Source organism: Brugia malayi (genome assembly GCF_000002995.4).
Source record: "Brugia malayi strain FR3 genome assembly, contig: Bm_v4_Chr3_scaffold_001, whole genome shotgun sequence".
Taxonomy (NCBI): domain Eukaryota; kingdom Metazoa; phylum Nematoda; class Chromadorea; order Rhabditida; family Onchocercidae; genus Brugia; species Brugia malayi.
Genome location: NW_025062477.1, coordinates 12392469 through 12536647, shown reverse-complemented (window position 1 = coordinate 12536647; position 144179 = coordinate 12392469). Strand labels below are relative to the sequence as shown.

The following is a 144179-nucleotide window of genomic DNA, read 5'->3' as shown; positions in this document are numbered from 1 at the left end:
TTTACTAACTTTTACTCAATGAACTTCTTCTTGCTCCACGTAATTCAGCAAATTTTTGTTTAACCAAACTTTTTAACTGAAATAAGAACAAGAAAAAGAATTATACTTTTAAACAAAAACCAGATGCTAAATCATTTCAAAGTTTATCATATTTTTAAAAAAAAAAATTTATAAAATTAAATCTACAAATTTAAGTATAACAAATATTAACAATGATACCTTTTCTCGTACAACATTCCGACTCATATCTGTTCGATCTGTTAGTGGAACTTTTGCAATATGCGAACGAAGCTGTTCAAACCATATTAATCGTTTCTCAATATAATCAGACAATTCTTTTTCGTCTTTTATACGCTTATCTATAAATTTGCTTAAAAATTATATCAAAAACTTGAACAATAATCAATTCTTTCTTTTAGAAAAAATTAAATCTTGAAATATATATAATTATTGAAAAATAAAAGTTAGAAAAGGTACTGCAATGTGAAATAAACTACTTTTAAAGATGACATTTATATCTGATCGTATTATATCAACATGTTCATTAATATATGGGTGCTGACGATATTTTATATCATTTCGTTTTAACTCAACAACTTGGAAAAAAAAAACTTTCACTTTGATTATGAATTATAAAGCTTTCACCAAAAATTTCACGCAGTTTCTCTTCCCAAATTGCAATTTCTTCATTAAGCTTTTTTTCTTCCGGATCTTCATCCGGTAAATTCATACCACTTGCAACTGTTGCTCGTTTCACTGAAAAATTTGATAAAATCTGTATCAAACTTTCATAAATTGCTTAGGAAAGAGCACAAATTAAACAGATAAAAATTTATAAATAAGAATTCATCTCATATCTTTAATTTATATGAATTAATTATACAATAATGTTAGTGCGATAGTTTAAATGAATCAACCTCTAATCAGTTACCACTATTAAATTGTAGTTCTTTTAAAAACATAATTTTAAAGCTTTATCGGTTAAAAAAAAAAAAAAAAAATAAAATTTAACCAAATAACTTCTGTTCATAATAAAACTTTCAAATGACTTTAGAAATAAATATGATAATTATAAAAAAATCAAACATAAATTATAAGTTATATAAATTTATAATCTAATTCAAATTACTCCAATATATAACAATTTTTGTGGGTTAAAAATTTTGAACTATTGCTAATTCTCATGATTAGATAATAATTACTACATTTTAATTATGATGCATTAAATTTAAACAATATGTATAATAATATTATGCATATATGTTGACAATTTCATTTATAATCATTACTATAACTAAAACTTTGATCTCTTTATGTCATATGTAAATGTAATAAACTGTTTGCAAAGTTTACATAAATTAAACTAAACATATGGTAATATGTACATAACATTGAGCATAATCAAGTCCTGTGGGAAATAATAGATAAATATATGATTGATTGCTAATGAGGAAATATAATGATGAAATTTCTCATTAAAACATGGATAAAGGAAGAGAAAGAATGTAAGAGCAAACAATCAAATATTTAATAAATTTCATTTATAAGGGAGCTAATAAATGTAAAAGATTATTTTAAAAAATCAAATAAAAAAGAAAAAAAAATTACTAGATTAAAAAAAAATGACAGAGAGAGAAAAAGAAAAAAAAAACCTATGTTTAGTGGTAGGGTGCAACATATAAATTAAAAAACTTAATTTTGAGATACTAGGAAATTTAAACTTCATTTTATCCTGTCATGTTATAAATAATGCAAAAATAAAAAAAAAAAAATTGTAAATTTAAACCTGGGAATAACTTCATTCTATTTCAAACTCACATCATCATAATCAATCAAAAATGACAATACGATAGCGTCCAGTCGTCTTTTTTAAAGTTTTTATTTTTGAAATTACATGAAAACATATTATCTCATTGCTATTATTCATACACTGTGTTTAAGTTTCAATTTTCATAATTAAATGATACTTATTATAGTAAAATGAACCAACCATATATTGGTGCCATATTTTTTGACACTTCAATTGCTTTCTTCCATTGATCAACATCAGCTTTAGAAGTAAAACTCACAACAAACAAATCAGGACACGGATCATCAGAAAGTAAAAAGAATAATTTCGTACTACGTGGCACTTCACGAACCAATAATTTGTTTAGCGCAATCACTGTGCTCTATAATAATAATTTTTTTTAAACAAAATTAATTTCAATTTTTTAATTTCCTTAAAGTTTCATTAAATTGTCTAAAATTATGACATTTAAAAGTAATGACAATAAAAGAAACATTAGAAAGTATTTCTAATATATGCAAAAAAAGAAATTAAAAATAAAACCAGGATATGCAATTATATTTTTTAATTTCTATTTCAATAATAGAATAAATTAATAATAATGTCAAGTGTAATATTTGTATTAAAAGATAAACGTGAAAAATATCAAGTAAGATTGTTTTCATATTAGAAGTAAAAAAATGTAAGCAGAAAAAATAACTCCAGATCCACGATCAAGAAATACATATTTGTTGTTACTCGAATTTGTCAGCAAAATTAGAATATCATCGAACAATACTATTACAACTTCTGAAATGCACATTTTTTGAAAGAATAATAATGTTAGAAAATTATGTTTCACAATTTATATCACATATGATTAAGAATAATTTTCCTCTATATAATTTGTAGTTAATGAAATTTGGAAGAAAAAATTATGTTAAAACTATTCCCATTGCATGTTACAAGCGATTCTTAATGAAATATTGAAATAAAATTATACAATAACCATATAACAAAAAAAGAAAAAAAAAAAAAAAAAAGATTATTTAGCTTTTTTTACTGAATAATTTTACTGAATTTCATTTCAATTAAACTGGAATTGAAATTTTACTCCATATTACTTGAGAAATAATATAGTAAATTGTGCTGGAATTTGACTGAAAAAATTTTATTTGAACCATAATCTTACCAAAATTTACTTTCACTAAATTATCTAATTTATACTTAGTTCATTTCTTCCCTTTTTTTATGTCATATTTTCCATGTCACATGACTAAACAGTACGCCTAGAATAGAAACTTTATCATATCAAAAGATATTGCATAACCAAATTTCAGCACAAATTACTATATTATTTATCAAACAATAATATAAAGGAAAATTTCAAAGCAAACAAATGAAAAAAAAAATGATAAAATTTATTTAAGCAAAAAAAAAAAAAAAAAGTTACCTGTTCCTTCAGAATGTTTTTTCTGTGAATTCTGGCAAACTGCACCACCTATACAAATTACACGTCGTTCCTCATCACTACCATTTAGTATGAGATCATCATACTAAAATAAAAAACACATATAAGAAATAAAAGTAAATACTACAAAATTTCCAAAAAAAATTTTAATTAATTTGATAAAAGTTCATACCAGACATAAAATCAATATTAAAAAAAGAGGAAAAAAAGAACTTTAAATTTATAAAAGAAAAAAGTCTTTAAAATTGATCATATATGGATTTCATTTATTCTTTTTTTGCTAAATAATGAATTGCTATTTTCTAATTCTTGAACCTATATAGTTTCATCTTTAATAACATTTACAAATTTATAACACTATGCTTTTTCTTTTTGAGACTTAAATAGATCAAAATGTAAAATGAAAAAAAAAAAAATTAATAATTAAATTTAACATACTGTAAAAAAATCATTTGGTCCAAAACGACCTTTTGACGTACGATCCATTTGTGAGCGTACTCGATCCCAACGTCTACTTACTTCTAATTTAGCAATTTCATTATTAACATGCATCGCAAATTTTTTCACTGCTTGATGAGCTCGTATACTTTCCTCTTTTGCTGTACCATTTTCCATTTCGGTAATCTATAATAATTTAAATTATTTTAATATTAGATAAAATAAATTGATAGAACTCATGAGTCTGACAGAAAAAAAAAAAAAAAGAAAAAATAATTAAAATATTATTAGTAGAATCAAATCTAATTTTAAAAAATAATAAAACTGAAGGTATTAATGTTTCATGTAATGAAAAAAAAAAAAACTTTTTTTTTTTTGATTTAATATACAAAATTAATGCAAACTAAACGATTACAATAAAATGAATAGCTAAAATGAGAAATTGAAAAAAAAAAAAAAAAATAAATAAATAGATGAAATAATTGCCTAATTTATTCCCTACCTTTATTTTCTTATCAAAAAACTGCATATAATCATCATTTTATCATATGGCTTCTCATTAATTCTATGCTTATTTTTTTTTTTTCTTTCAAATTTACTTATCTCTATTTTGACATAAAAATCTGATCTTAAATAACAATATCAATTAGAACAAGTAGTCTCAAAACCACACTAAACTGTTTTTTACGATAAAATAATAAGAATTTCATAAGAATAAATCAACTAAGATTATTTATCAATTCAATAAAAACAGATTGCAAAATTTAAAACTCACTTTTTCTACTAGTACAGGATATTTAGTTAATCTTTGAGCAATCAATAACAAACACATTTTAAATGTTCGCCCTTTATAAGTTGAATCTTGCTCATACTGCTGAAAAAAAAAGAAAAAAAAATTAAATTATAAAAAAGAAAGGTAAAATTAAACTTCTTGAACAGTTTTTTTCGTTTTTTCTAAACATAAATTTCATCTAATGATGATTTTTTTTTTTCGGAATCAAAATCAAATTCATCAAATTACCTTACATCAAAAAATTTCTTAAGTTCAGCATTCTTCATCATCCATTCATCGTACAAACGACCACACTGATCATATTTTGAACAAAATTCAGTATAAGCATATACTGCAGCTTGGTTTCGCTCTCCTTTTTCGAACTTCAAATAAAATTTTCGAAGTAAAATTTATATTAGTAAAATGTAGTAGAGTAGATAAAATAGTTATTATTGCAATTAGTAAAACAAATTTTAATAACATAGGAATTTAATTAATAATGTAATATTGCTAGGAACTTCTTTTTTCTTTTTGGAAAGTAAAAGACTTAAGATATCACTTATCATAGTTTTCTAATTTCAACCATGCTTGGAAAATTTCGAAAAATCAATAAAACAAATTATGTTCTGTTTAGTTATGAAATCGAATTATAAAAATATTTATTAATTTTAATATTCTAATATCATAATTACTGAAATTATAACTAATTGTTATGCCAAAATTCTTTCATCTTTCAAACAAAATATGAAAATATTTTAGCAATAACAAAATAATTTCTCATTTTTTACCTCTGAATAAATAATTTTTGCTACCGAATTAACAACTTCTGTTTCCATTCGTTTCTGATTCAATCGTCGCAAAAAATTAAGATGAAAATCAAGCAATGCATCCAATACGGGTGGAATTAGCTCATTTTGTTTTGCTTCATCCAAAATATTCTTTATTCGAAGACCTTCTTGATAAACCTGAAAGAAAGAAAAAACTTTTGTCTAAAAAAAAATTTTTTTCAAAATGATAACTTTAAGTTATGCTATGCATACTCATAATTTAATGCAGCATAGATATTTCCACTCTAAAATCCTTATTTCAAAATTAAGATAAATGAAAAAATTTTTTTTTTGAAATAAACAATTCGAATAAAAAAAAAAAAAAGGAAGAATTAGAATTCATTCATATTTTCAATAATGAAATAAAATCTAAAGTATCATTTCGTAAACAGATCTTGACAAATAGAGCAAGCTTATTAATACTAGCAATTGTTACCCACTTTTATCTACATTCTTGATTATTCCCCCACTAATGAAAGTCTACCTCTATAATAACTAAAATTTTGAATTTAATCAAATTAAATTGAAAATACTTACTTGCTGAAGGATTACCAGTACTTGGCAATGATGTTTCTCAGTCAAATATAACTCTGAAAAGAGATATCTAAAAATTAAATTCAAATTAATTCCAACTTTTTCATTCAGATCTTTTCAAGATATACATAGAAAAATTAGAAATAATTAAAAATTCTGTGATAATTTACAAATACGATAGAAATAAAATAACCATGAATAATATCTTGTTTCTTTCGCTCTTTTTTACTTAATTTGAGAGAATAATTATTGGATGACCATGTTGCTGGTTCTTCAGTCCATAAGTCCAAATCAGCCCATTCTGATTTATTCCTTAAATTTAAATTTTCAAATCAACTTTTACCACTATTAAGACTCAAATCAAAACAAATTTTTGCATCAAACTATGAATTTGTTTTGGAAAATTTTCAACAGAAGTAAACCACTTGTAATATTTCATACAAATACTTTATTAGATTATGCATAGTCTCTTGATTATTTCATTATTATATGCTATACATTTAATATGAAATGTAAACTTATTAAAATTCATTATTAGAAGTGTATTAATATGAACTAAACAACTTTTTACTTTGCTATATTTGTTAGAAAGAAATATTTCTTACAATTCTGGAATAAATCTTTGTGCTTCTTTGCTAAATTGTGAAGCTAAATGACGACCATCACTAGCACCAATTGTATTTGGTATTTTATCCAATAATGGTTTCGTTAGCGTATCCAGTGCTCCTAAAATTAACATTTATAATTTAAAAAAAAAAAAAACTAACAAAGAAATTTTGAAAATAAAATTAACTGCAAAAATCAAATGATCATTTAAAAAATTTTTATTTTTTTAAAATTTCATCAAGATTTCAGCAATCTCTAGACTAGCACATATCATTTGATGTATTATCAGACAAGATTTATCAACGTTTAAAACCATTTCATAGTTTAAAATTAGCAAGAACTGCTCAATTTTCTTCAACTCTCAGGTGCTGTTTTTCTTTCTACGTTAAAAACTTAACAAATGTCTAAAGTTAATCAACAAGTGTTAAACAGGTAAATGTGTATGAGATTATGAAGATACCATATAAATGCTACAAATCGAATCTTCAATTGATTAATCTAGCAATATTATCACTTATCATTACTATCAATATTATTAATAAAGACTTTTAAATTATTACGTAATTTGTTATACAATGTCTTTCATACAGTTCGAAAAAATATAAAAATGCTAAATTATATTAAAAAGAAATGAAATGAATGCTTAGATAAATGAAAATTTCTAATGTTATTATAACAAAAATGATGTTATTATTCCTTTTTCATTAACAAATAATAAGTTTACTAATAATAAGTTTATAATAATAAGCTTACTAATAACATAATAAGTAAACATAATAAGTTTACTAATAAATTTTATATATATGAAGAGAACAAATAAATTTTCTCGATGAAAAATAATAATGCATTAAAATTTTAAAATGATCAATGAATACAATAATGATGCATACGTAAAATTCACGTACAATTAATGAATGTTGATTTTTTTTCACGCAATAAAAAGAATTGTTGTAGAAAAAAATCATAGAGATTGAACATTTCTAATATTTACAATCTTTTTTCTCTTTTTTTATTAAAAAAAAAAAAATAAATGAATATAAAAAATGAAAATAAAAAAAAATAAATTGTTTTATAATTGGAATGCTTTCATTATCAAATACTATAATTGCTAAGTGCTATCAAAATTTATAATTTACATTTACAGATGTTAATGATTATTTCGATTCAAATCAGATAAAAAAAAAAAAAATTGCAGAGTGGTTAATGTCTTTTTTTTATCTCCCAATTCTGCTTTTTGATTCTTTCAATTATTGTATTATCAGTAATAAAAAAAAAAAGAAAAATCTAAAAGTTGGAAAAAGAATGCAACAATGACAGAGAAAAAATTATCTTTTATAGATCAAATATTATTCAAATTAGCAAATATAAGATTTTTCGATTTTTTTTTTTCATAAATATTCTTTTCTTCTTTTTTTTAAAAAATCTAATATTTCAAATAAAATAAATGATGAATTTTCAATTGATATAGCTTTTTAAGATGTCTATACAACGGTAATTCAAATAAAATTTTATTTTATTTTAAGATCAGGAGTGAGATAGAAATTACTAGTGATAAGCTAGGAAATGAATAGTAAAAAATAATAATAATAAGCGGGAAACAAGATTTAAGGATCAGTATGAAAAAAATATTTTGATTCTTAAATTTTTCTCTTTTTTTTTTTGCAACTTATTTGTTAATGTTAATTATAGTACCGTAGTGATATGATTAGATTAAAAAATGATAGGAAAAGCGAAAAGTGGATTAATTGGCGGATGAAATCAATGAAGTGAAACTATAAACTTCAAAAAAGTAAATAGTACAAAAAAAGAAAAAAGTAGCATAAATTTCTTTAAAAAAAAATGCAATATCTATTTCATTATCTTAAGATAAACATCTATAAGTGATAAAGTAGTAATGTATTTTGCATGAAATGAAGTAGTGAAATATTTCAAAATTTCTCCCAGAGTACAATCAATATTAGCATATTCAAATTCACATTCCCGTTTCATTTAGAATTAAAATGAAATAAAAAAAAAAAAAAAAATGAAGATAGGTATAACTGATTAATGTATTTAATAATAACAAATTTAATTTAATATTATGACTAACCATCAAATCCCTCTGCAACTGTTGATCGCTTCTGAAAAAAAAAAAAATAAAGAAAGTTAAAAGATAATAAAGTAATAATGTTATACTTTATTTTGCAATAATGTTTTTTCTTTTTTAAATAAATGGAATAATTGTAAAATCATAAAACTGTTTAGATAAGTAGTATTAAAATTACACAATAAATAAATGATACATATTAAATAGAAACACGATATACTTTAGAATATATTCCTGAAGTTTGTTGAGTGAGAAGCATTGTCTTACTAAATCAGAAGTTCTAGCTTAAGATTTAACAAAATGAGCTAAGAAAATAAATTCAAAACTTCATATGAATCATCAAATAAGCAATAGAAACAACATGCTCGACTGCAAAACATTGGCATAAAAGATTTTTTCTTTTCTTTAACAGAATTTTAAAAGAAAAAAGGCAATCAAACTTACATCATTAATTGGTGTAGCAAAATCCGAAAAATATCGTAAATCCGGTTTCTGCAAAGAAAAAAAAAAGGAAAAAGTATTCATTCAAATTAATTAAGATGAAAAGTGAAAAGTCAAATTAATATTAAAAAAAGATATCAAAATCTTTTTTGACCTTTTTTTTAATTTTCAAAGAGAAACTTAAATTTAATTTACTTCATAGTTCATTGGAATTCCATGACTTTTTTTTTTACTTTTTCTAAAATAATCTCGGTTCAACTAGTAATAAATTATAAATAAAAGTAAAAAATATATATATATTTTTTTTAGCATTTAGTTATTTAAACGTTCAACAATTATATCATCTTTTATTAAGTGAGCCAAAATTATGATAATTTAAGTTTAAAAAAAAAATCCTAAAAAGAAAAACAAACACATTTCCCAATGATGAATTTATTTAAAAATTGTTAATAGAAATATAAATTACTTACACGAAAGAAATCGAATAGTGTACTTGTCTTTCGTGAATGTTTCTTTTCAACACGAATTTTCTTTTCATATTGTATAGAACTGAAAAAGTTTATGCTTCTTTTTTTTTAATTTCCCTCTTCTTCAATTACCATCCAATTTTAACAAGCGTAATTTGAAAAATGAATAACATTCTTTTCTTATTTCTCAACAAAAAAAGAAAAAAAGAAAAAATTATCTGAAAATAAATCTAACCTATCAGATGTCTTCCGTGTGGAAGCAGTAATTGATGTTCGAGAAGATCGTTGAATTGGTCCAATGACCTGCAATCATTCTTCTAACTTTCAAAAAAAAAAAAAAAAATAGAAAAGTCTTACAAATCATAGCACAGCTATAATATTAAGAAATAGGATAATAAAATTAAAAAACTTAAAAATTGAAACAATTCTGTGAAACTGCAATTTTTTTTTTTTTTGTGGAGACTTAATAAACTACGAAGGTTAAATATATATTTAATATATCCCGGAATTCCCATGAAAAATAAATTAGTGATAAAATTAAACCTTAAATGTGATAAATAAATCATTTAAATAACTAAATTATAGCATAAATTAGTTCACAACACATCACATCACATCACTTTACAAAATTCAAGAATGCATTATTGTTTATCACAGCATTATGATCTTTCATCTCACAAACAATAACGAAAACAACACTACAAATTTGTATGAATTCATGCAATATTAGATAGAATTTATATTATATACACAGATTTACCGCATTTCGCAAATAAAAAGAACATTTGACAAGGCTGAAAAATTTTTTGAAAATTTAATTTATTCGTAGTATCTAATTGATGAGAGCAAATGCAAAGACCATTATTTCAACTCAGATCTAAATTATTAAATCATAAATGTACTGAAATTAGAAATAATGCATTCAAATAATTAACTTGCTACATAAGCCATTATTTTTTGATATTGTTTAGTGAAACAATTGATCGGATTATCATTGATTAAATTTCGTGCACAAGAAGAAAATTTTTTGCAAAAAAATTTTCAGATTTTTAAATTACTTTCTATAAAATTTTAAATTAAAATTAATTATACCTGATGTGGACCAAATGCTGCTGGTAAAGCTTCTTTCCATTTATACTTCTCTTTATGCTGAATATCTGCATGACGTCGAATATTTTGGGGTATTTGTTCAACACTATTATCTACAAAATAATTGTAATTATAAAATGCACAAATCATATTTTACATTTGTATACAATAGCATTACTTATGAAATTCGAAAAAAAAAAGAGTAGCAAAATCCATTAGTGTTTCTTACATTTTATATACTAATTATTTGATTTCCTTATCAGCATATATAAAAGAAATAAATATGTAAATTATAAGAGAGAAATTTTTAAATTCGAAATATAACAAAGAAACAGTAAAACTTATTATTTAAAGAAAGAAAAAAAAAAAAGTATTAATTATGTAATTTACAGGAATGACTGATGTATGTTTGTAGCTAGTTTTATTTCCTTTAGTACTACCACTTAACCCTAATTAATGAATGACAAAAATTTTAAAGTATAATAACCTTGATGAGATGCAGATGATACAACCATTTCATTGACATTTGGTGATGAAGATGACAAATTTTTAATATCATCTGTTACTTGAAGTTTTGCCCAATTCTTAATGAAATCAGTTTCCTCTTTCAAAATCATTTGACTTTTGCAACGTCCCGAAAGCTCACCATTTCGCGACGATGAAGTACGCAATGGTACTAGTTTCTTTAATGATATCTAAAAGAAGAAAAAAATCATACCGTAAACTCGAGAAAAATATTTTTGCAATACACTTAAAATTCAAAATGAAATTTTACATTGCAAATTCTCAAGCAATAGCAATGTTTTTTTATGAAGCAATCAAGATCGATTTATCAGTTGAAATGATGCTAAAGATTTTAAAGAATACTTAGCATTAAATTTTATGAATTTTGATTCAAAAATTGATAAAAAAAAACAATTCGACCATAATTTCTCATACATATTGATATAATTCTAAATAAAAACTTTCATTCCTTTTCATAATCAAGTGTACTATTTAATAAATTTAGAATATGAATCATAATTATCATATATTTTCAAAATTCAAAATTAATTTGCAAAAAGCAATTACCCGTTCTTCTTGATCATACATTTTTTTAAGTACATTTTTACTTTCAGAACGCCAACGACGATGTTGTGAAACAATACCATCAACATCAATAGCTCTTTCATGATGATTTCCTTCATTTTCACCGATTTCATTTTTTGTTTCAAGTAAACTAGCCTCACTGACTGATAAATCTGAATTGTACATTTCATTTTCCTGCAAAAAAAAACATATATATATATATATATTTTTAAATTTTAATTTCAAGTGACTATTTATAACATTTAAAACATATATTTAAATGTGAAATATTTATGTATATAGTAATATATAGTATATGCTATATAGTAATACATAGTAAAAGTGCAAAAAGAAAAATCTTTGAGTTATGTCAACAGCAATGATTTAAATGTTTGCCTCAATGAATACATTTTTTTTTTCTTTCAATAATTACTACCAGTTTCCCATGAGGCAAAATGATCATATGATGATTTTTCACAAGTTTGACACCGTTTTATTTCATTCATATCCAAAGTGAAATATGGATACAATGAGATTTCCAAAATACAATAATAGTAAAAAAAAAAATACTAAATTCTTAACATTAATTATAAATATGAAAGAATAAAAAAAACTATTTAAAATAAAATTTAATAATAATAACACTGAGGTATATTTACTCACTGTTATGTGAAAAATGATTATTTGCAATTCTAAAATCTTATTCTAATCATCTCTCTTGCACTTTATTCTTTCATGTTTAACTTTTTTTTTTCTTCTTTCTATTCAATAACTGAAATAATTGGAAGAAGATAAATTATGAATTTCAAAAGTAAACATATAATTTATTGCATCGCCATAAAAATAAACTGTAATTTTTGCATTCAATGACAAATTTTTCTTTTCCAAAAAAAAATGTTTTTTTCTTTCGTTAGCAAAAACTTACAGCATAGGGATCACTGTGTTCCGAAATAACGCTTAATTCACGTGAAGAACCCGAAAGTGTTGCTAGAAATTTGATACAAGGTGATGACGATGATGATGATGGAGTAGGATTAACAGTATCCGACGAATGTTCATTTTTCAATTGTATTTCACTGCAAATGTATTTTCACTTCATTGCATATTTTTTAAGCGAAATTAATTTCATTTCTTGCAAAAAAAAAAAAAAAAAAAAGGGTAGGAAGTTTTTTTTTTAATGAATTCATGATCGCTCTTACATAAATAACGAAAATTTCAAGCTTAATTATGAAAATTTTCTTCAGCTTCATCGATAATCTAGGTAAGTACAAGTGAATTAAATATAGTAGGTTTAAATTTCATTTAAAAGAAACATGTGACATGACCTAAAAGGTAAAGATAATATTGGAATAAGTGAATGACGTACTATTACTATCTTTCTGTAATTAATTAAAAAAATATGAATAATTCATTTTCAACAATAAATTATTAAATAAATTTTAAAATAATATTAAATGATAATTGTCTATAACTATAAACCATTATTATAATACCAGTTTATACTCATTAGCGACTATTATTAATACTAAGTTTACCGGTAGATTTTACAGCTGCTTTTTAAGTTTATTGAAATTTAAAAATGAAATTGAAACATACTGCAGTTCAGGTTGCCGTTCAAGTTCCTGAAAGATATAGCCATCTGTTTCATCGGTAGGATCAATTTGAAATAATTTTGCAACCTGTGGAACAAAATTTAATTCAGTTCCATTAATTGTAGATGAATCGGATAGTGTGTTGGAATTCCTCAATAATGATAATTCATCTGATAGATTTTGCAAATCCTTAAATAGAAATAATTTATGAAATGTACAATTATAATTTCGTAATTTAACAAAATTTTAGAGCAAAAAGAAGAAAAAAAAAAAAAAAAACTTACAAGATGTTGCTCCTCCTCATATAACATTTCTTTATTGGGTGTAATTTGAATTGCAGATAAATTTGTCACTGATTGCCAATTCCAATTATCTTTTACTTTATTTAAATCAGTTGATATATATTGCATATTATCATGGCTATTATCAATTTCATCATATGTAGATTCTGAAAAAAAAAAAAGAATTTTTTTTTGATCTAACAGACATAACACATATTTTCTATCGTTATCAAATTTAAGTTATTTCATTCAATTTCATGCAACATGTATGTTAAGAGAAAAAACATTAGACAACAAAAATATAAAAAAATCACTTTTTTTTTTTCCTTTTTAATTTCCAAATTTATTAAAAATTTGTATATGTTAACAAAAGATGTTCAAAAAAAAATTTGTATATGTTAACTTATTGAAAAGGTAAACTAAGGATATGACAAAATGAATAAACAATCAAATATGGTTGACAATTTTCTTCCTCGAAATAACAACTAATTTCGTTTACAACAAAATAATAGCTGATGTTATGTTATTTATTGGTACAACTAGTAGTACTAAGTACAACATTTTCAAATGTGAATAATTAAATTAGGGAGAAAAAAAACGAAAAAAAAAAAAAGCGAAAATATGAATTTTAACAAAAAACAATCATCACTTAAATAATTTCACTTTTCAAATCGATATTTTTATTAACTGAACAAGTAATACTTTTCTATTTGCTTTCTCTTAAAATTAACTAATTTTTTTTTTTAAAATCTTTCTCAAAAACCTGAAAATAAAACAAAATAAAACAAATAAACAAACCATGATCTGATGAAGTATTATGTCTTGAAATAAAATATGATAGTGATGGATCAAATAATGGCTCTTCCATTAATGCACTTAAATCTTCACAAAATGGTGGAATTTTATCCGACTTCTCGTGTAAGTCTAAATTTCGTGAATTAGATCGATGTCGACCATCAACACTTACGCTTCTTTTTCTTCCTGAAATTATAAATGAAAAAAAATATATATATTACTATAAAATTTCACAAAAAAATATTACTATGAAATTTTACAGAAAAACATTATGACAATTTTTTTTTTCTTTCTTACTAATAGTTATTACCAATGTTTAGGGAATTTATTAAATCGATCAATAAATAAATTTTATATAACTTCTTTTTTGTCTTTCTTTTTTCTAAAGACTTATCATTATCGTTACCTTTATGATACTGCAATTAACTACTGCATATTTTCAATATCTAACAATTCGACATTTTGTAATGAGATAACATTTTTTTTTTTTTTTTTTTACATTTCCGTTTTTTCGTTTTTTTCTTTCAAACAAAGGACAAAATTATAACTTTCAAATTTCAAATGTTCAATTGAATTCAATATTTGTAGCATTTTAGTTAACTGAACAGAATACTAATTTGTTAAGCAAATGTAATGAAAGGATGGAATGAAGGAAATGAAATTTCAGTAATTCTGGTTTTAAAAATTATATATTCTGTACTATTATCGATTAATTAATTTTTAACTTTTTTTTTTCCTACAAAAGCCATTCACTTTAATGTAAATTCCGATCATAATAGCTTTATTTTAAAAATGTCTATCACAATATGTTAAATATGTTCAAATGCATTTTGCATCTCGTCAAAACACAACATTTATTATATTAAACATAATAAGAATAATGCGTTATCGTAAAAGGAAAAATAAGAGAATATTATTTTTACCTTTATAATTTTAAAATCAATAATGAATAATTTTTGCTTTAATTTTTTTTCCTAATTTTCAAAAAAAAAAAAAAAAAAAAAAAGAAAGCAGTTTAAAGAAAAGTTAAGATAATTTAACAAAATGAAATATAAATGGATGAATATTATAGAAATTATTTTTTGAAAGAAAAAAAAAAAACAAAGTAAACTAAAATCATTTTTTTTTTAGCTTAAAGCAAAAAAAAAGACCAATAAAGTTTGCAAAATTATCAATGTATTTGAAAAACGAAATTAAAAAAAAAAAAAAAAAAAAGAAGAAATATGCTGAAAGAATTGGAAAATAAAAACGATATAAAAAAAAGAAAGGCTTATTACTTTTAGACAATAGTGTAGAAAGATAAGAAAAAAAAAAAATTGATTATTAGACTTTGCTTACTAAAATGAATACCAAAAATGGAATGAATAAATATTTAGCCATTTTATATCTTTTTCATTTCTCTTTTCATTTCTTTCCTATCATAAATTTTTGTAAAAAAGAAAAAGAAAAAAAAAAAAAAGGAATAGAAGAAATTTTTGCAGAAATTTGCTTAAAAAGGATGAAAAACATATTTATCAATAAATTCTTTTATATATGAGGTATGAATTTTAAATATCTGTGTGGTATTTTGTGTAAAAAAAAAAAAAAAAAAGAAAAAGAAAAAAGGGAAAGAGAGAGAAATGAAAAATAAAACACAATTAATAATGCATAAATAATGTTAAACTAAGTTAAAATTAGATCAAGGATTAAACAAATAAGCATGAATAGAACAAATTAAATTTCATTCATATAATTATAATAATGATAATACAAAAAAACTTTTATTCGCTATTTTATCAACTATTTCATTGATCTTTGATTTTATTGATATAATTACTAAAGTGAAAGATGTTATAGAAAACATCTGGAATTATGATGGTTGTCAGTGTAATTTCTGACAAATAAATGGAAACATTTATATTTCCGTAAAAACTCAATCTACAATATTAGTAAGAGTTGTGAAATTTAAGACTCTATAGAAGCAGAATTTTGAATTAGATAAAAAAAAAAAATTCACAAAAAATATCAAATCAAATCTAAAAAGCCAAAATGAAAACAAATATGCAATCCTTCTTTTCTTTTATTTTTTTTTCTTTCTTTTTTGCTGAATAAAAATAAGCAGATGAAAAGAAATATGCTGAATAATAATAATAAAAAAAAAAGCTTTACTTTCATTTTGAGGAAGTTTACAAATCAAAAACAAAGAATATCTTTTCCCCTTTCCCTCTCTCTCTCTTTGTCAACCCTATCTAAATATAGTTAGCTATGCCCGCAACTAAAATGAAAATACTAAAAATATCTGAAATGATCAAACAAAGGATCTAAAAAAAAATTTTTTTTTAAAATTAAGTTAAATAATGATGACACATAAATATACCCAAATTTCCAAAAAATGCCATTTAAGCGTACATATACGTTAATTTAGTTTGTTTTAATATAAATTTTTTTTTTTTGAAATTACATAATTTGTTCTAACAATACATTATCACAATCGAATATCACTACAATTTATGAGCTTTCTCTTTTGTTTTAGAAATATTTAATATCAGAAAAAAAAAAAAAGAAGATAATATAATAATAACATAACAACGCACAATTAACAAACAATTGATTAGATGTTAAGAAGAAAACTACAATTCACTTTTTTGCAGTCATATATAAAATGTATATAATTATGCTTCAAAATTTTCTAAAAAATCTTTGACAATATTAATATAATATAGTATAGTATACACTTAAAATTTCCAATTTAAATATCTAATATCATTTTCTAAGAGATCAAAAATTAGAATTCCTTCTTTTAATGAATATTATTCAATGATATAGAGTGCTTATCTGTTACCAGCCATAGAGGTGACATATGTCGTCACCTGATATCATTTTTTACAATGAACTAATAACTTTTTTAATATATATATATATATTTTTTTTTAAGTAGCGTCTAAATTTTTAATCAAAAGTATTGCTTCTTTTTGAAGTGTCAATTCGATCTGATCTTACCACTGAATTATTTATGTTACATTTGTCCTAATTCCTCTACTATCTCATATTTGACTAAATTAATGCAATGGAGAAAACCTCAATTTTCTTTAATTTCTCTTAAAAAAAATAGACGAAGAATTTGTATAAATTCGGGCAAAACGATTACATTCATATCTTCCTTTTTTTGAAGAGAAATTAAAATAAATTGAGATTTTCTCCATTATAGTAAGTTGACTGCATATTAATTTAATCAAACAACACTTAATAATTGATTTCAGTGGATTAAAATGAGCAATTTATTGAGAAATAAATCAGTTATAAGAGGATTGTACAGTAGTAAATTGACTAACCAATACAATAAATTGTATCAATTTCTTTATCAAGTGCTGACAATGAAACTGTAATTCGTTCCATTTCAATAGGTGTAGAAGAACTGGTCAACGAAATAAAATTGGTATCGTCGTGATGATCAGCAATATTAACAAAATTTTGACTTTTGAAATTGCAAAATTTGATAGAAAAATTACTTAGCGATCGAACTCTGAACGATTGTTGACATTCCGTCCTGTCAAGAACATCAGCTGAGAATGACTTCCTGAAAATATGCTAGCAAAAGAGCAAAATGTTTGCTTACAGCTTTATTGAACACTGTAATTTGAGAAGTTTATTCTAAACTACTTCTTACGAAATACATTTATTTATTTTAATCAACTATACAATGCAATAATTAACAGTCAAAAATGATACTACAAAATCAGACAAAATGATATATGAACTGTATAATAAACTCTATTGTTTTTCATATTTTTGCTAACATTTAATAACAAAAATGTTGAAACAATAAATTGAATAATTTAATAAAATAAAATTTACAGTTATTTCACATTCATTTTCTTCCTCGTTTTCTTATTTTATAATTACTTTACTATTATTTATCGACAAAAAAAAAAAAAAAAAAAGAAATTCTCATATCAATAAACTTCCAATTAACTTAATATGGAACGACAAGTGAAAAATATTTTCTAATTTATATACGTCTCATACTTTTATACTTTTTATATAGAAATAAGCGTAAGCCTTTATTTTCTGATTAAAATTTTCTTATGGTAATAACATATTTTACTAAATTTCAATACAATTACTAACAATTTAAATTATCATATATCAAAAAAATAAAATAAAATAGTACTCTGAAATATAGCATTAAATATGACAATTCATTGCTAGGAAATATAAAAAGAAACCTGAGTATATTGTTTATCGATGAATGAAATAGAATGGAACATTGTGAGATCAAATCCACATTCTTAACTGAGCAACTTCGTTTCATTTATTTATTTTTTCTTTCAGAAGAAATAAAACAGTTTAATATTTTAGGAAAATAATGTAATTTTCTTTCTTTTTTTTTTTTTTTTGTCAAAGTAAACAAAAAAAATACAACAAGAAAAAAAGAAATAATAACAGATTAGTACTACAATTTTATTTCAGCGCAATTCTTAATTCATTCCATTTCATTCTCTTTTGATAACCTAAAAATATTCGTGAAAATTAATTCAAAAAAAAAAGAACGAAATATATTAATTTACACTTTCAATATTAATCGAAAAAATATATGCATAAACATATGACAAATCAATACGTACAAATCTAGTTCATTTTGTTTTTTTATTTTAAACAATCCTTTCTGTTACTCATTTTTAAATTTTACAAATCATAAAGAGGAAGGGAAAAAAAAAAAAGGAAAGAAAAAAGAAACAAAACGAAACAGTTATTGAAGTGCATATCAGAAAAATAGAAAATATAACTGAGAAATATCTCAAACTACATCATTCATCACTAAATGTTAGTCTTACAATAATATGAAACTACTTGACATATCATTTGTTCTCCTTTATCGTATACATATATATCAAAAAAATTTCTTCAAATTTTTTTTAGAAAAAGGAAATTTACAAATCAAAAAAATAAATAAATATAAATAAACAAGTGAGTAAATAAATAAATAAACATAAATTAATAATTCTTTCTAAATCATCATTGCGTTATTTTTTTTTAATTCATTATTTATTTATTTTTTTTTTTATTTATTTATCATTGCATATTATTAAAACATACACTACATACATTATATGTAATATCAAAATTTTTACAATCAAAATAATGAAAATAAAATTTAAAAAATTTAATCAGAATAAAACATGAATTAACACATATTAGTCAATATAATGACTAAACAACAAATACGAAAAACCTAAAATGTTAAATTAATTTTAACTAAATTTTGATAATTCTTTTAGTTGATAAATTATTGGGAGATATTTAGCTATAGAAATAACTGATATATTTCATAGAATAATTTATTTATAGAAATAACTGATATACTACATAGAATAATTCCAACAATTCTTAATAATTCTTTAGAAAAGAATTAAAAATGTATTTGTGAACAATTTGCCCTTTTTCTTCAATTGATGCTAACTGCTTTGCATATGTATATGCTTTTTCATTCTTTTTTTTTTTTTTTTTTTTTTTAAAAAAGGAAGAACATTGAATTGAATCATACATATATATATATACCACTGCTATTTCTCTCCTCTCAACTATAAGCTATCCATCCTTTCAACCACCTGCGTTGCTATTTCCACTTTTCCACAAAAAGACGGAATAGAAGACCTTCAAGAAAAAACAAAACAAAAAAAAAAAAAGGAAAAAAAAGAAAATTGATAAATTTTTCCTCTTCTTTTTTTTTTTTTCTTCCTTCCTTCTTTTACTTCAAATCTATGACATATGGCACTGAAAAATTGGAAGAAATATATCAAACTGTAAAATTTCTTTTAAATATAATTTACATTTTATCAAAAAATGAATCGTATATTTTATTAGAATATTTCATATATTCAAAATAAAATCATTTTTCATCATTTTCTTTTCTCTTCCTGCTATACTTTTTTATTTTATATATATATATATATATATAAATCTATACAATTGATTTCTGAATAAAAATCTATGCAAATATATTAGATTTTAGGATATTTTCCGATTGGCTAAAAAATTATAAGCATTTTATGTTCCATGAAGGAGAATTTAGGTCAATATATGCAAGTTGAAATTTTTTTTGTTATCAATGAAATGCGTAATAGTCTGCTAATTATGAAATTCGATAAAAATTGATGAAATGATTACATTTATTTTAATAAAACACTACTTATAGAACACAACTTTTCAAGTTTACAATTTATTACATCCATTGCCAATTCATAAATTCAACAATCTCGCCAATTTAGTTTAACAACAGCATTTTATGACAATCCTCTGTCATAAAGATCTCAAGTGATTGTGCAACTTGAATTCTTGCTCATTTCACATCTTCCTATTCATTTGCACTCATTCTGCTAAACATTTACTACTAAATTTACATTCAGATAACCTCAAAAATTTCAATTCACTATTACACAATTTTGATGTCATTATCGTCTTCTAAATAAAGACTGAAAAAAACATCTAAAAAGTGACAAAATTCTTTTTTTTTTTTTTAAATGATCAATGATATTTAAATTGTCTCTTAGAATAAAAACAAACAAACATGAAAACAATAAATTAATGTAATATTGTGAATAACATTTATAAATAAGTAATCAAATTACAATCAAACTTTAAAAAAAAGAATTATGGCGTGGAACAGTGAGGAAATATTTCAATGTTATTTGTAATGAAATAATAAGTAATTAAAATTGAGTTAAAATAAATCGCTTTAGAAGCAAAAAAGTAAATCTGCGTCTGCTAGTATATATATTAACTAAACAAAAATGAATAAATAGATTAAAAATGTCCAAAGATTTCACGAAACGACTCGAATTTTAACGCGGCCCGCCTTTAACCGATGTTGACTCATGCCTACCTGTTTTTTTTTTTTTGTTTTTTGTCCTTTTTTTTTGTTTTGATGATTGCAAATAATTCAAAAATATAGAAATTATGATTTTTGTGATAAATTTTTTCATCACAAATAACAATAGGCATTATATGTAGTCATATAATTTTATTTTATATGTTAAATCTTTTAGCTTACATATGCTATGCTAAGTGAAATTATATTATTTTATATGTATGATCAACATTCATACATTTTAATTAATGTATATGTTATTCTAAGCATCATAAAAATATGAATATTATTATTCAATAATTAAACTCTAATAATATAATTATTATTATTTAAAAAATTATTGTTTAGTAATTAAATTCTTGTAATATAATCATAAACAATAATATCACTTTTTCAATTTATATACAAATATATAAATTCCAATATCAAAAATGTTACATTACTGGTTAATAATTTTTTTCCAGTCATTAATAAATGCATATGTTTGCTAGCATAATATATATATATAATATATATATATTAGCTAACTTAAATTATAGCTTATAGATGTTATGTAAAATTATTGTTTTATATGTATGATTAATAAATATTATATCAATTATACTTTTATGTACTATAATAAAATTGGTTAGTGATAATTTTATTATCATTAAATAAAAAAAAGATAACAACAATAAGAACAATTCAATAAAATATTAAAGTAGTAGCAACAATAATAATAATAATAATAATAATAATAATAATAATAATAATAATAATAATAATAATAATAATAATAATATTGGTTAAAATAAAACAATTTTATCAAAAATTCATATTTTTCATTTTTAGTTCTTTTTTATAGTCTATTTTATGAGGAATGTATAAGTGAAAATAATTTCAATGCTAAAATTTTATGATTGTTTAATAAAATCAAATAATTTCTTAAAAGTTTAAAAATAACTTTATACAAATAGCTTCTAGCACAATACTATTAAGCTTTATCTTTATATTTTATTGATATTTCTATTTTAAATGTTATTTTATTGATATTCCTAATCTCAATGTATCATTCTGATATTTGAAATAAGTAATGATTTAGCTTTTTGATGCTTTATTTAATTTATACATGTAAATAAATAAATAAATATAATTCAAGAAATTGATTAAAAATTATTTAATATTTTTTTAATTATAAAATTAATATAATATGAATTTTATTAAAATTCAAATATCTCAAAAATGAGAAAAGAGGAAAAAAAAGTGAAAAAACTTGCAAAATTATTTTAAATTCATTAAAAAGAAGAATTAAATTTTTAACATCTTCCACTAATCGAACAACTGCTTCAACATTAACAAAAACAAAAAATCCATCAATTAAATCGGAAAATTGGTTTTAATTTTCTCTGTCGTCTATACGTGTGGGTGTGGGTGTATGTATGTGTCTGTCTGTCTGTCTGTCTGTCTACGTGTTTGCATATTTGTTTCTGTGTATGTATTATATATGTATGTATAGTATGAAGAAATGCGATGACGTAAAACACGTTTTGTCTTACGTAATTCTATGAGAAATAGACGTAATTACGCATAACATAGAAATATTTCTTGAAGGAAAAAAAAATGAAAATAAGAAATATATGAATTTCATTTGTAATATATATTTTTTTTATAAACATATACAACAGTCCAAAAAATTGTTCATTCATTATTCAATCAGTCAATCAATCAATCAATCAATCGGTCAATCAATAATTTATTTTTATAAATATTATATAATTTTAATAGGTATCATACATATTACAATAATTTTTTAAATAGAATTAATTTAAAGCATTCATTTCTGATCATATAATAATCCTAAAAGCTCTTTGTTAGCTTTAAATCAATTAATTAATCAATAAATCAATAAACTAATCAATCAATTAATCAATAGTCCACTAATATTAGTTCAAAATCACTTTCATAAATACAAATCTTAACCATTACAAATATTTCTTTTTAAATCCTTTTTTTTTTTTTTTTTTTAAAAATGAAATTTCATTTTAAAGGATTCTTTTGTAATCATATAATAATCTTTAAAAAAAGCTCTCAATTTGCAATTAGTCAATCAATCAATAATTTTTATTTATAAATGCTACGTGGCATTAATAAATCATACATAATACAAATTTTTGAATTTATATTTCATATACATTTGTTTATTTGATAACGCTTATGTGAAATTATTTGCAAATTGCGCAAAATAAACAAAGTAAACAAATCAACAAACTGATGAATGGAGTAAATTACTTGAAAAAAAAAGAAGAAAAAGTGAATTATTTTAAAAGAAGAATTCAACAAAACATTCCATTTCAAAACATTAATGGAAAATTGTGAGAGGGAAGAAGACGAGAGGGAGAGAGGTAGAAAAAGAGAGAGAGAGAGAGACAGAGAGACAGACGAGTAGTGTTTGTTAATTTGTTGTTAAAATTTGTTATTAATTTTTTTATGCCAAAATTGTGCTATTTTTATCTGAAATTTATTATCAAATCACTCATTTTGGACATTTATTAATTAAATTATTTGATTAGTTTTTTTTTTTTTTTTTTTTTTTTTAAAAAAAAAAAGAGAAACAAATAATTATTTTGTTTTATTAAGTTGGATTCATCTTTTAAATCTTAGAATATGAGAAAATCAGCAAAAAAAACAAAAAAAAAAAAAAAAAAAAATCGATAATAATATAATTGAAAAATAGTATCAGCAATAAATATATTAATAAAAATTAAGCAATAAATATACTAAATTTTTACCATATATTTTATCCATTAGCTAATTAATTTAGATGAAATGAAAATTTTTTAAAGAGATAAAAATTTATTGCAACAAATCTCATCATCATATATTTATTTACAAAAATGTGTCACATAGAAGAAGGACAAGAAGGAAGTGGGAAGAGGGAAGAAGGTGACATTAAACATTTTTGGTATGCGACAAAACAAATTAAACCTTTTTCAATTCTCTAAATTATATACATTATCAGCTATTTAATCTGTAAATTATCAATCAATCAATCAATGCTTCATCAACTGAATGTTTCTTTTCTTTTTTCTTTTTTCTTCTTTTTTTTTTTAAAAAAAAAAGCGAAAAAAAATGTGTTCGTAAAATGAATGATTTGAAATGAAATATTCATTGCTATAATTGACGTCATTTGCGCAAATTCAAAGACTAACATTGAATGAACTTATGAAAACAAAAAAAAAAAAAAGAAAAAAAAAAGAAAGAGCAAAGAGAAAAGAACAAAAAGTTATTTCAATTTTTATATATCAAAGAAAGAAAACGAAACTTTTTTAATATCAAAATTTTCATATATTTGAAACGAATAAAATGCATTAGAGATTTGTTATGAATCATTTCATTGAATAAATTAATTTCATTTTTTGAAATTTTATTTTTTCTCTTTCATTTTCCATCTCTCTCTCTCTCTCTCTTTCCCTATTTCTATTTTTTCTTGTTGAAGAATTTAAAAAAAAAAATATAACAATTGAAAAATTTTGCCTTTTTGCCTTTTTTGATCTTATGCTGAAGTATAAATTAATTTTATTTACTGATATTTACTGATAAATATTATTTTTGAAATTAAAAAAAAAGGAACGATTACATTGCTTAGCGAATGTTTTTTAATGCATTTTAATCGTGGAATGAAATAATCAAAGAATAATATTTAGTAAAAAAAAAATTTTTTTATTTCTTAAATTAACTAATTCATTCAGTTATAAAATTAATTAATAAATAAATTATTACAAGTGATATTAGATAAATTATCAAATTTTATTAAATAAATATGATGAATTTGACAAGAAAGAGAGAAGAAAATTGGAACGCATATGGATGGATTTTATAATTAAATTTATAATTATTGCATTTATGATTAATTACCAAATTATTGATTTCATTACTTTTTATTGCTTTGGTTGCCTCTTTTTTAATTTATTGTTTGTTGCAATTAATTACTTTGATTACTTATTGGTTTGATAAAATTATTGATTTGATTACTTTTTTGAATTATTGTTTATTATTTATTCAAGTACAACTGCCAATTACAATTGATAATTGATTTGATTACGAATTATTGCCTATCAGAGAAAAAAAAATCTAAATTTTAGAAACAGATGCAATTTTTCAATGTTAACCTAATGGTAGAATTATAAATATTGAATATTTAAGTTCTGAAATTTCAAATTTTTTTTAATAAATTTTTTGGAAACGATATTGTACAATAAAAGAAAAAGAAAATTAGCTGAAAAAAAAAAGCTCCTTCTTTTCAAATAAACAAAATATCTTCTTTCAGATTTTTTCAGTCTAACAAAATTTTTTTGAAACTAAAATTCAAAGAAAAAAAACGAAAACAGAACGAAAGAATGAAAAGTCAAAAGGAAAAGTTATGATTGAAATAATTTTTAATTTTGATTTCATTTAATACATATCCGTTGAAAATCATTTGCAATAATTAGATAAATTGTAGAAATGAACAATTTTTTTAATAAAATTTTCTTTTATTATATTTTTTTTCTTTTAGTATAAAAGCTAAAATAAATAAACAGATGAGTTGTTTGTTTTGTCAACAAAAAAAAAAAAAAAAAAAGACAAAAAAAAGTGAAACAAAGAAAAAAACAATGAAACAAAAAAAAAGAAAAAAGAAATTTTTAATAAAATTACTGAATCTCTTTTCTTTGTTTGTATTATTTCTATAAATAAATGATAAAATACCTTAATTAATTACAAAAATGTGTAAAGTTACGATTTTAAAGAGCAAAATGAAAGAAAAGAATGAATAAATTCCTTTCAGTAACAGATGTTTTGCATACATATAAACATACTTTCATAATTTTCTAAATGGAACTATCATTTAAACTTTTAAAATATTTTTGTTCTTTTTTCCTTCCAAAAAATAAAAAATGTAAAAAAAGGAAACCAAAAATAAAAAGAGAAATTGTGTTGAAATGTTGGAAATTTTTCTTTTTACTCATTCAAATTTCAAAATTTTCTTTTTATAATTTTAAATTTTATGAACATAAGAAAAAAAAAAGAGTGAGAAAATCGCAACTGAAATTATAGCTGATTTTAATTTAGCATTTATTTAAAAAGAAATGAATTTAGTTGGTTAATTAATTGCCTTAATTGCTTTGTGGTATTATTCATGATTAGCATATTCGAATTGCATTACTTAAAAATAAATTAATGATTGTTTTAAATGCTATACTACAATTAATAAAAATTTTTTTCAACTGCATTATGTAATTTGAAAATTTTTCAAACTTATTACTTAAATTTTTTTTTTTCATAGCTTTTACTTTTTATTATCTATTTTTCATTCTTTTGTTAAATTTATGGTTTGATTTTTTTTTCAATCTTTTATATTGTTTGATTTTTTTTTTCGAATTTAAATTTATTATATATAATTTTTTCTTCATTAAAAATTTTTGCAAACCAACCAAATAGTAAAAAAGAAAAGAGCAAAAAGTTTTGCTTATCTATAACAAATTCACGTAACTTTCATAATTAAATCTTAACAACTACTTCAGTAATTAAAAGTTAGAAATAATAATAACAATTACTTTAATAAATAACAACTACCATAAATTAAATTTTAATAATAATATTTTTTAGAAGATTCAATCAACTCTTTCTCTCTCTCTCTCTCTCTCTCTCTCCTTTTTCTTTTCTTCATTTCTCTGAGTTAATGAAATTTTTGACAATTTTATTTTGCATTTTAAAATAGAAAAGTAAAAGATAATTCATTTTGACATTTTTATGACATTGTAAATTAAAATTAATAAAAAATCTGAATTCAAATTAAATTATTTTATTTTTTATAATAATAAATGATAATTAATTAATTAATCTCTTTTATATGACAATAAATTCATTATTATTGCGAGCAATTTTATTTACTTTCTCTTTTTCCTTTATTTTCAAAATTTCATAGTTTTTCTGAAACAATTTTCTTTTTTCTTTTTTCGCTGTGCTTTTGAAAAAATTTCAATGATATTTTTAATAGTTATTAAATGGATTATAAAAGGAATACATTCTTTTTTCTTAAAAAATTCAAAACTTTTTGTTTTTGAAACATAAATCGTTCGTTTTTTTCTCTTTCTCTGTCACCTCTTTTATTAAAATCAGAAAATAAAATTTGAAATTCTGTTTAATTTCATTTTAATTAATATTTCAAATATTCAACAAATAATATTGGAGAAAAGAAAGGAAAAAACATTTTTTTTTCTCTCATTTGTCAAATAAAAAAAAAAAAGAAAAAAAAAATTGAAATGTCAAAATAAAAAAAAAAAAATATTTAGTTTGATGATTCAACTTAATACGAAATAGAAATAGTTGCGATGACAATGTGTCATCTATTTGTCTCATCGATTATTTTAAAGTTTAAAGTGATATATTATAAATTTTAATTTTATATTAGAATAACAAAATAACGTATATATTTTACTTTTTAATTAGAAGTATTTGTTAAATAATTTATTAATTTTTGTGACAAATATGACAATAGCGCATCATCAAAATAATTAATACTTTCTGCATTTCAATATTGAAATATAGCAATTATTGATTGGAAGTAATTATTTCTAATGTTTTTTGCAGTTCCATATTAAAATATAGGAATTAATAATTGGAAATGAATTACTCATAATATTTTTTAAATCACTAAAACATCAAAAATTCTTGCATGCATTTTTGTAAGCAAAATAGCACACAAAAAAAATTGAACTTTAATATGTTAAAATATTATTTAAAACAATTTCAATAACAATATTCATGTGTATATAATAAAAGCAAATTTCAATTTTTTTTTAGTTTCATAGATAAATCAATAAAAAAAAAATAATTGGTAACATTTATTTTAATTATAAAATAAAAAAGACACAAGAAAAATTCTTTTACAAATTATTTAGCAATAAAAAATAAAATTTATTGTTTTCTTTTCCTTTTTCATTTATATTTATTATCATTATAAAAAAAGAAATCATCTTATCATATCACAAAATTTGCTCAGTAATAATTTCAAACTAATATATTAAAATAATTTCAAATCAATATTTAGCATAATCTGAAATTTGTGTAATATTTTGTAGAAAAAAAAATGGTCTGAAACTAAAGGATAAACTGCAAATGATAATTGGAAATAAAGCATTTTTATCATAAATACTTATCACATATCAGATAAATCGATGATTTAACAATCATTTTTTTTTTTCAATTATTAGAGAACAAAAAAAAAAAAAAGCAAAAAGAAAAAAGTTAAACAATGAAATTTCGTTTGAAAACTGATAGAATTATTTCTTTTAAAATTTTGTTATAAATACAAAAATAATAAAATTAAAAAAATTACCACAAAAAAACATTAAAGAAAATTGAAAAATAGATTAATTGTATGAGAAAAAAATTATTAAGCAAATTGCTACATTTACTGGAATATTAGTTAGTATATAAAATTTAATTCTTATTCTCATTTTGATTAATTTTTTTTTTTTTTTAAAATTATTACAGGAAATTTTGATTTCATTTATAAAACACATAAGATGTGAAAAAGTGAACAATGGAAAAAAAAAAAACTTAAAATATTATTTTTTTTTAACGGAATGATCTAAATAGTTTGTCTAATTTAAAATTAGTATGAATTTTTATTCAGCAAAATTATGATTTGCTTATCATTTATCATTTTCTGCATTTTATCATTGATACAGTTGAAAAAAAATGATAAAAATTTTAGGAATTATTTTGCTAATGCAATAAATGCAGAAGTGATTTTATGATGTGTTTTAAGAGAATATATTGATAAGGAATTTGCTTAAGAGATCATTTTTCAATTTTTTAATTAATACGTTAAAAGGCTGATCGATTAAGGGTATAAAATTAATACGAATTAATTGACTGCAATGGTAATTTTGATACGAAATTATTAGTTTTTTTAATAAAAATAGTAATAGTAATAATAGTAATAGCAATAATAATAATAATAATAATAATAATAATAATAATAATAATAATAGTAGCAGTAATTGAAAGAATAGTGACAAAAGTAATAATAATAACAATGATTTTAATAATTAGTGATAAGAAATAATCCATAACAATTCAATCGATTAGCACATTCTCTTATTTTGATTTCTTTTTTAGAAATAACCCAATCAAATCAATTAAAGGAAAGAAAAATGAACAAATTTTGTTGCCCAACACAATTATCATTTGTTCCTTAACAAATTGTCAAAATTATCAATTAAATCTGTTTATTACACAAATAACACTTTAACAGTTTAACAGTGAAAGAAAAGATATCAGTGTTAAATTTTAAAAATAAACTATCTCTCCATTTGGGTATAAATAATGTCTCGAATTTTACAACTTTATCTATTCCTATCAAGTGTCATTGTTCATTTAATAATTTAAGTATGTTTGTGTGTGTGTGTGTGTGTGTGTCATAGAAATTGTCACAAATATATAACGGGCGAAGTTACAAGAAGAAGGAAGGTACTAGAAGGAAGGTCTTAGCAGTGCTAACAAATACAGGTGACAATGTAAACATGAATAGATGAGAAGTGGCTAGAAAAAAAAAATTCCAGGTAATCAAAAAAATAATACTTTTAGCATTTAGAAAAGTATCAGCAAAAGAAAGCGAAAAACTTTTTTCTGGAAATAATTTTTTAAATTAATTAGAAAATTTTATACGTAATTAGAATGATTATAAATGTTTTCTGTTACTATCTTAATGCATACGAATGACAATTCCTGTATAATTTTACTGCCTACGTTCCAATTCCGGTAAAATTGTTTACAAGTGATCATTCCGACATTGTCCTACTGGTCATTCAGTCTTTTTCCTCATACAAATAGTAAAGTATTACTTATACTTAATGCTTGAAATAATTTAATTTGTCCAACTCGGAAGCATTTGGAATGATTAGTAAACATAAATTCAACCAAAAAAAAAAAAAAAAAAAAAAAAAAAACACTTAAGAATAAAAATTAGTAACCTATGACCTTGCAATTTCAAAAACGTTTATAAATTGCAAATTTTGGCTCAGATGATAAGTGTAAGTATAATTTAGCTCAAATATTAATTGGTACTATATCAAATATAACTTAAATTTTAATAATTTCAATTTAAAAAAAAAAAAAAAAAAACAAACAAAAAAAGAAAGAGAAAAAAGCAATTAAACATAAATGATTAAAATTAATTTAAAGAAAAATAACATTGAATTCAGCTATTATTTATTTTTAGTTGAAAAAATGGAAAAACGAAAAAGAAAAAGAAAAAAAACAAACAAAACTTCATTTGTTAGATTTTATGATTCATATTTCTTTCAAATTTTTTTTTTTTTTGATTGAAATTTAATCGAATAATCTGTCAATGTTTTCATTAAAAAATAAATATTTACTGAAAAAGAATGATGAACAACTGACTAATATTACACACATAACACAGTACATTCATTTATTGTTATAATAATAAAATGGTAAACAATACAAATATTTGCTTCTTACGATGAATTCAAAGATTGAAATTATTTTTTTCTTCTTAATTATCATTATAAGGTCAAATGAAAGATAATATTTTAATATATACATTGAATTATATATTAATTTTTAAGGTATTTAATACATACTAGCTGCAAATTTAATTAAATGGAAGAAAAAGTTTTGACAATAATATTTCTTCTATTTAAAATGAAATGATCACTCATAGGTTTTCTATTCTCTTAATTTTCTGCTCTAACATCTAATAATAATAATAATATTAATAATGATAATAATAATAATAGCAATGATAATAATAATAATATTAATATTAATAACGATAATAATAATAGTAATGATAATAATAATAACGATAATAACAATAATAATAATAATGACGGCAATAATAATAATAACGATAATAATGATAACAACGATAATTACAATAATGATAACAATAGTTTAATAATAATAATATATAAAAATAATTCTTTTAAATTTAATTATAATAATTATTTAATAACAATTATTATTGCTATAGTAATAATAACAATAATAATATTAATAAATAATAATAACAGTGTTAATAATATTAATAAATGATAAAAATATTGATAATAATAATAGTAAATATATGATATTAGTAACAATAATATTTATAATGATTAATAATAATAGCAATAATAATAATAGTAAATAAATAATGATAGCAGTAATAATATTTATAATGATTAATAATAATAGCAATAATAATAATAATAATAATAATAAATAATAATAATAATAAATAATATTAATAATAATAATAATAATAATAATAATAATAATAATAATAATAAACTGGACTACTTTTGGTTTTAATATCAGTTAACTCAATGAGTAACAGTAAATAAACAAAGTTTATAAGTTAATTTCCATGAAACATTTGCTTAATTAATAGTTTTAATACCATTACATCAGCACAAATTAAATATTTTATTTCAAAAAAAATAAATGAAAATAAATATTTGCCATTTCTGCAAAAGTATCAATGAAAGAATGTAAATAGGAAGTGAGCAATGAAGCGGAAAACGACATAAATACGTATTCAAAATTACGCCAAATCAGTATGAGAAATAATCGTTTTCATTTTATTTATTTATTTTTTTTTTAAAAAAAAAAGCGCTCATTTTGATGACGCATAAATAATGAAATCAGCGCATGAAAATTTGTTTCACATCACGGCGAAATGGTGAACCGTGGAAAAAGTGATTGAAAATAGGAAATGTATTATTAAAGAAAATAATAATAGTAGCAAACTGTGATAATTTAATATGTAAAATATTTTTTGTATTTGGATTTAAATTTTTATAAAATGACATAAAAAAAGTGAAAAAAAATTGAAAAAGAAATTGCCTTCTTCTTTTTCATTAATTTAATTTGATAAATGGAATAATTTAATTAATTTAAAAATAGTTTGTTTTATTATATATAAAAGATACGCTTTTGTTTTTGTATTTTTGCTTTTGTTTTTGAGATTAACATGACAAAATGAACTGCTATTTAATAACTAAAATGTATAATTAAAGTTAAAAAAAAATACACAATTAAAGTATTTTTTAATAAAAGTAAAGATTTATGATTGTCCTAATTAAATTTAAATCAAAAAAAAAAAAAAAAAAAACTATACTAATAGACTGTGATAATTAAATTAATTATAGCAGTTGCATCAATATAATTATGTTATTTAAAATAATTTAAATGATTACGTTAATACGATTATTACAATTAAATTATCAATTAAAAAAGCTTATCGTATAATTTAACTGAAATTAAATGAAGCGTAATAAAAAGAAAAAAGGACGATAATCATATACTACAAAAAAAAAAAAAGGCAAATTTAGACATTTTTTTTTCTTTATTATGATTTTAAATTTCGTAAATTTCAAAAAAAAAAAAAAAAAGATTTTCAAAAAGGTTATTTAATTTTAATAAAAATAACTATGAAAAGAGGAAATCTACATTCAATTATAATAATTTACTAATATTATGTAAATATATTATTAAAATATATTACTAATATTACTTCACGTATTTGCGTCAATTGCTTAACGTATAATTCATTTCGCTAAATTGAAAGTTTATTTAATTTAGTAATTAATAGTACAATGAAATTAATTAATGCAATAAATGAATGAAATGGTAAACGTAGTAATTGGTAAAAGGAAAAGACAAGAAAAAAGAGAAAAGAAAATTTACGAAAAATGTGAATCATTCATTTTACATTGAAGAAAGTTTAGTAATTTCAAAGACTAATGAACAATTCGCATTTAAAAATATTACTTTTCAAACATTTCTTTCTCTTCCATTAAATTTCTTTTTTTTTTTTCGTATAGAAAAAAAAAGAAACTAGTTTTTCTTTTGTTGACATTATCATATAATTTCATTAAATTTATTATGGTTGTAATGTCGTTATAGTATTAAAAATTATATATGAAAAATTCATTTTAATAACTAATCAAAAAAAAAAAAAATAAATTAAAATAATTCAGTTATAAAATTTAAATGCATTTTATTGAATTAATCTATTAATATTCTAATTTCAATTGTTATTCCTATTAATTTTCAAGTTTAATGTTCTTTTTTTTTTTTTTTTTTTTTGATTAATCCTTACATATAATAATAATTTTTTAGTCAAATTCTAATAATTTCTTAAATCAATTTCCAATTTTTTGACAAATTTTAATTAGTATTTAAGTCTAATAACAATTAAATTGTATTATTCAAATGAATAAAATTTCTATCATCACAATAAATATGTCAAAATTTATCTTTTTTCTCTTTTTCTTTTGGTATCAATTTAATCAAAAAATGATTGATTTTAAAATTTTATTAAAATTATTGCTAAACATTTTTTGATGAAATGATGCAAATTTTGCCAAAAATTGCATAACAGTTAAAATTTTTGAAACATTCAAAAAGTGAAAAAAAGCCGTGGATAAAATATATTTTTATATAAAAAATATATTTTTTCATGTTAGCAAAAAAAAATAAAAAAATAAATGAAAAAATGAAAATTAAAGATAAAAATGATTAATAAACAGAAAAGAAAGTTGAAAATTTTCAATAGTTATTTGTTTGTGAAAAAAAGCGAAGAGAATTTAACAAATTATTCAATTTAAAAATTTAAAACAAATAGTTTAATGATGATAGCTAGTGAAAAAAAAAAAAAAAAAAAAAAAACGAAGCTTAAGCTTATTTTATTGCTACAATTGATCATTTACTAGTAAAATATTCAATTATTTCATTTTTCAGCAAAAAACAAAAAAAAAAAAAAAAGGAAAAATTATCGATATTTCCAATAAGATATAAAAGAAAAAAAAAACTTTTCGTAAATTTATCTTTGAAAATTTTGAAAAGAAAATTAACAATTTAATTCAATGATAAAATAGAAATTTAAGAAAAATAGCAATTAAAAAAGAAAAAATATAAACTAATACGAGGATTAGTGTAATAATTATGTTAGTGTAATAACATTATCACGATTTTATCATGATTATAGTTATGATCATATTTACTATTATCATATCCATCTATATTTTGCTATCTTATTATCTTGTCAACAAGTAATCAAATAAATAAATCAATTTTATTAATAATCAATCAACTAATGAATGATGAATCATAATTAGTTTATTGATAATTAATTAATTAATTTATTTGGTGAGCAGTTAAACGAATGATAAATTAATTTTTGTTATTAATTAACAAATTCATTCAAATAATTAATAAACTAAAAAATGAATTTTGCTAGCAATTCAAGTGATTGGCTAACTAATCTTATCAGAAAATGGTATGCATCTTATCAGTTGCAACTATGATAAGAGATAAATTTTAAAGAAATGAAATTATCTTTCTTTTTTGCAGAATGTGGAAATATTAATGCATTTGCAAATAGCCAAGTGCTTTTAACAGAAATGAAAAATTTAATAAATAGATGGTGTTAAATTAGTGGAAATAGTACACCGGAAAATGCTACCGGATTGAAATTCAGGTCAATGTCATTTTGTAATTGATACGAACAGCCAATAATCATATTGATTTCATTGATTGAATTAAAATTAAATGACATTGAGGGGAAAAAAAATGTAAAAAACTTTTTGAGAATTAATAAAATTTTAAAGCTTGCATGTAATTAAGAATTACCTAAAAAATTACCCGATTATTTTAACTTTCGTATTAAAGTAAACTTAAAGTAAAGCTAGCAAAAAAGAAAGAGCAAAGGAATTAAAATATTAACTAAAATTTTGCAAATATCTTCCAATCAAGGAAAAAAAAAACAAATTTTAATTGAACTAAATCCAATTGAAATTATAATTCTAGTTGAGATGCAATCAAATAAAGTGAAATCTATTTAATATTTTATAAACTTCGCATAAAACTTCCAAATTTTAAATTACCAGTAATTAAAGTTGGTAATATAAACAACAACAAGACCAGTCAAAAAATAAAAAAATAAAAAAAGTTAGCATTTAATTAGGAATTATTTAATTATCACTTAATTGTTTTGAGTTATTTAAATATGATCAAATATGAAAAAAAAAAAAAAAAAAAAAAATGAAATTTGAAACCAATGTTACGGTTTTGGGAAATGAAATCAGAATGATTTAATAATAAAACTGAAAAGAATTCACAAATAAATTGCAGTAATTATTGCAGCAATTTAAAAAGAAAAAAATTTTAATTGAATAATTTGTTTAATTAGCATAAATATTGGATTTTTATCAAAATTATATTCAATTTTACAAAGTAAAATAATAATGTAAAATCTTTTTTTCTTTCATTTACTACTGTAACAATTTAATAGTTTTTGTATCAAAAAACGAAAATCAAAAATTTTAACAAATAATTTTATGTTTAAAATTATCTTAAACAATTCCAAATTCAAGATAGCAAAATTTAAAATTAAAATAATAAATGAAAAAAGTATGATAATAACAACGAAATGAAAGATTATTATTTAATTACATCAACATTTTCAATGCTTCAAAACAATGTCAATAAAAAAAGATATTAAATTTTTCTTAAAAGATACGCTCTCCTTTTTTCTCTGAATAACATTATAAAAATTTCAGAAAGAATTAATTAATTAATTTTTTCTTTATCCAAATATTAATAATAAAATAATATGAATAATAGCAAAAACATGAATATTAATAATAATAATAACAGTAATAATAATACAAAAGAATAATAATGAATAATGAAAGTAAATAAATGATAAAAGATAATCGGAAACTATAATTGGAATCTTTTGAATTTTCAATTAATTAATTTTTTTTTTCATCCCTCAAAATTATTATTGCAAAGTTTTTAAGGAAATAATAGAGCCGCAAATTGAAACGTTTAAAATTTGCTTTTTAAAAATTAAAAAAAAAAAAGAAAAAGACGGAAAGGAAAAATTTGATTATTATACTGCAATTGAAGCCTTTGCATTAAATAAAGTAAAATAAAGTAAAAAATAATTGTTACTTTCATATGGAAATTCTTCTTTTTGGTAAATTATCCACAAAATAAAAATGAAAAATAAGTTAGAAATGAAATATTTAAAAATAATTTAGGAAAAAACATTGTTATTTTAAAATTTTATTGTTGTTTTTAAAATGTCATATGATAGAATTTTTGTTTTTTATGAGATCATTTCAAACTAACTTACAATTTCATTTAATAGCAATTTTACAACTCGCATTTTGTCCCTTACAAATTAAAAATATCAAATTAAATAAAATTGAAAATTTCAAAATTAAAAATATATAGCATAAGTTAATATAAGAATTGAAAATAAAAGAAAAAAATGAAATAAGAAATGAAAAGTTTTTATAGATTTTTTGAAAAAAAGAAAAACTTTTTATAGATTTTGAAAAAGAGAAAAAAATTTTCCAAATTAAAAAACAAAAATTAAAAAAAAAAACATTTTATTTCTTTCTGATAATTTTTTCAAATTTTTGAAAGATTTTTTCAATTTATAACCAAAAATTAAAAATTATTTACAAAAAATTAATCAAAACAATAAAAAAATGTTTTTATGCATTTTAATGTTTTGTATGAAAAAAAAAAGCAAAATAATAATGAAAAAGAAATTTTTTTCTTTTTTTCCCAACAAATTTTTTTTAATGAAATATTGCGCAACGTATTGGTTTTATCTGCCACAACTATTAATTCTTAATTTGAAATTTAAATTTTAATCTTTTTTTTTTTAAAAAAAATGATGCTTGTTTTTTTTATCTTTTCCTTACTTTCTTCTATATACATTAACTGTACTAAATAAATTTCGATATTGCGATCAAATAATTAAATTATTAAAAAATATTATCAGAATAAATTTTTGAGAATTAAATGATAATGTAAAATGTAAGATTGTTAATTATATTACAGACGAATGTTGCCATATTGATTTATTATTTGTTTAAATTAATTCCTCAAAATTCCTGATCGCTATTCGAAATATATTACTGATAATTTAGGATGATAAAATAAAATGCCTTATCATCTATCATTTTATTATTAGACTAAGGCTATTTTTCTCAATTAAGCATAACATTCATTTTATTCCCTCTTCATTTTTTTTTTTTTAATGAAATTTTTATTTCAAATGAGGAAAAACAAACTTCCCCACTTCAAAATTTCATTTTTTTAATTCAATAAAAGATAATTTTTAAATTGATGTCATTCATAATAATTTTGAACGTAAAAGATTCTCAGCAATTTTTTGATATATTAATTATTACATTATTAGGATTAATATTATTTATGTTATTAGAATTAATATCATATTTAGTAATTTTAGGAAGAAAAAATTGTTAGCGATGTGATTATTTCATTTCTTTTCTATTTTATTTAAAACTTGTAAAATATAAATTTTTTTTTTTTTTTAATTTTCTTTGATTATTTTCAATCAACAAATTCCCTTGTGTTATTATGGTGTAGAATTGGGAATATTTTTGAGCGGAAAGTGAATATAATGTAAGAATTATGAATGGCGCTAATGACATATTTACGTAGTGCACTTTCGATAGCATATTTTGATCTTTTTTTTTTGTATTGTTTATTAATTCTCCTAAATATATTCGATTATTTAGTTAACAAAAATAAAGTAATATTAAAGTGAAAAAGTAAAATTATTGAACAAAACTGCATTTATTTCTTGTTTTTTTTTCTTGTACGCTTTAAAAAAAAAATCAAAAATAATAGCTTAATTTCAAAAAGTAGCAAAATAATAAGAAATCCTGAACAACTAACAACGAGATGATAATCTGAGATGATAATATAAATATATTCTAGCAATTACATAAATTATCCTAAAATAGAAGATGCATAAATTATTTGAAGTAGAAAATGATAAAATAAAACATTCAATTGCTTATGAATAAACAATATAAAAATTGTTTTAAAAAAAGTTTTAATTTCAATGAAACTATAATTCACTAGTTATTTCAAATTATTTAGTAGACTAAATTTCAATTCACTCTTCCATCAAAGCAAAAATTTGTCATTTATCATTCAAAAATATGAAACAACATATTAAATTATTCTTTCTTTTAATTACAAATCTCGAAGAAAGTTAAAAATTCTCGATGATAAAAAGTAAAATGAATTATGCTTAAAGCAAGTAACCAGCAATTCTATCCCCCAAAATTTATATTGTTAAATTACAAATAGTAATTGAGATTTCAATTTGATGGTTTGGATTTAAGCACACAAAGATGTCGAAGCGTTGGTCGTCCATGAGGACAATTCTGAAATGTCACAAAAATTTGCATTATGTCGGATATATGCATAATTAGTTTGATTCATGTTGTCTTATTTATGAAGCAAGTTTGAACATAATAAATCAATTTCAATTATTTCAATTAGCATAAACATTTCTCAAATCATTGCATCAATGTTATAGCAAAATTATTTGAACATTTAGTGTAGGATGTGATTATCAATATATTTGAGATACAATCAAGTCTTGAAATTTAGTTACAATTTAATTCCTTGTAATTATTTGTTAAAATATTATAATGTATAAAGGTTGCTAATACATACGAATGTTGATGAAATTTAACAATTTAAAATTATTTTCCATCAGTTCGAAATTTCGTCTAAGTTTGCATAAATTTTCAAATTCATAAACAATGAATGACTGTTGAAAACAACTATTTAGCAATTATTTATGCTAGATATCTCTTCACTAAAAAAAAAGTACAAACAACAGAAAATTTACCCATGGATGATCAAGTGTTCCAAGATGACGAACAATCTAAAAGAAAAAAGAGAACAAAAATAAAGCATAAAATGACAAAAATAGAAATAAAAATTTGAATAAATTTAAAAAGTAACGATTTGCGGAATAAATATGAGTAATATTTATGTGATGAAAAAGAAAAAAGATCATCAATTGTCATAACATTTGAGAAATAAATTATAATGACATTCCTGGTATCATCAATTTTACTAGATATCTGATATAGCAGTAAAATAGTTATAGTGAAGTATTTGAAGAATAAATTGTGAAAAAAAATACCTAATTAAATTAACCATTATATAAGAAAAATAAATTAATTAAATTAAATATTATTATTAAAGAAGTAAACTATTCGATACATTGATAACAAACTGATAAAATGAGTAAAGTAACATACCTTTTGCATTTGTATCATTGTTAATGAGCTACCAATCATAACTGACTTACGACAAGCACGTGACGCAAAAAGTTTCCGCAATTTTGCTGGTCGATACATCATTCCTGGGAAATCGCACAATACCGAAAGCATTTCATCAATATCTTTAAAAAAAAGAGAAAAATCAATTACAAGAAATTTGCAAATATGGGAGATATGTTCAGAGAGATATTTCATGCAGTAATAAATGAATAATATTTCATTTATACTAACAATTCTTTTTATAGTTTGAAAAAAAGTAAAAAGATATCTCATATTTTTTAATACATAAATTTCATAACTTTTTCTTAATACACAGACAAAGTTGTGTCGCTTAGGTTATCTCATATAAAGTTTTAATCCTTATCTTACACGAACAAAAAGAAAGAGAGAAAGAGAGAGAGAGAGAGAGGGAAAGACACAAATAATCTCTTCTCTGTCACAGCAAAAAACCTCTCTGAAGCTCCAATATTTACATAACATAAAATAAGTTAAGTAAAAATAATAATAATATAATTGAGAAACACATAAGATGATTGCCAATAAATTGATCGGAAATATTTTCTTCCATAGCTTCTCATCAAATTGGATAAGAATGGAATTTATTGCTTTTTCTCTTAAAATATTAAACCTTGAAAGGAAGGAAAAAAAACTTCACACCTGATATACTAAATTGCCAACTTTGTAAAACTGGTATTGCGGTTAGTAATGCACGCTTGCCAACAAGTCCTATAAAAAAAAAAACTTTCAAAATCATAAGATAATATCACAAGATTAACAAATTCATAATTTTTGATAGAAAAAAAGTGTAATTTTAAAAAACGAAGTGGAAGTAAACAAATTTAAAATTAAATTTGAAGTATTTGCATTCAAAAACACAGTTAGAAAATTTCGATAACTTTGATAGGGATAATAAGCTGAAGGAATTATATTTAATGAACAGTTAACAATTAGAATATACCTTCATCATCAAATTGAAATTCAAATCCATTGTAATTGAATATATCAATATTATCGCGTAATATTGCTTCCTTCACTACTCCAAGATCCAAGACACGTGGACTGAAATTAATTAATTCATGAGTTTAAATTATATAATTAAAAAAAAGAGAAATTATATCTGTGTGATATAAACATTTTAAAAGTTCATCTAGTAAGCAAAGATACTTAGATACTTTTATAGAATTATATACATGATACAATGATAAAGCAATAGAATTATTAGCTAATACAAGCTTCCATCAAACAAAGTTCCCTTTTCAAAATATTTGAAAAAAAAAAAGTCCAATATACTTAAAATATTTGAAAAAAATAAATAAAATTTTAATAATTGCCTGAGTAAATGTTGCGTTTGTATACGTGCTTTTTTTTGAAATCGTTCAAAATTATATTTCTCATCGCTAGCATGTTGATCAATAATAAAGAGATCATCATTTAGTCGTACAATAATAAAACCTTTATTAAACTGTCCCAATATTTCCATACATTCAAAATCTTTTTTCCTAATAAAAATTTAATGATTATATAATTATCATTAACTTATTAAATTAATTAGTAAAAGAGTCTTTCAAGCATTCATTAAATATGATTGAAATATAATTGAGTAAAAAAAAAAAGAAGAAAAAAAAAAACTAACGTGATATAAGCAGCTAATTCATTTTCTGCTATTTCTGGATTATCAACACGAAATTCTGTACGTGATTCTAATATTCTTTCATTATCATCACAAATATTTGACATAACTTTTGACGTTTTAAGATGTAACTATAATAAGAATTCATTTGAGGTACATACAGCTAAATATGCAAAAAAGAAAAAGAAAAACATTAATAATTACTATAATGTTTGAAACAAACTGATATAAAAATAATGTCCTGTAACATAATTGTAATTATTTGTTTAAGATAATAGTAATTAAAAAGAAAGAAATTAAGAATAATCACTTTGTTCATATGATTCTTCAAGTCAGACATTGAAAATGATATTGTCTGTTGTGAACGACGTGTAATGCCACAATTATTCTCTTCTTTTACAGTAGATTTGCAGTTCTTGAAACAAAAAAATTTTTTTTTCAATTCTAAAGATTAACTTTATATTTTATTAACTTCAATTACGTCCTTTCTGTTGAATAATCTGTTTCAATGCAACAAATATTGAAATATTAAACAAAAGAAATCATTTGTCTTATGATTGAAAAGTTATTGAAGTCAAATATTTGACAATTTTAACAATATACAAACAAAATTTAATTCAATTCATATAATATTTTTTCTTTTTTTAGTAAAAATATTATTATCATTATATTATTATTGTTATTATTATTATCATCAATGAATTTTATAAACAAAAATCAAAAATGAGCTCCAAGAAAAAACTCTTTACTTGATCATCTTTTATAGCTGTAACCAGTATATCATCATTATCATTATCATCATCACCATCACCATTATCATTATCATCATCATCATCGCTAAGATTCGGAAAATCAGGATCATCTTGAGATGTTATTATGGTATTCTCATCTTTTGATGCTCCAGCTACTACATTTCGTAATGAAGTTTCCCTGAAAAAGAAATTTAATAATATCAATTTGAAAGTAACATATATATATATATGAAAGCAAAAAAAAATTTTTTTTTCTTTCTCTTTCCTTTTTGCAATTTATCGTTAATTTTTTTTTTATCGCCTGTTATATGCCTATTAAATGATTGTAAAATATCATAGTATCATAGCCACAATGCAAACCACAAAAAGTACTTCAATTAATATCTAAATATTTTATTTCTAAAATATCAAATGAAATATTTCATTATATGAAACATTGATAGTAATTACTGAAAAGTGAAAGAATAAGTTAGCTAACATACCTATAATCAAAATTTTCTCTTTGATCAACTAGTGAAGATGATCCTTCTTCACTAGTAGCATAGCTATTGTCAGTATCTTCTTTAGAATTATGAGGTATCACTTTGAAAGCAAGATTTTCAAACAAATTTGGTGCAGGTCGTTTTTGAATAGAAGCTGATTTTTCAGTACAATCCTTTGGAACAGGCCGTTTTCTACTCTTTTCTACAGTTTCTGAAATAATTTTTCACAAATTTTCTACTTAATTTACTTAACGAATATTAAATGACAAATTCGAGTATATTTTCTTTCCAAATTTCTTAAGAAATTAAAAATGAATTACAAAAACCACTACAACACTTTGAATAATCACTTTAGAGTGATAATGCTATAGTTTCTGCTTTAATTATCATAGTGGTATTAATTATCAAATGAAATCTTGCAAAGTTAGGAATGTAATGCAGCGTAGTGCCTTAATTGGCTATCAAAGCTACTGTCAACAATCTAAAGAAACTTAGAATTTACCTTTTATGTTTAAAAGATCTATACTTGGTCCACGTGATTTATCTCTAGCAAAAGTGACATCTGTCAGCGAATCAGTGTTTTTTAACTCAAAAGATGATTCAAAATCTGATGTGCATATGTTAGATGAATCATCGTTATCATTTGATTGAGTTAATTGGATAAAGGAATCATCCATGCATCCTAAAATAAAATCAGATTAAATTGTTCCACCTGAAGATATTATTATAAGAGCAGTTTTTGCCAGTTGTAAAATATTTACTACCTTTGATAATTACTGCCTTCGTAAAAATTTCAAATTAATTCAAAAAACAAAATCAATCTTTTGCAAGATAAAATATACATTATAATTACTAGTGAGATTTTGTTAACTTTTGAGGACTAAGTTAATTACATCTAACATTCGACACAACGTGACAATATGGTCATATTTCAGTAAAATGATTTAAGATTAATCAAGAGTTAAAGGTTAATCAAGACAGAAACCATTTTATGATAGTTTATATATCGGCTGGATTACTTATAGTTAGATTGGCTTAATGCTGACTGATTAATGAATAATTTTTTCTCATATTTCGTAATGTATCTGAGAATGTTGCATTTTGACATTCTATAACACAACTAGTCCTAAAATAAAATGACTTTTTACAATGATTGTAAGTAAGTAAAAATTCTCAAAAAGAAAGGAGTAGAGTTAAAATTCCAATGAATTATACACATTTAATTTGATATTTAAACATAAGAAAATAGTATATATCTAAATATTATAGATTATTACCATTTGTCGATCGATTTGAAGTATTGACATGTCCCAGATGTGGAGCAAAAGTTGCCAGCAATGAAGCACGTAACAATGCGAACAATTCCTTTTCACGTTCGAAAAATACTGAACGTTTATCCGGTGCAACGTTCACATCAATACTTTCTAAAAATAAAAATTACTTCTTTTCAAACTATTATTTAGCATGCATAAAATCAACAAATGATATTGCAACTTTCTGCAAAATCCAGTACCAAATATTTGATACTAACTTTGATTGTTAACAAATTGTATAATAATATACAAATGTTCACTTTTAGAAATTTATAGCTACCACGAAAGTTTAACAAAAAGTCAATTTCTATCAAATCTTTTATCAAATCATTAAAAAACTAAAAATTGAAGTAATGTATTAGTTTATTGGTGCATACATATAGAAAGAATAAATAAAATTCTAGAAAAAAAAAAAAAAATCAAAAAATACATTGTCGAAGTACACTGTAATTGTTGAAATTAACAACAACAAATAATCTTAAACGACTTTCTCAAATATTTCAAAAAGATATCAAGAACAATCTCAAAAGTATTGCTACTTTAGTAATAACGAAAAAAAAAAAAAAAAAAAGTATACCAGGAGGAACATCAATAAAAAGAATAAGCATACAGTATTGACCACGATTGTACTGCTGATATACCTCATTTGCTATTCGACAAAGCTAAAAGTAAAAATTTCGATTATGCAAAGTTTCAAATTCCCATCTTCTCTTGAAATATTTCTTTAACAGAGTGATAAGCAGAATAAATGATGAAGAAAACGAATTAAAATGAACCAACTTTTGAGTAATCAACCGGTCTCTTGTTGAAATAAATAAACTGTCGATCAGCAGTACTTCGTCCTTGTCCATGTACACAAGAACTTATGTAACCAGTGATTCTATAATAGCTAGTAAAATTATCTACAACCACTTTATCATTTTAGAATTTTAAAATTTAAATGTTATATATATATATGTATTTGTAAATCAAACATACACTTCGAGAATTTAAATTATCACAGTTGTTAACATCACACTTGTCCTCTTATACATTCTCGTTAACATATTTAAATTGTATTCATTAATAAAGCATATAAATAAATTAATTTGAAAAAAAAAGTTCATTTATTTTACGATGCATATTATAAAAGTTTATAAAAGCAGTAATAACAGTATGTTTTAGTAATAAATTTATATTATAAGTAATAAACCAATATGATTTCACTTACTTAATGTCATCGAATTTTGATTGATCAGAGATTCCATAAAGACTACATATAGATTCATCTGGTTCTTGCTGAATAATATCGAGAATTGTACCTTTTTCAAAACGAGCACCAAAAAGACTCACAATGATATCTTTAATTGGTGCATTACCACCTGGTGTTACCAATGCTTGGTACTGTTTACTAAAATACTACCTTTTTTTTTCTTCGAATGAGAATACATATTATTTTTGAATTATTCAAATCACTTAACAACTATATATCATTTGGTAAAAAGTGAGAGAAAGATTAAATAATGTCATCTTTCCAATTTCAAATATTAGCACTCAAAATTATATAAAATTTTTAACTCAGTTATTATTCTAAACAATTATACACTTACCCATCCATTAAACTATTTACAACAAATCGTACATCTGTTCGAGATAAAGCAAACGATTGTACAACATTTAAAAGTTTAGTAAAAGCTTTTTTCACACTTCGCTCAAATTCTTTCCTTCTCACTGGTAATGTCTCAAACAAATTGTTAATTGATATCGTCGTACCAACCTAAAAAAATTGCAGCAAATAATCCGGAAATTTTAAAACATTTTTTTTTTTAAAAAAAATTAAAAAGACAATTTTAAGAAGAAATAAGTAACGCCGATTTATCTTATATAGCTTTACACTTTATCACATATTGTTTTATAATTGTTGGTTATGTGTTTGATATCCTCAGGTGTTTTTTTTTTTTGCATTTTTATAATCAAATTTAATTATGGTTTAAAACATAATGATTATTTTGTTTATTTGCTGTTTTATATTGATTTGTTATCTGTTTTTTTAATTATTTTAATTTAATTTATAAAATTTCTAATTTGTAATGAGGGGATAAATTTCAGCTTGTACCTTTTTTTATTCCATATTCTGTGTTATTTCATGTTCCTTGAGAAGATATTACGGAATAATTAGTGAAGAAAATAAAACCTACAGGTCTTGCACATTTTTCACGTGATTTTATAAATCCGTCGTGATCAAATTCTAGTTTTGTTGCCATAATTTCATCTGCATGTCTAGTTGTGATAGAGAGAGAACTAAAATTGAAAATAAAACTCCTTTTCAAATAAAATAAACTTTTGAAAATTTTTTTACAGCAACTAACTATGAACGAGTTATTGACTAGCTTATGACAAGTAAATATGAATAAAACAGTTACGAAAACAAAAAAGAAAAGAGCTATAAGAAATTGAACAGTTATGAATATTAATCAATACAAAGAAAAAAAAGCTAAGCAGAAGTCCTAGGATATTAAGCTCTCAACAATGGAATGCCTATAATTTATTAACACTTTTTAAATAGAGACAAAAAGTGACTAACCTTACGGCACACAATGAACTTAAAGCTTCACCACGGAAACCAAATGTTGTTAGCTGATTAAAATCTGCGAAATTAGTCAATTTCGATGTAGAATGTGGTTTACCTAAAAAATATGAAATAAGAAACCAAAAATTAATACAATGTTCGAATTAATCCTGAGACTTTGGAAAAATGAACTTCCTTCAAAAATGTGAAAGTATACATATATATATATATATATATATATATATATATCATACCTTCTTCTTCCTTATACATAAAACAATAGTTCTTTTATCATAAAAATTACCATATTTTAATTTGATGGTTATACAAGCTATTCAATTAGCATTTATCATACGTCGAATTTTTCACATTGTGCAACTCTTCTGATTTCAAGTTAAAAAAAAATTACATAAAGCATCGAAATTGAGCGAATGAATGCCAATACCATCATCGATTACTTCCATCCTTTCAAATCCCATCTTCCTAACTCGTACCTCTAAAACATTTGCACCCAGTCACTTTGCATCATTTACAGAAATTTCATTTTTCATTACAATCTCAGCATTTACAAGTTTCGAAATTAAATGTTTCACTGTGATTATATGTAATAAAGGTTAATAACAAAATAAAATATGGTACAGTTTATTATTCAGGCAGTAATTAACATATTTTTTAATATGTTAATTGCTGCTTGACTAGACACATCCTTAATCAAAGTTACAGTTCAGAAATTTTAATCAGAAATTAAAATATATCAGTCTTTATAAATTAAGGCAGTATTACAACAGCAGTAAACACTTCATGTCATGATGATTGCTTACTTCATTATTAACAATCATAAACAAACCGATAGTTTTAGCTTGAGCATCCAAAGAATTATCGATAAGTTCTTTACATGCACCTGCTAATGTGATAACCACTTGACCCGTACAAATTTTCCGACACACATCGATTGGAATAGCATGAATTTTTGCATGAACCATCTGACGATCGGCATTTTCCATCAGTTTAAAACTGTATGAATACAAGAGTCTAAGTTAATTTATAGTTTTTGATCATTTGTAAGATTTTTCTAACAATACACATTGTGCAATACGTAAGCAAATATGCTATGTCTAATGTTATACGTAAATAAATCATTGAGAAATACTTCAATTTTATTGTATCGTATCATTTTCAAAATTACATTTTTCAATTATGCTGTATCATAAATGCTGGAGACATAACCAAACAGATAATGTATCACATAATGGTACCTTTATAATACAAAAAAAAAAGAAAAAAAAAAATCAAACATACACTGAAATCTAAATTCACTGGCATCTTAGCTTGAATTTGAAAATTACATTTTTCATTTGTACATAAAAAAATAAACACTTTAAAGCAAAAAGGATATTACCAAATTATTCCTAAAAGAACAATTGCCGTTACAACTTCTCATATGTTAGTTTATATTCACATATTTTACATATTTTCCAATATTCATCCTTTTCCGAATCATATGTTTCATCACCATAAACATGATCATGAGCTTTACCATAACCGGATTTAAAAATTTTCGATCCATGTACCTGGAAATTATTAGATAAAATTGAAATATTAAAAAAAAATACTAGATAAGAATATTTGGTATAACTTTACAATAAGTATTAAGTAAGTTGCTTGAGAGAAATTCAACTACATTAAGATTTTGCTAACTTTATTATATATCAAATATTATTTTGAGGGAAAAAAAGTTTATAAAATCTAACTTGTTGTCTCATTTCTTTAATTTTTTTCTCAAATCGCTTTTCCAGTCGTGTTTCTTTTTGTACAGTACGTGCTTCCTTTATCTTTTCAAATTCTTCTTTTGATCCGTACACTTCCAAGCAACGTTGTTCCAACTGCAAATGCTCATGAAATCCGCTAACAAACGAAAACTATATACTTCATTAGCAGTAAATTATAAATATAAAATACTTCAAATATAATTCAAATAAAATACAACAAATTATAAATAGTTTGAGTTTACTCATACAGTATGTAAGAAGAAGTTTGTTTGAAGTTCACTGACTAATTTTTAATATTTTGGTTTAGGAAGTACAGCTTGTAAGACAGACTAACATATAAAGAAAAAAATCTTCAACTGATATAAAATAACTTTTTCAAGCATGTAAGAAACAGAGTATGTAAGAATTTACTTTTTGTTCATCATCAAATTTACCAGCTAAACCAAAATATTAAAAATTAGTCAGTGAACTTCAAACAAACTACTTCTTACATACTCTATGATCAGCTATATTAAACATTCTTACCTTATTTAGCTTCTTTTACAAATCTTATTCGTAAAATTTTTTAGACAATGAAAAAAAAAAAAGAAAAAAAAAACTTTAAAGTATACTTGTGCTTTTAGATACAGCTTCATATCACCATAACGAGGATTGTGTGGATTCTTTTTCGAAATAAATCTTAAAACTGGTTTGCGCAAATCAAGATCACAATCTTTCAACAAGTACTGATTTTTAGCTTCTGTCCGTGAAATCAATTTGTGAGCACCTTTACTATTTCTGAAACATTCCGTTTCAAACATAGGCCATTTTTTTGGAAAAGAAATCTATTTCAAAAATCATGGTACATGTTAACCTAGCCGTTTCCTGTATGCATAATCACCAGACAGATACCGGACTAATTCGTCACAGTTCCCCTTCTTATTTTGTGAAAACATTGTTCCATTTCTTCTTCTTATTATTATCAATTTTTTTTAAATGCAAAATATGGCCGACTTTCAGTATGGTAGTGCTTGTTAGTCGATGGCTGCAGTTTGTTGAAAAATATACTATGCTAAAAGTAGTGAATATCAAAGTTCATAGCTACGGATGAAAGTAACAACAGAACAAACCTGCATGTGTCACAAACAGGATAATTGAATTTCTCCCACAAATAAGAATTACACAGTGGCTTTTCACAATCGATACAATTATCTGGTGGTACCAGAGGACCTGAATTAGCCGCTGCTTCATTTGCACCTGTAATTACAGCCAGATTTCTATACCATTTAAACATAAGCAGATCCCTTTAATTTTTTCTAATATTCATTGACTTCCCGAATTTGCTTCTCGAAGTCAGCTAAATTTTACGTTTCTGACGTGCTTCCGCTATTCTTTCCCGTACTCTTCCATATTCGTCATCATCATCCATAAATCCACCAGCTTGTTCATAACTTTCTTGTGTTTTTCTATAAATAATTTTTTGAAAAAATCAAATTTCATTCTTTATTTCTTTGAAAAAAAAAAAAAAAAAAAGTTTCACAGCACGCAAAAATCAGTCCATATATAAATGAGCCTTACTTCTACACAAAACCTTTATTTTGTTTAATTTAAGCACAAATTCTAAAATCACAAAAGTTTATAATCAGTTAATTCATTACAAAATTTTCTTCCAATTGAAATAAATGGAATAACGGATTCTAATTTTGCATTTAACATATTACTATTCATTTCGATGTATATAAATCTTTTTATACTCCAAGCAATAACAATAGCCACAAAAATATTTGTTTATCACATTAAAATAAAAATTTGCTTTCAGTTGTAGTCTTGCGACTATTATTACCTTAATTATATCAGAATATTATCATTTTAGAAATCTCGTAAATACCTGTAAAGCTTTTCCACGTATGGAATATGACCATCACCATTATTAATATGACCATCCAATCGTTGACGTTTCATTTCTTAAAATGCAGAAAAAGGAATACTATTATAAATAATATTTTAAATAAATGATATTATTAATGTCGAATTTGTTCAGGTCATAATATTTTTCGAATTTGTTCAGGTCATAATATTTTTCGAATTTGTTCAGGTCATAATATTTTTCCTAACAATCGCATATTTATTTTTGTTCTTCATTCTATGATTGCTTGATAAAACTTATCGAAACTCATAATAAAACAGCTGAATAGATGAAATTAAATAATGATTTTAGCTATCCAGCTGTCTTGTTATGAATTACTGATATTTTATTGGAAAACAAACATAGCAGAAGAGTAGGTAGTAATGGAACGTTATCAAAAAATAATCGCGCTAACATTCATTAGAATGATGAAAAACGAAATATTCAAGAGAATGTATCATAATTCATAATTCGATTGTTAACTGCATAAAGAGAGTAACAAAGAATGAATAAATAAAAAAGTAAAATAAAACAAATAAATAAAATAAATAAATAAAGAAATAAATAGAACAAATAAATAAAATAAAAAAATAAAACGAATAAAATAAAATAAAAAAATAAATGGACAAGTAAATAAAATTAATGAATGATAAAATAAATGAAATCAATGAAAAGAAAAAACGAAACTTTTGTATGAAATAACCATTAAATTATATGATTTGGAACATTTTTTAAGTTTTTTCTTGAAAATATTTACTAAACTTTTGTTTATTTTTTTTTATACTTACTAAACTTTTATTTGAAAATTCCAAGAATTGATAGTTCGTTAACATTTTTAAAAACGAGAAATTTCGTTTCAGCTACGGTCGCTTAAACGTTGGTATTTGATGGATGGCCGCTTTTTATTTTCTAATGTTCTTTTGGGGAAGTGTTTGGGGAAATGTGGTTTAATTCGGGTAGGATTCGAGTAGAATTCGTGTTACAGGAAGTGATGGTATACATTTGACTTCAATTACCGATTTCATATCAATAAAAAGATTAACTATATTTTTATTTTAACCAAAAAAGCAAGCACTCGTTTTATAAATAAAATTAAGTAAATGTAAAAAAAAAAAATTAAAAAAATCAAGTAAATGTATGCGTGTTCTAGGAATAATGATAAGTAAGCGTAAAAGGAAAAAAATGGCAAAGTATTAGAAAGAAGAAAAAAGAAACTGATTGGTTTAAAGTTTATAATATGATTAATTGTGCATGAATTTAATGTTTTGTACGATTTCAACTTATCATTTATGAAATTCAACTTTTAATTCTTCTTTTTTTTTCCCCTTTAAAAGATTTGTTTACAAGAAAAAAAAGAAAAAAGATGTCATCACGATTTGGTCCTCGAGCTGTGGGTACAGATGGGACAGACTTCAAGCATCGACAACGAATTGCTGCACACTATCATTATAGGTATTATTACATTTAAAAATGTATATTGTCATTTTGAGCTATCTATTTGCAAGCAAAGAAAAAATAAATAGATAAACACGGAGAGAATAAAAATGATGAAATCTTAGAAGTTATAGTTAAATGCGAAATTAAATTTTAGCAGGAAAATTGCTAGACGTTTTTTATGAAATTAATTTCTAATTGCTTGACGGAAGTTGTTATATGTTTAATTGCAAAAGCATAGATAAAGCATTATTTTTGCAAGCAATATTAATTCCATTATGATTGGATACAGTTCTTAGCTACTGTTCTCTTTTAACAATTTAAAAAGTTATTACTGCTTTAAAAAATGAAAGTAAAATAGGATTGAGGTAATCAAATTAATAAATTATTTATAAAGTTATATGTAAAATTTTATAAAAATATTTGTAAAAATAAGAAAAAAAATTATAAAATGTTTTATTATAGTGCGCAGTATAAAATGTATTTGAAATTGTTGTTCGGACTTCATTTCCTAGTGCTACTCACAATGTGGGTTAAAGTTGGCGGCGAAGTACTTGTTGAAGAATTCGGCATACGGTGGCGGTTTTATCAAACTCTTCAATTGCCCAGTGCCTACCCATGGGAATATGTCTGGTGTTTCTCATTCATCCCATCAATATTTGCTATGATGTCGTTTAAACGAAATAAGGTCAGTATTGCATCTCTAAGAAAGATTTGTTAGCAAAGTATTGTAGCAAAAGTGATATTTTAAAGCAAAAAATTTTTTAAATATGAAAATAGAGCATTAGAATTATTTTATACTTTCGTATGGCAGTTTTATTACAGTGCTCATTTATGCAATACATAGCTGATTTTGCAATATTTTTATTTGATGTACAAATAAATCTTCCACTCTAATCGATGATAATATTTAGTTAGTGTTTAATCTATCGTTTTTTGTTTTTTGTTTTTTTGTTTAAAGGCTTATAAGTTTGTATGTAATAATTTGCAGTCAAATTTGTTACGTAATCATTACTATGGACAGTTTATTATGGGAATTTTACCGTGTGCAATAGGTATTGGTGGACAATTACCAGAACTTTTTGATTATTTGCGTGACATGAAAAATAGTCAAACACCAACATTTCGTGGAACTTTTCCAATGGTTATTATTTGGTATATTTTTTTCTTGATTGCCGTGCAGATACATATTTTTGCCATGTATTTCTCGTATCATTTGATATCAGCTTGGCAACCACCAAAGAAGAAAGAATAGTCTATGATTAGATATTTCATTTCTTTTAATTATTGGAATGAAATATGTTGATACCTGAGTTTTAATATTTTCTATTGGTCTACTGAATCATCCCGTAAATTATCTTCAGCTAATGGATATGCTATTGTTTTTTTTTATGCAGATATGCTGTACTTAGTTACCTGAATCATAGCTAATTGCTGATATATTACATCTCGAACAAATGAAATTTGAGGAACAGTTTAAATGCAAAATGAGCAATCGAATAGCTTATTCAAAAATATAATCTTGAATAGAAGTTTAAAGTCGATAATTTTCAAGTTCTGAAAGCTAAGCTCATTATTTATTCGCAGTTAACTAAATGGACGAATTTCAATCCTAAACTAATTGCATCAACCGAAGCATAAATCATGTAGGAGTGTTGCATTGAAACAGTTTAGTTTCTCTTTTTACTGTTTTTTTTTTTTTTTTTCTCTAATTTGGTTTATTTATTTATTTTTCCTTTATGAGTTAAACAGTTTAATTTTTTTTTTCTTTTCTTTCTTTTGATTCAAAATGAAACTTTTCCGTGATAATTTTTGGGTCACACGTTGTTGTTATTAAATTTACTTTTTATGTCAATTGATGATCATCTAACTATTTGATGATGGTTGTTACACTTTCAAACTTTTAGTTCTCCAATTTCAATTCACTAGAAACGTGTTTTTTTTTTTTACTTTTATTAGCTCAACTCAAGATCATTCTCATTATTTGTTAATCTATCCGTTTTTTTCCTAATTATACAGCTTTCCTTTTGAGGTTTTAAGTTTAATAAAATAAAATATATAACTTTGCTACCAGTGTAGCAGAAATGCAGTAGATCACTTTGAACTTGACAAATTTCCATGTATTTTTATAAATCCGTTTCAATATTTTGTTTTTCTTGCTTCTTTTGCTTCTGCTGTCTTAAATTATTTTGAAAAATATTTGCAACTGCATGTATGAGCCATTCATTCCGAGATTTTTGGAATGACGCAGATTATATTTATCAGATTATGTTATGTGTTTTGATGTTCTATAATTTTGTTATCGTTCAATATTGCTTTATTGTATTTTTAATTATTATTGTTCAACAGAAATAATCTAGTATAAATTTTCTAGCTATCATTATTTATCAGATGATTACTGGCAATGAAAAAGATACAGTCCTATTCAGTCTATAGCAAGCAACAGTATGCTGGTAATTTTATATGACTTAAAGATTTACGAATATGAGATGAAAAGGAAGAAATAAATTAATGGAATGATTTAAATTTAAATGAATCGAATTAAGTGAAAGTGGTAAGCAGCTGATATCTAGCTTGTTAGTATCAAAAAAAAAAAAAAAGAAAAAAAGTGACTCAAACAAAGGATGTAACAAGCCGTATAGCGTATGATTGCATAAGTAAACCTATGAGAAGTAAACAGCTATCAGATGACCTTTGCTCTTTTAGAAATTAGTTTTGCTTATAACAATGGCTATTAGATAAGAAAATAAACAGATTTAATTTGGAACAAAGAAGTGATTTTTAACATAAAAAACAATACCCACACCCTTGATTGAAAAATTCTAGACAAGTTGAAATGATTGAAAATTTCTAGACAAGCAGATAAACTCAGCTACAATTGAAAGATGAATGTTGGATAAGTATAATTGCTTACATGAGATGTAATTGTGAAACAATTTCATATTTCGTTAAAAAAATATTCAATTAAAATAATCTTTAGTCTTAATGAGTGAGTTAATTACAGTGTTATTTTGATATGTTATAAATTGGTTTTTTCTTTTTCGGACAAATCTTTTATGATCAAATGAAGTGAACTCGTTGCTATTCATATCACTTTCAATTGATAATGTTATCAATCAATAATTTAATTTCCATTTAATTTTCACTTGTTACCCTGTACATTTCATTCGTGTAATTTTGATTAGCAATATCAAAAGTCGAGAATAATTGCTAAAACATTAAACTTTTTAACTTCATATAAGTATTAGTAATGCTTTAGCCATGAAGCTCAATTCAACAAATAAAAGTTGTAATGAAATATGCTTCAAAGTTTTGTCTATTGTAATTCAAATTTTGGTGCTGAAAACTGAGTTTTTATAATTTGTTGTAAAATTTTGTGCAAAAGTAATACCTTTTGAAAAAAAAATATTTTCGATTTTTAATTTCAAAAAGAAAAAAATGACAAGTTTTTGAAAGGTAAATAAATGGAATTTGTTAATGATTATGCTAGGATTAAACAATGCTAAGAATAAATTCATTAAATCCATTTATTAGATTAAACTACATTTAACTAAACAAATTTCAGTGCTACTAATTCGAAACAATTGATTTAAAAATTTTGGACAACTTAATTAATTAGCTTTGTTTATTTGTTTCTCAAACTATTTAGATCAAATTGGTTCAGTCATCAATCGATCTGTGCATGATCTTTGAACCAGTTAACCATTAGCTTTGGGAAATTTCTAGTTTTCAGATAAATCTTTAAAAAAAAAAAATTTAGTTTGGGGAATTCTTAATTTTTAAGTATCATTTTTATTGCTCAATTTGTACTTACTGCAGCTATTGCATCACATTTTGCATAATATAATTCAAAAATGATTTGAATATAGAAAAAAGAAAAGAAATCAGAATATTTCCAATTTGATATTTATTATTTCGTTTCCTTTTTTCCTTTTTTCTTTTTTTTATTTTTGTTTTTTTTTTTTGTTACTGTTTTTTTCCTTTTCAGTTTACAAAAGTATTCTTTTAAAATGTGATCATAAAAATTTCAATATTCTTGAAGTAAATAATAGGTTAATGTTTGAATGAATACTTAAATTTTTGTGGTCAATGACAGAAAATAAATTTTCGAATTGAAAGAAAAAAAAAATAAAAATTGACAATCTACAATATCATAAAATATTTCAATACTAATTTTTATAGTAATATTCCAAATGACTTGTTTTATATAATCTAAAATGAAACTACATCATAAATATTAATAAAATTTTACCAAAAAAAGAAAATTTTAATTTCTAAATTGTAAATTTTTTAAAAAATATTATGTAAATTGAAAATGATTAAAGGAATTCAAATGCATCTATCAAATTTTTGTTGAATTCATTTTAATCATATGTATATCATTTTTTTTTTTTTAAATTTAGCATCAATTAAATTCATTAAACTGATTCAATTCAATTGCATTAAAGTCGTTAGCTTTATTTTCTCATTGAAATTTATTTTGATTATTCATTTCTGATATAATTTAAATATTAAATATTCATTCAACTGCTCTTCGTTATCAATCGATTAATGTATTATCAATCGATTAATGTATGTTGCAATAAATATTATCCATTCACAGTCGCCAAATAAAATCTTTAATCAAAAAAATTGTTAAGTTTAATATTCATTTTTTTTAAATTCATTTTATTTTAAATTCAATTTTTTAAAATGTAAATTTATATTATTTAAAATTTCATATTTTCCTTAATTAGTACCTAATTAAGCATCATTTCTTTGGTTCTTTTCAGAATAATTCTTTTTTTCCTTTTTTTTTTTTCATTTTTAAAAGCGAAATATGATTCAATTTTATTTTAAATTGAATTCCATCGCCAATAGTCTGTTAACAGATAATTGAATCATTAATTTTTATAAAAGTGATTGCATCTGTTTTTGCTTTACACACTTGCTAATTATTAATTAAAAATGCAATTTTTTTTCTTTTTTTTTTTTGTGGAACAACATTAACAAATTTAACTTAAATATTTGTCATTTGTCGTATCAATTAAAATGATAATTTGAAATGAAATTAAATTAAAACTTTTCCTGTAAAAATTGTACTTTCCAAAATGAAAAGTTGAAATTTTGTTGTTTAAAAGATAGACATTGTTAATAAAAGAGAAAAAAATGTTTAATTCAATAGAATGTGAACAAAAAAACAAAAAAAAAAAAAAAAACGAACAAATGCATGTGAAAATTAATGCTGAAATTAAAATTATTTTAAATGGGAATGAAGGGATTTAAATGATCATAAAGAATTCACAGAATGAGAAATTAAATTGTGCTTAATTTTATAAATGTCTCTAAAATTTTCATTGTCTACTGAATGAATGGAAAACACAAATTTTTAAAACTTTCATTTAGTCATTTTTTTTTTTATCCATTATTGATTTTTTATTATTTATCACTTATTATAATAATTATTATTATTATACAACTATTATTATTGTCATTATTATTATTATTATTATGCAACTATTATTATTTTCATTATTATTATTATACAACTATTATTATTGTCATTGTTATTATTATTATACAACTATTATTATTATTACTAATATTCGATAAAGGAAAATGTATATCAAAAGCGAAGCTATTATAATTTATTAATTATTTTTGACTCAAATGATATTTCGCTATCATTTCACTAATGTTTAATTCATACTAACTTTCTATTCATGTGTTATTCCTGAATGATATAATTGTAAAATAAAAATGGCTGATATAATTATTTTCCTACGTCAAAATAATTTCAACTTTATGTTGTTTAATTAAAAGTTGTTTGTAATTGATATCACTATTGATAAGAATTTTTATCACTGCCATCTTTCTTTATGTTAAAATAGTAAATGATAGCAATTATAGGTCATAATTTAATTTTAAATTTTATATTGAAATAAAAGAAAAAAAAAATGAAAAAATGATAAATGCGTTTCCATTGAATGAATTATTACAACCAATGAGAAAAAAAAAAAAAAAAATTTACCATTCATAATTAATTAAATGATTTCGTTTTTTTTTTTTCCTTTTTTCACTTTTCTCCTTGATTTCTTTTCATTTTTATCATTTGAAAAGAAAAATGTTCAAAATCAAATTGCTAAATGTTTTCGAGTAGTTTTCAATTTTTTTTTTTTCTAATTGTTCATTTTACTTTATTTTAATTTAGTAAATAGTTTTTCGTTTTAACTTTATTAAAAAAAAAAAAAATTGCTAAAACAAGGAAAAAATGTAAAAATGAAAATAGCATTTTTCTTTTTGTTTAATTTTTTACTATTTTTTTTTTTTTTTTTAAATAGAAAAAAAAGTGAAATCGGCAAAGTATTAAATGAAATTTCAATTTATTCACTTAATGAATTGCCAGAACCCTGCAATAATTCATTCATTTATTTTTGATGCAAAAATTCATTCCAAATTTTTCCATATCTTTAAATTTAGTATCTCAAACTATTTTATAATTTATACAAAAACTAAATTTGTCACATCATTTTTGCTTTAAATTTACAAACGTTTCTAAATGACAAACATTTCAAAATTTCGATATTCTATGATAGATATATAAACAATTTAATCGTAACTATAGTAACCATAATTGTTATTTTTTGGAAATTTTCACAATTTTAACGAAATTAGTATATTATATTACTTTTTTTTATTTTATATACATTTTATTTTCTAACATATTGTAATTGAATAATTATAATTTTTGTTTTTATAAACTTCAATAATTTGAATTTTTCATTTAATTATTTCGTTTTTTTTTTTTTTTTTTTTCACATTTTTCCCTTGTTATTTAAATTTTGGAATTGTAATTTCGTTTCAAATTTTTATCCGAAACTGATAATTAATTAGGGGTTGCAATTTATCAAATCACAGTAAACATTAAATTTTAACTTTTTTCTAAATTAACCTAATGATTTTTAAATTTATTTATTTTTTTTAACATTATAATCATAATCATGATAAAAATCATTATTCCTTTCACATCTTAATCCTAAATTATGCAATCTTAAATAGCTTCAGCTTATCATAGATGAAAAATATGAACTTTTGATCATTCTTTGATAAGTCGTTGAATTGCCATTTTCTTTTTCAAATGTATTTCCATTCATGATAAAATTGATTTGAAATTATTCAAATTACAGAATAATTTGTATTTTTTACAATTATAACTTTAATTTTGTTATGAGTTTTTTTCAGAGAAATTTTTTTTTCCTTTGCAATCATAAAATATTTTTAGTTTTGTTGTTAATTATTTTATAATCATTATTTTTCATTTTAATAACTACTGCATAATCATAATTATAACTTTTTTTTTTTTGCTATACATTTGTTCATAATTATATATTTCCATAAATAGATCATTCTTCTTTTCCTTTTTTTTTGTTTATAAATAATATTAAAGCACATTGAATTATTTAAATTTGAAATTAAAAAAAAAAATGAATCTGTAAATTCATTTTTTGAAGTAAAATTTTTTTTTTTTTGCTTCAAATATTTAAAGCCAACAAATTACTTTGCTCATTATTTTGAAAATAAGCGGCAGTAGGTCGTAACGATTTAAGTACTTTCATAAAAATACCTAACTAGAAAAAAAAAAAAAAAAAAAAAAAAAAATTTTTTTTAAAATTGAAAGCAAACAATAGTTGTTAGCATTTTATTTTTCAATGGGATATTATTAACATTCCTCCTTTCAATGTTTTTTTTTTTTTTTTTTTTTTTTTTGAGCCAAAATAAAAAATAATTTTTTTATTTTATTTTTTAAATTTATGTTTTCCATTTTGTATTTTAATTTGGTAGTACTAAATTTGAGAATAGAAAAGAAAAGAAAAAACATTAATTGAATGATAATAACAGTACTTCGGTGAAATTAAACTGATATTCTTTTTTTTCATTAGCCATTTTTTCTTCTTTTCATTTTCTCTCAATTACTTAATTTAAATTAATTTTTTCTTTTCTCTTCCATCTTTCAAAAAAAAAAAAAAAAAAAACAAAAATTTATTTTTAAATAATATTAAATTTAATATATAATTGCTTTAATTTCACTTTTCCTTCATTTCTGTTTTTTTTTTTCCTTTTTTCTCATTAAATTATTAATATATTTAAACTTTAAACATTTTTTAAGCAAATGTTTAATTTATCAAATAAATGGAAAAAATAAGGAAAAAAGAAGTAATTGATACTATTAAATCAAAAAAAAAAGTGTTAATATGCTTTCATTTTGTTTTTGCAATTTTTTTTTTTTTGCATTCACAAATTATTTTGAAATTTAAAAATGAAATTGAAAATATTTTATATAAAATTTTAACGAATAAAAAAATAATTTTAACAAAAATAGATTTCCAATTACAGCTAATTTATAATTATTTTCTCAAAAAAAAATTAGATAATTTTGTAATATTTCCAATTATATTCATTGAAATGTATTTTTAACATTTATCAAAATCTTAAATCTAATATTTCAATAAATTAATAATAATAATTAATAATAAATTCTTATTGTAATACTTATAGAATATAGACATACACACATACACACACACACACACACACACACACACACTCATACACATACTTTTATCACTGATAACAAATATTCATATTTCTCGTTTGGATCTAATTATATTTTCATGGAAAAGTGCTAATTCATTTTGATTGGAGAGAAAAAAGCAAAGAATATAAGCTTTTTCATTAAATTAAACTTTTCTATTCCTTTCTCAATCCATTTTATTTCATTTTTTTTCCATTTATTTTATTGTTTATGTTTTATAAATAAAAGACAAAAACAAAAACTTACTGATTGATATAAAATTTCCTTTGATAAAAAAAAAATTTTTAATCAAATTTATATAATAATTTTTAGTGATTGATTGATTTATTTATTAACTTAAATGCTTTTCTATTTAAATATTAGTAAATGTCTTTTTTTTTCCTTTTAAATTATTACTGTAATTGAATAAATCAGTAAAAATTGTTATATATTTACATATTATTAAGCAGAATATATATACATTTAAATACATTTTTTTTTTTTGAGATCATTTTGTAAGATTATTTCATAAAAGAAATTTATTGAATACAATTTTTTTCATGTTCTCATTCCTTTCAAAATTTTTTAAAATTATATTTTATTTTTGATAACAATTTCATCAAAAAAGTTATTCGGTCAAAAGATGTGTGATATTAAAATTTGAATAATGGCGCTATTTGTATAATGCCGCCAATGCTTTTCTATTATGAGGCTTTCATGCATTAAATTTTTATAATTTCTATCATTAAAGTTAACGATAACAGTATGAATTGGATGCTGTTTGAAAATAAATCTTGAAATGAACCATTTGGAAGGAATTTTAATTTTTTTTTAATTGCTATATTTAAAAAATTTTATTGAAATTTTGTATAAAAAAGTATACGGAATGAAATGATATATAGTAAAAAAATCAAATTTGAATTTATTTAATATTTCCATTTTTTTTTTTATAACAAATAAAAACGAATCAGTTTGAGAATGATAATGAAAAAAAAAAAAAAAAATGAGAAAATTCAAATGTATGACAATTCTGATTCGTTCATTTATTTAAATTATGGCAAAAATTAAAATTTTATTATTGTCATAATATTCTTTTCTTGTTAATTAATATATTTTAATTTTCCTTATTGGAATTTAAAGTAAATGATACTTAATACTACTGATATAGCATTTAGTTTCAATTAAAATGTTTGTTGCTGCGATTATTTTTTTTTTCTTTTTTCATTAGAAATATTAGTGAATTTGCTCAAATTATTTGCTAATCATAAATTATTTAAATTAAAAAATTTTTATTTCAAAATTACATGCACAAAAATGGAATAAAATTATACAATGATTGGCTAATATAATTTAAATAAATAAATAAATGAACAAATAAACAAACAAACAAAGTAAAACATGCAATAATTTTATTTCAAAATTACATGAAATTAGCTTTGTAAATTTATATAACTCAAAATATTGTGAATTATTAAATCTGATATTTTCTTTTTTAGTGAAAGAAATAAAAAAAAGAATAATAAAAAGGCCTAAAGAACAAAAAAAAAAAAAAAAAGAAGAAAACAAGACTTATACATTTTAAAAATGCTTCAATAAAATGAATGAGAAAGAAATGGAGAGTTTGAAAGAGTTAAAGATGAATTGATAGGATGAAAATATTCACTTAATCTAAGAGATTTATTAAAAAGGCCTGATCTAATGGGAACAATATCTAAAGTATACATACATATAGGCTTTTTATAAATAAGCCAAGAAAAAGAAAAAAAAAATGAGAGAGAGACGGAAAAAAACATTTGCAATGAATTAAGCAAACGGTTTGGGCTATAGTTGCTGCATTTTTTTCAATTTTATTCTTTTATTTTTTTTTTATTGTTTATTTGCTTTCTTTCTTCTTTTCTCACAGAAAGAAATTTAAATAATTAATAAAGTGAAAAGTTTATAAATAAATAAACTGATTTAATGATTTTAAAGCCTTAGTAAACAAAAAAAAAAAAAAAAAAAGAAAGAAAGAAAGAAAGAAGCAAAAGGAAGAAATATAGCACAGTTAGTAGTAGTAAGTATTATTAATTACCTATTCTATCTATTCTATTCTAAATAAAATTCAGCTATTCATCTATCTATTTTAACTCCTCTATCTTTTCAATCTAACTAGCTAACTTACTAGCATACTAGCTAACTAGTTAGCTAACTTACTAACTTACTAGCTAAACAATCTACTGACTAACTCTATTCCTACACTATTTTGTCATATATAGCTTTTTCCCCTCTTTCTTTTTCCTTCTCCTTTTCTTTTTTTTTTTTTTTTTTTTGCGTCTATTTTAGTCAAAAATGATTGTTTTCTCCTATATTTATATCATATTTTTGATGAAGAATCGTTAATGACATACATACAAACATACACACATACATACATACATGCACACATACATATGCATACACGCATACATGCATACATACATACATACATACATATGCATAACATGCTTCGACATGCTTTTTTGCATGTCGCAGTTGAGAAGCTTTAAACTTCTGCTCGAGAATTCGTATTCGTCTTTCTTCCATTCGTAGTAGAGTAGAAAGCATATGTCTCTCTCTTTTCCATTCCATTCCATTTCAATTCATTTCAATTCAATTCATTTCAATTCATTTCAATTCAGTTCATTCCATTCTTCTATATTCCATCACATCGCATTATCCACTATAGCTTTTCCATTTAATCTCCTCATACTTTTACATATTTTCTAATCTATAACGAAACATTTTACCAATTTTACATTCTTTCTTTTCTCAATTTGTATATGTCTGTCTGTCTCTCTATGCTTATACGTCTACGTATGTGTGTGTGTGTGTGTGTGGGTGGGTGTATGTGTGTGTGTGTGTGTGTGTGGGTGGGTGGGTGTATGTGTGTATGTTTATATGAGTGTGTGTGTGTGTTTGCTCATTAGTCCATTTGTTTATTATCATTATTTACTTTTGTTTTATTATTATTATTTATTTATTATTATCGTTATTTACTACTATTTTATTTTTATTATTTATTTATCATTATTGTCATTATTTCCTATGTTATTATTGTTGTTATTATTATCACTAATTATTATTAATGTTTGTTGTTATTATTATTGTTATCATTATTATTATTGTTAACATTATTTATTATTATTATTGTCGTCGTTCTCTGCTATTATTATTGTTATTGTCATTATTTACTTTTATTATTGTTTATTATTATTAATATTACTATTATTATTTATTAATATTTCCATTACTATCGTTATTATTACTACTACTCTAGTGCTATTATCCGGTTGATTCCCTCACTAATATTTTGCTGACGTTGTTTTACAGGATGTCATGAAAAGGAAATTACTTTAACAGCTTCGTCAGTATGTCACTGTTGTGCGTCACCAGTAAGTGTATATGTATATCTTATGTTTATTATTTTTATCAAAATCGTTTATTTGCCAACAACATTAATTATTCCTTTGTTAGGGAAATGAAATTCTATAATAAATATTTTATAAGCATTAATGAAATATGCTAAATGATCATTTATTGTTTGATCTCTTTGGAAAACCAAAAATCAGAAAAAAAGAGAAGAAAAAAAAAGTAAACTAATAATATGACAAAATAAACAAATAAATAAATAAACAGTAAACAAAAATATCAGTTTAAGAGATAAGAAAAGTGATGGATGAATAGTATGAAAATAAGATAATAATATGACAAAAATTGTTGTGTCACATGCACATATATGCGTATTTACAATGGTCTGTAATAACCAGTAAACAATAAATAATAAATAGTAAATAAGTAAAAAACGGCAAGCAATAAAAAATTGACAATAAATGTAATAAAATCAAAAAAAGAAAAAATAGGCGCCAAACAATAAATAAAAATATCAACTGTAAATATGTAAATTAAAAAATGAATTAAAGAAAAAGTATTATAAAGTAAAAAGTATTATAAACTATTAATATTTATAACAATAAACAATAAAAGGAAATATTTCAGTCCGAAAGGCACGACTTCAAGGATCGCAAGGTTAGTTAGTAAACAATCTTATTAATTATTCTTTTATAATTATGCTATTATTAATTCCTTCTTTAATTGCTATTTTCAATATTTATTCTAGAATTTAATTTTTATATTTCATTTTCTTTTTTTTTTTTTTTTTTGGTTAAATTTGATTTTAGCTAAAATTTATCTTTTTAAATTGTTAACAGTTATAGAACAATATATTTTATATGTATCATTTAATGCCACTGATAAAAAAAAAATAAGGTAAAATTGCATAATTGTCATTAATTATTTTTTTTATCAGTCTTTTCATAAAATCAAAAATCTTTTCTAGCATATTTAATGAAAAATATCATTAAGATAATAAATACTTTGATAATAATAATAAATAAGTTTTTTTTTTTTTTTTTTACTTTTTAGTATCACTGATTTTAATATAATGTATTCATTTAATGATAATCTACAGATTATTCGAGAAAATATTTGATGAATAGGTAAAAATGAATGAAAATTTTTGTGATTAATTATCGATGCATGTTGATAAATGATACAACAAATATTCTGTAATATAATTTTTTTTTTTTCACTTTTTAATAAATTTTAAATAAAATTTTTAAGAAATGATATTTGTCAGTTTTACTTTACCTTTGCTAATTATTAATTGAACATTTATTGCTATAGCAAATGTTTTCATACAATTATTATATTCTTCTGATAATTTATAAATAATCATTGCTAAAATTTTTCTAAAAAATTTGAATAAAATTTATCAAAAAAATTTTAGGTCTACTGAATGAATATATATAATAGTAATAGAAGAATATAAAAGAGAATAAAAATAATAAATGAAAAAAAGAAGAGAAAAAAGAAATTTTGAAATGAATTTTTTAAATTAAATATTATTTCATTAAATGACCATAATTAAATAATCATTACTTTATTCTTTATCAAATAAATCATACATTAATCAATCGATAAAATTTTTTTAAAATTTTCCTAATCATTGTATATTAGTAAAATTATTGGCGGTAATGTTAACTAATATTTTATCGCAATAAAAATACCTAAAATAAATAATATTTACTCATAATTATTGAAATTTTTGTCTTTTTTTTTTTTTTCCTTTCTTTTCCATTTTTTTTGACTTTAAATTATGACATTTTTGAAAGATTTTCCTTTCAAACCGAAACAAAAAATAAAAAATAAATTTGCATCATTAAATATCAACGAGGATTTGTTTTTATTTTTTCAAAAAATTTTGCAAAAAAAGAAAAATGATGAAAATAAAAAGTCTGAAAAATTTTTTAGTTTAAAATAGTTTGATTAGCATAAGATAAATGCACGAAAATATTATTTATCAAAAATAGAAAATATTGAAATATTTGTGAAAAATAAAAAAAAAAAAAATAAAATTTATGATTTTTTTCTCATGCAATATAATATGTATTTTGTGTTTTGTTTTTTGTTTTTTGTTTTTTGTTTTTCAATGCATTAATTATAAATTAATTTTAACAATAAGAAGAAAATAGGAATAATGGAAATTTTTTAATAAAATTTTTTTAAAACAATTTTTTGACAGTTTTATATGCATTGATTAAGGCTTACGAACTTATCAAAATTAATAATAATTGAGTAATTAAATAATTAATAGGAATAAAGAGAAAAGGGCATCAAAATATCATTTTAAAAATAATTTTGCTCTTTTTTTCCCATTAACTCCTGCATGCATTTTAAATAATTTTCTCAGTAATTATTCGTGAAAAATATTTGAAATTAAATTTCATTACTAATTTATTTAATTCAAAACAAAAAATAATCATTATTTTGGACAAAAAAAAAATTTATTACGTTTTGTTTCTTCAAATTTGTCTAATTTTTTTTTTTTTTTATTTATGAGATGAAATGATTTATAACAATTTAATAAATTTGGTTTGAGTAATTTATTATGAATGAGCAAAATTGATTAATGATATATTTATTATTAATGAATAACTGGAATAAAAAAATCATATTTCTGTTTAGATTTCTTTAAATTTTTCGCTTTTTATTTTTTATTAATTATTGGTAATTTTTAATTGATCTTATCAATTTACTTTAATAACTCACCAATTTAAATATTTATTTGCAATTTTTCTTTTTTATTTTCATCTTATTTTTGTTTATTTAGCAAAAAAAGAAGAAATGAAACGAAAATAATTTTCACAATAAATTAATTTATTGCTTGTTTAGAGAGTTACCTTATCAAATTTATCAATCAATGCATTCATTCAAAATATTTAAATTTAATTTTATAATCTTTTTCTTTCCATTTTTCCACTTTTTTATTTTTCACCACAAGAAAGTGTTAAGTTGTACTCATAAATGAAAAAGATTATAAAAAAAAAGAAAGAAAAAAAAAAAATGCTAGTGAAATAAACAATACGCCGACAATGTTTATCAAAGAACTTTAATTAAAAGAAATGATAAGGTAATAATGGTTCTTATCAGCTTATCATTTATTTAGGGTAAGGTTTTTTTGATAATTTTTGTCACACATATAATATACAATTTAAAAAAAAAAAGCTGAATAAACGATGAATGTAGTAATTATTGTCAACGAATGTTAGCAAAATATTTTCTAAATTTTTAATACATTATTTAAGTATTTTGAATGTTGTATTACATTGATAACAGTTATCATTCTTATCATTTTGCTCAACTGTTAGGCAATTCATAAATTAACGATTTCTTTTTTTATGTCAGAAGTGTTTTAATATTACAATAAATAATGTTCTTTTCTTCTTTCTCAGTTAGCACAAAAATTTTTAGAAAAAATTTTGCACTCAAAAATTTGTATAAAATAAATTATTCATATTTATTAATAAATTAATTTTTTTTTTTAATTTCAAATTCATTTTTACTTACTTGATATCTTCTTAATTATCATTTCAAATGTATTCGCACAAACTGTAAGAATTTTTAAAATTTTGGTATCATATGAAAAATTCGAAATAAATTTATTTTAATTTTTTTAATTAATTTGTTTTAATGATGCTTATGTTATTTCAAAATTGTCGATTCTATTTCTTTACAAAATGTTATCATTTCAGGTTGTAATTTAGTAAATTTAGAGTAATAAAATTACTCTTTTTTTTTTTTTTATTCAAAAAATTTATTAAATACTTCTTTATATGTTACATGCATATTATCTTATCACATCTCAATATTTAAATAATTTATAAATTAATAAAATTCAATATTAGAGACAAATAAAATTAGAGAATAAGTAAATAATTTAGATTTTAGTAATGTTTAAGATTATTTTCAATGATTTAATCAATGTTTTATGCATCAAATTTGATTAGTACTTTATAAGAAATGAAATTTTATTTAAATAAATTGAAACTATTCCAATTATTATATTATTTAGAATTATTATGAGCAGAACATATTTTTATGCTCCTTTTTTTTTTTGATTATTTCAGTAAAAATTTTAATTTATGACTAAAATCAATTGCAATTTAAAAAAAAAAAATAATAAAATTAATTGATCAATTTCATTCTATTTCCATTTATTTACATTTTTTTCGTTTTCCTTTTTGTTTTTTTTTTTTTTTTTGTAAATTTTTTATTACTAACTTAAATTCTTTTTCTCTTTTTATGCATAATATTGACACCAATTTATTTTTAAAGATTTTTCAAATGTTTTTTCTTTTTTAACAAAATTTTTAGCAAATTAGTTTTCGTTTATTTCTTAATAAAGAAAAAAAAATTTTTAACAAATTTAATTTTAATTTTGAACAATGAAAAAAAAATTTTTTTTTTAACAATTTAATTTGATATTAATTTACAGATGAATTCAATTCATATGCTGTAGTTAAATTACAAAATGTTAAATCGACAACGATAGCAGTAAAAGGCAATCAACCATGCTGGGAGCAAGAATTCATCTTGTTCGATCCATCTTCTTTTTTTATTTTTTTAAAAAATCTTTTCTAATAATCCTAATAATTTAAATTTTTAATTCGTGTATGCACATGGTTATATGTGTATTTTTAGTTATATGTAATAACAAGAATGTTGGTAAAATAAACTTAGTAAATAAGTAAATGGTAAAGTAGGTAAGTAAATAAGTATTTGGTAAAGTAAAATAAGTAATGGTGAAGTAAAAAAATGAACTAAGTAAATAAGTAATTGGTAAAGTAAAAAGTGAGATAAAGTAAGTAAACAAGTAAAAGTAAGTTAGCTGATAACGATTACTGAAAAGGAGCGAAAAACTTTGGCCAAATAAAACTGATAACATTTGTCAAAACAAAAAATGATGAAAGAAAAATTAGCATCAAAATTATCACTAAAATTATCATTTCATTCCGACTTTTTTAAATTTGTGCTAATTAATGCAAATGATAATTACTGATAATTGATACATAGAACAGACATTAACAAATGTTATTTTTAAACTGTTAAACTGATAAAATGTTAAATATTCAGTTGGAAATTATTATTTAAAATAGAAATTAGCTGAAATTAGCCAAATACTTTATTGAATGATATCATTTTGTCTTAGCAGTTTAAAATGATAAAAACTCAGTGAAAAATAATGAAATTTATCGAATACATTAATAAATGTTATCAGTAATTAATGAAATGATAATGAAATAAATATTGAAAATGAAACAATTAGCAAGTGTTATCACTGATTGTTAACTGATAAAATGATAATGAACTGGTTAAAATATTGTTAATTTTATTTTTTATTATAGTGAAACAAATCGAATTGATAATGGTATGCTACTGGAACTTTGGAATAAAGGTGTCCTTTGGGATAAACTTCTCGGTAATTTATTTATTTTTCATTTCATCCTTCTTTTAAAGTTTAATTTCTCTTTTAAAAAAAAATTTTTTTTTTTTTTTTTTTCTGCGTGTATTCATGAGATAATTTCAAATTTAATGATGCAAAAATTATATTTTGAATTATATCTTTTCTAAGGATAATTGAATTCAAATTAATATAATGAACAATTAAATTAGTATATGTAAAATAATAAAGGGTGGATAATAGGAGAAAAAGGAATTAAAAGTATTTTGAATAAAAAAAATAATAATTTTTTAATGGAAAGAAATTAAATAATTTCAAATAAAATATTTTAAATTTCTATAAATTTTATCTGTCATTAAATTTTTAGTAAACTAAAGAAAAAAAAAACCAAACCTTGGATATATATATATTTTTGTGAAAAATTCATTTCATTTTTAATTTTAATGAATTATTTCATTACGTCTAATAAAGCCACGTGTTGATAAATAGATGTAAACAAGACGTATAGAATATTTTTTTTTTTTCACATAGCGTAGAATTTAATAATTTAGATTTTAGTAATTTTCTTTTTGATTTTAATAATAGTTGATTGTTTTAAATTTTAGTAAATTCTATTATTTAAATTTTAACAAATTCAAACTTTTAATTTATATCATAATTTGTATTATATCTATGTTTATATGTTTTTTTCTTTTTTAAAAAAAGGAATTTTTTTTTTTTTAAATAATCATTTAGTTATTTATTTGTTTGTTTGTTTACATTTGTAATAAATAGCAATCATTGATACAGTAAAGTCTATGGCTGATTCTTTTTTCTGTTTTACCTAATTCAGTTTAATGATTAATTCATTTTGGTGTTTAGATTCATTATTATTAATTTCTCGTTACTTTATTATTTCATTATGAATTCATTTCCAATTATATTATTAATTCATTTCATTAATTTCCAATTATTTTATAATTCACTATGAAATATGGTTTCCAATATTTTATTAATTCATAATTATCTTAAATTATTTAATTAACTCACTATTCGTCATAATTTTCAATTATTTATTCAATTCATTATTCGTCATAATTTCTAATTATTTTATTAATTTTATTTATTGTCATTAATATATTCAATTTATTATTCGTTATAATTTCCAATTCTTTTATTAATTCATTAATTTGCAATAATTACTGCTAATTACAGGTGTGCATTACTTAACATTAACATCGGTGCAGTACAGTAATGAAACAGGTCCTGGCAAGTGGTTACAAATTGATCAAGAATTAGAAACTCGAAATGGTCAAACGGTTGGAACAAGTCGTCCAACTGGGCACTCAATTTTAGTTGACGTACGCTTCGAACTGCCATATGGTTTGTTTCTATTAAATTTAAATTTTTATTTGTTATTATATTTTTATTTATTTATTTATTTTTTTCAACATATAACATTATTATATATTCATAAAGCAAATGTAATTACTAAATTTTGATAAATTTTTTTACAAATTTGTTGATTACGTGATTTTAATTTTAGAATGCTTTCTTATTAAAATTTTATAAATTTAATTTTCTTTTTTCTAAATTTCACAAACGCATTTTTTTTTTTTTTTTTTGACATGTCATAGTAACATTGACTTATTAATGGAAATTTATTCAAAATTAAAAGCTTTTTTTAATCATTTCTTTAATTGTGATAGAATATTTTTTCAAATAGATTCTAATTGCTATTTTAATTCTGAAAATTAATTATTTAATTAATTTTATAAACTATAGAATTTTTGAAAATTGCATCACTATTTGTAATTAATAATAATTTTTCTTGCTTTCGTTTATATTATTTTAAATTAAAATTTTGCCTCTCAATTTTTATTTTTATAATTAAATACAATTAATCAAAGTATTCCTTATACGTTGCAAAGCATTAGAAAAAAAAGGCAAAAGAGAATAGTTTTTTGAAGAATTCAAAAATTTAGATAAATGATTTAATTAATTTAGGAAGAAAAATTTTTGTGAAATTTCTGCTAGTGATAAATGATTTGATATGAATGATTGCTTGATAATAATAGCTATAATTCAAAATGCAATTTTCAATTTTTCTTTAGTTTTTTAATTTTTTTTTTTGTTTTTTTCATTTCTATTTATATTTTTATGAAAGCAAAAAGAGGAAAAATATTATGAATTGCTTAAAAAATTGCTTATATTTTTCTCAATTTTTTTTTTTTTTTTGATAAGCTTATAACATGCAACATTGATCAATCATTGTTAGATTTAAATGATAGCTTTCCATCTTATCTTTACAAAAAATTTTCTTTTTATTTCCTATGCATCAAATTTATCTTTCCCATATTTTAATTCCAATTTTTATTTGAAATTCAAAAAAAAAAAAAAAAAAAGAAAAACCATGGGATTTTTTTTTTTTTTAAATTACCTAACTATTTGAATAAAAATATAATTATTATTGAATATTTTATGTATCAAATTTGTCTTTTCCATATTTCAATTCCAATTTTTATTCCCAATAAAATTTAATTTCTTTAAAATTGGTTAGCTATTTGAATAAAAGTATAATTATTACTGAATGTATCAATTTCGTTTTTTTTTTTTTTTTTTTCATCCCAAAAAAATGAAATTTCTTAAAAATTAGTTAAATATTTGAATAAAAATATAAATATTATTGTGCTTTCTCTTCTAGAATATAAATATAAATGATATTAATTAATTAATTATTATAATTTTAATTTTTTCTTTACAGATGCACAAGGTGCTAATGCGGAAGAATTGCAAGAAAAATTGCAAGCATTAAATCGTCTCATCGAAATTGGTGTTAGTTTTTTTATTTTAATTTATTTTTTTAGTAATTAATTAATTTTTAACTAATTACAAAAAATTAGCAATTAATCATCTTATCTTAAATTCTAATTAATTTGGCAAATAATTATTAAAGAAAGGAAAACATAAATTTAAATTTCAAAAGAAATAAAAAAATTTATGAATATGTACAGAAAATTAGTTCATTCTTATCGAAATATTTTATTATAAACATCTTTTAGACCTGCAGTATTTACTATAAAGTATTAAAGCTTAAAAAATTTTGTAATTTAAAGTTTTAATTGGAGTGATCATTGGAAAGAAAATTTAACTTATTTAATAAAAATGAAATAAATAGTTGTATTTTTTTTTTTATTCTCTTTTTTTTTTTGTTCAAATTACTTAGAAAAGGGGAAAAATGAAAAAATCAAATATTTGTTTCAAAATATATGCAAGAAAAAAAATCGAATTTTTTTGGAAAAAAAAGTGAATGAAAAATTTTTAACGCAAATATGATTTAGAAGTTTTTTTTTTTTGCATATAAATAAATAATTTATAATTTGAAAATTTTTAAACTAATTTTCAAACAGAAAAAATATATATAATATATTTTTTTTTTTTTTTGGAAGTATTTTTTTAACAAATGCTTACATTTTCCTTTGAATTGTTTCATTTTTTTTAAATCATTTAATTGGCCTTCATTTTACGCTTCAATTTATATTATCAACGTACGTGTATTGTACACGTGTATTCACGCAATCATCTGGATACGAATTAAGAATTTAAAGCATTTTCATACGTTTAAATATATTTATCTTCAAAAAACGAATAAATTCGATGAGAGAGGTTTGGAAGATAGAGAGAGGGAGAGAGAGGAAAGAGTGAGAAAGAAAGAAAGAAAGAAAGAAAGAAAAAATGTTTGATAAAATGAAATTAAAAAAAAACAAAAAGAAAAACTTGAAAAAAGATAAATATACTAAATCTGCTTTTTAAATTTATTTTTCAAATTTTATTTTTGTGTTTTTTTTTTCTCTTAAATTTTACTTTCTTATTTTCATCTTTCTGTTATAAGTCTCGCTTTTTTTCTTTCATGAAAAATCAAAAAGAAATGAAATGAAATGAAAAAAAAAACAACAAACAAACAAACAAGCAAAAATGCACTTTTACAATTTTTTCTTTTGAGTTATTTAAGGAAATGAAAATGAATCAAAGCAGCAATCCATTTTAGACGAAAAGAAAAAAAAAAAAAATACAAATTGTCAATTTTAAACTAACAAATGACAACAAAAGAAAAAGATGAATGAATGAAGAAAAAGGAAAACAAAAATTAAAGATAAATAGCAAACTTTTCTTCTTCTTTTTGTTTTTTTTTTTCAATTCCCTTTTATTCACATTTTATCATTTTATTCTTTTATCATATCATTACAGTTAAAAGGGTATTGTAATTGAAAATAAATCAAAATGATATATCTAAGTCAAAATGATGTATGTGAATCAAAAATGAGTCGAAATTCTATGTGTGAGCAGAGTGGAATATGATTTACATATGAGTGCTTATTTTTGATTGTCTGAAACTGATTGATTGATTGATTGATTGATTAGACGATGGATTTATTGATTGACTAATTAATTAGTTAGTTGATGAATTAATTGTTTTATGCCAGCAAAATGAGGAAGCTATAATTTTATCGGATAATAGCAGTGGACTTTTTTTACAGCAGATATTATAATTGATTGATTGATTGATTATTGATTGATTGATTGATTAATCCATTAATTGACTGTTTGATTGAGTAACTGATTGGCTGATTGATTGATTGATTGATATAATTTTTTTTGCAGTTATTATCAAATGAAATATTATCATATCACCAAATATAAAATAATACCAAATGACAAAAAAAAAAAACTTATGATTATTTCATTATTTCGAGCGAAATACTAAACTTTTCAGTGCATAAAGCGAAATTTTCTTTTTCAGTTTAAAAATTTTCAAATATTTAATTGTTATGCTATAATTATAATTTGCAATATTGGAAAAAAACAGAAAAGAAAATTGAAATAAAATTTTATTTAAGATAAAAATTCTGAAATTAACATTGTTTCAGATATTAAATTATTACTTTTATTGGTAAATTGATTACTTTATCTGCTTCTTTTAATTGATTCCCTTTTTTTTTTTGTTTCATTTATTGTTTATTTTTCTTTCTCTCTTTGCCCCTCTCTCTCTCTCTCTCTCTTTCGTTCAATTACATTAAAATATCAGCATAAATTTCAAAAATTCTTAAGAAAAAAAAATTAAAATAGAACAAAAATAAAATATTTCCTAATAATAAAAAAATATTTTAATAAATTCTCTTATAGAAATTTCAACATAATAATAAATGACAATAATAATAATAAGAGTAAGAATAGATAATAATAATAGCAATATAAATAAATAAGCAAATAAATAAACAAATAAATAAATGAATAAATAATAACAAATAAATGAAAATGAATTGGTATGCATTTTCCAAATTGTCTGCTCAAAAAAGCACTTCAATTTTTTCACTTTTCTTTCTTTTTAAAAAATAACAAAAAAAAAAAGTTTTGAAAAAAGGAAAAATAAAAGGAAGAAAATATTCAAAAACTTATTGTTGACATTATTACTATTATTGGTACTTTGTTATTTTGTTAGTTATAAATGTTTACTTCCATTCTTTTATTTCCTTTTCCTTTCAAATTTGAAGGATATTTGTGAACAAAAAAAAAAAAAAAGAGAAAATTTGAAGCAAAATTTTTTTAAAATGAAAGAAATAAAATTGTTAATATTTTTTAAAAATAACTTATTAGAGCATATAAAGCAAATAATTGTGGTAATTAGTAATATTAGTTTTTGCAAAGTTTTTTTTTTTGGTTTTTTTTTTAGTAAAGCTATTTTTTTCCTACTTTTTTCTTTTAATTTTTATATAATTTCAGTTGAAATGAAACAAAAAGAATAGAGCAAAAAAAAAAATGTAAATAAAAAAACTGAAATGAAAAAAAAAAAATTAAATTGTGTTTATTTTGTTAATTTATGAAACGAAATCAATTGACAGATAATTTATTTACAGCTTCAAAATTTTTATGGAAAATTATCTTACTGAACGGAAATTAAATTTGGTCAAATGTAGAAATACTTTTTCTCTTTGATTATTTAAAATTGAATTTACTTACTTAATTTAATCGACAACATTTACTTGTGCTCATCAATCAAAACAAATAAAAATGGAAAATCTTTTGATAATTATATTTTCTCTCTTTTCGTTTTTAGTTACGGAAAAGAGGGAAAAGTGAAAAAGAAAAAGAAAAAATTAAACGAACAATAATTTTATTTTTAAATTTTAAATTTGTAACTGTAAATAACAAAATGATTAGATGTAAATTATAATTAGAAGTAATCATATACTGTTATCAAAATTTATTATTAAACTTTTTCAATATTTTTTCATAAAAAAATAAAGTAAAAATTATATTTTTACTTTATTTATATTATTAATGTAAAATTTACAATAGATTTTATTTTCTTTCTTTCGCTTTTTTCCATTTTTTCGTTTTATTCATTTTTTATTTTTTGTTTCGCATTTTATTAAATGATGAATTTATTGATAATAGATCGATTGATAAATTGGTCGACTAATTAATTAATTTCATTTTTCTAATAAACGATTTTTAAAAAATTTAATAAATATGAGCAATTTATGAAATATTTGATAAAAATGAGGACACATTTTTTTTTTGTTAAATAAATGACATAGATATATCTTTTAATTTTAATTTTATTTCATTTTAAAATTAAAAAGATTTTATTGTTGTTCTTTAGTTCTCGAAAGAATATTATGGCATTATTACTATTATGATATTATACAAACTTAACAATGATAATGATTTATAAATGATTAGTAATTGTGATCTTGTTTATGAATAATCTACTGATAACTAGTGGTTTGAAATTTGTTTATGACAACGAGCTATAATCAATTGATAGCGTAATTTTCATCGTGATAATAACTCATAGACGATTAATAATTTCAAAATTAATAATGATAATGACCTATAGATAACTGATTGTTTCATGTTTGATTGCGAGTTATAATCGACTGATAACATAATCTTAATCGTGATAATAAACTTATAGATTAATAATGATAATGACCTATAGATAACTGATTGTTTCATGTTTGATTGTGATAACGAGTTATAATCGACTGATAACATAATCTTAATCGTGATAATAAACTTATAGATTAATAATGATAATGACCTATAGATAACTGATTGTTTCATGTTTGATTGTGATAACGAGTTATAATCGACTGATAACATAATCTTAATCGTGATAATAAACTTATAGATTAATAATGATAATGACCTATAGATAACTGATTGTTTCATGTTTGATTGTGATAACGAGTTATAATCGATTGATAACATAATCTTAATCGTGATAATAAACTTATAGAGGATTAATAATCAAGTTAATCATGATTTATAGCTTATTTATTCTTTTTGCCATATCATTGGCATTTGCATTTATTAATTTTTCATCCATTCATTTCTAAAATTTCACAGTTTCAGGATCACTGGCAAGAAGAACGTGCTCCATTAATACGTTGTAAGTATTAATTCTTTAAATTTATTCTCATTAAAAAAAAATTTTATTACAATTTTTTAAGCAAAAAAATAAAAAATAAAATCATTGCACAATTTATATTTCTTTTTATGTATTTTATAAAGGGAGTAAGAAAGAAAGAAAGAGAGAGAGAGAGAGAGGTAAAGAGAGAAGGAGGGAAAGAGAGAGATCGAAATTATTAGCATTTATTCTTGTTTTCGAACTTTTTTCAACAAAAATTCTATTTTTATCCTTTGCAAAAAAAGAAAGAATAAATAATTTTATCAAATAAAAATAATTACTGAATGCTTAGCGATGATTTGTTTAAAATTAATTTTCACTTTAATTATAATAAATTTTATTATTATTATTTATTCAAATCAAAAAAAGAAAAAAGTTTTGTTTATATCAAATTCTAATTTGAAATTAATATAAACAGATTTGTGTTTCTTAAAAATGGAAATAATTAATTAATTAATTAATAACACATAAATATTAAAGTTATAAGTGAAATTTTATCGGTTTTAAAATTTGAACTACAAACTTCATATCTTTTTTAAATAAGATTATAAAAAATAAAACAAAATAAAAATAAAAATTGCTTTTATTTCAGTCAGCAAATAGACCAGGCAATATATGAAATATTTATCAAAATTGTTGACATTTGGCAAAAAAAAAATAGAAAGTCCTTTAATTTTAACTAAAAGTAAATTTTGAGCATCTTATCCTTATAATCTGCTAATCTTAAAATCTTTTGTTTTATTTCTTAAAAAAAAAAACAAAATTTCTGTTTTTGTTTTAATTTGAAGGAAAAAATGAATTTGAAAATTAAAATATATTCATTGGATTAATTTGAAAAAGAAATTTAAATTTCAAAATCTGTTATTTTCTTTCTTTTCTCTCCGAATTGTGAATGTTATTTCAATAATAATTAGATAGTACTTTTCAAGCTATCAAAATTAATGATAATTAGAATCATTTATTGAAGTAAATACTCAAATTTAATAGGAATTTAAAAAAAAAAAAAAAAAAAAAAAAAAAAACATTCGCAGGAATTTTAATTTGTCGTTTAAAAAAAAAAAGGAAAAATTCTGATAACTTATTAAAGTTTTCTGTTTTTTTTTTTTTTTCATCATCGAAAATAGATAAAATATTATGCAAATTGATAATAATTGATATCATTTTATTATCATTATCATTGCTTAAAATGAAAATGAAATGATCAAAAAAAAAATTTATTGCTAACATATAATTTTATGTTTGTTTTTATTTACAATTTTTTAATCTTTTTGAAAATTAAAACAAAGATTCGTCTTTTTCATTTTTTTTTTCTCAAATTCAAATACAAATACATATATTAGAATGTATGGTATATTCGAATTCAAATGTATTACTTTAATTTTCTTTTTTTTTTTTTTTTTTTTCATTCATTGTAAAAAATTTTCGTTTCCTTTGATTTTTCTCTTTCATTTTTTTTTTCTTTCTCTCTTTTCATTTTCCGTTTTTTCTTCTTTTACAGCTGGTATTTCGGAAGATTCTGATTATACATCAGATGTATCATTTCCTGTCCATCATCCAAATAGTTCGGCACATCAATGGTACAGTCATTTGCATCAAAATAAACGACACCAACGACAATACGACAAGAATCTTTTACCATTTGAACAGGTAATTTTAAAAGTACTAAAGAAAAAGAAAAATAAATAAATAAATAAATGAATAAATTCCAATCAATATGTTAACAATTTCAATCAATTTTAATTCTTTAATGCTAGAAATGGTATTCATTTTTATTAATATTAGAAATGGAATTCATTTCATTAATATTAGAAATGGAATTTATTTTCATCCATATTAGAAATGGAATTTATTCTCATTAATATTAGAAATGGAATTTATTTTCATTCATATTAGAAATGGAATTTATTCTCATTAATATTAGAAATGGAATTTATTTTCGTTAATATTAGAATTGGAATTTATTCTCATTAATATTAGAAATGGAATTTATTTTCATTAATATTAGAAATGGAATTTATTCTCATTAATATTGGAAACGAAATTTATTTTCATTAATTTTAGAAATGGAATTTATTTGATAATTTTTTTTTTTTAATTTCAATTAATTTCAACTCATTCATTAATGTTAGAAATAGAATTTATTCAACAAAATCTTTTTTTTTTTCCTTGTTATCCATTAAATCGCAATTTACAAATGTTTTGCATTAGAAAATTTAATTTAGAAAAAAATTGGGAATTTTTTTTTATAATCTATGAGAAATTAATTGAAATTAAAAAAAAAAAAAGTCACAATAAATTATTTAAATTCAAAAATACAAAGGAAAAAAAAAAGGATATTATAAATTTGAGAAAATGAAGAAAGAATAAAGAAATTTAAAGCTAAAAAAAATGTAAGGTAATTTTTTAAATTTTAAAAAATGAATTAGTAATGAAGAAGAAAATTATTTCAGCTACTGATTTTTTCTTTTTTATAAGAAAAAGAAAACATTTACCGTTTGCTATTTTTGATTTCATTTTTCTTTTTTCAATTTAAAATATATTTTTTTTCTCCAAAATAATTGCCATATAAGAGATAAATTTGTAAGCCTTATTTATCAGTTAATCAAATAACCCCGCTATGAGCGGGTATACCAGAAAATGTTAAGAAATATAGAAGTGATAACTGATAGCACAATCAATTATCACTTCATTCATTTATCTATCTAATCCATCTTTACACTTAACATTTCTTTTTATTAAAATTTTACACTAAGCTTTCGTTATTAGTTAAATAGATTTTTAATTTTTAGCTTTTAAGATTATTGTTTCTGAAATTTTTTTATAAAGTTTTGCTTTTTAGTTTGCTCTTTTATTTTGTTAAGAATCATTTTATAAATTTTGATTTCATTTTTTTTTTTTCAAATTCTTCTCCTTTGATTATGACTATATTATAATAATAATAATTAAAATTGCAGTCATCATTATTGGTTATTATTGGTATCTACTATTACTTTATTATTCATTATTATTATTATTATTATTATCACTATTATTATTGCTCTTACTGTTATTATCATTTTATAATTATCATTATTACTAATACTATTGTTACTCACTAATTATTATTATTATTATTACCTTCACTCTCGAATTTCTTTTGCTTTTTGGAAGAAATCTTCCTTTCTTTTTCGTTGAATTTTTGGAATTGAAGTGATTAATTCCACTTAATTATTAGTTACTTTGATTTTTGATTTTTTTTTTCTTTTTTAAAAAAAGTAATGATAGCAATAAGCATTAATTATTAATTATCCCATGAACAGATATTGCAGGCAAGTTATGAAGATGAAGAAGATGCCTATCGACAACAATTCTATCCAGATGATAGTGAACAAATTCAAAAATCAAGTTTGTCAATTCTTTTCTTTCTTTAAATTGAACTTTAATTAAATTAATTAAAGTCAATTACCTTTTTTTTTAATCTTTATATCATAAATTTTTATTCAAATTTTGCTTTTTTTTTGTAATAATTATTTTGCTACATAATGATTTCATTTGAAATTGATTAAAGCAAAAGGAATTTTATCTATTAAATGAAATAATTAAATAATTCTGTTAATTGAATGAAATAATTATAATATAGTAAAATATTTATTACGGAAAAAAAAAAAAAGAAAGGATTTATCCTAACATTAATTTATGCATATTTATTCAATAAAACTATTTTTGCCTTCAAAATAATTCATCTTCCTAATCATCGTTATCTTTACGAAATTACATCTTTACTCTCTCTCTCTCTCCCTCTCTCTCTCTCTTCCTCTTTAATTATTTTTAATTTTCAAATAACTCACTAACTATCATCGATCAATAACAATTCATTCATGCATTTAATTACTTCATTACCTTCTTATTCACTCATTTATTCTAATTTAAATTATTTCTCATTTTAATTTACACTTCCAAATGATATACACTAATTTTTCTTTTTTTTTACATTCGATCAGTTTTACTTTTTCTTTTTTCCTTCTCCTTTTCCTCCTCCTTTTCCTCCTCCTTTTCCTTCTCCTCTTCTTCTTTTCCTCCTCCTTTTCCTCCTCCTTTCCTTCTCCTCTTCCTTCTCCTTTTCCTCCTCCTTTTCCTCCTCCTTTTCCTTCTCCTCTTCCTTCTCCTCTTCCTTCTCCTTTTCCTCCTCCTTTTCCTCCTCCTTTTCCTTCTCCTTTTCCTTCTCCTTTCCTCCTCCTTTTCCTCCTCCTTTCCTCCTCCTTTTCCTCCTCCTTTCCTTCTCCATTTCCTCCTCCTTTCCTCCTCCTTTCCTCCTCCTTTTCCTCCTCCTTTTCCTTCTCCTTTTCCTCCTCCTTTTCCTCCTCCTTTTCCTCCTCCTTTTCCTCCTCCTTTTCCTTCTCCATTTCCTCCTCCTTTTCCTCCTCCTTTTCCTCCTCCTTTTCCTTCTCCTTTTCCTTCTCCTTTTCCTCCTCCTTTTCCTCCTCCTTTCCTTCTCCTTTTCCTTCTCCATTTCCTCCTCCTTTTCCTCCTCCTTTTCCTTCTCCTCCTTCCTCTCACTCATTTCCTTCTTTCTCTCTTTTTTGTTTCTTTCTTTTTTTCAAAGGCAGAGATTTTTTTCTCATTTTTATTCAAAAATTATCAGTTCTACATTACCTCTTTATCCTTCCTATTTTGTTTTTTTTTTCCTTTCCTTTTTTCTGTCATACGTCACAGCCACATTTATTCTCGACGATGTCACTTCCTTCTCTTTCCATTTCTTATTTGTCAATTGTTTTTTAATTCCTATAAACATCTGCCAGACACCGACACACCCACACACATACATACATGCATACATACACATGCATACACATACACACACATGCATACACATACACATACATATTTCTAATGGAAATTTCAATTTCATCGTATACTATAAATTATTAATATTTCTTTGTATAGTAATAGTGATAATAAAATATTATATATCAGTTAAAATTAATATTAAAATTAAAAAAAAAAAGAAATTTCCACTTTTTTTTTGGCATGAGGTGAAGCTTTTAAAATTTTATTTCATAATTAATTATTAATTAAAAATTTTCAAAATTTGATTTTTTAAAGTAAACAATTATTAAGAGAAATGATAATTCCTTTTTTTTTTCGTTTCTTTTTGTTACAATAATATTATTTGTAAATTTATTCTAAATCCATTTACTATTTATTGGAAAAACATTTCATTTTAATTTAATCATTTAATTGTTTCATTTAGTGGCTTTGTAAATGTTTTCAGAGATAATTAAATTTCTTTTTTTTTTGCTTTTTTTTTTTTTTTTTATTTTTCATAAGATTTGAATGAATGATGAATTTTAGCTGAATATTATGATGATATGCTTGGTTATTCAACGGAAGTAAACGCTTCGCTATCACGTCATCAATATTCACGTGAAACCGTAAGACAAGAATCTATGTTACGTAATGTTTATAATATTGAAAATAATGATGAATATGATCGTTCGGAGAGAAATCGGAATAGTTTAAAGTCATTTTTTTTTTTTTTTTTTTTGCATTTCACATTTTTCCTATATTTTTTTTTTTATTTAATTATAAATATTGAATTATATTTTGATATTTAATTGTTATTAAGTGTAAATATTAAATTATATTTTGATAAATTAATTGAAAATTTAAATCAACAATTTTTGAGAACTATGTATTGAAATATTATTTTAAAATTTAAAAAAATTAACAAAAATATTATTTGTTATAAAGAAATTAATGCTAATTCAGTTAGTGATAAATGATAATGATTACTTGTAGCTATGATAATGATTATCATGATAGACATTATTATGATCCAGTTGAACAATCAGATGATTACTTTCATCCCAGTACATCTGGTGAGCAATATCAAAGTGATGAATATCATAATGATAATGAAGCAAGGTGTCTTTTTACTTTTTCAATTATAAAATTTTAAATTCTTTCATTTTTTTTAAATTAGATTTTAGAATTATTTTCTTTTTTTTGAATCATAATTTTACATAAAGTAATGATAAATATAGCAATTAGCACTGATAATGAGTTATTATCAGTAGTTTTAGTAAAAAGATTTGTAATATTTTTAATTTTCTTTTTTTTTTTTTTTGAAACCAGAATTCTATTTAATGCTTAATTTTATTTTTATTGATAAAATTTGCGATAAATATATTTTCAAATCAAAATGTTATATAAAATATGTTCAATGTTTGACGTTGAAAAAAACAAAATTAAATTGTTAGCTCACTAATTAGTTCTGATTGAATTTTTATGTGACTAAAAATTTTCTAATATTTATCAGTTAATTAATTTATTATTGATACTTCTTCATTACTATTTTTTTTTTTTAAGTTATTGTTATAATATATTTTTGTTATCTTTTATATTATTATTATCATTATCATCATTGTTATTATTATTGCTAGTACTATTATTATCATTTTTTTTCTCCAGTTAAAATGATAAAAATACGTATTCAATTATTCTTTATCAAAAAATTCCTCTAAATAGCTTACGCATAATTCTTTTGTTGGATCATTTTACTAATTTTTTTTTTTTTTTCAAAGTTTTTTCCACTTATTTTCTTCTTTTTATCTTTTTTCTTCTCTTTAACTGATTTTCTTACCTCATTTTTTTTTTTTTGATAACTAATATAGTAATTTTAATTCTTTACTTTTACTTCTTTTTTTCTCTATGCTTTTCATTTTAGCTTAAATTTAAATTTTGATTAGTATATTTTTCTATGAAACAAATTATAATTGATAACAAAAGGACATTTAATTTGTCACATCTTTTGCTAAATATATGATACATACTTAGGTTTTATTTGATAATTTCTTATTTAATAAAAAATTTGTTTTAATTTTTTTTCCTTTATTTTAATCAGAAATTTAAATTTTATCAAAGCATTTGATTAATTATTTGCCAAATATGATAAATTATCAGTTATTATCAGTTTTGTATAGTGTACTATGCTATCGTTATAAACAAATTTAATTTTTAGTATTATGAAAGATTTTATTATTAAAAATATAGTGCAAAGGAATACTTAAATGATGACTAATTAAATTTAAAATATAATATTAAACTAAATAGTTTTGTAATTTATTTCAGTAATGAACTGATAATTGTTTTTTAATTAATTATGATAAATTTTAAATTAACAATTATTTAAATGTTAATAATTTAAGAGAACAATGGGATGATGAACAAAATATGGATTGGACCGAAGAACAAGAACCATTATCATATAATAGTCGTCCACAACTAATACATCAAAAAATGTTTCCAATGCGAAGGTTAATTATTATTATTATTATCTAATTAAAAAAATATAATTTAAAAATTTGTAATAAAATTTAAATATTTCAAGAGTAAAAAAATAATAATTCATAATTTACAATGAAAACTTTTTTGTTTTCTAAATTTAAATCGCAATGTGTTATAAATTTTTACAAATATATTTGAATTAAGCTTAAGTTATATACATTTCAAAAATTGACAAAAGAGGAAGAAAAAAAAAAAAAAAAAAAAAAAAAAAAAAAAAAAAAGAAAATGAAAAGAAAATTGAAAAATCAATATTGCCATATAAATATAAATAATAATGAAAACATTAATATTTATATAAAAAGAAATGAGAAAATTGATTGCTAATATTTTTAAAAATAAATGATAACTAAAGATATCAATGATAATATAATTTAAATTTATATAACAAAAAAAAAAAAAAAGGAAAGAAAGTAAAAGTATGTTGTTGAATGTTATGCTATTATCATTATTATTTAAAAGTGTAACTAACTGATATGTCTGTAAAATTGAAGTGAGCTTAATTTGCAAAAGAATTTTATTAAAGTTTGACTTTTTTTTTACTTTGTTGTGTGGTTTAATCTATGAAATGCTTCTGCTTTAAAATTTGATTCGTTTTCCTTTTTTAAAATATTTTTGTTGATAAAATCATTCTTTCTTATGAAGGCATTATCAATGATGATGATGATGATGAGGATGGTGATGATGATGATGATAATAATGTTGATGTTGATGATGATGATGATGATGATGATGAGATTTGGCATGATTATTCGACAGTAATGCAGTGAGTCAATAATCTTTCTTTCATCTTTTCATTCATCATTTAAAATTGAAAAAAGAAAAAGTAAATAGGTAATAGATTGAAATGATAGTTTCATTCAGTTCTTCATATAAATCAATGATTAATAACAATAACAATAATAATGTTAATGATGATAATAATTAATATCAATAACAATAATAATAATAAACAGTAGTATTAAACAATAATAAAAAAATAATAACAGTAATGAATATTAGTAATAAATAATAATTAAAATAATTTTAATAAATGATGAATGCAATTAATAATAGTAATCGGAATAATGGCAGTGTACAATAAATGATGCCAAAAATTAATTTTTTAATTTTTTTTATTTTTTTTTTAAATTAATATTTTTATATTTAATCATATTAATAAAAAAAAAAAAAAGACAATAAAAATTTTTTTTTGTTAAATTATTTATAGCAATGATTTTTACAGGAATAAATCATCTACATTAACAAATCAATATGATATGCCACCAACAGAATCAGAACATGAATCATTGGATCATCCTGAAATGAATCATTATTATATCAATGATTTAAATAATCATCAATTAAATTTCACTAATCAACAACTACCGAATGGTTCAATTAATAATTTTGATCAAATACGATATGATCATAACAAGCAATATTCCATCAATGAAAAGTATAATTTATTCTTTTTTAATTATCGTTTTCGTTTCTATTTTAATCATTTTTTTAAATTCAATTATATATATTATAATTGTAAAAAAAAAAATTATTATTATTGATTTTATTCAAATGTTTCAAATATTTTAACTTCTTTTTCTCTTATATTGATTAGTTTAAAATTTATTTTAATTATTATTTTTAATTCAATTATATATTATATTTATAAAAAAAAAAATGTTATTATTATTGATTTTATTTAAATGTTTCAAATATTTTAACTTTTTTTTTTCTTTTTAGTTATTGAAAAGTTTAAAAATTCCTTTTTTCTTCTTTTTAAATAAAGAATTCTATTTTTATATTAATTTGTTTACATTGTAGACAAGAAATAGAAAATGAACTTAATGAGGCGCAATGTTCATTTGAGCGCCACAATAATGATGAAATGCAATCGAAGATATTAAAAGTGCAATTTACAATGGATGATAATCAGCAAATGTATGACTGATTAATTTTATTTTCCTTTTCTACAATTTCTAGAATAGAAAAAAAGAATAGAACTCAAATATTAATTAAAATTTAAATATTATTTTAAATTAAGAATGCATATTTCATATAATATATCAAAATTTAACAATAATAATTAAAAAGTTAATTAATGAACATATATTACTAACATTAATAGTAATAGTAAAAAAAATTTCACACATCTAGATTTGATATTAGACAAAAGTGAAACATTTAAATTTTCAAAAAAAAAAAAAAAAAAATGAAAAATATATTGAATTTATGTTAATGCATTTGTAAAAAAAAAGGAAAGATGAAAATGAAATCAAAAAAAAAAAATAATAATTTGAAATATAAAATTAATTTTGCTGTTCGCAAGATTTCTGTTCAGAGAGAGGAAGAAGAAAAGAGAATTAAAAAATGGTTTAAATTAACAAAAATGAGTTAAAAATGAGCAATTAATAATTTTTGTTTAGTGATATTATTGAATACTTTTTATTAATGAATGGAAATAATTTAAATTGCTATAAAGTTAGCATTTTTTTTTTTTTTATTTAAAAAATTTTATTCAATGTAATAAACATTGTAATTTTTTTTTTTTTTGAATGCAAATTTTTGCTATGAAATAAATTGTGTGATAAAAGAAATATTTGATTTGATAAACTGTATTAATGATGATCAATTGAGCTGAAAAGTTAGTAATTAAAATTTTTTTAAATTTTTTTTTTCCAAAAATTCGTTAAAATTTTATTTTCTAAATTGAAAAATATACAAAGAAAAAAAAAACAATTATTTTTAGGAATGAAATTGAAAGGATTAATGAAGCCGAATTGATATTATCAAAAAGAAATTATAAAAATTTATGGCATAAAGCTTATGAGGATACATGTCGAATACTTGGAATTAAGGTTGCATTTTGATTTGTTTTTGTTTATTTTTTTTTTAATTCGAAATATTTGAAATTTTTTTTTTTGCTTTTTTTTGTTACAAAGAATCAATGTGTTTTAGATTAGTTAAATTTAATTTATGAAAAGAGAAAACAAATTAAATTGCTACTTTACGATTATTATAATTTTAACATGCAGAATATGCGCATTTCTTCATTGATAAAAGGAAAAAAAAAACGTTTGCACTTCAAATTTTATTAAAACAAAGGTATTACAAAGTGAAATTACTAATGTTTTTGTTTAAATTTGAAAAAATAAAATGAATTTTTTTAATAAAACTTCAAACAATATTATTTTACATTAATGGAATTAGAAGATGATTTATGCTTATTAAAAAACTTTTGAATTTTTACAGAAGCAAAATAGAAAGTAATATTCTAACAATTATTTTTTCTAATCATCATGACTTTTCTTTTGAATTTTCTAATTTATATCCCCATCTTTTTCATAAATTCTAATTTAACATATGTTAAAATTAGTTCTGGCTTAATTAATTTAATTCATTGCAATCGAATTTTTAAACATTTTGCAAGAAAATTTACTTCTACTTATTTTAAATTAAATTATTTATTAATAGTAAGTAAAAATAGGCACTTGTAGATGCTGTTCAGTGATAATAATATAATTTTAATAATAATGCTGATGCTGATAACAGTGATGACAACGATAATGATAATAATAGTAATAATAATAATGAAAACAATGACAGTTATGATATACTGATAATAATAATAATATAATGTTAATAATAATGCTGGTGCTGATAGCAGTGGTGACAGCGATAATGATAATAATAACGATGACAACTGTGATATATTAACAATAATAATGATATATTAATAACAAATAATGATAATATTAATAGTAATAATAATAAGAATAGGAATATAATAATAAATAATAATAGTGTAATAATATGCAATAATAATAATAAAAATATTATTAACAATTGTAATAGCAATAATAACGATACTAATAACAATAAAAGTTATTTTGGAAATAAGTTTAAAAATTAAAACAGAATATTTATTATTAATATTTAGAAACAACAAAGATGGTTTTAATGTAAAATATTTTTTTCAAAATATTTGCAATATTTTCATAATTTTCAAAACAGAGAGAAAAAAAAAATCGAAAGCATAAGAACGAGAAATTGAATTAGAGAGAATTCCAAAAAAAAAAAAAAAAAAATAAAAAAACAAAAAAACGTATTTTCAAAAATCGAAATAGTATATTTTCAAATTTTTTCTGCAATTTTTCTTTCTGTTAGAAAAAAAATTGAAATTTAAAAAATTTCAGCATTCCCTAACATTTTTAAGTTTGAAAAGATAGAAATGTTGCTGATCCTATTCCTATTCTTTTATTGCTATCAATTTTGTCATCTTGTCACTTTTAATCTTGAAATGTGACATAGTAGCAATGAGTAAAGGCTTTTGTGGACAAAAAAAAAAAAAAAAAAAAAAATTAAAATTATTATAGATGGCTTTTATAATACCTGAAAATTTGAATATTACTCACAATATACAGATATCTTGGAGAAAATTAAATTTGAATTGAAATTGATTAATTAATTGTTTAAAATTTAATTCTATATTTGGAGTGAGATATGAAATGAACATAGGAAAAACTTATTTCATCATTATCATTTATATTTTTATGATTATTGTTGCTTATTATTTTATTATTATTTTAATAACAATTATTATTATCACTATTATTATTATTATTATTAGTGTGATTAATCATCATTATTATTGTTGTTAATAATTATTCATTATCAACATTCTTATTGTTGTTATGAAAAAAAAAATTATTATTATTATCTAAAAATACTTATATATAATTGTTTATTTCATATTGTATCTGTTCATTAATTTGCAGTTATCATATCTAATTTAGCACAATTTTTATTTTCAAATAGAAAAGAAAAATTTATTTTAAATTTTAAAAATGCTATTATATATTTGTTTGAAAAATATTATTTTTATTATTTTATTATTAATTTTTTCTTTTTCTGTTTGTTAAAAACAGTAAAATGCCTTCGTTTTCTTACTGATCCATCTGCGATTCTAATTTCACTTTTTTTTTTTTTTTTCCTGAATTAATATTGTTTGGGTTCATTAGAGGATGAACTTCTAATTCACAAGTATCATATTTCATTTTCGTATCATATTTTCTAATTTAAGAAAAAGAAAAATCCTATTTTAAAAAATTTAAAAAACGAAATATTTTGCTTATTTTATTTTGGATAAATTTTGTCAACAATTCTTGAAACATTTATCATAATCATATTATGTTCCTTACGGAATTTTAGTTTTAATTATCTGTTCATATATCATAAATTATTAGCAATTTAATAGCTTTTGCTAATTACATTTGGCTGCATTTATTTAAACAATTTTGATAATGTAAATTAAATTTTTTTCAAAACTGAGTTTTTATTGATTTAAAATACGATTTCCACTATTAAAAACAAATGCATTTTTAAAATTTCAAACTAATGCCAAATAATTGGTCCATTTTCGATAAATTTTCAAAAATTACTTCTTTACAAAGGAATTTGTTTTAACTAATTTTTATGTAATCATTTCATGAAATATTGAAAATGAATTGTATTATTTCAATTTAAACAAAATAAAACGGTTTTGTAATAAAAAACAAAATAAAACGTTTGGAACAATTTTTTTTTTTTGTCATATTTTAAGAAAATAAATGAGATTTAAAAAATTATTTTTGTGATAGAAATGCAATAATGTTAATGAAATGTTTAACATGGATATGATTTTTGAAAATTTATTAAAAATGAAACAATTTTTATAGTATTTTCTTAAATGCTTCAGAAAAATTTTGACCTAAAATTATTACTAAAATCATTGAAATCAGAAAAAAATTTTATAAATGAAACTAATGTAAAATAATCATATTTTTGTTAAATAATAACACAATTTCTTCTTTTTTTTTTTTTTTTTTTTGAAAAAAAAAAATAGTATTTTTTAAAAATAAATACTTGGAAGTATGATATTAGAATGATAATAGAATTATGATAATTAAATATCTCATTTAAGGTATTATTAATGAATTTAATTTAATTTTTTTTTTTTTGAAAAAAGTATTTAGAAATAAAACTTTTTAGAAATAAATACATGAAGGAATGATAATAGAGGTATGTTAATTAAACTGATATGATAATTAAACATCTAGATTCAAGTGTGATAAATTAGATGATAATAAGTTTAATATTTGCAAATTTTGATATAATCATAATTCATAAAATCATAAAAAAAAAAAAAAAGATATAATCATAAAATTTATGCTAAGGTAAAAAAAAAATGATGGATGCAAGTTAGAGAGTGAAAATTGTTTGAAATATTATGCATTCAGAAAAGAAACAAATGAAAAAGGAAAAAAAAAAGATTTGAATGATTAACAAGTATGTTGTTTATCATTCACTTTTGCAAACATTTTTAAACAACAAAATGATAATAGCAAAATCTTTTTGAAAAAAGCAATTCTTAAAAATTCTTCTCATTCTTTCTCACTCATTCATTCACATATTCTTTTTCTTCCTCTTTCTTTCTCTCTCTGTGTCACTCTCTGTCTCTCTCTCTCTCTCACACAGACTTACTTAATTTTATTGGTTTTATTTTTAAAATAAGCCAAGATTTCTTGGCATTTTAAATTGCATCTAGCAACTTATTATTATTTTCACACTCAAATATTTTTTTTCTTTTCTGACATATATGTGCAATATTTCTTGCATTCTCTAGCTGTTTTTTCTCTCTCTCCCTCCCTCTCTCTCTCTCTCTCTCACTTATTTAACATTTCTAATTTTAATCCATAAAAATTGTTTGAAATTTTTACAATGTTGTTTCTTTTTTTCTTTTGTTCAACTTTTTTCTTTTTGATGCATAATTTTCAGAAAGAAAAAATAAATAAATAAAAATAGAAAAGAAAGAGGAAGAAGAAACAATTTTATTCTTCCAATTATGAAAATGCTCCATTTTTTATTTTTTTTTTTTTCAAATTCTTTTTCTATTTTTTTTTTTTTTTTCAATAATATTTGATGAAAACTTAAATTTCAAACAGATTTAAATTTTCATACAAAAAATCCTTTATTTAATACCTACTAATAGTTTTTTTTAATAATTTTTAACTGCTATTAATTTATATTATCAATTTTATATATTAGCATTTTTTTTTTTTTTTTTTTTATTATTAATTCTTTTTCTTTTTTTTCACTTTAGTTTATATTTCTAATAATTGAGTCAATGAATAATTTAATATTTTGATGATTAATTGAAATTACTTTTTAGCAATTCAAATTTTCTCATTTCGTTTTGTTTTATAAACTTATCATTTGATTAAATCGAATTGTAAATTTTTAACTAAAATTTGTTGACATTTATTTTTGTTTCCTAAACACTTTATTGTTAAAATAATTTTTTCCTTTAGCATCTTTTATAGTAAATTTCTTTTTTTCGTTTTAAAGAAAAGATTTTTTATAATTTTTCTTTTTTGTTTTTGAAGTGAAAAAAAAAACACAAAATTTTATGCAAAACGAAATTTTATGAAAAGTAGATTTTTTTTTTTTTAAAAAAAGGGAAACGTTAAATTATTTTCTTTTTTTTACATTATAAAAATGCAATTGTGAAAATAATCATATAACTTTTTTTTTTTTAGAAAAGAGATGAAACGAAGAATTCATATTTTCTTTTTATAATATTATAATCAAATTAATTAGTGTCAATTTTTTAAATTCTTTTTCCTATTTGAATTAATTTAAATATTTTTTCTTGCTTTTATTATTATTATTATTTCTTGTTTTCACAATTTAATTACTATTTTCATATTTATTTCTAGTTTTATTAATATTTATCGGATATTTGTTACTTCTAATTTTAATTTGGTACAATCTAATTACTATTTTAATTTCCTTTTCTTTTTTAACTTAAATTAGTGAAAACATTTCATATTGAATTTCAATTTCAGGATTACTTCTTGTTGATAAAATCTTTGATACTTTTATATTTCTAAAAATGAGTATATGCGAGAAAAAAAGATGAAAAATAGTTTTCAAGAGGAAGATGAAAGCAAACGAAGAAAAAAAAAAAAAATGAAATTCTATAAAGAAAGAAAAAAAAAATGACTGTTTTTTTTTTTTTATTTTTTTTTTTAAGGCTATAGAAAAATGCTAGGCTAGTTGAAATTAGCTAGTTTAAGCTAATCAAACATTGTATATAAGCAAAAACGACAGTATAAAAGTTCTGAGATGTTTCTTAATTTGACAATTGTTTTTTTCAAAAATGTTTCAATATTTTATTTTTTATTTGCTTTTTTTTTTTTTTTGTTAGATATTTTGAATGAAATCATAAATTTAAATATTATTTTATTTCTAATTTTCCTTCTCCTTTGTGCTTCTATCTCTCTCTCTCTCTCTCTCTTTGTCTTTCTTTTTTCTATCTCTTAAAATTATCTTTAATAATATTTGTTAAAATTAATGATTAAAAAAGAGAAATAAAAGATCAAAGAATGAATGAAAATTAAATGAAATAGTATTAATGAGTATAATTAATTAATTAATTAATTAGTATTTACAAATATATATGATAAATAGTGCAAAAAAAAAAAAGAAATGAAAAAAAAAAAACAACAAAAAAGGTAACGAATTAGATGAGAAAAGGATTAATGATTAATTAAAATGAAAGAATCAATTTCAATTTATATATTCTAAAAATAAACTATAAAATAGTTCATTTTTCAGATTTTACTTTCTTTCCATTTTCCTTTTCTTTTTTTTTTTTTAAATTTGATTTTTTGTCACATCTAATTTATCAACTTTTTTTTCCGGTTATTTTCTTTCCGTTTTTTTGCTTCCTTTTTCGACCGTTCTTTTTTTTTTTTTTCGTTTTCATTTATATATAAAATATCATTTCATTTTTATAATATTCATCTATTAATTTGATTTTTTTTTCTCTACCTTTTATCTGTTATTTCAACATTTTCAATATAAATTTTTTTACTTTTTCATTATTTTAAAATTGAAAATGTAAAATTCTCTTTTAAGTTAAATTTAGAAATTGAATTGTAGCAATTCTTATTGTTTTTTTCTCTCTCTCTCTCTCTCTCTCTTTCTCTTTTTTCCTTTTTTCTTGAAGAAATTTTAGTTTTTTGTTTTTTTTTTTTTTTCTCATCGGAAATCTAACTTTCGTATTTCAATCATTTTTTTTTTTTTTTTTTTTTTTTTTGTTTCAGTTCGTTTCATCCAATATTTTTCTCAATTTATTCACTAATCAATTATTGAATTTTGACCAAATAAAATTTTTGATTTTGAAATTAGGTGGAAATTAATTTGTCACAAGAAAGTTTCATATAAATTAGCTAGGAATTAAATTAAAATATGTAACAAAAATTAAAATATCAAAAAAATAATAGAACCTTTCTAATATTCCATTGTATTTTCAGCACATATTAAAATATATTATTTTTAATATATATTTCCTATCATTTTAAAATTGTTTAAAATTTTCAATATGCGATAAAATTGACAATGAGAATGAGAATTACACATGCTATTTCGAATTTCAAATATGATTTGAGTATCTAAAAATAAATTAAAGATTTCAATAAATTTATTTCCATGTTTTCTCTTTTCCTTTCTTTTGCTGCAATTTATAATTTGCTAATGTATGTAATTTAAATAATTAAAAGATCATTGTTAATAGCTAAATTTAAATCATTTCTCAAACTCTATCCTTTGCTAATCGAAAAATTAAGTAAACAAAAAAAAAATTATTTTTTTCTAAAAATTATACAAAAATATTATGTTATCAATTCTTCAACTGATATAGTATGATAGATTTTTAGAAATAATTGCAAATTAGTTATCAGTTAACCATACTGAAATTTGTAAATGCAAAATAAATTGTTAACAATTTTTTAATTTCATTATGATTTTTCATTATATCAAATTTTAGTTTTGATTTAAAATCTGTGATATTATATATATACTTTTCAAAATTATCATCAGTAATGATCATTGCTATTCCTTCTTTTTCTTTTTCTTTATTTTATTTATCATTAACTGCATAATGAATCATTAAAAGCTAATCAATTGAATGATATAATTACTTAAATAATACTTAAAATATTAATGGTATTATCAGATAATACTTTGTGTTATCAAATGAAATGATTAAATTATATATATTTTTATTAATTTTAAAACAAACAACTGAAATAAATAAGAAATATTGTAACATTTTTTATAAAATTATTCATAATTCTTCTTTTTTTGTTTCATTTCTTTAAAATATTACTTAGTATTTTACTAATTTCAATTTCTTTTTCATTTTTTTCGTTGTTATTTTTATGCAATTATTCATCTTAATTAATTATTTTATTCTATTTACTTACCTTTACCTTTATGTGCTTACCTTTACCTTTATGTGCTTACCTTTACCTTTATGTGCTACAAATTTTGCTCATTTAACATTTATTGAAAAGTGTATATATATTTTAACGGATTGTGTTAATTATGATTAGACTATTAAAATCAATAACATCTTTTACCCATTTGAATAACACTACGACAACCATCTGTCTTTCCAGTTTAAAATTAAACTTCAAAATAATCTTTAATCTTATTTTGAATTTCAAAATAATTCAAAATAATTATCACATATCTTAATTTCCTCAATAGATTAACATATTTATTTTTTTTTTTTTTTTTAAGAAAAATTCCTTAACAATTTTACATATTTTTTGATCCTTTAATAATTTATCATTTAATTTAGCTAATTTTATTATTGTCATCATAAATATTTATTTATTTTTTATAGTTATCATTTATTTTAAGCATTTTATCACTATCATATAATTATCATGTTTTTTTTTTTTTTTAAGATTCTTTGATAATTTGCCATATTTTTGAAATGATTTAAATATTTCCTCAATTACGATTATTATTAATAAAATAATGAAATAATCGAAACTCAATTTGAAATTTGTCTCTAACTCCTCTATGAAACTGCCAATTTTTTTTTTTTTTAACGAGTTAATTTAAATTTAAATTTGTGTTTCATATTTTAATACATGGAACTCTGAGAACAGCCATGTTGTTATCGATTTTTTCCTTCCTTTTTGCTCTTTGTCTTAATTTTTTTTTTTGGGGGGAGGGGGGAGAAAGAAATTTTATGAAAGAAAAATAATCATTTTAAGATTGTTGAAATTGTTCTGAGATTCATTGCAATTTCATTTCATCAATGAAACAGTTCCGGAAACAACATCAAATATGTAACTTTCCGGAAACATAAACAGCCTGATATTGGATATAAATCATCAAATATGCCATTAAACTCTAATTGATAGCATCAATTGAGTCTTTTTCATTTATGAAATCTTATTAGCATCACATTCTCTCTTTCATGTTCATCTCCACCGGTCTTTTAATCAATAAAATTTATCGATTTGCCATCAGAATCTCTCTTATCAATTTGCCATCAGAATCTCTCTTATCAATTTGCCATCAGAATCTCTCTTATCGATTTGCCATCAGAATCTCTCTTATCGATTTGCCATCAGAATCTCTCTTATCAATTTGCCATCAGAATCTCTCTTATCGATTTGCCATCAGAATCTCTCTTATCGATTTGCCATCAGAATCTCTCTTATCGATTTGCCATCAGAATCTCTCTTATCGATTTGCCATCAGAATCTCTCTTATCGATTTGCCATCAGAATCTCTCTTATCGATTTGCCATCAGAATCTCTCTTATCAATTTGCCATCAGAATCTCTCTTATCGATTTGCCATCAGAATCTCTCTTATCAATTTGCCATCAGAATCTCTCTTATCGATTTGCCATCAGAATCTCTCCTATCGATTTGCCATCAGAATATCTTTTCTATTTTTATTTTCGTTTATCCTTTCATTGCTTCATTTCCTAAAAAATCACAAAGAAAAAATTTCCAGTGGCAAAAAAAAAATTTTTCAAAACTTCACAAATTCTTTTTCAAAAAATACATTTTTCGTTTTTCATTTCTTAATTTCATATTTACACCTACACTTTCTTAATTTCATATTTACACCTACACTTTCTTAATTTCATATTTACACCTACACTTTCTTAATTTCATATTTACACCTACACTTTCTTAATTTCATATTTACACCTACACTTTCTTAATTTCATATTTACACCTACACTTTCTTAATTTCATATTTACACCTACACTTTCTTAATTTCATATTTACACCTACACTTTCTTAATTTCATATTTACACCTACACTTTCTTAATTTCATATTTACACCTACACTTTCTTAATTTCATATTTACACCTACACTTTCTTAATTTCATATTTACACCTACACTTTCTTAATTTCATATTTACACCTACACTTTCTTAATTTCATATTTACACCTACACTTTCTTAATTTCATATTTACACCTACACTTTCTTAATTTCATATTTACACCTACACTTTCTTAATTTCATATTTACACCTACACTTTCTTAATTTCATATTTACACCTACACTTTCTTAATTTCATATTTACACCTACACTTTCTTAATTTCATATTTACCTACACTTTCTTAATTTCATATTTACACCTACACTTTCTTAATTTCATATTTACACCTACACTTTCTTAATTTCATATTTACACCTACACTTTCTTAATTTCATATTTACACCTACACTTTCTTAATTTCATATTTACACCTACACTTTCTTAATTTCATATTTACACCTACACTTTCTTAATTTCATATTTACACCTACACTTTCTTAATTTCATATTTACACCTACACTTTCTTAATTTCATATTTACACCTACACTTTCACATAATAATGGCATATAAATGTAAAATTATCAATAATTACAGCAAATAAAAAATATTTTAACATTTTTCATTACAATCTTTTCAAACAAATAATTATGATTAAAAATATGTTTGTATTTAATGCAATGAAATAACACAAAAAGAGTGAAAGAGAAAGAGGAGGGAGAGAGAGAAAGAAGAGAGAGTGAAGGAGGAGGAGACTACTTCTTCCTCTTCTTTTTTCCCTCCCTCTTTCTGCTTCTCTCTCTCTCTCTCTCTTTCTCATTCCCTCAGTATTCTTCTTTCCCATATCAGTTATTCCCTAATCTTTTTTTCAATTCAAACTTTTTTCTTTTTTTGTATTCTCAATTATTTTTTTTTCTCTCTCCTCTTATTGACCGTTTTAATATTTGTTTTCTTTTCAATTTTAAATTTTAATTAATATATTAGTTTTTATTCATTATTTATTTATAATTTATTGAATTATTTATACAATCAAATTTATTTTATTGTCAAATATATGTTAAATATTTTGATGAAAAACAATTTGATGAAAATAATTACCCATAATAATGTTTATTGTTTATTGTTTTTTTTTTTTGGTTTCTTTTAAATTCAATTATTTTATGTTTATTATTTATGACAAAAAAAATAGCTAAATCGATGAATGTTAGACTAAAAACTTATTGCAAAGTGTTACTTACAAATAAGATCAAAATTTGTTATTAGAGTAAGTTATTACTTACAAATAAGATCAATATTTGTTACCAGAGTAAGTCATTGTTTACAAATAAGATCAATATATGTTATCAGAGTAAGTTATCATTTGCAGATATGATTAAATAATATACTCTGAGCTCAAAACTTATCGGTGATACAACTATTCGTTTCCTAAATAATAAACATAAAATTATTGAATTTGAAAGGATTTAATGTTGCATTTTGTTTTTTATAAAAAAAACCAAAAAAAGAAAAAAAATTGCATTATTTTTATTCAAAATAACTTACTTATATCAAAGTAACTTATCACTAGCAATGATATTTCTTTTGGCGCAAACTGTTATTTACAGATATTTTTATGACTTATATCAGTGTAACAAATTCTAGATTAAATTGAAATTTATACTAATTCTAGATAAAATTGAAATTTATAACATTGAACATTGAATAAGTGATATCCTTGGATCCTATATTAGTAATTCATTATCAGGAAATTAAAAACTAATTTTAAAAAATTCTAATTTTTTATTGCTGTGTATAATAGGAGAAAAAAAAAATTATATATTTATTTTAACTTTTTTTTTCCAATTTGCTTGAATTAAAGGACTATAAAAATAATTATTTAAAATTTAGATTCGAATTTTTTTCCTCTTTTTGTTTATCTTTTTCATATAACATTTTAGTGGTATAATCAAATGGATTTTGAATTGTTTTATTTTAATTTATTATCGAAATGCTATTTGATCATACGGAAAAAAGTATGCATACATCTATGTTTATTTATTTATTTATTTTTGTTTATTAATTCAGGATATTAATATTTTGCTGGAATATTCTTACTACTGATTTCTCATTAAATTATATATTTATACTGAATTTCTGCTTATTCATTTCGATTTTCGGATTTGCTAATTTTTAATTCGATTAACTATTATTTTTTGCTTCATCTTTAAACTAATTCAAAATGAAATCAAATTGATGAATTTTATTATTATTCACAATTTGTTTGCTAAAAAATGCTGAATTCTTGTTGTTATTTTCCAACAAAATATTATATAATCAATTAATGATTTAAAAAAAAAAAAATTTTTAATTAAAAAAATTAATCCAACAATAATGCAATCTACCGTATCTGATCCAACTGCTGCATTATTAGCATTTTCACAATCATTCAAGAAAGTACGACGAGCTGAAACTTTCAAACAACAAAATATTAATCATAGATCACTATATCATAATGATAATAGTAATAGCAATGATAATGATAATGATAATGATAATTATGAATATACCAAAATTCGTTCAACAAGTTTACCAAATCCCAATGATTTATACCTTGTTGTACGTGATAACGATAAACGATTAGTGAAAAAGAAAACTTCAACTATGGATAAAATGGAAATTTATCAAAATTATCACCAAAAATATCGATTCAATTCATTAATACCAATAATTACAACAACATTTCCATCTTCATCAATCATTTCAACTAATAATTATCACATTGCAAGGAATAATTGCAATTTTGATCATTATTTACAAACAAATGGTTCAATAGCAATTACTGATAATTGTAAACAAACAAATGATAGCACTACAAAATTGTTAAAATCAACACTAATGTTTATTACTAAATTAAATCTCTGTGATACAATGAAACAATTTCGTAAGGTAAGTTAGTTTACTTTATAATTTTAAATTATAGTAGTAAATAATTTTAATTTAAAAATAATTAACCTTTCTCTTACTTTTCTTACTATTTCTCATATCGTTTTCTCTCTCTCTCTCTCTCTCCCTCTCTTCATTTTCCACTTTTACATACGAAATATTCAACTATTTTGATATTATAAATTCAATCAAATATTAAATTAAAGTAATATATAACATTTAAATTACAAATGAATAATTACATTAAATTTTTTCTTTCATTTTTTTTTTTTTTTTGTTTCCAATTTATCAAATTTTATATTTTAGATTTTTTTTGTTCTTTTCACAAATAATTATGGTAGTGAAAGAAAAAAGGAATACCTAAGTGCGTAATATTTTATTGATTTAAATTTTGTTAATTTTTTGAAGTATTTTTTTTTTTTTAAACTAATATAATACAAAAATTAATGAATTGATAACAAATCACTAAATTGAATTAATAATAAATTATTTTTTTTTCTCTCCTTTTTCTTTTTTTTTTTTATTTATTTTATTTCCTTTTTATTTAATTCAAATGATGAAAAGAAAAAATTTTTGAAGTGGTCTGTAAGCACTTTTTTTGTTGGATAAAAAAGTTTGATTTTTTTTTTTTTTTTTTTTGGTGGGAGGGAAATAAGAAGGAATACGAAATGAAGAAGTTGTCAAAATTTGGAAATGTCAGAGAGGAAAATGATGATTTGAAGTTGAATTAATTCTTTCCTTCTCACATTTTCATGTTACTTTCAATTATCGCAAAATTTATTCATGCAAACAACAAAAAATTCATATTCTTAAGTTTGGAACATTCATAAATATATATTTTTATATATTTCATATAAATATATAAAAAAAAAAAATTTATCCATAAATAGATTAAACCCACTTGTTGAATATTTGTGATAAAATAAAAAAAAAAAAGAAAACAATTCGATTAATCAGAAAAACATGTTAAATAAAATTTTGTATTTATAAATATATTCATAAAATAAATTAAGGCAAATAAAATAATTGATCTAAAAAAATATTAAAAATTAAATTTTGTAAATTTGAAAATGACTACACTTTTAAATATACAAATTTCACGTTATCTTTTTATTTTTTTTTTCAAAAAATTCATATTTTCAAGCTTTCCTTTTAAATTAGTTTCTTTTTTTTTTTTGAATAAAAGTTAGTCTTTTTCCAAAGTTAAATAAGCTAATTAATATGATTAAATAAAATTAAAAATCTTAAAAAGCCTACATTGTATGAATCAATTTCGAATTTAGTCAAGAATTCTGTATAAATTTAATAAATTGGTGAAAAATTTTTGAAATTAATTAAAATTCAAAGTTAACAAAAAATTCATTAGCAGAAAAACGATTTATATTTAATATATAATCCACCAATTTTTAATTTTTTTTTTTTTTTAAATTTTAATCACAATTCTTGGTTGTTTATAATAATTTAACCGAACAAAGGTTAGCAAAGAACAGGTAAAAAAAAAAAAAAAAATTATTTACAAGAACATTGATATATATATATTTCAAATTAAAAGAATATTTAAAAACAAAAAAAAAAAAAAAAAAGAAAAAGAGAGGAATATATTTACAAAAATGACGGAATATTTGAAGTAAATAGAAATGCGCATATTCTATTGATAAAAATTTTTCAACTTAATAATAAAAGTGAAGTCACAAATATGATCAATGATTTCATCAAAAAAAAGTGAATGAAAAAAAAAAGAGCTAATTATTTCTTTGATAAATGTATTTTCAAATTAAAAAAAAAAAAAGTAACGAGTTGAAAATCTGTTATAAACATTAAACATAAATGACGTGTAAAAAAGTTGACAAATCATTTTCAAAGAACAAAAAAAAAAAGAAAGAAAAGTAAGATGACATAACTACTATAGTAATAATTTAAAAAAAAATAAAAATCATAGGCTATATAGAAGAGTGGGAGGTGAATTTAACAGGTGTTTATGACGTACCTTAAAAAAAAAATAGAAGAAGAATGAATTGAAATACTGATTATATAAAGCTATATAACTCAGAAAAGTTACTATTATTTTTTAAAAAAAAAAAAATAAAATAAAAAATTTAAAAAAAAAAGAAACTAAATTGATGAAATTTATATGATAAATTTTTTTTCAGCCAACATTATTAGAAGATGATAATGCTGAAAATTCATCAAGTGCCTTTTATAAAAGTATTGTTGCAATGCCTGATATGAATATATCACGCACTAAAAAGACAATACCGCTTGTTAGTGAATTGGTATGTTTTTTTTTTTTAATTTTAATTTATTTTGCTTTTTTAAATTTTTAGTTTGAATAAATCTATTTAAATATGAATTAATGCTATGTAATTTAGTCCTATTTGAATTAAATTATTTTGTGAAATTTTCATAATTTTTACTATTTATTAGCTTAATTAATTAATTAATTTGTTTATTTCTTTATTCTAATTGATGTAACAAATAGCATTAAGTTGACAGTAGTTGAGCTAATAGTAGGTTTGTTTATCATTTTTTAATTCATTTCATGTTGAATTAAATCGATTATTGGATTTGTTAATAGCTAATTTTTTTTTTTTTTTTTTGAAGAGATGATTTTAATTACTTAAATAGTTTAATTATTTAATTAACTAATTAGCTCTTTTTTGTGTCTTACATAGAGATTCTTAGCTAATAATTAAATTTCTCACTGGGAAAGTTTCATAATTTTGATTATTTGATTATTTTCGATTATTGATTATTTCTATCAATTAACTAATTTATTTATTTATTTAATTATTCTAATTAGTGAAATTTTTAGCAATTGAAAAGTAATAAAATTTGTAATATTTATATCAATCGATTATTACATTATTTTTATTTTTTTATTGAATTGATTCCTTCATTAGATTGATTTTAGCTTAAATTATTCAAAAAATAAAACGAATAAATAATTTTTTTTTTTTTTTTGCTAAAATTTTAACCAATATTAAAATTAAAGAAAAAAAGTGTAAATTCAGTTTTTTTTTGAACTAATTTTGTTAACTTTCTAATTAATCATAATTATTTTAAATGTTATAATCATTCCTAATGTTTAATTTTCATCCATTAATAATTTATGTTTAAAATCAAAACAAAAAATAAAAAATAAAATAAAAAAAAAAACAATATATGAGGAAAAATCAACTATTTTTCCTTTTTTCTTTTCATTTATTTACATATTTTCCTTGAATTTTCAACCTTTTTTTTTTTTTATTTTCTTTTTTTCAGTAATTTATGGATAATTTTGTTCTAAGTTTTTCCTTATAAATATTAATTTATTGTTTATAATTATTAATTTTGTCATTGTTAAACAAATTCATTTATAAGTTGCAAGGTTGAAAAAAGTTTTTTTTTTTTTTGATAAATTTAAATTTTGGCAAAAATTTAACACATTTGAAAATTTGTATTACTAAATTTAAAAGTAAAATAAAAAAATTTACTTTAATTATATTAAACGATTTTCTTGTCACTTTTCTTTTTTTTTAAAAAAAAGAGAGTAATTAGCATAAAATTTTTCTAAAATAAACTTTTTATTTTCTTTTTTTGCAGGTTTTGAAGGTAAGTAAATACCTACAATGCATTCAATTTTTTTTTTTTTTTATGGTTGTTTTTTTCGATGTTTTATTTAAATAATAATAATAATAGCTTAGCATGGCTTTAATTTATTAATTAAAGATTTATTATTATTGTAATATGTTTATAATATACTAATTTTATCAATTAGAAAAGTTAAATTTTGTTTATTTTCCATTATTTTTTTGCATGATTGATATTAAAATATTTTAGTAATAAAATTTATAATAAAATAAAATGCACGGAATGAAATAATTTTTACTATAAAAATTATTAAATGATAGAGGAAGAAATTATTTAGTTTGTAATTTAGTACTAACAATTTTGCTTGCATTAATTTATTGCCAAATTTTTTTTTTAATTTTTTTTTTTTTATGGCTAAATCTTTTTGCATGTGCATGTATCAATCCCAAAATTAACTTTTAATTGTTTCTGATAATTAAATTTCAGGTTTCATCTTTTGAAAAAAATCAAAAAAGATTAAAATATGCATTAAGAAAAAAATTAATTTATCAGAAGCAATTGGAATATTTCTCTCAAAATAACGTTTAATTAATAATTAATAATTGTGATTTATTAATTTCAAATTCTATTATAATTTAAAAAAGAAATCTTTAATTTAAAAAAAAAAGAAATTTTAAAAAAGAAATCTTTACAGATAATGTTGATAAGATGAAAAACTTTTTTCCTTTCTTTTCTATTTCCTTTTTTTTTTTTCGGAATGAAAAACAGTAAATGAATACTTAATTTGTAAATGCAAAAAGATTATTTGAATAAATTTTTTAAGTTCTTTTTATTTCATTTTTTCTATATTTATTAATTAATTTTTAGTATTATAAATTTAATTGCTTGGAAAGCAACTATTTATCCCTTTTCTTTCTCTCTTTCTCTCTCTCTCTTTTGCATATTTTTTCTTTTTCAATTTTTTTTTTTTACAAATTTGAAATTAAATAATTTTATTTGTTTATTTTGATTTCGTTTTTTTTTCTCCGAAAAGAATTTTAAAGCTATTTTAATTAATAAACTTTTCATTGCTATATTAAATTTTATTTTCAGTTATAATAAAAATTATCTTTGATAAATTTTATTTATTTATATATATATGAATTAATTTTTATTCAGTTTTATAAAAAAATTATAATAGTTTTTTTCTTTCAATACAAATTTCAATTTTACTTTTTAAAATAAAAATTTATGAATGAAACAAAGGAAAAAAAAAAGATAATGAAAAGAAAATATGTTTTATTGAAAATAAAAAAAAGTTAAAAAAAAAAAAGATAATGCAAAATTTTGTTTTGTTTAGCTTTGAAATAACTGAAATGCTAACACATTTTGCTTATACGCTTCAAATAATTTTTGTTTGTAAATATTTAGTAATTAACCTGAAATAACTTATCCTTCTGTATTGTTATGTTGTTTTGAAATTAATTAGACATATTTACTAACCAAAATTAATTTATTTGAATGATGAATGTTTTAAAAGCTTGAATTAATTGTTATCATTGTTATCATTTAGTAAATTATCATTATTTGAATAATCATTTTTTAAAATATGAAATTATGATTATATTAATTGTAGACAATGGCAACAAAACGTGCTCAAGCTGGCCTAGCAAATGCTGCTAAAACAACATTTGGTGATGAAGAATTGGTTAATCAATTTCAAATTATATTTTCTTTTTTTTTTAAAAAAAAAAGAGAAAAATTTGTTTTTTGGACGATAAAAATTTTATTTTGGAAATTAATATTTTAATCTAAATTAATTAGCATTTATATAGTTTTGACAATGCATTTTCTCTGCATCTATTATTGTTTACTTATTATTATTATTAGTATTACTTATTATTATTATTTGAACTTTTTTTTTTCAGAAAATGCATGTTTACAAGAAAACATTACAAGCCTTAATTTATCCGATCAGTTGTACAACACCGCATAATTTTCAATTGACCAATTTTCAAACTCCAACATGGTGCCATGAATGTGAAGGGTTATTGTGGGGCCTAGCTCGACAAGGTTAGTCTAGTATTATTTATATTGCTAAAGTTTTATTAAGCAAATAAGACTAGCATATCAGGTATTTCATATCGTTCTTGTTGTTGTTGTTTATTCGTGCAGCAATTAACACAATTGTTGTTTGATCAGTATAATAGGCATAATTGCCAAAACTCTGATTGAAATTTAAATTGTTCAACAAATTTTTAAGCTTTGGGTTATCTTATTTCTCTTTGAAATGAATGTTTTTTTTTTACAATAACAAATAATTTCCCTTTTTTAAATTGCCTACAAAATTAGTTGCATAACAAATAGCTTTATCCTTTATTAATTATAAATTTATATTTTCAAAAAATAAAAATACTAATTTAATTGTTTAAATTGTTAAATTTGAATTATTTCAAGGTTTAAAATGTGCAGAATGTGGCGTTAAAGTACACGATAAATGCCGTGATTTATTAAGTGCCGATTGTTTGCAAAGTATTCATTTTTAAATTTTGGATAAATTTTAAAAAAAAAAAAAAAAACTCCAACCCAACTTTTTTTTGTAATCCATTTTTAATCCAATAGTAAAGTAAATATTTAATGAAAAAGGAAATCTGATATGTTATATGAAGAAGAAATTTTGTTGTAAAGTATAACTGTCAAATTTAACATTTTAATAAAATTTTTTTTTTCTTTTTTTTCTCTCTCTCTTTTCTTGCTTCATTTCATTTCAATTATTTCAACAATTTTACGCTCTTTTTCATTTAATTACAAAAGTTGTCAATTTTACGAGATAAAATTCATTTGAAGGAGCGGCGGAAAAAGCTCAAAACACGGCGAAGGTAATCGAACACAAAATTTAATGGCAGTTATTCGAGAAAGGATGAAAATGCAAGAGAGAAATAAGCCTGAAATCTTTGACACTGTTAGGTTTGTTTTTCATTCAAATTGTGTCACATTTAAATGTGAACATTTTAATTACATCTAATTAATTAATTATTTAAGCGTAGCTGTAATTATTAGTTTATTATGCAAATTTTTAACAACATATTTTTATTGTTCATTGTTACCATTATTGTTATATTATTATTACTGCAATCGTTATTACTGCGATTATAATTATGATTATTATTATCATTATCATTATCATTTGTTATCATTATCAATTATAATAATTAATATTAACTATATAATTATTTTTATCAGTTTAACATTCTAATTTGTCACAATTAACTTTTTTTTTTTCCTTTACACCATAATTACTAATATTTAAAATTTTTTGATTAACAACAATGTTTTTAAATAGATTTTGAATCATTTTTAATTGAATGATTGATTTCTTTTAAAATGTTTTGTAATTTTTCCAAAAAAAAAAAAAAAAAACAAAAACAAAAAAAAAAAAAAAAAAAACAAAAAATCCAGCATTTCATGTTTCTAAATAAAATGCAACTTTATAATTAAATGATTAATTAGTTCTAAAATGATTTCTTATATTTTTGAAAAATTTCCAAGTAAATAATGATTGAATGATTAATTGGTAATAATAATTAAATATTAATTAATTAATTAACTGGTCTTAAAATGATTTCTAATATTTCAATATCATATTTAGGGTCATATTTAATGTTGATTTGGAAACACAGGAAGAATCACTGAAACAGGTGAAAACAAGTATTCTAGAAGGTAGCTCAAAATGGAGTGCAAAAATTGCTCTTACTGGTAATAATTTCTTAAATTAAAATATAAAATTTAATCTGTTGTCTATTTTAAATGCTATTTCTTTTTTTATTTGATTTATCAGTAACTATATGTTATTAAAAATTGATTTAAATCACTTTAAGGAAGAGGAATAAAAATTTCTGCAAATGATAAAAGAGAAAAAACTTGAAAAAATTAAGAATTGAAATGAATGATGTGATTTATAAAACGAAAATATAATTTTAATTTATATATTTTTTAATTTTTTTTTTTCAAAAAAAAAACATATTTCTACTAATTTATTGCATATCGTTAATTGATAGTTTTAATTAATTAGTTTGCTATATAACTTTGATTTGATAAAAATGTAATTCAAAAAGAAAAAAAAAAAAAGAGAAGTGTTCAATTTTATTCCATTAATTGTTGAAGAAAATCGATGTAATTGAAATTTGAAATGAAATTTATCAAGTTAGAGATGAAAGTTGTGCTTTTTTTTTTTTTAAATCTATTTATTTTCCAATTAAATACTTTTAAATCTATCTATTTAATTTATGATTAAATATTTTTAAATTTATTTAATTTTATAAATCTTTAAAATTTATTTAATTTTCGATTAAATACTTTTAAATCTATTTAATTTCTGATTAAATATTTTTAAATCTATTTAATTTCCGATTATCTGTGTATTTTTTTTTTTTCTGCAAGAATTTTTTTAAAAAAGAAAAAGGAAAGAAAAATTAATATCTAATTTCAGTGATATGTGCTCAAGGTTTAATAGCCAAAGACAAAACGGGTAAAAGTGATCCATATGTTACCGCTCAGGTAGGTAAAATGAAGAAACGTACACGTACAATACATCAGGAATTGAATCCAATATGGAATGAAAAATTTTTCTTGTATGTTTACAACTTTTTTTTTTTTCAAAATAAAAATGAAAAGAAAAATTTTAGAAAATTTTAGCAACAATTTTAGAAAAGAAAATTGATTGATAAATATTAATTAACTGTGGAATTTAATTTATACATTTCATTAAAATATTTAAATGATAGCAAATAAATTGAATAATATTATTAAAATACATTTTTTTTTCTGTCTTTCTAACAAATTACGATTTAATTAATGAATAATTAAACATTGTAAATTATTAAAAACAAGAAAGAAAAAATAGATTTTAATTAAAACTATATGATAGAGTAGCGAATTATTATTTTCATTCTTTTTTCTTTTTTTTTAAAAGTTGCAGCAAAGAAAAAAAAAAACAAAATTGTATTGAATGATTCTTTCAGCAATTATTCTAATTTAATAAATTTGCTATGAAATAATAGAATTGTTTCCGATGAAAATTTCTTTCTTATTAATTTATTTTTTCAAATACATTTATGCATCTATGAGATGTAAAATAATATAATAATTAATAATTTTAAAATCACAATAATAATGGTAATGTATTTAAAAAAATTTTTTTGAAAAAATTTGAAAAAAAAAAATTAACAATTACAGTAATAATAAATAATAATAGTATTAGTAAATAGTAATAATAATAATTAACAAATACTAATAAATAATAATAACAATAATAGTAAAAGTGTAGAAATAAATTTAATTTTGATAATTTTCAAAGAAATAAAAAAATCGAATTTATGAGACATAAATTTATGCCATTAAAAATTTCAATTAACAAATTTACCAGTAATATTAGTAAATGTTTACAGCGAATGCCATAATTCAACTGATCGAATTAAAATTCGTGTCTGGGATGAAGATAATGATTTGAAAAGTAAATTGAGGCAAAAATTGACCCGTGAATCGGATGATTTCTTAGGTCAAGCAATTATTGAAGTACGAACATTAAGTGGTGAAATGGATGTTTGGTATAATTTAGGTTTGTTCTCCTTTTTTTTAACTCTTTTTTCTAAACATTTGAAGCAAATTTAAAATGAAAAAAAAAAAAAAAAAAAATGGTAGCAAAATTAAATGAAAATGATATTTTATAAATGAACGAGTTAATTAACTATTTAATTAATGTAATAAAGTTTGATCATTCATATTGCATTATATTAGTTGGTAAATAAACTAAAATTTAATTAATAACTAATTGATCATTAAACGATTTCAACTTTTACATTTTTTTTTTCTATTTTCTGTTTACTTTTTTCTTTATATACTTTTTTTGCCATTTGTTTTTGATTAATTAATATTTAGCATTAGTTTAAAAAATTTTCAATTGTATACAAAACTTGAAGCAATCAAATTAAGTGTTTTTTGCGTTTTCGCATGTTAAATTTAATGAGAAATTTTGAATTAATTAAAATTATCTTTGTTTACTAATCTTGAAATCATTTTAACTTTTATAAATTTTAATAATTTAAATTTTTTTTCTTTTTTTGTGATATAATCAATATTAGTTGTAATTACATGTGTTTTCGTTTGAACAAATGCATTTTATCTTAATTTTTTTTTTATTGAAGTAGCATTTTTATATTTTTATTACTTTCAAATCAAACGGATTTGTTTTTTTTTTTTTTTTTTTTTTTTTTTTTTTCTTCGCTAATGTTAAAAGTCAAATGTTAGATTTTTAAAGATTAGAATTAAATTTTTTTTTTTCTAAATTAAAAATCTTTTGTTATTATTTATTATTTATAGAGAAAAGAACGGATAAATCAGCAGTTAGTGGTGCTATCCGATTACATATTAATGTTGAAATTAAAGGTGAAGAAAAGTTAGCACCGTATCACATCCAATACACATGCTTGCATGAACATTTATTTCAAGTAAGTATTAATGTTTCCTTGTCTATTAATCCTAGCAGTGTTATTGTATGTTTTATTGTTTCCTTGTCTACTAATCCTAGCAGTGTTATTGTATGTTTTATTGTTTCCTTGTCTACTAATCCTAGCAGTGTTATTGTATGTGTTAATGTTTCCTTGTCTACTAATTCTAGCAGTGTTATTGTATGTGTTAATGTTTCCTTGTCTACTAATCCTAGCAGTGTTATTGTATGTGTTAATGTTTCCTTGTCTACTAATTCTAGCAGTGTTATTGTATGTGTTAATGTTTCCTTGTCTACTAATCCTAGCAGTGTTATTGTATGTGTTAATGTTTCCTTGTCTACTAATCCTAGCAGTGTTATTGTATGTGTTAATGTTTCCTTGTCTACTAATTCTAGCAGTGTTATTGTATGTGTTAATGTTTCCTTGTCTACTAATCCTAGCAGTGTTATTGTATGTGTTAATGTTTCCTTGTCTACTAATCCTAGCAGTGTTATTGTATGTGTTAATGTTTCCTTGTCTACTAATCCTAGCAGTGTTATTGTATGTGTTAATGTTTCCTTGTCTACTAATCCTAGCAGTGTTATTGTATGTGTTAATGTTTCCTTGTCTACTAATCCTAGCAGTGTTATTGTATGTGTTAATGTTTCCTTGTCTACTAATCCTAGCAGTGTTATTGTATGTGTTAATGTTTCCTTGTCTACTAATCCTAGCAGTGTTATTGTATGTGTTAATGTTTCCTTGTCTACTAATCCTAGCAGTGTTATTGTATGTGTTAATGTTTCCTTGTCTACTAATCCTTTATGTTTACCATTATTATTTGTTTACTTTATTCATTTTCATTACCATTATTATTGCATGCTTATTTATTCTTTTGTTTTTTTTTTTTGTTTCTTAGCTATCTATTTTATTTATTTATTTGTTTGTTTTTTTCTTATTTATCATACGATTAATGTTTATCTGCAAATAAATTTTCCATTCATTCATTTATAGCATCATTGCACGGAACAGGATGAAGTACGATTACCGGAAATAAAAGATGATTCATGGAAGGTATATTTTGATGATACCGGTCAGGAAATTTGTGATGAATTTGCTATGCGTTATGGTATCGAAAGTATATATCAGGTTAATATAGCTGCAATTTTTTTTTTTTAATAAAATAATTTTTTTAATAATAATTTTTTATTAGTTATTAAATGTAATGAATTTTTTGTTTTTCTAATAATAATGAAAAAAAAAAAAAAAATAATGCAAATAAAATCGAGATTCTTTTTTAGTTTTGTATAATAATTTAAATCTGATACGTTTGTAATAAATTTGTGCAAATTAAAAAAAAAAACTGACTATATGTTTTAATTTTTCCACATAATACAATCAAAAATTACCACAAAAACAATGAATAATTTGACGTATTCATAGAACGAAAGCGTGATTTTGACGTGTTAATTTAACAAAATAACGTGATAAAAGTTCAATTCTTATTATAAGTAACTAACAAATCAGTGTGATACTTTTATCATAATTATTATTTATTATTTATATTAAATGTTATGGTATCTTTTTATTATTTATATTAAATGTTATGGTATTTATTTATATTAAATGTTATGGTATAATAAAAAAACGGAAAAGAGAATAAAATTTTCTTTTGCAAATTTTGTTTCATTTATTTTTACTCAAAATAAAATTAATTTTCTTTTCAATGTCAATTTTAATTAAATTATTTAACTTTAAGACTAATTCTTCTTTCTTTTTCTTATTTATCAGCAATAAATATTTCATTCAGGCAATGACACATTTTGCGTGTCTCTGCACACGTTATATGTGTTCCGGTGTTCCGGCCGTACTCTCAACACTTCTAGCTAATATTAACGCATATTACGCTCATACGACCGCTACGTCAGCTGTTTCCGCATCTGATCGCTTCAATGCTTCTAATTTTGGCCGCGATCGATTTGTTAAACTATTGGATCAGTTGCATAATTCATTACGAATTGATTTATCAATGTATCGGGTAAATTTGCTTGCCTAATTCATATGATGGGTAAATTTACCTTTCTTTGTTTTATTTTATTTTGGGTAGATTTATTTTTCTTTCTTTTGTTTATATATTGGATAGATTTACTTTTCTTTATCTTCTTTATATATTGGATTGATTTATTTCGGTTTTTTTTTTTTTTCATTCAGTTATTGGGCAAATTCCATCTGTTTTTTACCTATATATAGGGTAGGTTACCTTTCCTTTTTCATTTATTTATTGAATAAATTGCGTTTTTTTTTTTTTTTTTTTTATTCCTATATTTGATTGTTGTTTTATTCATTTGTTGGGCAAATTTCATTCTTTTTATCCATTTATTGGGTAAATATCTCTTTTTCCCTTTTTTTTTTTTTTTTTTTTTTCAGTCTGTCTATTTGGTAAATTGCCTTCATTTTTGGTTAATATATCAAATAGATTGAAATTTTTTTTTTCTTTTTAAATTCATTTATTACTTCGATTAGATTGCATTTTTAATCCATATAGATTAATTTTTTCTTTTCATATATTAAATAAACTGCCTTTTATTTTTTTATTTATTTGCCAGGTAAATTATCTTTTTCCTTTTTCAAATTCATAAAATGAGTAAATTTAAGTTTTGTTTATTTGTTTTTTATAATTTACCTTCAATTATTTTATATTTCATTCATAAATTCGATTCAAAAAAAAAAAAAACAGTTCGTTTCATTTTCTTTTCTCGATAATAGCGAAATTTTTATAATTATGGGCAATATTTATTCAACTAAAAAAAATTGGTAATTCTTTTTTTCAAATTATAAAAATTATTACTTAGAAAAATGAAATAAATGAATAATAATTATAATAAATTGCAATTTGTTAAGATTTTTGCAAGCAATTTATTATTCATTTTTAAAATTTATTTATTTCTAAATTAAATTTACAAATTTATAATTTTAATCCTAAAACTTCATTCAAATACCTCAAAAAAAATTTTTTGTAATAGTAATGCAAAAAAAGTTTCGAAAATTTACCAAAGAAATATACAAATTTTAAAAGTAAAAACGGAAAGCGAATGAAAAGGAAGAAGAGAGAGAGAGAGAGAGAGAAAAGATGGAAAAAGAGAAAATTTGATTGGTTTGTATAAAATATATTCAAATTTTTATAATTGTTAGCAATATTTAACCCAAAATAGATGATTTTAATTAATTAGTTGTCAACAAATATTGATTTCCTTTTCATAATCTTTCAATTATTTGAGAATATTCTCAAATTTTTTGTTGCTGCTACCACTTTTTTTAAAAAATTGTCTATTTTCTCATTTAGAAATTTTTATTTTTTTTTTTAAATTTTCTAAATTCATTTAAATTGAAAAATTTAATAAATCACAAATATAATTTACTAAGTTATCATTGGAATATTATGATAGGAAATTTTGTACTATTATCATATTATTTATTATTTTTAACATTTTAAAAATTTAAAATTTATCAGGATATTTCGGGAATTAAATCTCTATTAAATTTAATAAAAATTTAAAATGTATTAAATTTAATATTTATTGTTAAAGTTTCAAGAGTAAATAAATGAAATATGTATGTAAACTTATTATTGTAATAAATTTTCAACTATAAATTTCAATAAGAAAGTCATTGAAGAAAGAAATGGCAATCATTTTTCAATAAATTTAATATCATTTTTTTTTAGCCATAAATATACTAAAAGTTTTTAAGCTTCTTAAATTAAAAATCATGCATTTTATTTTTAGAAGACTTTATTAATCATCTTTTATTGATAAATGTTAATATAAGTGATTAGAGTTATCATTGTAATGGCTATGTCTTAGCTAATCATTACTTTTAAATATGAAACTTTAACTTTGTTTGATTTTATTTTACACAAATATAATAAAGTAAAGATTTTGCGAGTTATTTTTAGAAGATTTTATTAATCATTTAATATTGATAAATGATATTGTGTATCATTAATTTAAGTAAGATATGTTAAGTGATTAAATGATAATAATTTACTTTATCTGAGCAGAAAATATTTTTTTAGATAATTTTGCAATTACTTTTTACCACTTTTAATTGCTAGCTTTTCTAACAAAGTTTGTACCAAAATTAAAAGTACAAAAATTTAATCAATTCAAAATTATATTAAAAATGTTAATAAACAACCATTGTGTATTGAGATATCTCGGGAGTACTAAATTTTAATTAAGCAATATTTTCTTTTATTTTTATTTTTCTTAAAAGCATTATAAATATAAATAATACAGTATAAATAATCTCATTATTCTTTTTTCTTTTTTTTTTTTTTTAAAGCAAATACATTCCTATTTTTATTCCTAAATAATAAATTTTTATCATTTAATAATTTAAAAGAAAAATTTTTCAATTTTATTTATAAATATTTGGTGAGAGAAAAATAAAGAAAACGAAAAGATAAAACAAAAGGAAAATATAAAACGAATAAAATTGCCATTTCCTTTCGAAGTCTTAAAAAGCTTTTCATTTTTCTTTTTTTTTTTTTTTATTTTTTTATTTTGAAATATATTTTTGTTTTTAATTGAATGCATTTTTCCGCTGCTCAAAATTATTTTCATACTTTCTTATTCAATATTTTTCTCATTTTATGCAATCGTTTATTCAAAAGCATTAAAATAATAATTGAATAATAGTACATTTAATCATTTAATTTTTTTTTCTTTTTTTTATTTAAATTTATTTAAACTTTTATATGGGATTTTTAACCTTTGCTATAACTGTTCAAAATGTATAATATTTCTTTATTTTAATATAAATAATTTCAAATCTTTTCATTATAATTTAACGATTTAGATAATTGATTATTCATTTAGATTATAATTTGTAATTAAATGAAAAAAATAACATTTGAAATTTCACAGAAATAAATTATATTTGAAAGTTTTTTTTTTTTTGAAAATTCAAATTGTCTTTTTTTCTTTTTGAAATCAATAAATTTAAATTCAAATTTATATTTGGAAAGAAAAATCGAAACAACCATTTTATGAAGCATTTTTCCTCATTTTCTAGACATAGCTAATTAATTGAAAGTTCAAAAAAAAAAAAAAAAAAAAAAAAAAATTAAATTTTATAAATGTTATATATTACAATTATTTTTTCTAAATCAAAATTAGATGTGCAAAAATTTGACCATATTTAAAAATTTATTTAAAATTTTAATAGAAGTGCTAAACAATTGTATTGTTTACAACTTGAAAAAATTGAATGAAAATGAATTTTTTAAGAAAAATAAAAAAAACATAAATAAAACTAAGATAGGAATTCAAAAAGAAAAGCGATACATTTGCATAAAATAATTATTTTTTTTTCTCATTCAAAATACATTAATCTTTTTTAGTATTATATATTGAATTAATATCCCATCTTATTAATTTAAACCATTTTTCATTTTATTTGAATTTAATTCCATCTCATTTATTGATTTATTTTTATTTGATCAATTAACATAAATAATATTTTATTAATTTGAATAATTTTATAAAAACATATATTTGTTTTAAACTGTTATTTCTTTTTTTTTTTTTTTTCGCATATATAAAAACTTGTTATTTTATAAAAGAATTTCAATTCAAATATTTTTTGACGCCTTTTTTTTTTTTCATTTCATATGTTCTTTTCTGTTAGATTTTTGAATATGTTTGAAAATTATTGAAATTAGTAAATGATTTAATTTCCTATTGATTTTTGCTCAAAAAATTTATTTTTGATTTAATGATTTTAAAATTTTCGAATAATTTATTAGCACCGATTAATACTTGGGGTTTAATCAATTTGAAATATTCAAATAGCTTATTAATACGATACTTAATATAATCAGTTTAAAATATAATTTAAAGCCTATATTAGAATTAATTAAACAAATTTATCAACTAATAATACATTTACCTTTCAATTTATAACTTACTTTTCACATTTCGTTTTTATTTTTATCAAATATTTTATTTTATATTTAAGTATAATCATATATCATACTTTTGAATTAATTACGCACCGATATGATTTGTTTCATTTTTGATATATATCTCAGTTATGAATTAGGTAATGAATAATATAATAATTAAGTAATATAATAATTAAATAATAATTAAGTAATAATTAAGTAATGAATAATAATAATAATGATAATAATAATGATGATAACAGTAACGAATAATATACCTAATAGATTATTTAATTATTTCATTATCTTTCATTTATTTTTTTATTATTATTTACTTTATTATTACTTTCTATTATTTAGTTTACTTTTACTTTTACTTTTACTTCACTATCCATTAATCGATTACTTAACTTATTTTTACTTCACTATCCATTAATCGATTACTTAATTTATTTTTACTTCACTATCCATTAATCGATTACTTAACTTATTTTTACTTCACTATCCATTAATCGATTACTTAATTTATTTTAACTTCATTATCTATTAATTTTTTTTTACATTTTTATTATCTGTTATTTATTTTAAGCATACACAGTTAATATACAATTACTTTACTTTATTAATATTACTAATGAATCTTTTCTTTTTTAAATTATTAATTAATAATTAAAAAATGATTGCAGAAATATTTTCCATCATCATCGCCTGCCAAATTAACTGATTTAAAATCAACGGTCGATTTGCTAACATCGATAACATTTTTTCGTATGAAAGTATTAGAATTAGCAAGTCCACCACGTGCATCTAATGTTGTAAGTGAATGCGCTAAAGCTTGCATGCAGGTAAGATAATTTCATTTAATTTAATTTTTTGAAAAAAATTTTGAAGCAAATATTTTTTATTCTTATAATATAATTTTGAAAATTAATAATTTAATTGAGAAAAAAAATAAACAAACAAAAAAAAAAAAATGAGAAAGAAGAAAACAATATGCAAAATTTATATTTCGATTTGTTTTTTTTTTTTTTTTTCGAAAATTAAAATATAATAGACTATATTTTGCATACATTATGAAGTAAAAAAAGAAAAAAAGAAAGAAATTCTTGAAAATAAGAATATATTGATTTTTTTTCTTTAAATTAATAAATATTTAGTTTAAATTTAATTTTTGAAATTTATTTTTCAGGCAACATATCAATTAATGTTTGAAAGTTGTTGTGAAGATGGTGGCCCATCAGCTGATAGTGTTAATTTTTGGTTTGATTTTCTTGATTATATGATGCGGGTAATTGAAGATGATAAAAATATCTATACACCTGTACTAAATCAATTCCCGCAGGAATTAAGTGTGGGTAATTTATCCGCTGCAACACTATGGCAATTGTATAAAACTGATTTACAAATGGCATTAGAAGGTTAGCAAAATTGTTATTAATATTAATTTCATTTCAATTAAATTTAATTGCAAAGAAAGAAAAAAAAAAACAAAGGGAAATAAGAAATTGGAATGTGAAATTTAATTTAAGAGGAAAAAATTAATTTTTTTTCTTCTCATAATTTATTCTATTTTGCAATTCATAATAAATAATAATAGTTATAACAACGATAATAATCTTAATAATACTCGTACGTGAGAAGTTACGGAAGTGAAATAAATCGAATTAATATAAAATACCTAGAATTGTTGAACTTTTACGTGAAACATTGCGGAAATGGAATGAATCAAATTAGTATAAAATGCTTAGAATTGTTTTGTTACGTGAAACATTGCGGAAATGGAATGAATCAAATTAGTATAAAATGCTTAGAATTGTTTTGTTACGTGAAAAATTACGGAAGTGAGTTGAATCAAATTAGTGTATGAAACGTTTGCGTCTAACTAAGTAGTTTAACTCTTACGTGAAAAATTACGAAAGTGAGTTGAATCAAATTAGTGTATGAAACGTTTGCGTCTAACTAAGTAGTTTAACTCTTACGTGAAAAATTACGAAAGTGAGTTGAATCAAATTAGTGTATGAAACGTTTGCGTCTAACTAAGTAGTTTAACTCTTACGTGAAAAATTACGAAACCAGAATGAATCAAATTAAGATTAAAATTGAATTTAATTTTTCCGTAAAATTTTACGGAATTGAAATAAATTAATTTAATACGAAATTGTTTTTCTTTTATTTTTTTTCCTTCCTATTTCAGAACATGCACAAACAAAGAAATGCTCTACACCGGAATATATGAATTTATATTTCAAAGTTAAAGGCTTTTACTTTAAGTATGTAGCTGACTTACCACAGTATAAAGATTCAATTCCGGAATTTCCTGCGTAAGATTTTCTTACATTTCATTTTCTATTTTTCTTTTATCTTTTAAGAAATTAATTCTTTTTAAATAATAATTAAATTTTTAAGATTGTAATTAATATTTCTTTTATCTTTTAAGAAATTAATTCTTTTAAATAATAATTAAATTTTTAAGATTGTAATTAAAACAGTATAAAATACTGTATTACAAATAATTGCTATTTTAATTTATTTTTTGCGTAAAAAGTGACAAATATTTTATATAAAATAATATATTGGAAATTAATAATTATTGCAGGAATATTTTTTGTTTATAAAACAATTATAAAAAGAAAAAAAAGAGAGAAAGGAAGTAAATATATTTTAAGAAGAAACAAAACAAACAAATAACTATGCTAAAAAGTTGTTTATTTGTCTTTTTTAATTTCATATTTAACTTTTCAATATTTTTTTTTAAAAAGGATGACAAAATTTATTTTTTTCTAATTACTAATATATTAGAGTTTGAAAATGAAAAATTTGATTAGATTTAAATTTATTACACTTTTTTGTTTTTATTTTGTTATTATTGTTTTTTTTTGCCATTTGATAACATTAATTACATTAATTAAAATTGATTATTTACTAAAATAAAAACTGTTATAAATATATGAAAATTTTCCAATATTTGTAAATATTAAATTAGTTTCATTCATATTTTATTAATATTTTAATATTAAATTTATTTTTATTTTATTATTACCAATATTATTCGAATATTTGAATATTATTTACAAAAAAAAAAAAAATCAATTCAATCTCATTTTTTCAAATTTTTTTTTTTTTGTTTTTATTTTTATTTTTTTTTATTTTTTAATTTTTGTGCAGTTGGTTTATACCATTTGTAATGGATTGGTTAAATGAAAATGATGAGCATTCGATGGATATTCTACGAAATGCATACAATCGTGATAAAAGTGATAACTTTCCACAAACATCGGAGCATACGAAATTTTCAAATTCTGTTATTGATGTATTCACACAGCTTAATGAAGCATTAAAATTATTGAAACAGGTAGGATTATTTTCAAATTAATATTCTTTCTTTTCTTTTTTTTTTTTTTGTAATTAATTAATTAATTCAAATTATGAAATTTGTTTGTTTTCGTGAAAAAGTTTTGAAATGAAAAGAAAAATAAATAAATTAATGTAGTAGTTTTGAAGAAAATTTTTAAAAATTTATTATTCTTTCCTTCCTTCCTTTTTTTTTTGTTTATAATAAAATAATTAAAATTAAAAAATTTTTTGCTTTATGAGACTTTTTAAAGTTTTTAAATAAAAAAAAAAAATGAAAAATGAAAAATTGAATAAATTGGTTGCAGAAGTTTGAAGAAAATTTCAAAAAAAATAAAATTTATTCAGAAATTGTTTTATGAAATTTTTGAAATGTTTCAATAAAAATTTATTCCTTTCTCACTCTTTTTCTTTTCTTTTGTAATAAAATTATTAAAAATTAAGAAATTGTTTGCTTTATGAAACTTTTTGGATATTTTAAAGCTTTTAAATGAGAAAAAAAATTAGTCAAATTTAATTTTAAATTAGTGTAGAAATTTGAAGAAAATTTAAGAAATTTTTTCCTTTTTCCATTTCATTTTTTTTTTTTCAAAAAAAAAAAAAGAAAAGAATTTTGCATTGATAAATTGAATTATACAAATAATAAATGTGTTAAAATGAATGCAATTTGCGCATATGAAAATAATTGGACGAATTATGCGACAAAAAAAATAAAAGCAAATAATATATAAAAAAAAAAGTAAACAAATAAATAAATCAAAATAATGTGAGAAATTTTTTTATTTTTGCAAAAAAAAAAAAGAAATAATTTATTTTTATTTTTGAATAAAATCGAATTCAAAATTGATTCACTTCTTTATAACTGAAAAAATAAGGAAATTAAAGTTATTTTCTTGAAAAGCTTATTATTTTTAAAATTTATTAAATTATGCAAAACCTAAGGAAATTGAAATTTTTCAAAAAAAAAAAAAAAAAAAAACAAAACAAAAATTAGAAGTTATTTAATAAATTTTTAAAAAATAAAAGAAAAGGAAATGCATTTTATATTATGAGAAATATTTACATTTTTCATTCACATATTTCATTGCTTAATTTTTTATTTTTTTTAAAAAAAGATGAAAAAAAAAAAAACAAAAATTCACGAAATTTCATAAAATAATTAATTAAATTTTCAACAGATCAAGCAATAGTTGAATTATCTGAATCCGGAAATCAACCTGTTTTTGTATTTTTTTTTTATTTTTCTAATTTGCTATATTCAATATCTCTAACACTCATGATTTCCGTTTTACCAATCCTAAATATTACAGAAATGAATTATTAACTAAATCCGGAAACCAATCTGTTTTTTTCCAACTTGCTATCATCTCTGACATCCATAATTTCCATTTCGTTCATGATTTCCTAAATGTGTAGATGAATTACTAGCCGGATCCGGAAATTAACTTGTTTTTGTATTTATTTTTGTTTTTCAACTTGTTACATTCAACATTTCTAGCACTCATAATTTCCGTTTTACCAATCCTAAATATTATAGAGATAAATTATTAACCGAATCCGGAAACCTGTCTGTCTCTTCTTGTTTTTTTTTTTTTTTTTTAACTCCTTACCATACCTGACATTCACAATTTCCATTTTATTCATAATTTCTAAAGTGTGTGAATGAATTATTAGTCGGATCCGGAAATCAATTTGTTTTTGTATTTTTCTTTTTTGTCTTCCAGTTTGCTACATATATACGTATATTCAGCATCTTCAACATTCATAATTTCCATTTACTTAATCCGGAATATTGTAGATGGATTGTCCAAATCCGGAAGTGTATGCGGATATGATGAAACGATTTTCGAAAACACTAAATAAAGTTTTGCTAGCATATGCTGATATGGTGCAAAAGGATTTTAACAAATTTGTTAGTGATGAAAAACTTGCATGCATACTGATGAATAATGTTCAACAACTTCGGTTTGTTTTAATTTTTCTGTTTCTTTTTTAAAATTCTTTTTTTTTTCTTTTTTCAAATATAATTTCAAAAAAAAAAAATTAAAAATGAAAGTTGAAATTGTTAAATATGTGGAAAATTTTTAACTAAATAAAGGTTTAAATTTATGAATAAACAAAGAGATTATAAAAAATAGTAAACATTTTAATTCATAAATAATTGATAATTTAATTATCAAAAAAAAGAAATTAATTTATAAACTTAAAAAAGAGGTAAAAAGGTTTTTCTTTCTCGAATTTTTACTATTTTTTCCTGACAAATCATTTTAATGCACTAAAATATGAATGAAGTTTTAAATTTTTGAAAAAAGAATTTTTTTTCTCATAGCATACGATATTTGGAATTGGAAAAAAAAAGAAAAGAAAAAAGTTTTTCAATATATTTTTTTCTTTTTTTTTTTTTGATATATTTCTTTCATTTTTTTTTTCCAAAAAATACAAAATTTTTGTCGCATAACTGAATTTGTTACTGAATTATATAAATTTATACTGAATAACTAAATTTGTACTAAATAATACTAAATAAAATTGCAAACATTCAAATACAAATGAAAATTTTCAGTTTTGCAGAATAATGATTTGAAAAAAAAAAAAAGGAAAAAGAAAAGTGATTATCAGTTTATATTTTTCATACTTACACTTTCGTGTTTGCAAATTATGCAATAGCATTTGCATGCAAACATGCAAGTATTTATATTGTAATGCAGTTATAGTAATTGATTTGATTAATGTGTTATCATCAAGTAATAATTTTATCACTGCAAAATCTGAAGTTATGCTGATAATCTGATCGATTTAATCGCTAAAGTTGTACTGATAATCTGTTCAATATAGTTCCTAAAGTCTGATTACATTAATGAGTTAGTATAATCTTCGTAATTATACTGATAACCTGATCAATGTAATCCCTGCAGTCATACTGATAACCTGATCAGTGTAATCCCTGCAGTTATACTGATAACCTGATCAGTGTAATCCCTGCAGTCATACTGATAACCTGATCAGTGTTATCCCTGCAGTCATACTGATAATCTGATCAATGTAATCCCTGCAGTCATACTGATAACCTGATCAGTGTAATCCCTGCAGTCATACTGATAATCTGATCAATGTAATCCTGATCAATGTAATCCCTGCAGTCATACTGATAACCTGATCAGTGTAATCCCTGCAGTTATACTGATAACCTGATCAGTGTAATCCCTGCAGTCATACTGATAACCTAATCAGTGTTATCCCTGCAGTTATACTGATAACCTGATAATATATTTTCTACAATTATACCAATAATCATTTATACTGATAATCTGATCAGTGTAATGTTTCCAATTACTCTGATAATGATAATTTGATCAGTGCAATATTTATTATACAGTTATACTAGCAGCATGATCAATGTACTATCAAACAGTACATTATTAACTTGATCAACATATTCAAATTATACTGATAATCTTATCAATGCAATATCTATTCTTACACTGATAATTTAACCAGTAATAATTTTACAATTCTAGTGATAATATTCAATGGAATGTTGTATAAATGTTTAATTTTAAATTTTTGATCTATTTTAGGGTACAATTGGAGAAAATCTACGAGAATATGGGTGGTCCAAATCTTGATCCAACTGCAAATACCGTATTAAATAATCTTCAGAAGAAGCTTAATGCTGTTTTAAATAAATTATCAGGACAATTTGTGGAAAGTTTAGTGCCAAATATTCATGTACAAATGAATAAATTGGGCGTTATTTTGAGTAAAATTAAAGGGCCACAACTGCCGAAAAGTCAATTAGTTGCAGTAAGCCATTTTTTCATTGTTAATTTAATATTTTATATTAAAATAATAATAATAATTAACATCAATTTAATTGAAATAAACAAATTATAATCGATTTTTCTTTCCGTTTTTTCTGTTTTTTTTGGTTTTTTTGGCTTTTTTTTTTAAATTAATTATATTGTTTTAACAATTTTTTTTTGCAACATATTCTTCTAGCAATTTAATATTCTATGTTAAAATATTTGTCGCATTAATTTTTATTAAAATAAATTAAATTGAAACTAATAGCTTAAGCAAATTCATTCATATTCCTTTGTCATCATATTTATGATAGAAATTGATGAAATATATTGTTTACATTAATTGTATCGATATTATTTATTTAAAATTTGCAAAAAATTATTATCTATTTAAATAAATTTGCAAAAGAGATATAAATTTTTTCATTCATAATTTAAAAATTTTAATCTTATTTATTTATTTTTTTGAAAAATTACTTTTGATCAGTTTCAACAATGGAATTATTAATGAAATGGAAATAAAAATTGAAATAAAATTTTAGGAGGTAGATTCGGTACTTGAACCACTGATGGAATTATTGGAGGATAAATTGCAAGATTATGCATCACAATGCGAAAAGACAGTATTAAAGTATTTGCTGAAAGTATAATTTTCAAATTTATTCAATTAATTAAGAATGAAATTGTAATTAATGAAATTAATTTACAATTTAAATTAAAATTTTAAAAGAAAGTTAAAAATTGAAGACATTTGAATTTGAAAACGAATTACATACAGTTGTTAGCAGGAATTGAATTTTTTTTTTCATCGTTTCCTAAAATTTAAACTTTAATTTTTATCAATTCTACGAAATTAAAAAGAAAAAGAAAAAGATAACTGATAATAATAAACGAATAAAATAGGAAAGAATAATGATTTCTTTTTTTTTTTTTTTTATGGAAATTTTTTAAAAAATACTTAAAAATAAACATTTAAGAGTTTACATCTTATGATTTGATTATTAAAATTATTTAAAAAAAAAAAAAAAATTACTAAAAAAAATAGAATTAAAAATAATTAATTCTAAATTTGATCAGTATCCAGTCATTCATTTGAAATATTTAAAAAAAAAATTAATGATGAGAAAATTTGATTTTAATTTATTTTTTATAGGAATTATGGCGAGCAACGATAACAAGCATGGAAAAATTGGTTGTTTTACCACCGCTTGATAATAAAGCAGTATAATTTATTGATTTTTTCTTTTTTAAAATTTTATATTCAATAATTTTAATTTTTGCATTATAATTAGTCATAATAATTTATTGAAATTCTCAGCTACAGTAATTGTTGAAAATTTTGTGAAAATAAAAGTTAGTTATTAAAAGTATTAAAAATTTTTGATGTATTAAAAGAAAGTTAAAAAAAAAATAAAAATAATAAAAAAAGAAATAAAACTCAATTACTGAAAGGAACAAAAATGTTTTCAAATATTTATGCTATTCAAAGTTTTAATTCAATAAAAAAGTTTTTTTTTTTTTTTTTTTTTTTTTGTTCTTTATTTTTAAAATTTATGAAGTTGAAAATTTATTTTTTACTTATAATTGTAATTTTATTTAGTCTGAAATGATTATTATTGAAATTTCGATTATTATATAACTATTTGTTTATTTTTAGATTTTGAAACAAATACCAAATGCAGAAGTATTCTGTGATATGACAAAGCTAATGTCAACTCATTTAAAAGAAGTGAAAAATATAAGTTCAGTGAAGGAAATGATGGTAAATCAATCATTTTACTAATTAATACATTATCTTATCATTTTAATGAAACTTTTATTTTATTGTATTTTTTTTTTCAAATATAATTACTTGTAATTCTAACGTAATTACTCATAATTTTTAATACTTATTATACAAATATAATTACTTGTAATAGTTTATACTTATAATATAATTACTTATAATACAAATATAGTTATTTATACTTATAATATAATTACTTATAATAGTTTATGTTATTTTATTTTTAGTATTTTTTTTTCTTCTTTAACTTAATTTGTTATTTTAACAAAAAAAAGTTTTTTTTTTGTTAGCAAATATAATTTAAATGTATACTTGTACCAATAATTATTTAAGATGGATTATTAAAATTCTTTTTTTGCCTTTACTTTTTTAAGTAATTTCTTTTTTTTTTTTTGAAAATATTTGGATTAATAATAAATAATGATTCCTCGTTTTTTTTGGATATTTAATTAATTAAAATTAAAGTAATTTAGGATATTGCTCGAGAATATGAGCGTTCATTAACTCCAAAGCAGTGTACAGTATTGGATGCAGCATTAGATGCTGTAAAAGAATGTTTTCATGCCGGTGGTCAAGGATTGAAGAAATCGTTCTTCGAGAAATCACCTGAATTGCAATCATTGAAATATGCCTTATCGTTGTATACTCAAACTACCGAACAACTCATTAAAACGTTTATTACCAGTCAAAAGCAACAAGGTTTGTTTATGGATTTATTTATTATTTTTATTTGTTTGTTTATTTATCAGTTTATTCATTAATTTTATTTTTTCATTGTTTATTTCTTTGATCATTTGTTTGTTTGTTTTTCAACTCATTTATTTATATGTCTGCCTGTTTATCAGTTTATTCATTAATTCTATTTGGTTATTTTTTATTTCTTTGCCTGCTTTGTCTATCTATTTCTTTGCCTGTTTTGTCTATTTATTTCTTCGTTTGTTTGTTTATTTGTTTTTCGTTTGAACATTTATTTGTTTGCTTGTCGAATTGTTCATTAGTTTTATTTCTTTCCTTATTTTTTTTATTTTTCTGTTTGTTTATTGTTTCTTTTTTCCTTTGTTTTATTTGTCTGTTTATCGATTTGCCCAGTTCATGTTTGTCTGCCGATTTCTTTCCTTGTATGTTTATTTCGTTGTTTATATGCTCATTTATTTGTTTGTTTATGTAACGTCTTTTGTTTGTTTGCTTCTTTTTTTGCTTGCTTATTTGTTTGCTTAATTGTTTTTATTTTTTCGTTTTCTCCATTTGTTTATTGATTTTTTCTGTTTACTTTTTCATATGTTTGTTCATTTACTTTTTTGTTTTTGTTTCATTTTGTTTGTTTACCGTTGATATCAAAGTTTAATATTAATATCTAAGTTGAACAACAATTTTAACTCATTAATTTTTTGTTATACATAAATGATGGTAACCAAAGCAGTGCGATGAAATTAAATACTTTGAAAATTTCACGCAGACATAAACCAGTAAATCAATAAATCACTCTGAAAATGAACTTTAGCGAAAATATTTGATTTATTTTAATATTTTACAGAATTGAAAAATTGAAGGTAGCATATATTCTTACTTTTGTAAACGTATTTCACGTGTCATTACGTTAAAACTTTCGTTTCGTTTCTTTTTCGTTGTTTATTTATTCGTTGCCTTTTTATCATCTTTAAATTGAGAATTTGATTCGTTAATTGATTAATTTTAATTCAAATTCCCAAATCTTTTATAATCCAAATTTTAATCTCAATTTTCGAAATTTAAAATTCAACTCAAATTTGTTGAAAGTCAACTTGAATTTGTATATTTTTTTTTTGTTAATTGAACTTTTTAAAACATTTAATCAAAGTTTTGAAAATTTTTTCAATTGTCCATTTTTAAGATCTTCCTTCACAAGAACAACCGGTTGGTGAAGTAAGTATTCAGGTGGATCTGTTCACGCATCCAGGAACCGGTGAACAAAAAGTTACTGTTAAAAGTTTGTTTCATCACTAACATTATCTTTTTTTTTCTTTACTAATTATTTTATTTTGTTATTTGCCGAGCACTTAAGTCTTTTCTACGCTTCTTACCTGTGCGTTTAATCTTACTTACATAAACTAATTCAATATTAATTCAATACGAAAGAATTTTCTTTAAAATTTATGATGACAAATTTGAATAAAATTTCAAAAAAACAATCAAAAAAAAAAAAATGTATTTTCATTTAATTAAGTATTTATTATTTTTTAAGAGGTGCAAAGAATTTTTTCTTCATTTAATTTTGATAAAATCATAGATTAAAGCTTATTTATTGTATAAGAATGTTTCATTTATTTAATTTTTAAAGATTATTTTTTTCATAAATTTTATTCTTTTTAAATCTCTTAATTATACTATCTAAAAGTATCTCAAGAGTTCTCATTCCTAATTAATTAATTAATCTCTTAATTATACTATCTAAAAGTATCTCAAGAGTTCTCATTCCTAATTAAACTAATGAGGAAGAATTTTCAGATGAGAATTTCAAAAGAATTTCGAGAAAAAAAAAAAAAAATTAAGAAAAGAAAAAAATATTTCTTTTTTACAGTATTGGCAGCAAATGATCTACGATGGCAAACAGTAAGTACATTTAAGCCATTTGTTGAAGTGCATTTAGTTGGGCCACATTTGGCTGATAAAAAGCGCAAAATGGCAACGAAATCAAAAAGTGGCAATTGGGCACCAAAATTCAATGAAACATTTCATTTGTAAGTGAATTAAAAACAAAAATAAATAAATAAAATAAAATGATAAACAACAGAGAAATATTATTGTTTTGAAATTTTAAACTAAAAAGAAAAAAGAGAAAATGAATATGATATATTGATTCATTGATATGATATGATATGATATCAGTTTTCTAAATATGAATTTTATCACTAAAGTTAAACGTCGTCTTCTCATAATCTTTCTTATCTAAATATATATCATTGATTTTATATGCATGAATCTATTTTATGCATTGATATGATAATATATAATCACAATATGTGTGATATAAATATTTCATACCATATCAATCTTATCTTTTCTTATCAGTACTGATTACTCTTACAGTTTTCTTGGTAACGAAGGTGAGCCAGAACATTGTGAACTGATGTTCCAAGTGAAGGATTACTGTTTTGCACGTGAAGATCGAATTGTTGGAGTTGGAGTATTACAGTTAGCCAATATGATTGAGCAAGGAAGTTGCGCTTGTTGGGTACAACTTGGCCGACGTTTTCATATCGATGAAACTGGCCTCATCTTACTTAGGTATGGTAATTTTCAGTCTTTAATAAAAATCTTTTATTACTCAACGATCACTAATAACAATAATAATGATAAATAATAACAATAATAGCAATAATAATAGATAAATAATAGTAATATCAATAATAATAACAATAATAGTAATAATGACCAGTAAGAGAAAATAAATAATAATAACAATAATAATAAATAAAAAATAAAAAGATAAATAAAGATAATAATAAATAATAATACTGATAATAATAACAATAAATAATAATGATAATAATAATAATAACATAAAATCTTAAATTATATATATGTAAGTTGATGATTTTTTTGTTTTTTAATTTCATTATAATATTATATGAATAATTCAGTTATTCCTTATATAATTTCTCGAATTTATGTAAAATTTTGATTGTCATTTATTATTACTAATTATTATGACTATTATTCTTTATTGTGATAAACGAATTTTATTAAAATTTCAAGGAAAAATGAAGCAATTGATTAAATTTTCGTATAATTCTCTAGGATATTAAGTCAACGACAAACCGATGAGGTAGCTCGAGAATTTGTACGTTTAAAATCAGAGTGTCGATATGAGACTGAGTCAACAATCGCAGCATCAATGAGTAATCAACAATTAGCTGCAAATCGAGTTAGTTAATGAATATTATGAAAATCAACAGTATTTCACTTTTTGTTTTGTTTTGTTTTAAAATAATTTATGCATATTTACTATTCAAAAAGAAAAAAAAAGAATGAAAGAAGAAAAAGAAAGAAACGAATAAAAGTAAAAAATTAAATTAATTTTATAAGTATTTTTGTTTAAAAGAAAAAAAAGGAAAGAAAAGAGAAAAGGGAAAGAGGAAAAAAATGAAATCACAATTAAATGTTTATATCATTGAATTACTCTGATATTATTTATTGTATCAAAATAGGTTGTTAAACTTTGACCTCGTAGTGATTTTTAATTCAGTGATAGATGTCATTGAGTGTTTTTTTTTTTTGTTTTTAATTCAAAATAGAAGTTAAACTTTGACTTTGTGATGATTTTTAATTTAATGATAACCTTATTACTTTTTTTCTTTTAAAATCAAAAACACAATGTTGAACTTTGACCTCGTAGTGATTTTTAATCCAGTGATAGATGTTATTGTTTTTTTTTTTTTTTTAATTCTAAACAGAAGTTGAACTTTGACTTCGTGGTGGTTTTTAATTTAATGACAAATTTATTGTTTTTTTTTTTTCTTTCGAAGTCAAAACATAATATTGAACTTTGACCTCGCAGTGATTTTTAATTCAACGATAAGTGTTTGTGTCTTTTTTTTTTTTTGTTTTTTTTAAGTCAGTAATATCTAATGTTATTTTTTATTTTATTTTGTCATTTTTTTTACAATTTTATTATTTCTGTATTACAACGACATTAACAGTCTATAATTAAGCAAATTAATTGTTTTCTTTTCATAATTATTTTGTTTCTTGTTTCTTTCGGATTAAATTTTATGTTTACCTTTCTTTTGTAAATAATTGGATGAAAATGAAAACAGATTACTGTTCTCTTTTTTCTTCGAGTTTTAAGAATATTTTAATCCATGAATTTTTTTTTCAGAAAAAAAAAAGCTAAATTATAATAATTTATTTTATTATGTTAATTAATTCAGCACATTTATGAGTTACAAAGAAATAAATAAAAATGATGTTTTACATAATATAAGAAACAATTTAAGTAATAATATCAGAGTAATTCTATAATATATTATTATTATTATTATTATTATTATTATTATTATTATTATTATTATTATTATCTTGCTTCTTTTATTTCATTTTCAATGGCTATAAGTCACTTATTGAACAATTTTTTTCTTCAAAACTTTTCAAATTTTCACTCATTAATTAAATTTATTATTACTTTTAATTATTAATTATTATTATTATTGTTGTTAATAATATTATTAACGCTTACCATTTTACGTGATTTTTCATGACGTTATTATGCGTGATGTACGTTAAATACTGTATGTGGCAAAAAAGTATTAGCTCAATTATTGTATAATCGGGTAATTAATTCAATCTAATCAAATTATTTTTGAGAAATGATAATTCTATGATAAGATCATAACTCATATAATAAATTTTTTTTTTAAATTCCTTTTAAATTGGAGAGGAAAAAAAATAATGAAATTAATTAATTAATATCACTTTTTTTTTTTGTTCTATAATTTATTTGTATTATAAATAGAAAAATTCTTAATCAAATATGATAGAATAATTTTTTAAAAAATTAGATTCTTTTCTTCTCTCGTTTTTTTAACTGAACAACTATTTAAATTTGTTAGAATTTTTTTTAAGAAAATAGAAAATTTTTTGTTGTTTTATGGAGTTATGCCTTTTCATTACAATTAATACTATTATTTTTTGTTTTTTTTTTTGTTAATATTGTAAACCTTTTCTTTTTTTTTTTTTTGTTTATTATAAACATTTTGGAAATCACTTATTTTGCCTGTAATTCTATGCTATATTTGTTTACTAGTGAATATGATAATTTATTGTTTTGATTTTTGTGAATTATTAGCGATTAATTAATTAATTAATTAATGATATATTCTTGAAAAGTGAAAAAAGAAAGAAGAAGACGAGAAACGAGGATAGCATTGAATAATTTGTTTTTATTTCTCTTATATGATAGCAAATAATAAATGAATAACAGTTACATTAATTGTGAATTTAAAAAAACAAACAAACAAACAAACAAGAAAACAAAACAAAAAGAAAAAACGAAAATAAAACTTTGTGCAAAATTTGCTTAAGCAAAAAGAAAAATTTATTTGTGTAAATTTAATTTTTTATCAATTTCGGTCATTTTTTTCTTTTTTTGAATTTTATATTTGTTATACATAATGGAAAAAAAGATTTTGTGAATATTTAAAATTTGAATAATTTTTCCCTAATTTTTTCTCTTCTTTCTTTTCTTTTCAAATAAGTCTTTCTAATTTAAAAATTTAAGTTATATTTGAATATTTATTAGCTTATGTGTATATTTCTTGTGCCTTTTTTTCAAGAAGGTAAATGTGCTGTTCTTATGTAATTAACAAAAAAAAAAAAAAGGAAAAAATGATAAATGTATTTAAGGAAGTAAAATGCTTTATTATCATTTGGTATACATAAATAAAAAATGTTAATATAGAGTTGAAATTGAGGTACAAAAGATATTTTGCAGTTTAATAAATGTAAATATAATTTAAAAAAAAAGCTGAAATATTAAAGGTAGCTTGCTAAATGTCAGTGAAACAAAAAGGTAACTAATTGGAACCGAGGTATCAATGGTGCTTGTTATTGGAATTTCAAATTTAAATAAAATGTTAAGCAAAATTTTCCCCTACCCAAAAAACGACAAAAGAAAGTGTTAAAAAAATAAGAAAAAACCAAAAATAAAGTATAGTAAATAGAATAAATAATAAAGTATATAGAATAAATATATATTAGTAAGATAGAAATAAAATGATCGATCAGTTAATGCTATTTAATATTATGATCAATCGATAATAATTTTTCAATTATTACATAAGTTTTTAAGTGATTGATTAATTGTTTGTAAAATATATTTTATATATGTATGTATATCACTATTTGAAAGAAGCATATGTATTTTATTTAAATTAATTAAACAATTTTAAATTAATTAAATTATTAAATTGTATTTAAATTAACTGAACTGCTTCAAATTAATTAAATTATTAAATTTCAAAATAACCTAAAATGATTCCAAACTAAGTATCAGAACTGTGATTCCAAACTAAATATCAGAACTATCAGAACTAAATAATTCCAAACTAATTAAATTATTAAAAGTGTTAATGCTTAAAGAAAAAAAAAAAAGAAAGAAAGCATTGATGAATCAAAGATCAAAATTTTGAATATTTACTAATTAAGGAATTGTAGCTTTACTAATAATATTAAATATACATGAACTGTACATAAATATATTTGCAGAGATATAATTAAAAAAAAATTTAATTTGAAATTAAGCAATTAGTAAATAGTCAAAATTTAATTAATTTTTTATAATTTAGCAAAACAAAAAAAAAAAAAGTATAATTTAGAATTTTCTCTTTCTCCTATTTTGAAATTTTTGCACAAATAATTAAATACAACTATGATAGGAAATGGAATTTAAAGAAAAAAAAAAGTGGGCATTTAAAGGTTACGCTGTTCACGTGGAAATACGTGGAATTCATATCATTTATTATCAATCTTATGATATAAATTGATAGATCACCGATTAACACATGAATTTAAGCATAATTTTAAATCGATAATCTAAATAAATAATTAAATTAACACAATTTCCGGAAACTTCTCCGTTTGCTACGGAAATGTTTACGAAATTTGAGAACAGTGCAAGATAAAAGTTAAATAATATTTTAAATAATGTATGAAATATCAAAGATTGTAATCAGAATTGATTAAATAATTATTTTTTCTTAATTTTAGAGAGAAGGAAAGACAAATGGATGAAGAGAGAGAGAGAGAAGAGAGAGAGAGAGAGAGAGAAAGGGAGAGAGATGAGATTTCCGGTGAAATAATACAAATGTATAATGATAATTTCTTATGAGCATTCCAAAATGTTCCAATGATATTATTAGATGACATTAGTTGACCTTTAATCTGACCTGACCTGATTTGATCCGATTTTAGGTCTTAAATAATTTTTATAACAATAATAAACAGAAATAAAGTTCCACTTCCTCTTCATTTTATCATTTTTCTTCTTTTTGCAATAAATCCAACATTTCTATTTTATTTTATTTTGTTTTGTTTTTTTTTTCTTTCAATTTGACGATGCAATTGACAAATCAATCAATCAATAAATCAATAAGTCAATTATATTGATTACGACGTGTCAAGAATGCACTTATTCCATATAAAAATCCATTGAGAAATGAAAGAAGCTGAAAAAAAAAAAAAAAAAACAATTTCAGCACAAAAAAAATATTTTATATTAATTTTAATTATTCATTAAAATTATTTCCTTCGTTTTATTTTTTTCCTATCAATGATTTTTCTAAACAAAAAAAATCTTTTTGTTAAATTCGCATTACATTTTAATACTTTTCATGTTTTTTTAAACAAAAAACTAATTTTTTTTTTCCGAATGATTGACACAAAAAAAAAGCAAAATTGTTTTATTTATTAAATTACCAAAGTAAATTTAAAAAATTTTTCCTTTTCTTTATTAATTAATTAAAAAAAATTTTAATTTAATTTTTCCTAAAACAAATACCAAACTTTTTATGGTTTTTTCTTTTTTTTTTTTTTGAACGATTTACAAAAAAAAAAAAAAGAAAAAAACACAAACAAACACAAAATTGTTTTATTTGCTAAATTGTTAAAGTAAATTTAAAAAATTTTTATCTTTTCTTTATTAATAAATAAAAAATTTAAATTTAATTTTTTTTTTTTTTTGATAAAAAAAAAATATAAATAATTACCGATGCAAAAACCCATTCAAAAATTGTACGACAATGATTATGAATGATACCATCTGAGCCAATATCATTACAATTATTTGACCATGCACCTGTTGAATAATATGCTTCGATAAAGCCCAAAATAATATACGATGGACAGGCTGTCATCGAGAACATAAAATCCTTTAATAAAAAATTATAATTAATTTAAATTTTTTTTTTTTGAAAAAAAAGCAAGAAAATAAAAAGAAAAAAGAAGAGTAAATATATTTTATTTATTTATTTTTTTGAAAAAACTTTTCAAAAGTCTAAAAATTAAAATAAAGAGAAAAAAGAAAAAAAGAAATAAAAATATTTTTATTCATTTTTTTTTTGATATTTTATTTATTACTATTAATTTTTTAATTAATGAATAAATGAAAAAGCACAGTATTTTTTAGCATTTGAAAAAAAAGTTTACATTGACAAATATTAAAAGAAAAAAAAAAAATTTTTTGCTACTTATTATTACAATTAATGAGTTAAAATGAAAACGAGCCAAGTAATATAAGTTTATATTAAGCAAAACTAAATTTTAAGTTAAGCTTTCTAGGCCAAGTTAAGCAATGTTAGATTGAGCTACGATTTCAAATTTTATTTAAAATAAAGAATTTTTATTTTGTTTTTACAAAATAAAATTACAAATATTGCATGATTTTTAATAATTGCAATAAAATTTATGTAATTGTTTTTTTTTTTTCTTATTACAAAAATTTTAATTTTTTTTTTTTAAATTTATAATCAGCCAAAAAACTTACAGAAATTTTCCATGGCCAAAAATCAAGATGTGTTAGATGCAGTTGGAAGAGAAAAACGACAAGAAAAATGAATGAAAAACAAACAGCAATGCCAGCAAAGATAAGTAAAAATGTTTGGCCAAAAAGAATTCCTTTAAATGGTCCTGGGCCATATACTGATACAATTGATGATACAATTAATAAGCCTATGGTCTGTAAAAAATGCAAATATTCATTTAAAATTTTCATTTTATTGCAATTAAGATTTATTTTGTATAATTTTGATTGGAATATTTAATCCTAAAAAATTAAAAAAAAAAAATTTTTTTTTTTTGATCTAAGAAGAAAAAAAAAAATTTGAAACAATTATTGTAATTATGATTTATTTGCTGCCATTTTATATGAGAATATATGATTTTAAAAAGAAATTTGAAACTTATTTGAACAATTTAAATTGTTTTTTTTTTTTTTTTTCTATTCTATTTGTACAACAATTTATTAAAAAATGAATAATAAAAAACAAAATATATACAATTTCAAGAATTCGTAAAACACCAGCCATTTGACAGCAATAAAGTTCATTCAAATCACCACGACCAAAGTAATATTCACGATTTTGTAAATTCTCATTATCTGTTTTAGCATTTGTTGGCGCTATTGTATCATCAGCTGATTGCGCACGTGTATAAATTTCGTGTCGTGTTGATGCCATAGTTGCTTTCTAAACAAAATTTACAAATTAAAAATTTTTAAATTAAAGAATGTACAATAGTTGCTTAAAAAAATTTATAAATCAAAATTTTAAACTAGCAATGATTCAATTGTATTATGTATAGAATTATCGAAATATTAATTTCATTTGAGAAAACTTAGATCTAAATTAATTTATTACATTATGCAAATGAATTAATTTTAAAAATTAATAATTGATAGTCATTAAAAAAAGTAAAAAAAAAAAAAGATGGAAAAAGTATAAATATGCAATAACATTTAATAAATATTTAAACCAAAGGATTTCTTTTTTTCAAATTTTAAGCATTTGCATTTTAAGTTAACTTAAAAAAAAAATTTTTTTTAACTTAAACACAATATAACATATTTTCAAAACTTTGAAAATATTTGAAACTTAAAATTTGAAATTTAAGCGAAATTTAGATAATAATTGAAGAAGAAAATATTAGAATGATTATTTGAGATTGGAAAAGTAAATAGGAAATGAATGATAGATTACAACGCTATGCTATAAATAATGTTTCGTTATTGCATGATAAATAGAAACTGTAAAAGTAATGAATGTAATAAATGTAAATACAACAATAATATTAAAATTTAATATTAGCATAAATTTCAAAATTGCAATTTCAAATCTTTAAAATATGAATAATTTTGATAAGTATTATATTTCAATCAAAATATTACAATTACTTCTTCCTTTTCCATAAAATTCTATCATTTTCAATACTAAATAATAATAATAATAATAATTATCATAATTTATCAGTAATATATAATGATAATAATAATTATAATAATAAAAATAATTAGCAACAGTAAATGATAATAGTAATGATAACGATAATAATAGCAACAATAGTAATAATAATAATAATAAATATAATAATAATAAAAAATAATGGAATAATTAATTTGTTTCATCTTTTAATACGAAAAGAATCAAAATAGATTTTTTAATTTTTTTAAAAGCAATATATATAGAAAAAGAGAAATTAGGTAAAGAGAGGAGCACTAATTTTTAAAATAAAAGATTGGCTTCAAAAATTATGGATTAAATTAAGATTTCGCAGCAATTTGAAAGCTACCCGAGTAATCACTATTAGATTTCAGTAGGAAAGAAGTAGCATAAAATACAATTATTCGTTTGAATATTTGCAAGAAATAAAAAAAAAAAAAAAAAAAAAACGAACTAAAAGTAAAAGTAAAAATAAGCATTGAAAATATTTCTGCTTATTAATAATAATTACTTCATTAAGAAATTGAATTTTCTGATGAAATTTTAACAAAGGCTTCGGAAATAAGCAATTTCAATTCAGATTTTTTTCTTTTTTTTGCTATTTCAAAAAATTCACTATGCTAAATATAAAAGAATAAATAAAAAAGTTTTTTTTTTTTTTCTGGAAATGTTCGATATAATTGAAATGATAGTTTTGTTGTGTAATAAATGGTTAAATAAACTATTGATTGAATTTGTTGACAAATAAATCAATAATAATATGACTTAATTAATTGATCATCGCACGATGACATTTGAAACTTTTTAAAAAAATAAAAATAATAATAATAAATAAATAAATAAAAATGATTCATTAATTCTTCATATTACCAATTTCTCTTTTTTTTTTTTTTTTGAAATTTTACTTTAAATTTATATGACTGTATTGTATTCAATTTTAGATGTAGTGTTTCTATTAAAGAAAGTTTTGAAGGTTTTCCATCAGTTACCAAAATTTTATCTAATAAAATTGAAATTTATAAAATTTCCATTTAAAATTAAATTCTTTAAAAAAAAATTTAATAGATGAGCAAAAACTTTTTACACAAAACATTCAACTTCATTTCTTTATATTTTCTCTTTTTTTTTTTTTTTTTGCTTTGCAACAATAAAGAATGAAATTTTATTACAATTTAATAAAAAAATTTTATATCTAAAAATTAAAGCTTAGAAAATAAAATAAAATGAAATGAAATGAAATATTGTGAACAAAATTACTCCAATCTTCAACAGCATTACCAAATTGAAAATATGAAGAGAGGAAAAAAGAAAATTAATTTTTAGAAATTGAGAAATGTTATATCGAGAATTAAAATATGCGATTAGGCAAACATTTTCTTGATTTTTTTCTGAAATCATTGAAATAAACAAATAAATAAATAATTTCAAAACATGCAGACATATAAACATTTTCTGATTTTTTTTTTTTTTTTTGAAATCAATAAATCATTGAAATAAATAAATAAATAATTTCAAAATCTGCAGGTAGACATTTCTTGATTTTTTTCTTTTTTTTTTGTTTGAAATCATTAAATCATTGAAATAAATATATTTCAAAAGATGCTGAAAGACAAACATTTTTTCATTTTTTTTTTTTGAAAATAATAAATCATTGAAATAAAACGAAAAAAAAAAAAAAAAAAAAACAAAAAAAATGTTTCAAAACATGCAGACAAGCTATTACGTCAACATTTACAAATGTTATAAAATGTATGTCAGGCGCAGTTAGCATTTCACAACTATTGAAATCTGAGAACTACCAGTAAGAATGCGAAAACATTTCAAATAAACAATTTAATAGCATTTGTTGGTTATGTATGTATGTGTGTGTCTGTGTCTGTCTGTGTGTGTGTGTATGTATGTATGTATGTGTGTGTGTGTATGTTGGGCGCTTTATGTACAGTTTTGTCCGTTGACGAAGCGGTCGATGCACCCTTTGAATTCATCGATAAATAATACAAATGTGTGTTATATATTCTTGTCATTCCATCAACTGCCGCCACATTCATTCATTACTGCCTTAACGCAAATTTTTTTTCTTGTTTTTTGTTCAAATCATAAATTTGTTATACTTTTCAGGAATCGGAATCTGGATTCAAATTGAACTCAGACAGAAATCTGGATTCAAATTGAACTCAGACAGAAATCTGGATTCAAATTGAACTCAGATAGAAATCTGAATTCAAATTGAACTCTAACAGAAGTCGGATTCAAATTGAATTCGATTAGAAATCTGGATTCAAATTGAACTCAGACAGAAATCCGGATTCAAATTGAACTCAGATAGAAATCTGAATTCAAATTGAACTCTAACGGAAGTCGGATTCAAATTGAATTCGATTAGAAATCTGGATTCAAATTGAACTCAGACAGAAATCCGGATTCAAATTGAACTCAGATAGAAATCTGAATTCAAATTGAACTCTAACAGAAGTCGGATTCAAATTGAATTCGAATAGAAATCTGGATTCAAATTGAACTCAGACAGAAATCCGGATTCAAACTGAGTTTTCCATATATCATTGCAATTACTAATCGTCAGAAATAAAAAAAAAAAAAGAAAAATGTTAAAAATTCGATCAAATAATACTTATTGAAGATGGATTTTTATTTTCCTTTTGAACTTATTAATTAATAATTCTAACTTAATAACTTAATAAGAATATAGAAACTGTGTGATAAAGTAATGAATGATATTTTCAGAATTTTTATTGAAGTTCAGAATTTTTCAATTTTATTATTTGTTTTAATCCATTAATATAAATAAATAAATAAATAAAAATCATAAAGTAAAACCGTTCGTTAATTAGCATTAAATAATAATTAACAAAAAAAAGAAAAAGGAAATAAAAAAGAAGTATGTAATTCGAATACACATCCGTAACGTCTGGTACCACTGAGTAATCGTATCCACATTGACTGATGAAAACGTTTTATAATAAAGGTAAGGAAGGAGGGAGAGAGAGAGGGAGAGAGAGAGAGAGAAGGAGAAAAAAAGTATGATAATATTTAAAAATCATTCCGAGAAATATATAATCAGTTAAAATTTGCTATCAATAAAAAAAAAAAACGGAACTATTTTTAAAAATCAATTAAAGAAATGGCAATATTGAAAAGTAAAAGAATTTTTATGCAGCAATTGTTATTTAATTAAAAGTTTCGAGAAATTTCAAATTTCTAACAATCTAATATCTTTTTAGTTTGATTAATTTTTCAATTAAATTAAAAAAAAAAACAACGGTAGAAATACAAAAAAAAAAAAAAAAAAAAAAAAAAAAAATTTTTTTTTTCTTTCTTTCTAAATTAATAAGTACTTTGCTAACAAATTTTGCACTTTTTTCTAAAGAAATAAAGAGAGAATTTTCTAATTAAATTAAGCAATTCTCTAAGATTTAATTATTCTAAGATTGTAAACAACTGATTTCTGAATTATTTAATTTACCAAAAAAGAAAAAAAAAAATCAAATTTATGCCATTATGAACAAATAGACTGAATGTAATTAATAATAAAATCGGAATAGAATACATATATACAATTAATACAATACATTGAATGGATTTAATCTAAATTAACTTTTATTTCTGTAATTGAATTTTAATTGATTAATTCATTACAATTTTCATATCAGAAAAAACATATTTATCTGCGATAACATTCATTCGTACAAATTGTAAATGCTTGAAAAGGATATAAAATATTTTCAAATTCATATAAACTTATTATGAAAATAATTATTGGATGAAAATTAAGAAATGATAAAATGCTAAAGTAGAAGTATTATATATTCTCAAATTTATTTAAATTACAATTATAATTTCACTTAAATATAACTTTCATTCATAAATAATTCAATGGTAACAATAAATCAGTTTGAATTTTAAAATTATTTTAATTTTACATCAGCCAAAATTATTCAAAGTTCAGTTTATTTCAAAAAAAATTTTTCAATTTTATTATAAGTTGATTTTATAAAAACATTGAATGATTAAAATAATTACATCAGACATTCTAAATTATCTATCGTATGGCTATTTACACAAACTAATAAACAAATTATTTATGCTAATAGTGAATAATAGCAAATTGTAAACATATAAACAAATAAAAAATTAATTCTTTTTATATACATATAAAATCCACGCTAATAATGAATTATTTACATAAAACCAATTAAAACAAATAAGTGATAAATTAAAATGATAATGAGAAATTGAATGATAAATTGATAATGGAATGAAGACATTTTGTTCTATGCATGAACATTAATTTACTTTTATTTAATTAAACAGGTAAGATATAACAGGTTTTATAACACACACATACATACACACACACACACACATACACACACACACACACACACACACACATACACACATATCCATTATTCATCTTTTATGATATCATTGTATTAAATTGTTAAAAATGCGCCACGCCATTTTATGTTATTATTATCAAATATTCCTCTCATTAATAATTAGAAATGATTGATTAAATATGAATCATATATTTGATAATTAGAAATGTAAAATTATTTTCCGCGAATATTTTAGGAATTTGAAATTATCACAAATAATATTAGTATGAATTTTTGAAAAAAAAAAAATTAGCTTAAAACAAAAGAAACATTATGCATTAACTATTAATTTTATGAAAATTATTTATTTATCATCTTTTCTAGCAAACAACTCTAATTACCTTAGTGTATTTTCATCATTTATAATTTATTTTAAAAGTTTTTAATTTATGCTAGCAAAATTAAAAGTGAGAAGATGTGGAAATTATTTATTTATCATGTTCATAAATCTTTGAAAATCTTTTTTTCTCTTTATTTTTTTTTTTCATTTTTTGTTTTTTGATTTTAAATTGCTTCTTAAAACGTTTCCTATTCTATAATCAATTCTTCTGCTCTTGATAAATCATTACTTTATCACAAAAATTCAGGGAAAAAAAGAGGACAAAAAAAAAAAAAAAGAAAAACGACAAATTAAATTGAAAGTTAGAAGTCGATTAAAAGTTTGCAGAAATTTTCAAATCTGATAGATATAATTTAAATAAAGTGAAATATCTAATCTAACAAATTCACATTTCTAAAAAAAAAAAAAAAAAAAAAAAAATAATTATCAAATGAATAAAAATATTGCATTATTTTCCACTTCAAATTGTTATTATGTGGAAATTAGAGGGAAAAAAAAATAAATAAAACTAAAAGAGTTGAATAAATAAATGCTTTAAAAAGTAAATGCGAAAAAAAAAAAAAAAAAAAAAAAAAAAAAAGGAAAAAGACAATTCGAAATAATAAGTGCTATTTTAAAATAAATGCTATCATTTTTTACATTTTTCTTTTAGAATTTGCTTTCAAAAAATTTTATTCATTAAATTTTTATCCAACAAAAATATTACTTTGTCAAAAATTGATTTCTTCATTACTTACATTAATAATTAATTGATTTTTAAATGATACATAATATAATGAACAAAATAAATTGAGTAAATATAACTTTTATAAAATTTTATTTCAACTTTTCATTTATTGAGTAAATCTAAGCTGTAATTTGAAATAACTTTTAACTAATGTTTAAATGATTTATTATAAGGATTAATAATTCATCTATTAATTAATAGGAAATATTGAAAAATTTCTACGTTTAAATAAATTGATAATGTTTTAAATTTTAATGAATAACATTTATACTTATTTCATCTATAAAATAAACACTGCAAATTAATGATTAAGCGAGTGATATTTATTTTATTATAATTTGCAATTTTCTTTTTCTTTTTAAATCACTGTTGTTCAAAAGTGAATTAATTACGAAAATTTAGCTTCAGAAAAAAGAAACATTAATTTAAATGAGATAAAATATAAATTTTTGGAAATTAAATTAATAGAAGGGATGACCTTTGACATGAATTGATTTTTTTTTTCTTTTCATTTCAAATGAAATTGTTAACACAGAATGTTGGTCTAATCAATAAATGACTAAATTTCTCGTTAATTAGAATTACATTTAAGATAAAAAAAAGGAAGAAATATAAGCAAAAGATGTATTAGTTTTAATAAACAAGTATGGAATCTATTATGATTAGTAGTAGAATTAGTAGTAAATTGCATTACTATTATTAATAAAAATTAATAAATAAGTATAAATTTGATTACTATTATTAATAAATATACTACTATTATTAGTAAAAATTTAATTCAGTATAAATTTCGTCAGAATTACTATTAATAAAAAAAAATTAATAAATAGGTATAAATTTCATTACTATTATTAATAAAAATTTAATAAATAAATATAAATTTTATCACAACTACTAATAAAAATTAATAAATAAGTGCAAATTTTCATTACCATCATTAATAAAAATTTAATAAATAAATATAAATTTGATTAATAATATTAACAAAATAAAACTGATATTATTCTTTCCCATTGAATAAAATTATCCATTTTTAATTTTGAAAATCATAATTTTTCAGCACAAATTTCACAAAAAAAGCCAAAATTATTGAAGATTTAGATTTTTTAAAAATAATTTTTACTTTAAACAATCAAAAATATAACTAGACTGAAACTTATTAAAGTTATGCAACACCGTTTCAGGTAAACAATAATTTTCATAATAGTCACAGTCTAATGTACCACGTTGTATGCGTGAAATTTCGATTATGTTCTTTGATATCTCTGTATTATTCGGTGACGTAGCAATGAAACCGTTGAAATTATTACAGTTCGTTCTTATTACTACTTTCTTTCTTTTCTTTCTCACGTTTCCTTTTTGTCCTAACAGCGTTAGTTACGTGTACTTCAATATTTTACGCGTGACTTAACACGTGTGGAATAATTAATATTTTATTAATTGAGCATATGTGACGAATTTAATGTTAAAATATTGATTGTAAAATTTATTTATTTGTTGTTTTTTTTTTCAGTAAAATGAATTTGAGAATTAAGCATAATTTTGATAAATTAAATGAAATTAAGTATTTATATAATAGTCGAATTTTATCTTAGTTATAACATATGTTAGATTCATGAATGTTTTGATAGTGATAGTAATTTAACTTTTCCTTTTCTTTTCTTATCTAATTGATTTAAAAATGTTGTTTTTGAATTATGAGTGATTTTTGTTATAGAACATAGGAATTGCTCGTCTTCTCATCTTTATATCATTCAAGTTTTCACACTTCAAATTGCGAAAAACTTTAGTACTAGAAATTGGTACATAATATGATATTTGCCAGTAATTATTATTATTATTTGAGGGCAAATATATTATCTTTTTTTTTTGATGTAATATGTCAGTATGAATTAGCCTTATTTTTAAAATTCTACTAATTTTAGTATAAAGATGATGTATAATAGTATAGTTTTAAAATATGATTATCTTAACATATCACAACTGACCACTAATATGGAATCGTTTTTATTTTTTTTCTAGATAATGATCATTAATCAGTTTGGAAAAAACGAGTTCAGATGATTTTCCAGAAATCCATGCGTAACATATTGCCTGTCGCTTGTGTCATTTCTTTTACATTTTATTATATTCATAAAATTAAATAAATAAAAAATAAAATTCTAGTGTTGTTTCCTTTAACTTCTTTTTTTTTTTCTATTGTGATGTGTTTCCCGTGATGAATGATAAAACTAACGGTTAATTTATCAATTGAAAGTATTTCAATTAAATCCTATAAATATTCTTTGTTGTCATTCTTCATCAAATTTCTAATTTCACTGACCCTCAATAGGCTAATTACACCATTTTTTTTACATAGTACATCTGGCGAGTTTTTTTTTTTTTTCTCTTTTTTTTCTTTGCAAACTTTACTGTGTCTGATATTTTTATTTCTGAAACCCATAAAAGATTTCTGAAGTTCAGATGAATTCTTTTGTGGTGAAATAAATCAACAGTAAAACAAGTAAGAGAAAGTTCATATGCTAAGCAGCTGTTTCCTTTAGTTTCTCATTTACTAAATTTAAACTATAAAAAAAAAGAAAAAAAAAAAAGAGGAAAAACCGGTACCATTAATTTCTTTTACCATTGCTTTTATCAAATTTACTTAATTGAAGAAATTGCTGCTTTCGCTTAGATAAAAGAATTGGAATAAATGTTTAACTCATAGAACATTTGTCTAATATTTTCTTGTAAATTTTCCATTGATTCCTACAATTGTTCATATGATTTGATTGATATTTTTCTATATTTCAAGCATTTCTCGTCAATAAATTGATCGATAATCGATAATACTAATAGTTTTTAGCAATATTTAATCCAAGCTATTCGTGATATATTTATGCTAATTTATATGACTCATTGTACTTACATATCTATGAGTCATTATAGTAATGATATAAATTTTATGGTTTTTTTGTTGTGCTTTAGCAGTAATTTTGCATTGTTCAATGTTCGATGTTCTCTCTTCGACTCTTTGAGTTTCATTTTTGAAGTCATTTGGGAATATAAAAAGATAACAAAGGCAAAAAGCGAAGAGTGTAGCGATCTGCTAACTGAAGTGATTCTATCATCATCTTAGCTCGTCTGGTTTTTCCTTTCCTTTTTGTTAGGATTTTTTTTTTTTTTTCATTGAAAAATTTTTCATCAATTTTTTAAAATTTTCTTTCGTTTTTTTATTTTCTTTCAATTTTCTTTCACTAAAATGAGACAATTATTATTTTATGCTTCTTTTTATCTTACTAGTTTTCTATTTTTTTACTTGCAATAAATCGTAAGATTTAAATTTGAACAATAGCTACAAAAGTAATATACATTCATAATTTATAAATTGTCCTCATTTTAGTCTGAACTTTATCATTTGATATATTATAAGTTAAAAATGAATTTGTAATTGCAAATTGTCTAATTTATAATGGTTATTGCTATTATTCAGTCAACAATTTTCCTTGAATATTTAGAAAGGTCATTCCTAGTGAATGACCATAGATAGTCTAATTGATGAACATAATAAGAATATCCTTTCTTCTGGTATATTTGTGTGGATGGCATCAATACTGAAAAAGTTTTTTAATATCACAGGATTTGCTCACGATCAATTTATCTCAAATTTTTTACTTGAAAAAGGAATTTAAATATATACATTTATTTAAAACGAAATTCTGTACATTTTATTTTTTGTAAAATTTCTTCCATCAAAAAATATTCATTTATATATGTTTGTTTCTGGAATTTTTGTTTTTTACTTCATATGATAAAAGTTGAATTCAGTTCGGTGATCTCTGAGACAAATGAAAGAAAAAGAAAACGAAAAAAAAAGAAGTTAAAAAATGATTTAAGAAATTTTTTGATGAATTCAATGATGTTTCATTATTGTGAGAATATCAATCATTTTAGCCTGATATGTAACATTGCTATGATAATATTTTGTCATTTCTTATATTTTTGATTTTTTTTAAATGATTTTTTATCATGTTATTACATTTAATTGAAATGTTTCGAAATTTTCAAAATTTAAAATATAGCTCCTTTTTTGGAAATGAAGTTTTATTGTGCTTATTTTCTAATTATTTCATCATTTTTTTAATGATATTTTTTAATGTTTTGATAACATTGTATTCTGTATGAGGAATTTTATGCTATCTTTGAAATAATATTCGACTTTTCTTATCATGATAGCACTAGATAAGGCTCACAATCAGCACATGAAGTATGCCAAGTTTTAGTCCAATTTTCTCTTTTCTTATCATTATGTTGCTAACTCATAAAGTTTGTAATATTTTGATTTAATATTTTTTTTTTTTTTTTTAACTTAGTTTAAAGTAAAATTCCTATACAATAAATCATATAGCAACTAGTAATTCGTACTGTTCGCTTAATTTTTAGCAGCTTGGAAAATTCATTTTATATCTGGCGGAAATTGTCACATAGTTGCATTGATATCGTATCATTTAGTGTTTAATGACATGCAATTTTACTTATTCTATTTG

The 144179-nt window shown here is 21.4% G+C and overlaps 6 protein-coding genes across 8 annotated transcripts in view; 2 read left to right on the top strand and 4 right to left on the bottom strand.

Moving 5' to 3' along the window:
• Window positions 1-18526, bottom strand: part of Bm7244 (Uncharacterized protein) — a gene marked incomplete at both ends in the record, with an annotated part of 22282 nt that extends 3756 nt beyond the window's left edge. Inside the window, 26 exons of one of the 2 annotated variants that reach the window (XM_043080966.1) lie at window positions 10-76; window positions 220-359; window positions 646-756; window positions 1991-2171; window positions 2490-2578; window positions 3222-3324; window positions 3678-3863; window positions 4453-4551; window positions 4704-4832; window positions 5238-5414; window positions 5814-5866; window positions 6004-6122; window positions 6416-6536; window positions 8506-8536; window positions 8947-8994; window positions 9414-9492; window positions 9646-9713; window positions 10503-10612; window positions 10987-11194; window positions 11571-11762; window positions 12493-12643; window positions 13164-13348; window positions 13444-13607; window positions 14239-14421; window positions 17547-17791; window positions 18441-18526. In XM_043080966.1, the coding sequence (XP_042936900.1) occupies window positions 10-76; window positions 220-359; window positions 646-756; window positions 1991-2171; window positions 2490-2578; window positions 3222-3324; window positions 3678-3863; window positions 4453-4551; window positions 4704-4832; window positions 5238-5414; window positions 5814-5866; window positions 6004-6122; window positions 6416-6536; window positions 8506-8536; window positions 8947-8994; window positions 9414-9492; window positions 9646-9713; window positions 10503-10612; window positions 10987-11194; window positions 11571-11762; window positions 12493-12643; window positions 13164-13348; window positions 13444-13607; window positions 14239-14421; window positions 17547-17791; window positions 18441-18526 (3325 nt within the window). The remainder of the gene's footprint in view (window positions 1-9; window positions 77-219; window positions 360-645; window positions 757-1990; window positions 2172-2489; window positions 2579-3221; window positions 3325-3677; window positions 3864-4452; window positions 4552-4703; window positions 4833-5237; window positions 5415-5813; window positions 5867-6003; window positions 6123-6415; window positions 6537-8505; window positions 8537-8946; window positions 8995-9413; window positions 9493-9645; window positions 9714-10502; window positions 10613-10986; window positions 11195-11570; window positions 11763-12492; window positions 12644-13163; window positions 13349-13443; window positions 13608-14238; window positions 14422-17546; window positions 17792-18440) is intronic. The other variant, XM_043080967.1, reaches the window with a different exon arrangement.
• A 19748-nt stretch (window positions 18527-38274) lies between these two features.
• Window positions 38275-46981, bottom strand: Bma-pms-2 (the record flags this gene model as incomplete). Of its 2 annotated transcripts, XM_043080964.1 has the most annotated exons (20): window positions 38275-38340; window positions 38814-38849; window positions 39232-39374; window positions 39910-39978; window positions 40211-40311; window positions 40584-40751; window positions 40886-41013; window positions 41193-41297; window positions 41632-41812; window positions 42117-42327; window positions 42619-42798; window positions 43394-43540; window positions 44007-44091; window positions 44210-44309; window positions 44640-44819; window positions 45019-45185; window positions 45607-45709; window positions 45993-46095; window positions 46387-46473; window positions 46825-46981. In XM_043080964.1, the coding sequence occupies 20 exons, from the start codon at window positions 46979-46981 to the stop codon at window positions 38275-38277; spliced, it is 2517 nt and encodes an 838-aa protein (XP_042936898.1). The 2 variants fall into 2 exon arrangements, with proteins under 2 accessions (XP_042936898.1, XP_042936899.1); XM_043080965.1 differs by lacking the exon at window positions 40584-40751.
• Window positions 46982-47404: 423 nt separating this feature from the next.
• Bma-xpa-1 (XPA protein N-terminal containing protein) lies at window positions 47405-49687 on the bottom strand (the record flags this gene model as incomplete). Its single annotated transcript, XM_043080963.1, has 6 exons — window positions 47405-47548; window positions 47729-47860; window positions 48358-48523; window positions 48856-48982; window positions 49094-49191; window positions 49614-49687. 6 exons carry the CDS (start codon window positions 49685-49687, stop codon window positions 47405-47407), a joined length of 741 nt encoding a protein of 246 aa, XP_042936897.1.
• A 1307-nt stretch (window positions 49688-50994) lies between these two features.
• On the top strand, window positions 50995-52320 carry Bm4826 (RIKEN cDNA 5830427H10 gene, putative; the record flags this gene model as incomplete). The annotated part of the gene is made up of 3 exons (XM_001892656.1): window positions 50995-51083; window positions 51531-51753; window positions 52057-52320. The coding sequence occupies 3 exons, from the start codon at window positions 50995-50997 to the stop codon at window positions 52318-52320; spliced, it is 576 nt and encodes a 191-aa protein (XP_001892691.1).
• A 10684-nt stretch (window positions 52321-63004) lies between these two features.
• Window positions 63005-127135, top strand: Bma-unc-13 (conserved hypothetical protein,hypothetical protein; the record flags this gene model as incomplete). The annotated part of the gene is made up of 41 exons (XM_043080962.1): window positions 63005-63026; window positions 63631-63660; window positions 67469-67568; window positions 68379-68452; window positions 69629-69796; window positions 71178-71248; window positions 75833-75869; window positions 77386-77534; window positions 79196-79271; window positions 81219-81387; window positions 81666-81791; window positions 83075-83139; window positions 83856-83976; window positions 84436-84648; window positions 85014-85130; window positions 85939-86047; window positions 100455-100577; window positions 103490-103561; window positions 103782-103926; window positions 104311-104380; window positions 104701-104820; window positions 105503-105609; window positions 106343-106484; window positions 107301-107470; window positions 108232-108359; window positions 109350-109484; window positions 110146-110373; window positions 114969-115127; window positions 115472-115700; window positions 116477-116603; window positions 117448-117634; window positions 119432-119598; window positions 121212-121437; window positions 121979-122080; window positions 122590-122658; window positions 123094-123198; window positions 123696-123921; window positions 125093-125188; window positions 125780-125939; window positions 126289-126486; window positions 127000-127135. The coding sequence occupies 41 exons, from the start codon at window positions 63005-63007 to the stop codon at window positions 127133-127135; spliced, it is 5274 nt and encodes a 1757-aa protein (XP_042936896.1).
• Window positions 127136-131351: 4216 nt separating this feature from the next.
• Window positions 131352-133430, bottom strand: Bm17681 (Uncharacterized protein; the record flags this gene model as incomplete). The annotated part of the gene is made up of 4 exons (XM_043080961.1): window positions 131352-131423; window positions 131964-132125; window positions 132740-132931; window positions 133251-133430. 4 exons carry the CDS (start codon window positions 133428-133430, stop codon window positions 131352-131354), a joined length of 606 nt encoding a protein of 201 aa, XP_042936895.1.
• Between the last annotated feature and the right edge of the window lie 10749 nt (window positions 133431-144179).